Source organism: Spinacia oleracea, chromosome 2 (genome assembly GCF_020520425.1).
Source record: "Spinacia oleracea cultivar Varoflay chromosome 2, BTI_SOV_V1, whole genome shotgun sequence".
In the NCBI taxonomy this organism is placed as follows: domain Eukaryota; kingdom Viridiplantae; phylum Streptophyta; class Magnoliopsida; order Caryophyllales; family Amaranthaceae; genus Spinacia; species Spinacia oleracea.
In genome coordinates, this window is record NC_079488.1 from 21,782,399 (window position 1) to 21,926,577 (window position 144,179).

Sequence of the window (144,179 nt, forward strand, 5' to 3'; positions counted from 1 at the left end):
TCGACTCGGAAGTGATTTGACCTGAAATGATTCGATATACGAACGACCCAAACCGAAGTAACCCGAACCGATTCACCCGAAACCAAATTAACTCGAATCGAAATTAACTATAGAATTTAAATCAACCCGAACCGAAGACCCCTAACCAATTCAGACCGAAGAGAAACTCAAATTTACCAATAGTTTAAATACAAGTTTTTTAGCTTTTAGCTTTTAATATATATATTTTAAAAAAAATTCTTAATTTTCCTTTTGTGCTATAGAAAAAGCTTTGATAACGTTATGATATCGTGGCAATACAGTAACACGTACTTAATTAAAGAAATCAAGTAAACAACGAGTTAAGCTAAACAATGGGGACTCACCTTTTATATTTTTCACCCTTTAGGACTTATACTTGTTTTTTTCCACCCTTTATAACCTCAAACTCATTTTCCAGCAAGTTAATTCAAGTTTAACTCTCCGTTAACCACACCAACCATATGTATACACATATAAAAAGAGTTAAACTAATGTTTGGGGTCCAACCTTTTATATTTTTCACCTTTTAGGACCTCCACTTTTTTCACCCTTTGGGACCTCAAACACAAATTATGGTGAGTTAACCATAGCACAACCCATTATTAACCAAATTAGCATATTATAAACAATAAAATCAATTAGATGCATAAAATACAAAAAAAAAAAAAAAACAGTAAAATAAAGTCTCAACTCTTGCATTTTCTATTAACACCCCGTTATACATGTCTATTTTACAAAGAATTTGGGAAGTAATGTTGAAATATGATGCATCTCATTCATCGAACACCAAAACTAGCATCAATTTATAGAGCATGCCGAAAAATAACAAGAAAATATAGACACGTATCAAGTACCTAACAACATCACCAAAACTAGATTAAGTTTCACTAACTTTCTATCGAAGAACACGAACTCATCAAACCTAGAAATGGTGCGACCGTAAGTTCATCTAGATAATCAACACTTTGTTGGTATCCGATTGAAGATGGTAGATGAAGATAATTCACCAATTTGGGTGAAAATCGAAAAAATAAAATGTATAATGGGTCAAATTTTCGACCGAAGAACGATGAATTTCATCAAGAATTCTTATCAACTCAATAAACACCGAAACCGTAAATTTAGTGAATGTAAGTGAGTTTGAGGGGAGTCGTTGATTTTTTTTGTTTTTTTAATCCACAACGAATTTTCGATTGATTTTGAGAAGAAAGATGAAACGGGTGTTGAAGATTCTAGGGAATGGGGGATTCATTTGGTTATCTCTAATAAGCGTTGGAAATATTATTCTATTAGTGATGAATTTGACATTAATTGTTTGGTTTGAGTTTATTTCATTTTATTGGTGATTGATATGAGAGTGGGAGTTTTTGAAAGACAAATTTGAGGATCTTGGGTGATGAAAAATGGAATTGGATGATTAATTAATTATAACTAAAGATTAATTTACATCTAGTTTTAAAAAAGAAAACGATTTGGAATTAGATATTCTCCTTAAAAAATATTGATTTAATTTCCTTTCCTAAATTATGTTTTAATCTCCTGTAATTATCATTACTAACTGGGCACACTTTCTATGCTTAATACTCATTGGTTAATGGTTGACATGATTTGCATACAAACCAACTGGTAGCTGACACGTTGAGGGGATTAAACTTTTAACCAAGGGGACTAACCTTTTGTTTGCTTGGGTTAGTTTTGACCGAAAAGTTAATAGTATGTCTCAAACGATGAAAAAAATAGATATAGATCCCAAATAGTGAAAAATATAAAAGGTGAGATCTCAACCTTCCACTTAACTCAATAAACATCCATAAATTAATTTCATTTATAACAACATATTGTCCTTGAAGAATCCGAGTGTTTGGTCTCAATACTAGTTACATACATTACTAAATCATGACAATTTATTGTTAATAACTAAAATATATTACATACTATTATATCTCTACATATCTCTACATATCTCATATCTCGTCTTCTCGCCCGTAAATTAATAGAACTATTTCTATCCTCTCTGAAAAGACTGGGATATATTGCAATTTATTGTTAATCACTAAATTTGATTTTGTAGTTTGTATTAAGGCCAAAAGGAAAACTGTTCACCAGGCCCATGTTCTTGCCCCTATGGCTAAACAGGCCTCTTTTCTTAATATATTTGTGAGATTGTTGTCAAAAATATAAATACTTCATCCGTTTCGAAAATATCGTACCATGGTTGATTTTTACTCTTCTAACACATTGTTTGACTCTTAATATCTCAAATCGTGTGCAATTAAAAATTATAAAAAATTAATATTCAGAAAATATATGTCGATACGAATCTAAAATGACTTCACATGACGACAATTTTCTTACGTACGAATCACAAGAAATGGCCAAAGTCGTAGTGTAAATAGTGTAAAAAACCAAATGGTGGGATATTAACGGAACGGAGGAAGTATAAATATTATCACGAGCTTTTTTTTCTTTTTTTTTATCCGCAGACCTTTAGCGTTTTAAAAGTAAATTGAATAAAAAAATAGTAGATTACATGATTTGAGTTTCTTAAAAATTAATTATTAAAAAAAATATGTTCAATAAAGTACTCCGTAACTATCACGAAGGCCTTTATAATTACGTACATTGGAACTGTTCCGGTTGTGGACTTGGAACAGGAAAGGGATGACTGGCCTTCGACTGAGATTGCTGACTGGGTCCTGCACAGTGAAACCGTTAACTAGCCTCGGGGGTGATCCGAGAATTACCCCTCCGATGCTTAAGTCAGATTATGCTGATAGCTCTATAATAAATGCTTATAAGAATGATTGGGGTGGAATTGCGTACCTTTGCCATTGATGGAGGTCCGTATATATAGACAGGTTACTTGTACGGAGGATCCGGGTTATTACCCGTTGGGTCCGGGTCCTCTCTTTCGGCTCTGATTGATGGATGATGTCAGAGCAATGCCGGCTGGGATTGTAAACTCTGAATACCGACCGCACCCTTGGTGCTTCTTATGATTATATGCGTATGTTACAGCTGTTATGGGCTGTCATGCCGGTAGGGCTTCCCGTACAACTAGCCCCCTCAGAGTGACTACAACTGTCTTTGACAGTTTTGAAGGAAATAATGCCCTTGGTCCAAGTATGCATTCAATGTTAAGTCTAATAAATGCGGTTCAGTATTAATTAACAAGTTAATAATTCAGTGAGATCAAGTGAGCTGAATGCCTAGCTAGAGGCCGCTTCAGTTCAAGTGGAATTAATGATATTAATCCACAGCTTACTCTTGACTGAACCCGTAGGGTCACACAAATAGTACGTAAACGGATCAAGTATTTAATGGCATTAAATACTCTATCTATGGATATTCGGAATCGACGGATCTTGGTTTCAGTGGGAGCTGAGATCGTCACAGGCAAGAAATGAATACTCCGGAAACGATGATATTGCCGGAAACGGAAATATGGATCGTATCGAAAATATAAATATTATCCAAGTCTTAGATGTTGCCGGAAACGGAAACATGTTACGTATCGGAAAATATTATCGGAAATGGAAATATTGCCGGAATCGGAAATATTGCCGGAAACGGAAATATTGTCTGAATCGGAAATATTATCGGAATCGGAAAATAGTTCCGGAAACGGAAATATTAAATATTTGTTCGAAACGGAAATTAATTCCGGAATCGAAAATATTAAATATTGTTCGTATCAGAAATGAATTCCGGAACCGGGAAATTAATCGGAAGCGTATCGTACGAATAAGCATCGGACGAGCTTGCTAGACGAAGGCCCAGCACGAAGCCAGGCCCACGTCCAGCAAGGAAACGCGCGCCACAACACGCCAGCCCAAGGCTGCGCCAGGCCCACCGCAAGGCAGGCCCAGCGCGCGCCCAAGGCTGCGGCAGTCGTGGGCTGCGTTGCTCGGGCTGTGCGCGCGCGCGCATGGGGCCCCTCGTGGGCTGCTGTGCGTGCGTGTGTTTGTGTTCACATACGAAACCTAAAACGTACAGGATTCGTTTAATGATTAAATTCCTAATCCTATTTGATAAATTAATTAAATAAGAGTTTCATTAGGATTCTAATTTAATTAATTCGTATCCTAATAGGATTCCAATTCTCTTTCCATACCCCTATAAATATGTGGCCTGGGTTCACAATTTATAACGAGTTTTCAAGTATTCAAAGTGAGTTTTTGAGAGAAAAATTCAGTCACATATCTTGCCTAAAAGTGCCGAAAATTATTAGTACCTTAAGGGCGATTCTAGTTGGTCAATCTTAAGGCGGATCCGGACGTGCTGTGGACTATCTACGGAGGGACGACACTTGGAGTCCTAAAGACTTGTTCTTGTTCGGTTCGGGCGCAGCTAGGGAAGGCACGCAACAAAGAGTATGCATCTAAACTATGCTATATGATTATGTGTAAATAATAAGTATTCCTGGCTAAATGGTTTTTCCGCATGATTTATGAATTGTCATATGTATCATAACCTAACAGTGGTATCACGAGCCTCTTATTATTTTCATAATCTAAATTGCATGAACATGGTTAAATATTACAAATTTGCAAGAATTAAAAGGGGTGATTAATTTTCGTAATTGTTAATTAATTGCAAATTGCGTTTATTTAATTATACGTACGCAGTTTTTCGGCAGTTTCTTCGTTACTCATCCAAATCGAGTGATTTTTGTGTCAATTCCGCATGTAAAAGGCATTCTAAAATTTGCAAGAATTGTTTTTTTCTGCCGAACCCAGAATTCTCAAATTCGAAGCCTAACTATGACTTTTCGAAGGTTTTAATTTTTCGAATGCAAAATTTCGTAAATTTAAGATGTTAAATTAAATATTTGCGATTCTTGTTGATAAATCTTGAATTTTTGATTGACCTACTGTATATGTTTAACAAGTTTGAATGCCTAGCCTTGTTAATTATGCAATCTAATTTGTAATTATGATTAATTTGTTGAAAATTAGAATAATTTAGAATTAATTTGATTTTCATAATTAATTATAATTTAATTAGATACCTATGATTAAAAACCACCATAAAAATTGTAAATTTATGATAAAATTTTAAATTTTTATGACCTAGACTTGAATCCATGTTAATCGGAAATCAATTGAATAATAAATTTTCGATTTTTCGCCCTAAAATTATGAAATTAATATTATTTATTAATTTGTCATTAATTTTAAATATAAAATTTTTAAATTTTATGCGATTTGTTCATATAACTTGCACGCACAAAGCAATGGACGCTACGTGTTACCCTTAAGGGGTGTTGTATAGTGCGGGCATGCGACGACGAGCAAGGGAGCTCGTCGCCCATGCGGCACGAATGCAATGAGCAAGGGCATGGTGCACGAGCACAAGGCAGCAGCCCTGCCTTGTGTCGTGGGCTATGAGCAATGGACGAATGGGCATGGGCGAAGGAAAGACACGGCAGTCGCGTGTGGGCAGCAAGCGAGCTGCGCCACAACGCGCACTGCCTCGCGCAAGCGCGCGCAGCCTCGCGCGCAGCGAGCGCAAGCTCGCGTGCCACGAGTGCTGCGCCCAGCGTCGATGCCGCGCGCAGCGAGCGCTGGCTCGCACCAAGCGAGCGCTAGCAAGCGCGCACAGCATGCGCTGGCGAGTGCACGAAGCGAGCGCTGGCGAGTGCACGAAGCGAGCGCTGGCCCGCGTGCAGCGAGCGCTAGCGAGCGAACGCAGCGAGCGATGGCTCGCGTGCGTCGAGCGCTGGCGCGCGCGCAGCTAGCACATGCTCGCGTGCATCGAGTGCTGGCGCGCGCGCAGCGAGCACCAGCTCGCGCGATGGCTTGCGAAGGGTAGAAGCAGCAGCTATGCGACGCAGCGCATGGGCTGCGTGCACATGGCCAGCGATGGCTGTGTGCGTGTGGCCCATGGGCGTGCGATGCGTAGGGTGTTTGCGTTGCGATTAGATCGTTTTGAATGTTTAATTTGAAATTTTCAGTTTACGTAATTTTAATTAATTTTAAAAATTAATAATTTAAATTATTTTCTTGGATTTTAATTTTGAATATTGTAATTATAATAAATTTTATTTATTCTAATTATTTTACTAAAATTAAAATCATGAATTAATTTAAATACGACTGAAATTAAATTAAACTTTTGGATTCAATTTTAAATTTATATGAGCTTTAAATTTTAATTAAATTTGTATGTTTCCGGTTAGACTAGAAATACATTTTTATGTTTAAAATTAGTAAAGCATATGAATTTATTGGTTTGAGTGGGAGCCCTTTTTAGTCATAAACTCTTGATTAGGTCTACAAATCCTTAAGATTAAAACAACTTAATTAGAATTAATAAGGACTGAATAATTGGTAGATTATTGGTGCCCTTGATTAATTGCTGCAAATGTTTACGTGATGCATAATGTGTTTTACTAACCAGCTATGTGGGCCATTCATGTTAATGAATGGGTGAATGGTATATATTGTATATGTACTGTTTTGCAGGTTATGAAGTGACTAGTATGGCCCAAATAGGATAGAAAATATGGTCTGCGTACCATTAATTTGAATGTAATTGGTCTAAAGTACCAAAGTTGTTTTTCAATTCAAATATGGTCTGCGTACCATCAAATAGTTGTAATTAGTTTTAATTATAGCTTATCCTATTTGAAGAAAATGGTGCCTCCCACGGAGATTTTCAAGACGGACTTTGAAGTTAAAGCTTCAAGATGAAGTCGGGCCATACTAGATCACATTTATCTTATGCATGCTTTAAGTTATTTATTGCTTTAAATATGTCTTAATTATGCATGAGATTGTGGCTTGATTATGTTGCATGATTAAGAATTTTAGTTCACTTAAAATCTAACCAACATAGTAAGAGCCTTAAGTTCCAAACTTAAAAAATTGAGTTAAAAGGTGCCATGCCAAAATATACACTTGCTTGGATATCCTTTACATCAATCTAGTAATAGTTTTCGCTCAGCGAGGTGTTACTTATTGGTCCTAAAGGGGCAAGGTACACAAATAATTGTGAGTACACGTTAGTTTTGGTGAAACTCAACGATATAAGTAAGGAGTCCTTTTATGTCGTGGCAAAATCGATAGGTTTACCTAATAAGTTCTTAGACGTACCTATCAACCAAGAGTAGTTTCTAGACTATTAGCAAAAGGCTTTTGCTTACCTAAAATGTTTTAGAATTGAGTCGACAAACTGTGTTTAATTCTTCAATGGTTTTAGGGTCTTGGATCATTTTATTCACACCTGCCGGAACACATAATTCGAATAAAATGCTAATGACTTGTTTAAATTGCATGATTGCTTTCATTTTCAAGTTATTATTCATGATAAATGTTTAGACTTTGCATGCTTCAATGTATGTTTTAATTATTGTTTATAATTAAATATCTTGCACTGCAGTAAATCCTTTTAGAAAGGTAAAAGTAAATTTCCTCGATTGGTAGTGAATCCAAGAACGATTCACGGAAATGAGAGAAAGTGAGCAATTTAAAATGTACGTTTCTTATAGCGACTTTTATGGTTGTTTTCGAACATCAAAGTCGAATGGCAAACCAATTGGTGCTTGTGAATTCAAAATACACTGTAGTTTTGAGATCATAAAGCATTAAGTTTAATACGCTCAGCTTTACCAATGGTTAACAACCTAATATCTTTGTCCATTTAATTCACGAATGAGTCTAGTCCCTAGACATTCGAATAGATCGATGCTTAGAGAACTTTAGAAGCTTCTGGTAAGATCATCTAGTTGAAGCAAAATATTCAACATAAATTAAAATGGTAAAAACCTTGTTGGTGACATTGGACATGTCTAGCAAAGTATAAAAGTCAACACTAAAGAATTCAATTCTTAAGACTATAAGAAAGGGTACAAGAAATAGGAAAACAAAGGAACAAATGAAAGGAATTTACGATTCCGTTTCTACCTATAAGTTTATGTTTAAAGAGAAGTGACCTAGCAATCAAACTTCCTTGGTATCATATACCGCTTGAGGTTCTTACTTCGGTAATAACTCAAACAATGGAAGCTAGGATACACTAATGACCTACAAGTGGGAAATGAAGCATGGCAATGCTACATTAGTTGTAGGTGTTAGGTTATGATTCATGTGACACTACATAGATCATGCGGAAACAACCATTAACCCAGGACAACATATTATTTACACATAATCATATAGCATAATTTAGATGCATACTCTTTGTTGCGTGCCCTCCCTAGCTGCGCCCGAACCGAACAAGAACAAGTCTTTTAGGACTCCAAGTGTCGTCCCTCCGTAGATAGTCCACAGCACGTCCGGATCCGCCTTAAGATTGACCAACTAGAATCGCCCTTAAGGTACTAGAAAATTTCGGCACTTTTTGAGCAAGATGTGTTTTAATTTTCTCTCAAAAAAACTCACTTTTGAATACTTTGAAACTGGTGTATAAATTATGACCCCTAGGCCTTTATTTATAGAGTTATGGAAAAGGAATCGTAATCCTAGTAGGATACGAATTAATTGAAATTAGAATCCTACATGAATTCTATTTAATTAATTTATCCAATTAGGAATAGAAATTTAATCATACACTGACTCTTGTAGATTCAGGAATCACGCATGAGCACAAACTCACACACACACGGCAGCCACAAGGGCTGCCCATGCGCGTGCGAGCAGCAGCCCGCGCAGCACGGCCCACGCATCCGTGGCCCTTGGCGCGCGCTGGGCCTGCCTTGCGGTAGGCCTGGGCGCTGCCTTGGCTGGGCTTGTGGCGCGCATGCTTGCTGGGCGATGGCCCCGGCTTCGTGCTGGGCCTTCGTCCGGCAACCTCGTCCGATGCTAATTCGTACGATACGCTTCCGATTAAATTTCCATTTCCGGAATCTATTTCCGATACGAACAATATTTAATATTTCCGATTCCGGAATTAATTTCCGTTTCGAACAAATATTTAATATTTCCGTTTCCGGAATTATTTTCCGATTCCGGCAATATTTCCGATTCTGACAATATTTCCGTTTCCGGCAATATTTCCGATTCTGGTAATATTTCCATTTCCAATAATATTTTCCGATACGTACCATGTTTCCGTTTCCGGCAACATCTACGACTTGGATAATATTCATATTTCCGATACGATCCATATTTCCGTTTCCGGCAATATCATCGTTTCCGGAGTATTCATTTCTTGCCTGTGACGATCTTAGCTCCCACTGAAACCAAGATCCGTCGGTTCCGAATATTCATAGATGGAGTATTTAATGCCATTAAATACTTGATCCGTTTACGTACTATTTGTGTGACCCTACGGGTTCAGTCAAGAGTAAGCTGTGGATTAATATCATTAATTCCACTTGAACTGAAGCGGCCTCTAGCTAGGCATTCAGCTCACTTGATCTCACTGAATTATTAACTTGTTAATTAATACTGAACCGCATTTATTAGACTTAACATAGAATGCATACTTGGACCAAGGGCATTATTTCCTTCAGTCTCCCACTTGTCCTTAGGGACAAGTGTGCATTTCCTAATTCCTTTGTCGCTCGATGCTTGCTCTTGAACATATGGTAAGAGTTGTCATCCTTATTATGTCCAGAGGTGTTCCTCGGTTTCAGAGTTCAATTGATCAAATAAACAGATAATCATAGCCTATGATTCATCCGAGCACGGCCATGCATTTCACAGTTTCTAGCTCTCCGAGTGGCCTTGTACAACTTTTAAGCATCTCATCCCGATTTATGGGAGGACAATCCCATCTTGCGATCTTGAGATTAGACTTCGTTTGATAGGTGATTACCTGAGCGTTGCCTTTATAGCCTCCTTTTACGGTGCGACGGTTGGTCAACGTCAAAGCAACCAGTTCTCAAACAAGTAATCTCAAATCACTCAGGTATTGAGGATTTAGTGTCTAATAATTTTAATGAAATTTACTTATGACAGATTTTCATCTCTTACAGTAAAGTTTCATAGGTCTTGTCCGATACTAGTCTTCCCAAAGTAAGTATCTATGCAAATGATTATGACATTGCCATGTCCACATAGTTCAAGAAACAGAACTACTAGTCATCTTGCATTCTAGTCGTCTAACGTTTTCTATGCGTCCAATTTTATAGAAAACTCCGACTAGGGACCATTTTCAACCTTTGACATTCAAGTTCACTTGATAGACATTTCTTAGTCACAGGACTGGTCCTGACAGTCTATCTTGAATATTTCGTCAAATTTGAAGGGACTCATCATTTAATACTAAACCAAGATTAAATGGAATATGAAAATACATTTCATATATGATAAATGTTCAACCCCAATGTTTTACAACCATGGGCCTCAAACCCATTTTCTAAAACAATTCATGGAATTCAAAGCTATGCTTGATTTCCAGTGCGACAATGTGAGTGTTGCTTCTCACTTGTTGCATAGGTTTAGTTATCATGCTTTGCCAATCTTAACATCCTTTTCATCGAATGTTCTTTGAGATATGATGATAAGATCTTTTCGAGTTTGTTTATTATGTGATCTAGTCTTTCTTACTACATTAGTGGTTCTACGCATTTTGCAATGAAGAACCATTAAGTTAGCAGACGTTTTTCTTGCTTCAAGAGTGGTTCCACGCATTTTTCAATGAAGAACCATCAAGCCAGCAGATAGGTGATCTACCCAAGTTCAGTGAAGAACTTTAAACAACCCTGTTTTATTGCTTCTTAGGCAATAATTACTTTTACTTCAACTGCATAGGTTGCTAGTGATGCTTTGTTTGGATTTACCTATCCAAGCAGTTCATAGATATGTGGAAGACTCTCCAACTATATCTTAGAACATAGAAATTAATATTTTAATTTCCCACGCAACAACTCATGGTCTCCAATCCATGTTGCCATTTCAAAACACGATGCTCTATAGCTCGTCCTTATCAATGGTTAACTCCAAAGGGTCTTGCTTGATCCTTTGCCAGTGTTTATGCGTGTAGCATCAATATTTAGCGTATCTTTATTTCCTTGAATCAAGAACTATTCCTATGTACCTTTTCAAGTACCATAAGTATTCTTGGTCTCAATCTAGTTGATCTTCACTTAGTTCAATAGAGATTGGTATATGTTCGTCATGCCTAAAGTCATACGATACGTTTTTGGCGATCCTCATATTATATCATACATGATAAATTCTTTTGCAGAATAATTCCCAATTGAATTCTATTCATGTAACTTTAGCTCATTCAATTTTAGTAGATACTGAATCCAGCTAAATTCTTTGACATATAATATAGGTTAAGAATCTCATTTAGACTCTTTGATGTTTAACTTAGTAAATGCTTATACATAGTTCAAACATTCTTTACTTAGATTTATTCACATGGGTCGAATATCTCCAATGGAGACTTTCGTGTTTGATTTAGTAAATGCCATTACTTAATCTAAAACAATATTATAAGATCTTTGTAAATAGATCTTAATACCCAATATGTACTAAGTTTCGCCATGGTCCATCATTGATGAATAATTTCAAATCTAAGTCATTAGCATTTGAATGTTATTTCACAATAGAGAGATATGTGTGTGATACACATAGGACCAAATAAGTTTTTATGTACTCCCACTAAACTTCTTATACATCTATAAGAATCATGTACATTTTATGAAACTAAAATATTTATTAGCTTCACTAAAATACAGTTCCAACTCCCAATTGCTTGCTTAAATCTGTACTTAGATTTTATAAGCTAGCTTTCTCTTTCAAGCATTTATTTGGATCCACAAATCCTATGACATACCATGTACATAGTTTATTCCAACATTTGATTGAGGAATACGTTTTGTCATCCAATTGCTATATGTACCAATATGCAATCATTGCTTGAATTATAGATTTGAGCATTACGATTATGCATGAGGTTTCAACACAATTTACACCATGAATTTGCTTGTAACCTTTAGCAACTAATCTAGCTTTGTGTGTGAACACAATTCCATGTTTGATGGTTTTTATCCTTAAAACAAACTTGCAACCAATAGGTGTGAACCCATTCTTGCAAATCAACAAAATTTCAATTTTGTCATCAAAACATTGAGTATGTTTTATGGCCTCTAACCATTTAAAACATTTGAGTCTATATATGGCCTCTAACCATTTTAGGGAATCTAGGTTTCGTCATAGCTTTCTTACAAGTCATAAACTCATTAATCTACATGATAATAGTTTGACTGCAAGTTGTAGGTTTCTTCACTATCGAATAGAAGAATCTCATAGTTTCAGTGACTTGAACTCTATGCCTACTTGGGTATAGAACATCAAACAATAGAATATCAACAGGCACTTTGAGAGTCCTTTGAATATTCTATTCTCCTTGAAGCACTTGTAAAGTCTTCTAAGAGATGTCTATTCTTTAAAAGCTACTTCTAAAGTCCTTTCAGAATAAGTTCGGATTTTCTGAAGCACTTCGAAAAGTCTCCGGAATGTCCGTTTATGTTTGTTGTTCGCCTCGAAAACTTTCGAGGTCTATTTTCTCCCACTTGTCATTTTGGAAACGAATCTCCAAAAGGACATTATTTCGAGCAAACAAACATTATGTTCTCAAAAATTCGTGGTAGAAACAATACCCTTGTGTCTCATTTGAATAAATCACAATGAAACATATATCTAGACTTGGGCCTTAGTTTGTTGAATAACAAACACTAAGCTCCCACTGAGTTTAGCAACTCTTTAGATATATATAATTGAAAAGATATCCTGAAATTACTTTTCAATAGCTTTGACGAATTTGGTTTAGTTTGGTGGTAGTTGAGCATTTTGTTTTAGAAATTATAGGAAAAGTTTTTATGATTCATCATTAATCGAATCAAGTACTAATTGACGTCGAATATTCCAACTAAGATATGCCATATCTTATGGACCTAGATTGTGAAATTACAACACACAATCATTGATGATCATATTTGGTCTCAAGTAATCATCAACATGATCTAACCTAGATCTTTATGATTTCTTGCCAAGTGGATTTTATACTTCTGAATCTTTGAACTAGCCAAACAGATTCAACTTATATCACATTTGAGTAAATAAACCTATATTCACTCAAATCCATGTGAAATAATAAAGTCATAAAACTTTTCTTTAGCTTTGAACTTTATCGTCTAGGCGTTCTAACAATAGTTCATATTCTTTGTTACTTTCAACAAGTAAGACTGGCTTGTCTTAAGTTGATCTAGAAATCAACCAACTTTCAAAAAGTCCATCTAAATAGAGCTTATGAATGTTAACTTGTTGATATGGTCTAAGCAACAATGCCAAAGATTAGTGGAACTCAAATCAAGGGGTTGATTTGAACCTAGTAAAGTTCTTTAAAGAGTTGTTTGTTTTAATCAAGCATATTGACTCAACCTGTAATTGACCATTTCATTCAAATAAACAAACAAACATTGTTTTTGTTTTTCTTTGAATGTGAGTCTTTCTGTGTTTGAAGCAGAAATTTAGGTATGCTGATTATGGAACAAAATAGCCATTAAGTTCCAGCCTTTGAAAGGACTTAAAACAAACTTAGATGACCCTACAATTAATGTAGCATTGCCATGCTTCATTTCCCACTTGTAGGTCATTAGTGTATCCTAGCTTCCATTGTTTGAGTTATTACCAAAGTAAGAACCTCAAGCGGTATATGATACCAAGGAAGTTTGATTGCTAGGTCACTTCTCTTTAAACATAAACTTATAGGTAGAAACGGAATCGTAAATTCCTTTCATTGTTCCTCGTTTTCCTATTTCTTGTACCCTTTCTTATAGTCTTAAGAATTGAATTCTTTAGTGTTGACTTTTATACTTTGTTAGACATGTCCAATGTCACCAACAAGGTTCTTTACCATTTATGTTGAATATTTTGTTTCAACTAGATGATCTTACCAGAAGCTTCTAAAGTTCTCTAAGCATCGATCTATTCGAATGTCTAGGAACTAGACTCATTCGAGAATTAAATGGAAAAAGGATTTTAGGTTGTTAACCATTGGTAAAGCTGAGCGTTTAAACTCAATGCTTTATGATCTCAAAACCACATTGTATTTTGAATTCACAAGCACCAATCGGTTTGCCATTCGACTTTGATACTCGAAAACAACCATAAAAGTCGATATAAGAAACGTACATTTTAAATTGCTCACTTTCTCTCATTTCCGTGAATCGTTCTTGGATTCACTACCAATCGAGGAAATTTACTGTTACCTTTCTAAAAGGATTTATTGCAGTGCAAGATATTTAATTATAAACAATAATTAAAACATACATTGAAGCATGCAAAGTCTAAACATTTATCATGAATAATAACTTGAAATTAAAGCAACCATGCAATTCAAACAAGTTATTAGCATTTTATTCGATTTTATTGTTCCGGCAGGTGTGAATAAAATGATTCCAAGATCCTAAAATCATTGAAGAACTAAGCACAGTTTGTCGACTTAATCCTAAAACATTTTAGGTAAGCAAAAGCCTTTTGCTAATAGTCTAGAAACTACTCTTGGTTGATAGGTACGTCTAAGAACTTATTAGGTAAACCTATCGATTTTGCCACGACATAAAAGGACTCCTTACTTATATCGTTGAGTTTCACCAAAACTAACGTGTACTCACAATTATTTGTGTACCTTGCCCCTTTAGGACCAATAAGTAACACCTCGCTGAGCGAAAACTATTACTAGATTGATGTAAAGGATATCCAAGCAAGTGTATATTTTGGCATGGCACCTTTTAACTCAATTTTTAAGTTTGGAACTTAAGGCTCTTACTATGTTGGTTAGATTTTAAGTGAACTAAAATCCTTAATCATGCAACATAATCAAGCTTTTGATCTCATGCATTTTAAGACATATTTAAAACAATAAATAACTTAAAACATGCATAAGATATTTGTGATCTAGTATGGCCCGACTTCATCTTGAAGCTTTGACTTCAAAGTCCGTCTTGAAAATCTCCGTGGGAGGCACCATTTTCTTCAAATAGGATAAGCTATAACTAATTACAACTATTTGATGGTTCGCAGACCATATTTGAATTGAAAAATAACTTTGGTACTTTAGACCAATTACATTCAAATTAATGGTACGCAGACCATATTTTCTATCCTATTTGGGCCATACTAGTCACTTCATAACCTGCAAAACAGTACATATACAATATATACCATTCACCCATTCATTATCATGAATGGCCCACATAGCTGGTTAGTAAAACACATTATGCATCACGTAAACATTTGCAGCAATTAATCAAGGGCACCAATAATCTACCAATTATTCAGTCCTTATTAATTCTAATCAAGTTGTTTTAACCTTAAGGATTTGTAGACCTAATCAAGAGTTTATGACTAAAAAGCGCTCCCACTCAAACCAATAAATTCATATGCTTTACTAATTTTAAACATAAAATTGTATTTCTAGTCTAACCGGAAACATACAAATTTAATTAAAATTTAAAGCTCATATAAATTTATAATTGAATCCAAAAATTTAATTTAATTTCAGTCGCATTTAAATTAATTCATCATTTTAATTTTAGTAAAATAATTAGAATAAATACCATTTATTATAATTATAATATTCAAAATTAAAATCCAAGAAATTAATTCAAATTATTAATTTTAAAATTAATTAAAATTACGTGAACTGAAATTTTCAAATTAAACATTCAAAACGATCTAATCGTAACGCAAACACCCTACGCGTTGCACGCCCATGGGCCGTACGCACACAGCCATTGCTGGCCATGTGCGCGCAGCCCATGCGCTCGTCGCATAGCTGCTGCTGTCCTATCGCAAGCCTCCGCACAGCGCCCCATCGCACGCGAGCTATCGCTCGCAGTGCGCGCGCGCGAGATCGCTCGCTGGGCGCGCGACATCGCTCGCTGGGCGCGCTGGCTCGCTCGCTGTGCGCGCGAGCCATCGCTCGCTGGGGCGCGACATCGCTCGCTGGGCGAGCGACATCGCGCGCTGCGCGCGCGAGTAGTGCTGGGCGCAGCGCTCGTGGCACGCGAGCTTGCGCTCGCTGCGCGCGAGGCTGCGCGCACTTGTGCGAGGCAGCGCGCGTTGTGGCGCAGCTCGCTTGCTGCCCACACGCGACTGCCTTGGCTCGCCCTTCGCCCATGCCCATTCGTTCATTGCTCGTGGCACACGACACAAGGCAGGGCTACTGCCTTGTGCTCGTGCACTACGCCCTTGCTCATTGCATTCGTGCCGCACGGGCGACGAGCTCCCTTGCTCGTCGTCGCATGCCCGCATTATACAACACCCCTTAAGGGTAACACGAAGCGTCCATTGCTTCGTGCGTGCAAGTTATTTGAACGAATCGCATAAAAATTTAAAATTTATATTTAAAATTAATGACAAATTAATAAATATTATTAATTTCATAATTTTAGGGCGAAAAATCGAAAATTTATTATCCAATTGATTTCCGATTGATATGGATTCAAGTCTAGGTCATAAAAATTTAAAATTTATCGTAAATTTACAATTTTTATGGTGGTTTTTAATCATAGGTTTCTAATTAAATTACAATTAATTATGAAAATCAAATTAATTCTAAATTATTCTAATTTTCAACAAATTAATCATAATTACAAATTAGATTGCATAATTAACAAGACTAGGCATTCAAACTTGTTAAACATATGCAGTAGGTCAATCAAAAATTCAAGATTTATCAACAAGAATCGCAAATATTTAATTTAACATCTTAAATTTACGAAATTTTGCATTCGAAAAACTAAAACCTTCGAAAAGTCATAGTTAGGCTTCGAATTTGAGAATTCTGGGTTCGGCAGAAAAATACTCTTTTTGTCAAAATTTTAGAATGCCTTTTACATGCGGAATTGACACAAAAATCACTCGATTTGGATGAGTAACGAAGAAACTGCCGAAAAACTGCGTACGTATAATTAAATAAACGCAATTTGCAATTAATTAACAATTACGAAAATTAATCACCCCTTTTAATTCTTGCAAATTTGTAATATTTAACCATGTTCATGCAATTTAGATTATGAAAATAATAAGGGGCTCGTGATACCACTGTTAGGTTATGATTCATGTGACACTACATAGATCATGCGGAAACAACCATTAACCCAGGACAACATATTATTTACACATAATCATATAGCATAATTTAGATGCATACTCTTTGTTGCGTGCCCTCCCTAGCTGCGCCCGAACCGAACAAGAACAAGTCTTTTAGGACTCCAAGTGTCGTCCCTCCGTAGATAGTCCACAGCACGTCCGGATCCGCCTTAAGATTGACCAACTAGAATCGCCCTTAAGGTACTAGAAAATTTCGGCACTTTTTGAGCAAGATGTGTTTTAATTTTCTCTCAAAAAAACTCACTTTTGAATACTTTGAAACTGGTGTATAAATTATGACCCCTAGGCCTTTATTTATAGAGTTATGGAAAAGGAATCGTAATCCTAGTAGGATACGAATTAATTGAAATTAGAATCCTACATGAATTCTATTTAATTAATTTATCCAATTAGGAATAGAAATTTAATCATACACTGACTCTTGTAGATTCAGGAATCACGCATGAGCACAAACTCACACACACACGGCAGCCACAAGGGCTGCCCATGCGCGTGCGAGCAGCAGCCCGCGCAGCACGGCCCACGCATCCGTGGCCCTTGGCGCGCGCTGGGCCTGCCTTGCGGTAGGCCTGGGCGCTGCCTTGGCTGGGCTTGTGGCGCGCATGCTTGCTGGGCGATGGCCCCGGCTTCGTGCTGGGCCTTCGTCCGGCAACCTCGTCCGATGCTAATTCGTACGATACGCTTCCGATTAAATTTCCATTTCCGGAATCTATTTCCGATACGAACAATATTTAATATTTCCGATTCCGGAATTAATTTCCGTTTCGAACAAATATTTAATATTTCCGTTTCCGGAATTATTTTCCGATTCCGGCAATATTTCCGATTCTGACAATATTTCCGTTTCCGGCAATATTTCCGATTCTGGTAATATTTCCATTTCCAATAATATTTTCCGATACGTACCATGTTTCCGTTTCCGGCAACATCTACGACTTGGATAATATTCATATTTCCGATACGATCCATATTTCCGTTTCCGGCAATATCATCGTTTCCGGAGTATTCATTTCTTGCCTGTGACGATCTTAGCTCCCACTGAAACCAAGATCCGTCGGTTCCGAATATTCATAGATGGAGTATTTAATGCCATTAAATACTTGATCCGTTTACGTACTATTTGTGTGACCCTACGGGTTCAGTCAAGAGTAAGCTGTGGATTAATATCATTAATTCCACTTGAACTGAAGCGGCCTCTAGCTAGGCATTCAGCTCACTTGATCTCACTGAATTATTAACTTGTTAATTAATACTGAACTGCATTTATTAGACTTAACATAGAATGCATACTTGGACCAAGGGCATTATTTCCTTCAGTAGGGTCATCTAAGTTTGTTTTAAGTCCTTTCAAAGGCTGGAACTTAATGGCTATTTTGTTCCATAATCAACATACCTAAATTTCTGTTTTCAAACACAGAAAGACTCACATTCAAGAAAAACAAAAACAATGTTTGTTTGTTTATTTGAATTAAATGGTCAATTACAGGTTGAGTCAATATGCTTGATTAAAACAAACAACTCTTTAAAGAACTTTACTAGGTTCAAATCAACCCCTTGATTTGAGTTCCACTAATCTTTGGCATTGTTGCTTAGACCATGTCAACAAGTTAACATTCACAAGCTCTATTTTAATGGACTTTTGAAAGTTGGTTGATTTCTAGATCAACTTAAGACAAGCTAGTCTTACTTGTTGAAAGTAACAAAGAATATGAACTATTGTTAGAACGCCTAGACAATAGAGTTCAAAGCTAAAGAAAGGTTTTATGACTTTATTATTTCACACAGATTTGAGTGAATATAGGTTTATTTACTCAATGTGATATAAGTTTGAATCTGTTTGGCTAGTTCAAAGATTCAGAAATATAAATCCCACTTGGCAAGAAATCATAAAGATCTAGGTTAGATCATGTTGATGATTACTTGAGACCAAATATGATCATCAATGATTGTGTGTTGTAATTTCACAATCTAGGTCCATAAGATATGGCATATCTTAGTTGGAATAATCGAAGTCAATTAGTACTTGATTCGATCAATGATGGATCATAAAGACTTTTCCTATAATTTCTAAAACAAAATGCTCAACTACCACCAAACTAAACCAAATTCGTCAAAGCTATTGAAAAGTAATTTCAGAATAACTTTTCATAAAATATATCTAGAGAGTTGCAAAACTCAGTGGGAGCTTAGTGTTTGTCATTCGACAAACTAAGGCTCAAGTATAGATATATGTTTCATTATGATTTATTCAAATGAAACACAAGGGTATTGTTTCTACCACGAATTTTTGAGAACATAATGTTTGTTTGCTCGAAATAATGTCCTTTTTGGAAATTCGTTTCCAAAATGACAAGTGGGAGAAAATAGACCTCGAAAGTCTTCGAGGCGAACAACAAACATAAACGGACATTCCGGAGGCTTTTCGAAGTGCTTCAGAAAATCCGAACTTATTCTTTAAGGACTTTAGAAGTGGCTTTAAAGAATAGACATCTCTTAGAAGACTTTACAAGTGCTTCAAGGAGAACAGAATATTCAAAGGACTTTCAAGTGGTTATTGATATTCTATTGTTTGATGTTCTATACCCTAGTAGGCATAGAGTTCAAGTCGCTGGAACTATGAGATTCTTCTATTAGATAGTGAAGAAACATGGAGTTCAGGTCACTGAAACTATGCAATTCTTCTATTAGATAGTAAAGAAACCTACAACTTGCAGTCAAACTAAAAGAAGTGACTTGTAAGAAAGCTATGACGAAACCCAGATTCCCTAAAATGGTTAGAGGCCATATATAGACTATATGTTTAATTGGTTAAAGGCCATAAAACATACTCAATGTTTTGATGACAAAATTGAAATTTTGTTGATTTGCAAGAATAGTTTCACACCTATTGGTTGCAAGTTTGTTTTAAGGATAAAAACCATCAAACATTGAATTGTGTTCACACACAAAGCTAGATTAGTTGCTAAAGGTTACAAGCAAATTCATGACATGGATTGTGTTGAAACCTCATGCATAACCGTAATGCTCAAGTCTATAAATCAAGCAATGATTGCATATTGGTACATATGGCAATTGGATGACAAAACATATTCCTCAATCAAATGTTGGAAGAAAACTATGTACATGGCATGTCATAGGATTTGTGGATCCAAATAATGCTTGAAATGAATGCCAGCTTAGGAAATCTAAGTACAGATTTAAGCAAGCAATTGGGAATTGGAATTGTATTTTAGTGAAGCTAATAAGTATTTTAGTTTCATAAAATATACATGATTCTTATAGATATATAAGAAGTTTAGTGGGAGTACGTAAAACTTAATTGGTCCTATGTGTATCACACACATATCTCTCTATTTTGAAATAACATTCAAATGCTAATGACTTAGATTTGAAATTATTCATCAATGATGGACCATGGCGAAACTTAGTACATACTGGGTATTAAGATCTATTTACAAAGATCTTATGATATTATTTTGGATTAAGTAATGGCATTTACTAAATCAAACACGAAAGACTCCATTGGAGATATTCGACCCATATGAATAAATCTAAGTAAAGGATGTTTGAACTATGTATAAGCATTTACTAAGTTAAACATCAAAGGATCTAAATAAGATTCTTAACCTATATTATATGTCAAAGAATTTAGCTGAATTTAGTATCTACTGAAACTAGATAAGCTAAAGTTACATGAATAGAATTCAATTGGGAATTATTCTGCAAAAGAATTTATCATGTATGATATAATATGAGGATCGCCAAAAACGTATCGTATGACTTTAGCCATGACGAACATATACCAATCTCTATTGATCTAAGTAAAGATCAACTAGATTGAGATCAAGAATACTTATGGTACTTGAAAAGGTACATAGGAATAGTTCTTGATTCAAGGAAATAAAGATATGCTAAATATTGATGCTACACGCATAAACACTGGCAAAGGATCAAGCAAGACCCTTTGGAGTTAACCATTGACAAGGACGAGCTAAAGAGCATCGTGTTTCGAAATGGCAACATGGATTGGAGACCATGCGTTGTTGCGTGGGAAATTAAAATATTAATTTCTATGTTCTAAGATACAGCTGGAAAGTCTTCCACATATCTGTGAACTGCTTGGATAAGAAAATCCAAACAAAGCATCACTAGCAACCTAAACAGTTGAAGTAAAAGTACTTATTGCCTAAGAAGCAATAAAACAGGGTTGTTTATGTTAAAGAGTTCTTCACTGAACTTGGGAAGATCACCTATCTGCTGGCTTGATGGTTCTTCATTGAAAAATGCGTAGAACCACTCTTGAAGCAAGAAAAAGGTCTGCTAACTTGATGGTTCTTCATTGAGAAATGCGTAGAACCACCATTGTAGCGAGAAAGACTAGATCACAAAATAAACATACTCAAAAGATCTTATCATCTATCTCGAAGAACATTCGATGAAAAGGATATTAAGATTGGCAAAGCATGATAACTAAACCTATGCAACAAGTGAGAAGCAACACTCACGTTGTAGCACTGGAAATCAAGCATAGCTTTGAATTCCATGAAATGTTTTAAAGATGGGTTAGAGGCCCATGGTTGTAAAACATTGGGGTTGAACATTTATCATATATGAAATATATTTTCATATTCCATTTAATCTTGGTTTAGTATTAAATGATGAGTCCCTTCAAATTTGACGAAATATTCAAGATAGACTGTCAGGACCAGTCCTGTGACTAAGAAATGTCTATCAAGTGAACTTGAATGTCAAAGGTTGAAAATGGTCCCTAGTCGGAGTTTTCTATAAAATTGGACGAATAGAAAATGTTAGACGACTAGAATGCAAGATGACTAGTAGTTCTGTTTCTTGAACTATGTGGACATGGCAATGTCATAATCATTTGCATAGATACTTACTTTGGGAAGACTAGTATCGGACAAGACCTATGAAACTTTACTGTAAGAGATGAAAATCTGTCATAAGTAAATTTCATTAAAATTATTAGACACTAAATCCTCAATACCTGAGTGATTTGAGATTACTTGTTTGAGAACTGGTTGCTTTGACGTTGACCAACCGTCGCACCGTAAAAGGAGGCTATAAAGGCAACGCTCAGGTAATCACCTATCAAACGAAGTCTAATCTCAAGATCGCAAGATTGGGATTGTCCTCCCATAAATCGGGATAAGATGCTTAAAAGTTGTACAAGGCCACTCGGAGAGCTAGAAGCTGTGAAATGCATGGCCGTGCTCGGATGAATCATAGGCTATGATTATCTGTTTATTTGATCAGTTGAACTCTGAAACCGAGGAACACCTCTGGACATAATAAGGATGACAACTCTTACCTTATGTTCAAGAGCAAGCATCGAGCTACAAAGGAATTAGGAAATGCACACTTGTCCCTAAGGACAAGTGGGAGACTGAAGGAAATAATGCCCTTGGTCCAAGTATGCATTCAATGTTAAGTCTAATAAATGCGGTTCAGTATTAATTAACAAGTTAATAATTCAGTGAGATCAAGTGAGCTGAATGCCTAGCTAGAGGCCGCTTCAGTTCAAGTGGAATTAATGATATTAATCCACAGCTTACTCTTGACTGAACCCGTAGGGTCACACAAATAGTACGTAAACGGATCAAGTATTTAATGGCATTAAATACTCCATCTATGGATATTCGGAATCGACGGATCTTGGTTTCAGTGGGAGCTGAGATCGTCACAAGCAAGAAATGAATACTCCGGAAACGATGATATTGCCGGAAACGGAAATATGGATCGTATCGGAAATATAAATATTATCCAAGTCGTAGATGTTGCCGGAAACGGAAACATGGTACGTATCGGGAAATATTATCGGAAATAGAAATATTGCCGGAATCGGAAATATTGCCGGAAACGGAAATATTGTCTGAATCGGAAATATTATCGGAATCGGAAAATAATTCCGGAAACGGAAATATTAAATATTTGTCCGAAACGGAAATTAATTCCGGAATCGGAAATGTTAAATATTGTTCGTATCGGAAATGAATTCCGGAATCGGAAAATTAATCGGAAGCGCATCGTACGAATTAGCATCGGACGAGCTTGCTAGACGAAGGCCCAGCACGAAGCCAGGCCCACGTCCAGCAAGGAAACGCGCGCCACAACACGCCAGCCCAAGGCTGCGCCAGGTCCACCGCAAGGCAGGCCCAGCGCGCGCCCAAGTCTTCGGCAGTCGTGGGCTGCGTTGCTCCGGCTGTGCGCGCGCGCGCATGGGGCCCCTCGTGGGCTGCTGTGCGTGCGTGTGTTTGTGTTCACATACGAAACCTAAAACGTACAGGATTCGTTTAATGATTAAATTCCTAATCCTATTTGATAAATTAATTAAATAAGAGTTCCATTAGGATTCTAATTTAATTAATTCGTATCCTAATAGGATTCCAATTCTCTTTCCATACCCCTATAAATATGTGGCCTGGGTTCACAATTTATAACGAGTTTTCAAGTATTCAAAGTGAGTTTTTGAGAGAAAAATTCAGTCACATATCTTGCCTAAAAGTGCCGAAAATTATTAGTACCTTAAGGGCGATTCTAGTTGGTCAATCTTAAGGCGGATCCGGACGTGCTGTGGACTATCTACGGAGGTACGACACTTGGAGTCCTAAAGACTTGTTCTTGTTCGGTTCGGGCGCAGCTAGGGAAGGCACGCAACAAAGAGTATGCATCTAAACTATGCTATATGATTATGTGTAAATAATATGTATTCCTGGCTAAATGGTTTTTCTGCATGATTTATGAATTGTCATATGTATCATAACCTAACACAATTCTCTCAGGAAATGAGTGTAGACACCATCCTCCATTCTCTTCATAACGGGTATGATCAGTTCAAACTGAACTACAGTATGAATAGTCTGGACAAAACGCTCACTGAGCTTCACGGTATGCTGAAGACCGCTGAAAAGACGCTCAAAAGTGATAAGCAAGATGTGCTTATGGTGCGTGGGGGCAAGTTCAAGAAATCTGGAAAGAAGAGGAATGCTAAGAAAGGTGGCAACAAGGCCAGCCCAACTAAGCAAACTGGCGCCAAGTCTGAAAAGAGGAAGGTCAGTCAACCCACTTCTGAATCCGAATGCTTCTACTGCAAGAAGAAGGGGCATTGGAAGAGAGATTGCTTGAAGCTAAAGGAAGATCAGAAGAACGGAACAGTCGTTCCATCTTCAGGTATTTTCGTTATAGACTGTATATTTGCTAATTCAACTTCTTGGGTATTAGATACAGGTTGTGTGGCTCACACTTATGTTCCAATCCACAGGGACTAAGAAGAAGTAGAAAGTTAAGCAAGGGTGAAGTCGACCTACGAGTGGGAAATGGAGCACGGATTGCTGCATTAGCTGTAGGAACTTATTATTTGTCGTTGCCCTCTGGGCTAGTTTTGGAACTGGAAGAATGTTTCCATGTTCCAAGTCTTACTAAAAACATCATTTCAGTTTCTTGCTTAGATGCTAAGGGATTTTCCTTTTTAATAAAAAACAATAGTTGTTCGTTTTATTTTAAAGAGATGTTTTATGGATTTGCTAGATTAGTCAATGGACTTTATTTATTAGATCACGACAAACAAGTTTATAACATAAATACCAAAAAGGCCAAAAAGGATGATTCAGATCTCACCTATCTGTGGCATTGTCGATTAGGCCATATAAACTTGAAACGCTTAGAAAGACTTCAAAAGGAAGGAATTCTAGAACCATTTGACTTAGAGGATTATGGTAAATGCGAATCATGTTTACTTGGCAAAATGACAAAGCAACCTTTCTCTAAAGTTGGAGAAAGAGCAACTGAACTATTGGGTTTAATCCTTACAGATGTATGTGGACCAATGAGTACAAATGCTAGAGGTGGTTTTAGCTACTTTATCACTTTCACTGATGACTTCAGTAGATATGGTTATGTCTACCTAATGAAGCATAAGTCTGAATCCTTTGACAAATTCAAGGAATTTCAGAGTGAAGTAGAGAATCAATTAGGCAAGAAGATTAAGGCACTGCGGTCTGATAGAGGCGGTGAATATCTAAGCTATGAATTTGATGACCATCTGAAAGAATGTGGAATTATGTCAGAATTGACTCCTCCTGGAACACCACAATGGAATGGTGTGTCGGAACGGAGGAACAGAACCTTGCTAGACATGGTCAGGTCAATGATGGGTCAGGCCAAACTTCCAATAGAATTTTGGGGACATGCACTAAATACAGCTGCACTCACTATAAATAGAGCTCCGTCTAAAGCTGTCGAAAAGACTCCATATGAGTTATGGTTTGGAAAGCCTCCAAATGTGTCTTTTCTTAAGATTTGGGGATGTGAAGTATACGTCAAACGATTAATTTCAGACAAACTTCACCCGAAATCTGACAAATGTATCCTTGTGGGCTATCCAAAGGAAACAAAGGGGTATTACTTCTACAATACATCTGAGAAAAAGGTGTTTGTTGCTCGAGATGGTGTCTTTTTGGAGAAGAATCACATTTCCAAAATGACAAGTGGGAGAAAAGTAGACCTCGAAGAAATTCGAGTCGAACAACAAACTCTAGAGAATGCTCAAGATGACATTCAAGATGAAACTCAGAGATCTTTAGAAGAATCTGGTGAGAATCATGGTCAATCTAGAAATGTTACCCCGCGTAGATCGTAAAGATATAGATCTCAACCGGAAAGGTACTTAGGTATTTTGACGAACGAGAGCTATGACGTTCTATTACTTGAAAGTGATGAACCTGCGACTTACAAACAAGCTATGACGAGCCTTAGCTCCAAGCAATGGCAAGAAGCCATGCAATCTGAATTAGACTCCATGTCTGAAAACCAAGTATGGGATTTGGTCGATTTGCCAGATGGCTACCAAGCCATTGGAAGCAAATGGGTTTTCAAACTGAAAAAGGACAAGGATGGGAAACTTGAAGTTTTCAAAGCTAGATTGGTTGCAAAAGGTTACAAGCAAGTCCACGGTGTGGATTACGATGAAACCTTTTCACCAGTTGCAATGCTAAAGTCTATTCGGATAATGTTAGCAATCGCTGCATATTACGATTACGAAATATGGCAGATGGATGTCAAAACCGCTTTCTTAAACGCCGTTTTAACAGAAACTGTGTTCATGACACAGCCTGAAGGTTTTGAGGATCCAAAGAATGCTAAAAAGGTATGCAAGCTAAAGAAATCAATCTACGGATTGAAGCAGGCATCCAGGAGCTGGAATATACGTTTTGATGAAGCAGTCAGTGACTTTGGTTTCATCAAGAACGCAGACAAATCTTGTGTATACAAGAAGGTCAGTGGGAGCAAAATTGCTTTCCTAGTATTATATGTCGACGACATATTACTCATCGGAAATGACATTCCTATGTTGAACTCTGTCAAGATTTGGCTTGGGAAATGTTTTTCGATGAAGGATCTAGGAGAAGCACAGTACATATTGGGCATCAAGATTTACAGAGATAGATCTAAAAAGATGATTGGACTTAGTCAAAGCACTTATATCAATAAGGTACTTGATAGGTTCAAGATGGCAGACTCCAAGCGAGGCTACCTACCCATGTCTCATGGAATAACTCTAAGCAAGACTCAGTGCCCAAAAACACTTGATGAGCGTAGATGAATGAATGGGATTCCATATGCATCATTGATTGGTTCAATAATGTATGCTATGATATGTACACGCCCGGATGTTGCGTACGCACTCAGTGCTACGAGCAGATACCAGTCAGACCCAGGAGAGGCACATTGGACTGCTGCCAAGAATATTCTGAAGTACCTGAAAAGGCACAAAGATGACTTCCTGGTCTATGGTGGAGATGATGAATTAATTGTTAAAGGCTATACGGACGCAAGTTTCCAAACCGACAAAGATGATTTCAGATCACAGTCTGGGTTTGTCTTCTGCCTCAACGGAGGTGCAGTAAGCTGGAAAAGTGCTAAGCAAAGCACCATTGCGGATTCTACAACTGAAGCGGAGTACATTGCTACACATGAAGCAGCAAAGGAAGCTATATGTCTAAGGAAGTGCATAGGTGAACTAGGTGTAGTCCCCTCCATTAAAGGACCAATAGCCCTGTATTGTGATAATAACGGAGCTATTGCACAGGCAAAGGAGCCTAGACACCACCAAAGAGTCAAGCATGTACTTCGTAGATTTCACCTTCTACGAGAGTTCGTTGAAAGAAAAGAAGTTGAGATAAGCAAAATTGGAACTGATGACAACATATCATATCCATTGACTAAACCTCTGCCGCAGGCGAAGCACAACTCGCACACTGCAGCCATGGGAATCAAGCATATTGGAGAATGGCTTTGATGTCCTTATTTAATGTTTTAAAGTTTTAGAGTTTAAATCTTTGTAAAACATTATTGGTTAATCATTCACAATAAATGAATAGAATTCATTTTTCCATTTAATTTGTGGTTTATTAAATGATGAGTCCCTTCAATTTGACGATATATTCAAGATAGACTGTCAGGACCAGTCCTGTGACTAAGAAATGTCTATCAAGTGAACTTGAATGTCAAAAGTTGAAAATGGTCCCTGGTCGGAGTTTTCTATAAAATTGGACGCATAGAAAACGTTAGACGACTAGAATGCAAGATGACTAGTAGTTCTGTTTCTTGAACTATGTGGACATGGCAATGTCATAATCATTTGCATAGATACTTACTTTGGGAAGACTAGTATCGGACAGACCTATGAAACTTTACTGTAAGAGATGAAAATCTGTCATAAGTAAATTTCATTAAAATTATTAGACACTAAATCCTCAATACCTAAGTGATTTGAGATTACTTGTTTGAGAACTGGTTACTTTGACGTTGACCAACCGTCGCACCGTAAAAGGAGGCTATAAAGGCAACGCTCAGGTAATCACCTATCAAACGAAGTCTAATATCAAGATCGCAAGATTGGGATTGTCCTCCCATAAATCGGGATGAGATGCTTAAAAGTTGTACAGGGCCACTCGGAGAGCCTGAAACTGTGAAATGCATGGCCGTGCTCAGATGAATCATAGGCTATGATTATCTGCTTATTTGATCAGTTGAACTCTGAAACCGAGAAACACCTCTGGACATAAAAAGGATGACAACTCTTACCTTATGTTCAAGAGCAAGCATCGAGCGACAAAGGAATTAGGTAATGCACACTTGTCCCTAAGGACAAGTGGGAGACTGAAGGAAATAATGCCCTTGGTCCAAGTATGCATCCAATGTTAAGTCTAATAAATGCGGTTCAGTATTAATTAACAAGTTAATAATTCAGTGAGATCAAGTGAGCTGAATTCCTAGCTAGAGGCCGCTTCAGTTCAAGTGGAATTAATGATATTAATCCACAACTTACTCTTGACTGAACCCGTAGGGTCACACAAATAGTACGTAAACGGATCAAGTATTTAATGGCATTAAATACTCTATCTATGGATATTCGGAATCGACGGATCTTGGTTTCAGTGGGAGCTGAGATCGTCACAAGCAAGAAATGAATACTCCAGAAACGATGATATTGCCGAAAACGGAAATATGGATCGTATCGGAAATATAAATATTATCCAAGTCGTAGATGTTGCCGGAAACGGAAACATGGTACGTATCGGAAAATATTATCGGAAATGGAAATGTTGCCGGAATCGGAAATATTGCCGGAAACGGAAATATTGTCAGAATCGGAAATATTATCGGAATCGGAAAATAGTTCCGGAAACGGAAATATTAAATATTTGTTCGGAACGGAAATTAATTCCGGAATCGGAAATATAAAATATTGTTCGTATCAGAAATGAATTCCGGAACCGGGAATTTAATCGGAAGTGTATCGTACGAATAAGCATCGGACGAGGCCTACCGGACAAAGGCCCAGCACGAAGCCAGGCCATCGCCCAGCAAGCAAGGACGCACGCCAACGCCCAGCCCAAGGCAGCTCCAGGCCCACCGCAAGGCAGGCCCAGCGCGCCAAGGCAAGGCTGCCCAGCGTGGGCTGCGTGGGCCGAGCGCACGCGTGCGGGCGCCCTCGTGGCTCTGTGCGTGTGTGTGTTTGTGTCCATGCATAATTCCTAAATCTATTAGGATTTGGTGTATGATTAAATTCCTATTCCTATTAGGATTATTTAATTAATTAGAGTCCTTGTAGCTAGGATTCTAAGTTTAATTAAATCGTATCCTACTAGGATTCCAATTCCCTTTCGAAACCTCCATAAATAAGGGCCTAGGGTCATAATTTATAAACACGATTGAAGTATTCAAAGGGTAAGTTTTTAAAAGAAAATTCAGCCACACTCTTGCACAATAATAGCCGAAAATTCCTAAGCACCTTAAGGGCGATTCTAGTTGGTCAATCTTGAGGCGGATCCGGACGTACTGTGGACTATCTACGGAGGGACGACACTTGGAGTCCTAAAGACTTGTTCTTGTTCGGTTCGGTCGCAGCTAGGGAAGGCACGCTACAAAGTGTATGCATTTATACTATGCTTAATGATTATGTGTAAATAATATGCTTTCCTGGCTTTCTGGTTTTTCCGCATGATTTATGTATTGTCATATGTATCATAACCTAACAAGTTTATAGTTGCTCTGATAAAGAAAAAAGCGAAAAGCGGGGGTAAACCCCCCATACAACTAGCCCCCTTGGAGACGATCAACACCCCATGGGTGTGATTGTTCTGAAAGTGGCCGTTTGTAATGCGGTTTTGTGTTCAATTCTTGTTCTGATGCCACGACTAGCCCCCATTAGGACAAGGATTGATCGCTTTAAGTGGATAGCTTCCTGTCGGCCGGCTGGTTATGTCTGGCGCTTGACCTCTTGGCTGACTGGCCACTTTGATTCTCTTAGCTGACTAGCCCCCTTGAGTTTTTAGGCTGACTAGCCCCCTTGACTTTTTAGGTTGACTAGCCCCCTTGAGTTTTTAGGCTGACTAGCCCCCTTGACTTTTTAGGCTGACTAGTCCCCTTGAGTTTTTAGGCTGACTAGCCCCCTTGACTTTTTAGGCTGACTAGCCCCTTTGAGTTTTTAGGCCGACTAGCCCCCTTAAGTTTTTAGGCCGACTAGCCCCCTTGAGTGACACGTGGCGACGGTTCAGTTCTTCTCTACGCGTGGCGGGAGATTCAAAAGTTTGGCTGTGACACGTGTTGGTCATCCCAGGGGTGTTGGAAGTTGTGCTTTTCTTTCAACCGCCCAGATTTGTTTCCTGTCGTTTCAACTTCTTTTCATTTTCCTTAAATAACCGTTGTTTTTCTTTTCTTTCGATTTCCATTCTCTCTCCTTGGTCTCTGCAATTCGCTCTCCTCTTTTGTGTCTATGTGCTGCCAAACTTTCTCTCTCTCTCTCTTTTCTCTCCCTTTGTGGTCGACTCTTTCTGCCGCTCTTCTTCCGTTGGGATTTGGTTGTTTTTCTTTGGTAAGTTTCGAACTCGGTTTGGTGTTTTAGGTTGCCCCGTATTTATTAGGGTTTAGTTGTCTGACTTTCTCGTTTGTTCTTTCACTTGGGTTGTTGAGAGACTGTGCTGCTGTTGAGGGTGAATTTCGTGGTGAATTTCCAAAATTAGGTACGGTTTCTGGCTTTGTCTTATTTTTTGCCGGGTTATGTTTTTCTCCGTCTGTTTTGCATGTTTGTGAGTGGGGGTATCCAAGAAATGAATAGTGGGGTTGGGCGCGATAATGTCATAGATATTTCAGACAATAGTAGTGATTCCGGCATTGAGTTAAACATGGATGGGAAAACGGCCGGTAGCAGTGTTAAGAATACTGGGTGGGGGGTTAAGTCAGACACGCCACCTCCTTTCGCACAATTTATGGGTGGGAACCCCGTTACTGGCCCGTTTATACCAATGACTGCGGATGAATTTACTCGTTCGCAGCAGTTACACGGTCTGCGGGCTCGAATGGAGAGGGAACTTAGGCCGAATGAGCACAACGTGCCGGCTGGAGAGTCGATTCTAGATGTAGACCCGATTGCGGTTAGGTACCACCTGCGTTCTTATCGGGAGTTTACCCAACCTGGCGGTTCGGGTCTTGGGGAGTATGGGACTAACATCGGCAATATCTATGTTTCTAGGGCGATGCCGTTTGACGCGGAATCGTCTACCAGTAATCGGCGGGCCGGTAAAGAGCCTGCTGTTCATGATGTGGATGAGAGTGAGGCCGCCGGCGACTCCATTCTAGAGTCCCCTTCTCCCGGCGACTCCATTCTAGAGTCTTCTGATTCTGAGTCACCTGGGCTGAGGGCTCCACCCATCGCTGACTCTGACGAGGATGAGGAAGATGCTGCGATTTTGCAGCAAGTGTTTGAGGAGGAGGCTTTGGATGCCGACGTAAATTTCGAGGGAGAGTCGGCTACCTTTCTGGTACCGGCTCCACCGCCGAATGACTCTCCTGCTGTGACTACTGAGATTGATGGGGATTTCGTGGATGAGGCTAATGCCAACCAGCATTTTGAGGTCGGCGGTCGCTTTCTGGGGTTGCCTGAGGGGTATCGGCTTGTTGTGCCCAAGAAAGAACAGACGGTGTCGGCCTGCCCTGAAGGTCATGTTGTGGTATACACGAAGATGTTCGACTATGGGTTATGTTTTCCCTTACACCCATTCTTTGAGAAAGTTTTGCGGGCTTGGAATGTCGGTCTCGTTCAGTTATCCCCCATAGTTATTTGTAACTTGGTTGCATATACTTGGCTGTTTTCATACAAGCAGTGGCCCTTGACCCTCAATCTTTTCAAAAGACTGCACTGGCTGAAACGCGACGGGAAGGATACTGGATGGTGGACGATCTTTACCAAGAATCAACGTCAGACTGTAAGTCCTCGACTCTCCAGCTGTAAGGATTGGAAAGATCACTTTTATTTCATGGATGTTCCCGAAGATTATCCTCTCCGGCGTACTTTCTACCCGCCTAAACCTATGATGGAACAGTTTGACCAAGCTGACCTTGGGCCCTGGGAGCAGCGTGCGTATGACAAGTTGCTGGTTGACTATGTTGATGTTGGTTTATCCAAACCCAAAACTCTGCCGGCCTTCTGGCTCCCCCCCGTCGATTATATTCTGAGTCCTCTTGCATTGGGTGCAGTCGGTCTGGCTCCCACACATCCCCTTGGTAAATGTGGTTGCTTGTTAGCCTTCTGTACATGTCGTACTTGCTTACATTTTTTTGGTTTTTATGTTTGTGTGTTTTGCTTTGTGGTATTTACTTCTGACCTCGCTGTTGTTTTATCTCAGGGCATCATCTTTTGAACAAGGCCTCACTTGGTCTTGACAAGAACTGGAGGGTGGTTGAAAAGTGTTCGGCGCCGCCTGTGGAGAAATATTATACCGTTGCTACTTTCTGCGCGAAAGCTTGTCGCGGTCGGCCTGCCAGCTTTGTGACTCCTTCTGTCGTTGTGAATCGAGGTGTTGTCCCTCGTGTAACACGAACAAAGATTCCGGCAGCTGCTCAAGCTACTACTTCCGCCCAAGACGAGATGACTGCCGGCAACAGATTTGCTTCTCTTCCTACCGGTCGTGGGGGACATGCTACTCGGAAGAGGTCTTCTAGTCAGGCGAAGTCCAATTCCCCCAAACGGTCGAAGAACGATGCTGCGAAGACAGCACAGGAGAAGGTGAAGGATGTCTACGCCAGCGTCGACAAGCCCGTGCAAACATCTGGCGCTGGAACGAAGATTGTTGAACACCCTGCTCAGTCGGTTGAGATCCTGGATGTTGATCTGATATCCAAACTGAACCGGAAGCAGGTGTTGAGTGATTTGATTAGTGATCCGATCCACCCTGTGCCCGTGTCGAGGCATAGTCCTAGTATGAACCGGTCCGCCAGCTCGGCCTATAAGTATGGGGTCATAGTTCGTTCTGGGGGTTCATTGAGGATAAGACTATTGTGCTGTCCCCGGATACTCTTGTCGGTCTAGCTGTTGCCCCCGGTCATGCTGATGAGCACTGGCAACCGCATAATGACGTTCTAAGGGGTGAGTCTATTCTTTTTGATCGTCCCAAAGACGGAGGTACCCTGGGCTACCGGTCTTTGCGCCAAGTTGTCACACCTGCCGACGGTATACCCCAGGAGATTGAGACGCCGGCTGCACAGCTGATGCATGATCTGTATTCGGTATTTATTTCCATCCTTGACTAGGTTATTCTCTCTGATTTCCGTACTTGCTTTTATTTTCAGTTCTGAGCAATTTTTCTTCCAGGTGACGCAATCTGCTACCGAGCTTGTGGAGTGCTATCGGAGTTATCAACGTCGTTTAAAACGATCACAAGCTGAGAAAGAGAAGCTTCAGGCTGATCTTGCTGAATCGGTCAAGACTGAAGGTGAATGTCGGAAGGAGATTGCGAAACTTGAGCTGGATGTTATTGCCGCAGGCAAGAGGAAAGCTTCACTGGAGCTTCTTCCAGCCAAGTTGTCGGCCGAGGAGCAGAAGTCGGCTGAGTTGCAAACTAAGCTGGATGCGGCGCTGCAGGCTGTTCAGGATGCTGAAAACGCTGCCAAGGATGATCATAAGGCTGTGGCTTTGAAGGATGTGTAGAAGTTTATGAAGTCTGACTTCTACTGCGAGGATATGAAAGGGTGTTACAATGGTGGGTGGACTGCAGCCCATCGCTGTGCTGTCAAAGCCTTGGCTCTGACGGAGGCTGACTGGGGTAAGGTGGAGGTATCTTATGAGGAAGGTGGCCATGTTGATCCGACTGGCATGGAGACTCAGACCTTCCCAGACATTGTTATTCAGAATGCCGATCCTCGCCTTCTACCGGACAGATAGATTCCTGAGTCCGCCTACTGGAGTGATGCAGACGGCTCAGCTTGACGGTCTTGGAAGTCATCACCAGGCTCTTCCTGTGGCTCTTCCAACAGCTTTTTCAGGCCTCGCACTTGCTAATTTCTGTTGGTAGTTTTTGAATATTACTTAGCGGATGTAATTTATAAACAATTTCTTTTTGGTATCTTTCAGCTGTTGTGGCACTTGTCTTTTGCCGTTGTTTCAAGAACGTTGTTTTCGTCTTGACTGCGCCGTTTGTGGCGTATGTTTGTGCCTTTTAGCAGCTACTCACTCCGCATTAGCTATTTTTGGGTGGTGGCTGTCGTCCCCGTGTTTGTTAACTTTTGTGTGATGCACTTAATGGATTACTCGTTTGTTTTATTTTATTCAACTTGTCACGCGGTGGCGTTTTCTAACATATTGTGTTGTGTTCTATGTTGTCCTATTGCTGACTGAGCCAATGTGCTCATCTTTCAGACTTAATTATATCGTATCTCGCCCCATTGCTGACTGAGCCAATGTGCTCAACCTTTGATTTTATTATATATCGTATCTTGCATCATTGCTGACTAAGCCAATGTGCTCAACCTTTGATTTTATTGTATATCGTATCTTGCATCATTGCTGACTGAGCCAATTTGCTCAACCTTTGATTTCGTTTATGTCGTATCTTGCATCATTGCTGACTGAGCCAATGTGCTCAACCTTTGATTTTGTTTATGTCGTATCTTGCATCATTGCTGACTGAGCCAATGTGCTCAACCTTTGATTTTTTTTATGTCGTATCTTGCATCATTGCTGACTGAGCCAATGTGCTCAACCTTTGATTTTGTTTATGTCGTGTCTTGCATCATTGCTGACTGAGCCAATGTGCTCAACCTTTGATTTTGTTTATGTCGTATCTTGCATCATTGCTGACCGAGCCAATGTGCTCAACCTTTGATTTCGTTTATATATAGTTTACCTTGAATGTACTTGCAGCTTATATATTAGATTTCAAAATATGGCTCTATCGGCCCTGTTACATTATGTTTTCGTACAACCTCATACATGGAATTTTCTTAAGGTGTCTGCATTCCATGAGTTCTTCAGCGGTGTACCATCCATCTCCATTAGTCTGTACGATCCAGCTACTACTTCTTCCCATATTTGGTAAGGCCCTTCCCAATTTGCAGTCAGTTTGCCTTGCTTTTGAACCTTGCCGGTTGCTGCCGTCCTGCGGAGTACAAGGTCGCCTACTTCTAGTTTCCTTTGTTTCACCCGCTTGTTGTAGGCCCTGCTCATTTTGTTCTTGTATGCTGTCGACTTAATTTCAGCTTGCAGTCTAACCTCTGGCAAGAAATCTAGCTGGTGCCTGAGTAGGCTGTCGTTTTCATGTTCTTCGTAATGCTGGATGCGAAAGGTGGGTAGTGCTACTTCAGCCGGTATGACTGCTTCTGGTCCGAAGCATAGTTTGAAAGGGCTTTCTCCCGTTGCCTCTTTTATCGTCGTTCGATTACCCCATAGAACTTCTGAGACTGTGTCCGCCCACTTGCCCTTGAATTCATCCAGCTTCTTCTTAAGGGCTATGAGTATCTGTTTGTTTGCAGCCTCGGCTTGCCCGTTGCTCTGTGGGTGGCAGACTGATGCGTATGCGAACTTGATCCGATAGTCTGCCAAGAATGCTTGGATAGGCGCGCAGTCGAACTGGCATCCATGGTCGAATACTATTGTTGTCGGTATTCCGAACCTTGTTATAATATTCTTCCAGATGAATTTCCGTACTTGGTTGGCTGTTATCTTTGCTACCGGCTCGGCCTCAATCCATTTTGTGAAGTAGTCGACAACAACGATCAAGAACTTCCTGCCTCCAGAGGCTGTTGTGAAGGGTCCCACAATATCCATTCCCCATTGGGCGAATGGAATTGGATTTAGAATGGGCATCAGGTCATTTGCTGGCATGCGTATTACTGGAGCGAACAACTGGCATTTTTCACATTTCTTGACGTAGCTTTGCGCGTCCTCGAGCATAGTTGGCCAGTAGTAACCTTGTCTATGGCAGATCAAAGCAAGCGTTTTTCCTCCTATATGGTTTCCGCATATTCCTTCATGCATCTCTTCAATTAATCTTGCGGACTCGTATGCCGTCAAACATCGCAGCAGGGGGAGACTGAATGATCTTTTATAGAGTTGTCCCTGATATATAACGTACCAGCAAACGTCTTTTTTAATTTTCTTTGCCTCCTTGATATCGATCGGGAGCACTCCTGTCGTCTTGTACGTCCAGATATTGTCGTACCATTCTTTGTTTGCCGTGATGACCATTACTTCTTTTCCTTTATCCTCCGTACTCCTTCTGTGCATGATTTCTATCATTACTGATCTATTGAGTTTGACTGCTTTCGAACTGGCTAGTTTTGCTAGGCTGTCTGCGGCAGCGTTCAACGCTCTAGGGACCAACTTGATCTCAAAGGCTTCTAACTTCGCTGTGAGTGCCTTCAGTTTCTCTTGATATTGCCGCATTGACGGCTCTTTGGTTTCGTACTCTCCTGAAAACTGATTTGCCACCAACTGAGAATCTGTTGTCATTACTATCCTCTTGGCATCTGCCAACAAACATAGATGTACCCCTGCGATGGCTGCCTCATATTCTGCTTCGTTGTTCGAAGCCGCAAAAGTGAATCTGATTGCATATTCGAACTTATCTCTGTTAGGTTATGATACATATGACAATTCATAAATCATGCGGAAAAACCATAAAGCCAGGAAAACATATTATTTACACATAATCATTTAGCATAGTTTAGATGCATACTCTTTGTTGCGTGCCCTCCCTAGCTGCGCCCGAACCGAACAAGAACAAGTCTTTAGGACTCCAAGTGTCGTCCCTCCGTAGATAGTCCACAGCACGTCCGGATCCGCCTTAAGATTGACCAACTAGAATCGTCCTTAAGGTACTATTATTTTCGGCACTTTATAGGCAATTGTGTAGTTGAATTTTGCTCTCAAAAACTCACTTTGAATACTTGAAATCTCTCTGTAAATATGTGACCCTAGGCACCTATTTATAGAGTTATGGAAAAGGATTTGGAATCCTATTAGGATACTAATTTATTTAATTATAATCCTACTAGGACTCTAATTAAATAATCATTATCTAATAGTTTTAGGATTTTAATCATATTTCGAATCCCGATTGCTTTAGGATTCCCGCACAAGCATTGCACGAGCACCGTACACCCGCGCAAGCCTTGCGGCCCACGCTAGGCGCACAGCGCTCGGCCCACTGCTGCTATGCTCTCGCGCGCGCTTTAGGCCTTGGCTGGGCCTGGCCTTGCGCTGGGCCTGGTCGAGGCTTGGCACGCGATGGTGCGTGTTGGCTCGCTGGGCGATGGCCTGGCTTCGTGCTGGGCCTTCGTCCGGCAGGCCTCGTCCGATGCTAATTCGTACGATACGCTTCCGATTAAATTCCCGGTTCCGGAATTCATTTCCGATACGAACAATATTTAATATTTCCGATTACGGAATTAATTTCCGTTTCGAACAAATATTTAATATTTCCGTTTCCGGAACTATTTTCCGATTCGATAATATTTCCGATTCTGACAATATTTCCGTTTCCGGCAATATTTCCGATTCCGGCAATATTTCCATTTCCGATAATATTTTCCGATACGTACCATGTTTCCGTTTCCGGCAACATCTACGACTTGGATAATATTTATATTTCCGATACGATCCATATTTCCGTTTCCGGCAATATCATCGTTTCCGGAGTATTCATTTCTTGCCTGTGACGATCTCAGCTCCCACTGAAACCAAGATCCGTCGATTCCGAATATCCATAGATGGAGTATTTAATGCCATTAAATACTTGATCCGTTTACGTACTATTTGTGTGACCCTACGGGTTCAGTCAAGAGTAAGCTGTGGATTAATATCATTAATTCCACTTGAACTGAAGCGGCCTCTAGCTAGGCATTCAGCTCACTTGATCTCACTGAATTATTAACTTGTTAATTAATACTGAACCGCATTTATTAGACTTAACATTGAATGCATACTTGGACCAAGGGCATTATTTCCTTCAGTCTCCCACTTGTCCTTAGGGACAAGTGTGCATTTCCTAATTCCTTTGTCGCTCGATGCTTGCTCTTGAACATAAGGTAAGAGTTGTCATCCTTATTATGTCCAAAGGTGTTCCTCGGTTTCAGAGTTCAACTGATCAAATAAACAGATAATCATAGCCTATGATTCATCCGAGCACGGCCATGCATTTCACAGTTTCTAGCTCTCCGAGTGGCCTTGTACAACTTTTAAGCATCTCATCCCGATTTATGGGAGGACAATCCCAATCTTGTGATCTTGAGATTAGACTTCGTTTGATAGGTGATTACCTGAGCGTTGCCTTTATAGCCTCCTTTTACGGTGCGACGGTTGGTCAACGTCAAAGTAAGCAGTTCTCAAACAAGTAATCTCAAATCACTCAAGTATTGAGGATTTAGTGTCTAATAATTTTAATGAAATTTACTTATGACAGATTTTCATCTCTTACAGTAAAGTTTCATAGGTCTTGTCCGATACTAGTCTTCCCAAAGTAAGTATCTATGCAAATGATTATGACATTGCCATGTCCACATAGTTCAAGAAACAGAACTACTAGTCATCTTGCATTCTAGTCGTCTAACGTTTTCTATGCGTCCAATGTTATAGAAAACTCCGACTAGGGACCATTTTCAACCTTTGACATTCAAGTTCACTTGATAGACATTTTTTAGTCACAGGACTGGTCCTGACAGTCTATCTTGAATATATCGTCAAATTGAAGGGACTCATCATTTAATACTAAACCAAGATTAAATGGAATATGAAAATGCATTTCATATATGATAAATTTTCAACCCCAATGTTTTACAACCATGGGCCTCGAACCCATCTTTAAAACATTTCATGGAATTCAAAGCTATGCTTGATTTCCAGTGCTACAATGTGAGTGTTGCTTCTCACTTGTTGCATAGGTTTAGTTATCATGCTTTGCCAATCTTAATATCTTTTTCATCGAATGTTCTTCGAGATATGATGATAAGAACTTTTGAGTATGTTTATTTTGTGATCTAGTCTTTCTTGCTACATTAGTGGTTCTACGCATTTTGCAATGAAGAACCATTAAGTCAACAGACATGTGATCTTCCCAATTTCAATGAAGAACTCATATAAACAACTCTATTTTATTGCTTCTTAGGCAATAAGTACTTTTACTTCAACTGTATAGGTTGCTAGTAATGCTTTGGTTTGGATTTTCTTATCCAAGCAGTTCACGGATATGTGGAAGACTTTCCAGCTGTATCTTAGAACATAGAAATTAATATTTAATTTCCCACGCAACAACTCATGGTCTCCAATCCATGTTGCCATTTCAAAACACGATGCTCTATAGCTCGTCCTTATCAATGGTTAACTCCAAAGGGTCTTTGCTTTATCCTTTGCCAGTGTTTATGCGTGTAGCATCAATATTTAGCATATCTTTATTTCCTTGAATCAAGAACTATTCCTATGTACCTTTTCAAGTACCATAAGTGTTCTTGATCTCAATCTAGTTGATCTTCACTTAGATCAATAGAGATTGGTATATGTTCGTCATGCCTAAAGTCATACGATACATTTTTGGCGATCCTCATATTATATCATACATGATAAATTCTTTTGCAGAATAATTCCCAATTGAATTCTATTCATGTAACTTTAGCTCATTCAATTTCAGTAGATACTGAATCCAGCTAAATTCTTTGACATATAATATAGGTTAAGAATCTCACTTAGATCCTTTGATGTTTTAACTTAGTAAATGCTTATACATAGTTCAAACATTCTTTTACTTAGATTTATTCACATGGGTCAAATATCTCCAATGGAGACTTTCGTGTTTGATTTAGTAAATGCCATTACTTAATCCAAAACAATATTATAAGATCTTTGTAAATAGATCTTAGTACCCAGTATGTACTAAGTTTCGCCTTGGTCCATCATTGATGAATAATCTCAAATCTAAGTATTTAGCATTTGAATGTTATTTCACAATAGAGAGATATGTGTGTGATACACATAGGACCAATTAAGTTTTATGTACTCCCACTAAACTTCTTATATATCTATAAGAATCATGTACATTTTATGAAACTAAAATACTTATTAGCTTCACTAAAATACATTTCTAATTCCCAATTGCTTGCTTAAATCTGTACTTAGATTTTATAAACTAGCTTTTCTTTTCAAGCATTTATTTGGATCCACAAATTCTATGACATACCATGTACATATTATATTCCAACATTAGATTGAGGAATACGTTTTGTCATCCAATTGCCATATGTACCAATATGCAACCATTGCTTGAATTATAGACTTAAGCATTACGATTTTGCATGAGGTTTCAACACAATCCATGCCATGAATTTGCTTGTAACCTTTAGCAACTAATCTAGCTTTGTGTGTGAACACAATTCCATGTTTGATGGTTTTTATCCTTAAAACAAACTTGCAACCAATAGGTGTGAAACTATTCTTGCAAATCAACAAAATTTCAATTTTGTCATCAAAACATTGAGTATGTTTTATGGCCTCTAACCATTTAAAACATTTGAGTCTATACATGGCCTCTAACCATTTTAGGGAATCTGGGTTTCGTCATAGCTTTCTTACAAGTCACTTCTAATAGTTTGACTGCAAGTTGTAGGTTTCTTTACTATCTAATAGAAGAATTGCATAGTTTCAGTGACCTGAACTCCATGTTTCTTCACTATCTAATAGAAGAATCTCATAGTTTCAGTGACTTGAACTCTATGCCTACTTGGGTATAGAACATCAAACAATAGAATATCAATAGCCACTTGAAAGTCCTTTGAATATTCTGTTCTCCTTGAAGCACTTGTAAAGTCTTCTAAGAGATGTCTATTCTTTAAAGCCACTTCTAAAGTCCTTAAAGAATAAGTTCGGATTTTCTGAAGCATTTCGAAAAGCCTCCGGAATGTCCGTTTATGTTTGTTGTTCGCCTCGAAGACTTTCGAGGTCTATTTTCTCCCACTTGTCATTTTGGAAACGAATCTCCAAAAGGACATTATTTCGAGCAAACAAACATTATGTTCTCAAAAATTCGTGGTAGAAACAATACCCTTGTGTCTCATTTGAATAAATCACAATGAAACATATATCTATACTTGGGCCTTAGTTTGTCGAATGATAAACACTAAGCTCCCACTGAGTTTAGGAACTCTCTAGATATATTTTATGAAAAGTTATTCTGAAATTACTTTTCAATAGCTTTGACGAATTTGGTTTAGTTTGGTGGTAGTTGAGCATTTTGTTTTAGAAATTATAGGAAAAGTCTTTATGATTCATCATTGATCGAATCAAGTACTAATTGACTTCGATTATTCCAACTAAGATAAGCCATATCTTATGGACCTAGATTGTGAAATTACAACACACAATCATTGATGATCATATTTGGTCTCAAGTAATCATCAACATGATCTAACCTAGATCTTTATGATTTCTTGCCAAGTGGATTTTATACTTCTGAATCTTGGAACTACCCAAACAGATTCAACTTATATCACATTTGAGTCAATAAACCTATATTCACTCAAATCCATGTGAAATAATAAAGTCATAAAATCTTTCTTTAGCTTTGAACTCTATCGTCTAGGCGTTCTAACAATAGTTCATATCTTTTGTTACTTTCAACAAGACTAGTTGTCTTAAAATGATCTAGAAATCAATAAACTTTCAAAAGTCCATCAAAATAGAGCTTTTGAATGTTAACTTGTTGATATGGTCTAAGCAACAATGCCAAAGATTAGTGGAACTCAAATCAAGGGGTTGATTTGAACCTAGTAAAGTTCTTTAAAGAGTTGTTTGTTTTAATCAAGCATATTGACTCAACCTGTAATTGACCATTTCATTCAAATAAACAAACAAACATTGTTTTTGTTTTTCTTGAATGTGAGTCTTTCTGTGTTTGAAACAGAAATTTAGGTATGCTGATTATGGAACAAAATAGCCATTTAGTTCCAGCCTTTAAAACAAACTAGATGACCCTACAACTAATGTAGCATTGCCATGCTTCATTTCCCACTTGTAGGCCATTAGTGTAGCCTAGCTTCCATTATTTGAGTTATTACCGAAGTAAGTGTTAGGTTATGATACATATGCCAATTCATAAATCATGCGGAAAAACCATTTAGCCAGGAATACATATTATTTACACATAATCATATAGCATAGTTTAGATGCATACTCTTTGTTGCGTGCCTTCCCTAGCTGCGCCCGAACCGAACTAGAACAAGTCTTTAGGACTCCAAGTGTCGTCCCTCCGTAGATAGTCCACAGCACGTCCGGATCCGCCTTAAGATTGACCAACTATAATCGCCCCTAAGGTACTATAAATTTTCGGCACTTTTGAGCAAGATGTGTAACTGAATTTTTCTCTCAAAAACTCACTTTGAATACTTGAATAACTCGTTATAAATTGTGAACCCAGGCCACATATTTATAGGGGTATGGAAAGAGAATTGGAATCCTATTAGGATACGAATTAATTAAATTATAATTATAATAAAACTCTTATTTAATTGATTTATCAAATAGAATTAGGAATTTTATCATTAAACGAATTCTGCACGTTTTAGGTTTCGTATGCGAACACAAACACTTACGCGGGCATGACCCGCAAGCGTGCAGGCCATGCCCGCGCACAGCCCACACGGCTGCACGGCCCACGCGAGCTACAAGCCCACGCGAGCTGCAGCAATGCTCGCAGCCCACTGCTCGCAGCTGCGCGCGCTGCCACGGCCTGCTGGGCCTGGCCTTGCGCTGGGCCTGGCGTGGCCTTGGCTGTTCGTGTGGCGCGCTTGGCTTGCTGGGCAATGGCCTGGCTTCGTGCTGGGCCCTCGTCTGGCAGGCCTCGTCCGATGCTTATTCGTACGATACGCTTCCGATTAAATTCCCGATTCCGGAATATATTTCCGATACGAACAATATTTAATATTTTCGATTCCGGAATTAATTTCCGTTTCGAACAAATATTAATATTTCCGTTTCCGGAATTATTTTCCGATTCCGATAATATTTCCGATTCTGACAATATTTCCGTTTTCGGCAATATTTCCGATTCCGGCAATATTTCCATTTCCGATAATATTTCCCGATACGTACCATGTTTCCGTTTCCGGCAACATCTACGACTTGGATAATATTTATATTTCCGATACGATCCATATTTCCGTTTCCGGGAATATCATCGTTTCCGGAGTATTCATTTCTTGCCTGTGACGATCTCAGCTCCCACTGAAACCAAGATCCGTCGATTCCGAATATCCATAGATGGAGTATTTAATGCCATTAAATACTTGATCCGTTTACGTACTATTTGTGTGACCCTACGGGTTCAGTCAAGAGTAAGCTGTGGATTAATATCATTAATTCCACTTGAACTGAAGCGGCCTCTAGCTAGGCATTCAGCTCACTTGATCTCACTGAATTATTAACTTGTTAATTAATACTGAACCGCATTTATTAGACTTAACATTGAATGCATACTTGGACCAAGGGCATTCACTACCAATCGAGGAAATTTACTGTTACCTTTCTAAAAGGATTTATTGCAGTGCAAGATATTTAATTATAAACAATAATTAAAACATACATTGAAGCATGCAAAGTCTAAACATTTATCATGAGTAATAACTTGAAAATTAAAGCAATCATGCAATTTAAACAAGCCATTAGCATTTTATTCGAATTATGTGTTCCGGCAGGTGTGAATAAAATGATTCCAAGATCCTAAAATCATTGAAGAACTAAGCACAGTTTGTCGACTTAATCCTAAAACATTTTAGGTAAGCAAAAGCCTTTTGCTAATAGTCTAGAAACAACTCTTGGTTGATAGGTACGTCTAAGAACTTATTAGGTAAACCTATCGATTTTGCCACGACATAAAAGGACTCCTTACTTATATCGTTGAGTTTCACCAAAACTAACATGTACTCACAATTATTTGTGTACCTTGCCCCTTTAGGACCAATAAGTAACACCTCGCTGAGCGAAAACTATTACTAGATTGATGTAAAGGATATCCAAGCAAGTGTATATTTTGGCATGGCACCTTTTAACTCAATTTTTAAGTTTGGAACTTAAGGCTCTTACTATGTTGGTTAGATTTTAAGTGAACTAAAATCCTTAATCATGCAACATAATCAAGCTTTTGATCTCATGCATTTTAAGACATATTTAAAAGCAATAAATAACTTAAAACATGCATAAGATAAATGTGATCTAGTATGGTCCGACTTCATCTTGAAGCTTTAACTTCAAAGTCCGTCTTGAAAATCTCCGTGGGAGGCACCATTTTCTTCAAATAGGATAAGCTATAATTAAAACTAATTACAACTATTTGATGGTACGCAGACCATATTTGAATTGAAAAATAACTTTGGTACTTTAGACCAATTACATTCAAATTAATGGTACGCAGACCATATTTTCTATCCTATTTGGGCCATACTAGTCACTTCATAACCTGCAAAACAGTACATATACAATATATACCATTCACCCATTCATTATCATGAATGGCCCACATAGCTGGTTAGTAAAACACATTATGCATCACGTAAACATTTGCAGCAATTAATCAAGGGCACCAATAATCTACCAATTATTCAGTCCTTATTAATTCTAATCAAGTTGTTTTAACCTTAAGGATTTGTAGACCTAATCAAGAGTTTATGACTAAAAGGGCTCCCACTTAAACCAATAAATTCATATGCTTTACTAATTTTAAACATAAAAATGTATTTCTAGTCTAACCGGAAACATACAAATTTAATTAAAATTTAAAGCTCATATAAATTTATAATTGAATCCAAAAATTTTAATTTGATTTCAGTCGTATTTAAATTAATTCATGATTTTAATTTTAGTAAAATAATTAGAATAAATAAAATTTATTATAATTACAATATTCAAAATTAAAATCCAAGAAAATAATTTAAATTATTAATTTTAAAATTAATTAAAATTACGTAAACTGAAAATTTCAAATTAAACATTCAAAACGATCTAATCGTAATGCAAACACCCCACGCATCGCACGCCCATGGGCAACACGCACACAGCCATCGCTGGCCATGTGCGCGCAGCCCATGCGCTCGTCGCATAGCTGCTGCATCTACCCATCGCAAGCCATCGCACAAGTTGGTGCTCGCTGCGCGCGCGCCAGCGCTCGATGCACGCGAGCCATCGCTCGCTGTGTGCGCTCGCCAGCACTTGCTGCGCGCGCTCCAGCGCTCGATGCACGCGAGCCATCGCTCGCTGTGCGCGAGCCATCGCTCGCTGTGCGCGATCGACGCTGGGCGCAGCGCTCGTGGCACGGGAGCTTGCGCTCGCTGCGCGCGAGGCTGCGCGCGCTTGCGCGAGGCAGTGCGCGTTGTGGCGCAGCTCGCTTGCTGCCCACACGCGACTGCCGTGCCTTGCCTTCGCCCATGCCCATTCGTCCATAGCTCGTGGCCCACGACACAAGGCAGGGCTGCTGCCTTGTGCTCGTGCACCATGCCCTTGCTCATTGCATTCGTGCCGCACGGGCGACGAGCTCCATTGCTCGTCGTCGCATGCCCGCACTATACAACACCCCTTAAGGGTAACACGAAGCGTCCATTGCTTTGTGCGTGCAAGTTATATGAACGAATCGCATAAAAATTTAAAATTTGTATTTAAAATTAACGGTTTTTTCATGAAATGCCCCTGAGGTTTGCAATAATGCACCAAATACCCCTGCGCGTTTCAAAATTCATAGAATACCCCTATTTTTTCCAACTGTTCATAAAATACACTTGGACTTAACGTCCGTTAGTCCTCCGTTAGTATGAATTTACGTTGTTACCCTTATGTGGCTTAAATCCCATTCATCTGTATACTTTCTCTCTCTCCCACCCAACCCACCCAAACTTTCTCTCTCCTCCCACTGAACCAACACCACTCCTCACCCCGTCACCATTTTCGCCCCCGCTACCGTCGCCAACCTCAGCCAGGGTTTGACTTATCTGGTGCACCGTCGATGGCATCGGTGACCCGGTCAACTCTCTATCTCCTCCATTGGTGTTGTCGATGAGTGAGATTTCATCAAGGTGAGAGGCGTTGATTAAGGGGAGGAGAAGACGGCGAGAGGAGTTGATCCCGAAGCGGAGGAGAGAGAATTAGGAAAAATCGGGTTGCAGAGGAAGAGGAGCTTCCACCATCGTTGGGCGGAGATGGCGGAGGAGGGACAACACCAGAAACGTCCATGGTTGGCGTGGTCATGGTGGGTGAATTCGGCGGCGATTTCGGTGGTAGAAATTAGGGTTTTGAGTCCGGGAAGTTTCGGTCCAGAATTTCGAAGCTCTCAAGTAATAAGGCGGTTTTCGGATGTTGGAAGATCGCTTTCAATATACTGCAGTTTGCTTCGGAGGAGGAACTGTCGATTGAGAATTACACTGAACGAGGTGTCATTAGTGTCACAGAAGAGGTGGTGTCGTTTGCTAGGGATGTTGCTATCATGCTATGCATCCTGAGACTTGGATTGATTTCCCTTTGCCTGAGGATGACGAGGATGAAGGTTTGATTCAACTTTCCTTCTTTATTTTTTATGTTAGTTATTCAAGTTGTGAGCTGCTAAATTGCCAATTGTGTTTTTATCTTTGGTGAAGAATTGATTTATTAGTGTGCATAGAAGTGATAGAACACTAGTGTTATAATTGATTGAACTCCTTGCTGGTTGTGATATCGATTACCATTTCGTTCGATACAATAATGGTGAAGAATTTATTTCTTTATTTCATAGATGAATTGTGCATCTCAAATTCCTAAACATCATTATATCATGTCTCTGAACAACACTCTGAAGCTCAATATCAGTTAAAGCTCTATTGTGAAGCTGGTGACATAAACACGATTCAGCTGCAATAGATTATCAGATGAAGGTTAAAGGCGGAATATTTGAAGTTATTACTTTGGTTTGCTGTTGGAATTGGGACTGCAAAACTAATTTGCGTTCTACTGGTGTGGTTGTTTCTATTTAAGGGTGGAAATGGCTCAAGCAAGGTAACCAAGAATGTGATGCATTGTAGTACAAGAGTGATTGTAAATGTTCATTGCAAGGGTATTATTACCGGCTTACTTTGAATTTTCAAGAGCTTTTATAGACTTTCAAATGTAATGGCAATGGCAATATAATCAGAGTTTTTGTAAAGCTACTCTGCAAATTAATCGGCTTTTTATGGAATATAATTCCTATTTATTGCTGGAAATTTGTTACAAACTGTACTACTTCATTGCTAGGAAAATTAGAAATTCAAACTAGCCGTTGAATTCAAATTCTGCAGTTTTAAAGGAGTTTGGGTATTTGGTGCAAAGAACTTTATAAATAGGTGTATATTATGCAATAACTTTATATGTAGGTGTATTTTATGAATTATAAACATGACTTAACGGAGGACTAACGGAAAGTCATAATAGGGTTATTTTATGAACAGTTTGGAAAAATTAGGGGTATTCTATGAATTTTAAAACGCGCAGGGGTATTTGGTGCATTATTGCAAACCTCAGGGGCATTTCATGAAAAAACCGTAAAATTAATGACAAATTAATAAATTAATATTAATTTCATAATTTTAGGGCGAAAAATCGAAAATTTATTATTCAATTGATTTCCGACTATCATGGATTCAAGCCTAGGTCATAAAAATTTAAAATTTATCATAAATTTACAATTTTTATGGTGGTTTTTAATCATAGGTTTCTAATTAAATTATAATTAATTATGAAAATCAAATTAATTCTAAATTATTCTAATTTTCAACTAATTAATCATAATTCCAAATTAGATTGCATAATTAACAAGGCTAGGCATTCAAACTTGTTAAACATATACAGTAGGTCAATCAAAAATTCAAGATTTATCAACAAGAATCGCAAATATTTAATTTAACATCTTAAATTTACGAAATTTTGCATTCGAAAAACTAAAACCTTCGAAAAGTCATAGTTAGGCTTCGAATTTGAGAATTTTAGAATGCCTTTTACATGCGGAATTGACATAAAAATCACTCGATTTGGATGAGTAACGAAGAAACTGCCGAAAAACTGCGTACGTATAATTAAATAAACGCAATTTGCAATTAATTAACAATTACGAAAATTAATCACCCCTTTTAATTCTTGCAAATTTGTAATATTTAACCATGTTCATGCAATTTAGATTATGAAAATAATAAGAGGCTCGTGATACCACTGTTAGGTTATGATACATATGACAATTCATAAATCATGCGGAAAAACCATTTAGCCAGAAATACATATTATTTACACATAATCATATAGCATAGTTTAGATGCATACTCTTTGTTGCGTGCCTTCCCTAGCTGCGCCCGAACCGAACAAGAACAAGTCTTTAGGACTCCAAGTGTCGTCCTTCCGTAGATAGTCCACAGCACGTCCGGATCCGCCTTAAGATTGACCAACTAGAATCGCCCCTAAGGTACTATAAATTTTCGGCACTTTTGAGCAAGATGTGTAACTGAATTTTTCTCTCAAAAACTCACTTTGAATACTTGAATAGCTCGTTATAAATTGTGAACCCAGGCCACATATTTATAGGGGTATGGAAAGAGAATTGGAATCCTATTAGGATACGAATTAATTAAATTAGAATTATAATAAAACTCTTATTTAATTAATTTATCAAAAAGAATTAGGAATTTAATCATTAAACGAATTCTGCACGTTTTAGGCTTCGTATGCGAACACAAACACTTACGCGAGCATGACCCGCAAGCGTGCAGGCCATGCCCGCGCACAGCCCACACGGCCGCACGGCCCACAAGAGCTACAAGCCCACGCGAGCTGCAGCAATGCTCGCAGCCCACTGCTCGCAGCTGCGCGCGCTGCGCGCGCTGTGCGCGCTGCCACGGCCTGCTGGGCCTGGCCTTGCGTTGGGCCTGGCGTGGCCTTGGCTGTTCGTGTGGCGCGCTTGGCTTGCTGGGCGATGGCCTGGCTTCGTGCTGGGCCCTCGTCCGGCAGGCCTCGTCCGATGCTTATTCGTACGATACGCTTCCGATTAAATTCCCGATTCCGGAATATATTTCCGATACGAACAATATTTAATATTTTCGATTCCGGAATTAGTTTCCGTTTCGAACAAATATTTAATATTTCCGTTTCCGGAATTATTTTCCGATTCCGATAATATTTCCGATTCTGACAATATTTCCGTTTCCGGCAATATTTCCGATTCCGGCAATATTTCCATTTTCGATAATATTTCCCGATACGTACCATGTTTCCGTTTCCGGCAACATCTACGACTTGGATAATATTTATATTTCCGATACGATCCATATTTCCGTTTCCGGCAATATCATCGTTTCCGGAGTATTCATTTCTTGCCTGTGACGATCTCAGCTCCCACTGAAACCAAGATCCGTCGATTCCGAATATCCATAGTTGGAGTATTTAATGCCATTAAATACTTGATCCGTTTACGTACTATTTGTGTGACCCTACGGGTTCAGTCAAGAGTAAGCTGTGGATTAATATCATTAATTCCACTTGAACTGAAGCGGCCTCTAGCTAGGCATTCAGCTCACTTGATCTCACTGAATTATTAACTTGTTAATTAATACTGAACCGCATTTATTAGACTTTAACATAGAATGCATACTTGGACCAAGGGCATTATTTCCTTCAGTAAGAACCTCAAGCGGTATATGATACCAAGGAAGTTTGATTCCTAGGTCACTTCTCTTTAAACATAAACTTATAGGTAGAAACGGAATTATAAAATTCCTCTCATTTGTTCTTTTGTTTTCCTATTTCTTGTACCCTTTCTTATAGTCTTAAGAATTGAATTCTTTAGTGTTGATTTTTATACTTTGTTAGACATGTCCAGTGTCACCAACAAGGTTCTTTCCATTTAATTTATGTTGAACATTCTGTTTCAACTAGATGATCTTACCAGAAGCTTCTAAAGTTCTCTAAGCATCGATCTATTCGAATGTCTAGGGACTAGACTCATTCGAGAATTAAATGGACAAAGATATTAGGTTGTTAACCATTGGTAAAGCTGGGCGTTTTAAGCTCAATGCTTTATGATCTCAAAACTACAGTGTATTTTGAATTCACAAGCACCAATTGGTTTGCCATTCGACTTTGATGTTCGAAAACAACCATAAAAGTCGCTATAAGAAACGTACATTTTAAATTGCTCACTTTCTCTCATTTCCGTGAATCGTTCTTGGATTCACTACCAATCTAGGAAATTTACTGTTACCTTTCTAAAAGGATTTATTGCAGTGCAAGATATTTAATTATAAACAATAATTAAAACATACATTGAAGCATGCAAAGTCTAAACATTTATCATGAATAATAACTTGAAAATAAAAGCAATCATGCAATTTTAAACAAGTCATTAGCATTTTATTCGAATTATGTGTTCCGGCGGGTGTGAATAAAATGATTCCAAGATCCTAAAATCATTGAAGAACTAAGCACAGTTTGTCGACTTAATCCTAAAACATTTTAGGTAAGCAAAAGCCTTTTGCTAATAGTCTAGAAACAACTCTTGGTTGATAGGTACGTCTAAGAACTTATTAGGTAAACCTATCGATTTTGCCACGACATAAAAGGACTCCTTACTTATATCGTTGAGTTTCACCAAAACTAACATGTACTCACAATTATTTGTGTACCTTGCCCCTTTAGGACCAATAAGTAACACCTCGCTGAGCGAAAACTATTACTAGATTGATGTAAAGGATATCCAAGCAAGTGTATATTTTGGCATGGCACCTTTTAACTCAATTTTTAAGTTTGGAACTTAAGGCTCTTACTATGTTGGTTAGATTTTAAGTGAACTAAAATCCTTAATCATGCAACATAATCAAGCTTTTGATCTCATGCATTTTAAGACATATTTAAAAGCAATAAATAACTTAAAACATGCATAAGATAAATGTGATCTAGTATGGCCCGACTTCATCTTGAAGCTTTAACTTCAAAGTCCGTCTTGAAAATCTCCGTGGGAGGCACCATTTTCTTCAAATAGGATAAGCTATAATTAAAACTAATTACAACTATTTGATGGTACGCAGACCATATTTGAATTGAAAAACAACTTTGGTACTTTAGACCAATTACATTCAAAATTAATGGTACGCAGACCATATTTTCTATCCTATTTGGGCCATACTAGTCACTTCATAACCTGCAAAACAGTACATATACAATATATATACCATTCACCCATTCATTATCATGAATGGCCCACATAGCTGGTTAGTAAAACACATTATGCATCACGTAAACATTTGCAGCAATTAATCAAGGGCACCAATAATCTACAAATTATTCAGTCCTTATTAATTCTAATCAAGTTGTTTTAACCTTAAGGATTTGTAGACCTAATCAAGAGTTTATGACTAAAAAGGGCTCCCACTTAAACCAATAAATTCATATGCTTTACCAATTTTAAACATAAAAATGTATTTCTAGTCTAACCGGAAACATACAAAGTTAATTAAAATTTAAAGCTCATATAAATTTATAATTGAATCCAAAAAGTTTAATTTAATTTCAGTCGTATTTAAATTAATTCATGATTTTCATTTTAGTAAAATAATTAGAATAAATAAAATTTATTATAATTACAATATTCAAAATTAAAATCCAAGAAAATAATTTAAATTATTAATTTTAAAATTAATTAAAATTACGTAAACTGAAAATTTCAAATTAAAATTTCAAAACGATCTAATCGCAACGCAACAACCCCACGCAACGTACGCCCATGGGCCACACGCACACAGCCATCGCTGGCCATGTGCGCGCAGCCCATGCGCTGCGTCGCATCGCTGTTGCTGCTTTCCTTCGCAAGACATCACGCGAGCTGGTGCTCGCTGCGCGCGCGCCAGCGCTCGATGCACGTGAGCCATCGCTCGCTGCGTTCGCTCGCCAGCGCTCGCTGCATGCGAGCCAGCGCTCGCTGCGCGCGCTTGCCAGCGCTAGATCCTGCGAGCCATCGCTCACTGCGCGAGGCATCGACGCTGGGCGTAGCGCTCGTGGCACGCGAGCTTGCGCTCGCTGCGCACGAGGCTCCGCACGCTTGCGCGAGGCAGTGCGCGTTGTGGCGCAGCTCGCTTGCTGCCCACACGCGACTGTTGTGCCTTGCTCTCGCCCTCGCCCATTCGTCCATTGCTCACAACCCACGACACAAGGAAGGGCTGCTGCCTTGTGCTCGTGCACCATGGCCTTGCTCATTGCATTCGTGCCGCATGGGCGACGAGCTCCCTTGCTCGTCGTCACATGCCCGCACTATACAACACCCCTTAAGGGTAACACGTAGCGTCCATTGCTTTGTGCGAGCAAGTTATATGAACGAATCGCATAAAATTTAAAAAAATTATATTTAAAATTAATGACAAATTAATAAATAATATTAATTTCATAATTTTAGGGCGAAAAATCGAAAATTTATTATTCAATTGATTTCCGATTAACATGGATTCAAGTCTAGGTCAAAAAAAATTAAAATTTATCATAAATTTACAATTTTATGGTGGTTTTTAATCATAGGTATCTAATTCAATTACAATTAATTATGAAAATCAAATTAATTCTAAATTATTCTAATTTTCAACAAATTAATCATAATTACAAATTAGATTGCATAATTAACAAGGCTAGGCATTCAAACTTGTTAAACATATACAGTAGGTCAATCAAAAATTCAAGATTTATCAACAAGAATCGCAAATATTTAATTTAACATCTTCAATTTACGAAATTTTGCATTCGAAAAACTAAAACCTCCGAAAAGTCATAGTTAGGCTTCGAATTTGAGAATTCTGGGTTCGGCAGAAAAATAACTATTTTTGTCAAAATTTTAGAATGCCTTTTACATGCGAAATTGACACAAAAATCACTCGATTTGGATGAGTAACGAAGAAACTGCCGAAAAACTGCGTACGTATAATTAAATAAACGCAATTTGCAATTAATTAACAATTACGAAAATTAATCACCCCTTTTAATTCTTGCAAATTTGTAATATTTAACCATGTTCATGCAATTTAGATTATGAAAATAATAAGAGGCTCGTGATACCACTGTTAGGTTATGATACATATGACAATTCATAAATCATGCGGAAAAACCATAAAGCCAGGAAAACATATTATTTACACATAATCATTTAGCATAGTTTAGATGCATACTCTTTGTTGCGTGCCCTCCCTAGCTGCGCCCGAACCGAACAAGAACAAGTCTTTAGGACTCCAAGTGTCGTCCCTCCGTAGATAGTCCACAGCACGTCCGGATCCGCCTTAAGATTGACCAACTAGAATCGCCCTTAAGGTACTATTATTTTCGGCACTTTATAGGCAATTGTGTAGTTGAATTTTGCTCTCAAAAACTCACTTTGAATACTTGAAATCTCTCTGTAAATATGTGACCCTAGGCACCTATTTATAGAGTTATGGAAAAGGATTTGGAATCCTATTAGGATACTAATTTATTTAATTATAATCCTACTAGGACTCTAATTAAATAATCATTATCTAATAGTTTTAGGATTTTAATCATATTTCGAATCCCGATTGCTTTAGGATTCCCGCACAAGCATTGCACGAGCACCGTACACCCGCGCAAGCCTTGCGGCCCACGCTAGGCGCACAGCGCTCGGCCCACTGCTGCTGTGCTCTCGCGCGCGCGCCCCAGGCCTTGGCTGGGCCTGGCCTTGCGCTGGGCCTGGTCGAGGCTTGGCACGCGATGGTGCGTGTTGGCTCGCTGGGCGATGGCCTGGCTTCGTGCTGGGCCTTCGTCCGGCAGGCCTCGTCCGATGCTAATTCGTACGATACGCTTCCGATTAAATTCCCGGTTCGGGAATTCATTTTCGATACGAACAATATTTAATATTTCCGATTACGGAATTAATTTCCGTTTCGAACAAATATTTAATATTTCCGTTTCCGGAACTATTTTCCGATTCGATAATATTTCCGATTCTGACAATATTTCCGTTTCCGGCAATATTTCCGATTCCGGCAATATTTCCATTTCCGATAATATTTTCCGATACGTACCATGTTTCCGTTTCCGGCAACATCTACGACTTGGATAATATTTATATTTCCGATACGATCCGTATTTCCGTTTCCGGCAATATCATCGTTTCCGGAGTATTCATTTCTTGCCTGTGACGATCTCAGCTCCCACTGAAACCAAGATCCGTCGATTCCGAATATCCATAGTTGGAGTATTTAATGCCATTAAATACTTGATCCGTTTACGTACTATTTGTGTGACCCTACGGGTTCAGTCAAGAGTAAGCAGTGGATTAATATCATTAATTCCACTTGAACTGAAGCGGCCTCTAGCTAGGCATTCAGCTCACTTGATCTCACTAAATTATTAACTTGTTAATTAATACTGAACCGCATTTATTAGACTTAACATTGAATGCATACTTGGACCAAGGGCATTATTTCCTTCAATCTCCTGTCGGAGAAGTCATGACAACGCCGGCTCCCGCTCCTGACTGAGCGGCTGATCCGCCCACCGATACTTCCCAGGATTCTTCTTTGGCTTCAACCTCCTAATAAGATGCTTCGACTACAAAGTCAGCCAAGACCGATCATGTTTACCCGCAACTGTGGGTCTATGTCGGTTCTTATCTTCACTGTTCTGCCGGTTTCTCCTTCCACCAGCTCAATTTCCTCCGTCTCTCCTCCGGCCTCTAGCCTGGGTAAGGTAGCCCCCTTCTCGATGCTTTCGATTGCGGGTGACTCCTGTTTCTGCCTTTTCTCCTTCTTGGGCAACAGAGATTGTTCCCCCTCTGATTTTGGGGCTTGGCCTTTTGCCGGTCTTTTTGTTGCTGCCTCCCTTGTTATATTCATGGATGGGGTCAATCGGCCTGGTGTTTTTATGTCGTCAAGTAGCATGATCTTGCTGACTCTTGACTGCCTCGGATTCTCTCAGCTTTCTCGAAATTGGACATGTATATCATGGTTAGATGGTATGTCGATACCACTGCCTATGCATCGTGGATGAATGGTCGGCCCACGATGACGTTGTATGCAGCTGGCACTTTTATTACCAAGAAATCTACCATTAGGTCCCTTGCGGTCCTCCCCTCTCCAATCTGTACCGGTAGCCGGATGCTACCTTCCGGAAAGACAGTGGCTCCGGAGAATCCTATCACTGGATAGTTGACTCGTGTGAGCTCCTTCTCGTCTATTTTCAGCTGAATGAAGGCTTCCCAGAAGATAATGTTCGCTGAACTCCCTCCATCCACCAGTATTCTTTTCACTGGGAAGTTTGCTATTTCGAGGCCCAAAACCAGTGGGTCGTCGTGGGGGTATATGATACCGCGGCAGTCGGCAGGGGTGAACGAGATGTTTGGCATGACTTGGGGTGACGACCATTTTCTGGCACTATGATAGTTTATCAGGTGGCGGTGCTCGCCCAGGCTTCTACCTACTCCACTGATTGTTCCTCCATGGCACGGTCCGCCGGATATGACCCATACTGTCGGCCCTTTCTGGCCATTGTTTCTAGCCTCTCCGCTGCGGCTGGTTTCTGGTGCCTTTTGTTCTATTCTGAGTGGTGTCTAGGTGGATGGTAACCTGTTGTTTGTGTTGTTGATCTGCCGGCTGCTATTCTGTTGGTTGTTGTTGCCCTGCCGGGCTTTATATTGCGTCAGGTAGCCTCTCCTGATCATATCTTCGATGTTATCTTTCAAATCTCTGCAGTCTTCCGTATAGTGCCCATAGTCGTCATGGAATGCACAGTACTTCGACTGTGGTTTGGGTTTGTCGCTCGTTGGTGGAGGCCTTTTCCAGTTTTCGTTTTTGTTGACATTGTAAATTGCGGCTCTTGGGGCGTTCAATGGGGTGTATTCATGGAAAGTGGGGTAGGTGTTGGTTGACTGTTTCTGATGATCTCTCCCTCGGAGGTCCCTCCTCTGATCATCCTTCCTGAATCCCCTACTCTGATTTTGCTGCGCCGGCTGAGACGGCCTAGGCGCGACATTTCTAGCCGCTGCCGACTGATAATGGTTTGGGATTGTCATCAGCTCATCACTTTTGATGTATTCATGGGCTTTTACCAGTGCGCTTCCCAGATCCGTGAAGGATTTCCTTCCCAAGTATTTTTTGAACTCGCAGTGGTTCATTCCTCTCATCAGGGCCACCACGGCTATCTCTTGTTGCAAGTTTGGTATGCTGGTGGATTCGTTGTTGAACCTGGTGAGGTAATCTCTTAAGGACTCTCCGCTCCTTTGGGTGATTGCCATCAGTTCTCCTGACGTTTTCTTTCTCTGCTGCCGACTGATAAACCGGAGCATGAACTCTGCTTCTAACTGTCGGTAATTGTATACTGACCTTTGGTAGTCCCTTATACCACCCGGACGCCACTCCCAGCAGTGTGGAGGGAAACACTTTGCACCACATGGCATCGGAATCTGTATACAACATCATATGTTGCTCGAACGTGTTGCAATGGACCTCCGGATCGGTGGATCCGTCATACTTGCAGAGTGGGAACTTCAATTTCTCCATTGGTTCTTCCAGAATGTCCGCGCACAGGGGTGAGTTTGCAGGTTGGATGGTGTAACGGCGCGACACGTATCTTTGAGGCGCTTCTCTTGCCTCCTCGATGACCATGGGTTCTGGCCGACTGCGCAGAGCAATCGCCTGGTGTGTGTTGGGGTGTTGTTCGTGTTGTTCTATGATCTGTTCTCCGAATAGGTTTTTTATCGGTAGTCTCTTCCTTTTTGTGCCGACTGGTGTTTCCGTTGCCTGGTTCATGATTGTCCTGGGTGCGGGTTCTGTGTTTGCTTTTCTTGCTGGCTTCAGGGCCGATAGCGCGGCCATCACCGCTCTTGCCGTGGCCAACTGTTCCTCCGAGAACTGACCGGCGAGTTCAGACGGCATTTGCGTATTATTTTGAGCTGGGCTTTCGGGTTCTTCGTCTGAGTCGTCGTCCTCGACTGAGTATCCAAGGACATGTAAGGGTGTTTCCGCAGCCGTTGTTTTACTGACTACCGACTGGCTCCCTAGCTAGGGGGTGGGTTGGTCATTGACGGGTGTTATGATTGGCTCTGCTGAAAACAACGTGGATTTCAGCCGGGTTGTTGTTTTTGTCGTCTGTGTACTCTGTGGGGTTGTTTTCGAGGCATGTTTTTTGCTTTTCTTATACGAATCCGACTGCGTACCTTCCATTCTCAATGGTGAACTTTGATGGTTTGGGTGTTTTTTTTATTTTTTTATTTTTTATATATATATATCTGGCTGTGGGTTCTGTTTACAAGTGGGGGTCCCCTCCTTCTAGCGCCAATTGTTCCGGTTGTGGACTTGGAACAGGAAAGGGATGACTGGCCTCCGACTGAGATTGCTGACTGGGTCCTGCACAGTGAAACCGTTAACTAGCCTCGGGGGTGATCCGAGAATTACCCCTCCGATGCTTAAGTCAGATTATGCTGATAGCTCTATAATAAATTCTTATAAGAATGATTGAGGTGGAATTGCGTACCTTTGGCATTGATGGGGGTCCGTATATATAGACGGGTTACTTGTACGGAGGATCCGGGTTATTACCCGTTGGGTCCGGGTCCTCTCTTTCGGCTCTGATTGATGGATGATGTCAGAGCAATGCCGGCTGGGATTGTAAACCCTGAATACCGACTGCACCCTTGGTGCTTCTTATGAATATATATGCGTATGTTACAGCTGTTATGGGCTGTCCTACCGACATGCCGGTAGGGCTTCCCGTACAAAAACAATTAAGCATGATACATTCATAATGTAATAACCTCGTTCATCAAAAGGTTTAAGACTAATTTAGTATACAACCTGAGTAATGCACGAGTTTAACAACAACCATTAGATTATAATTTTGAGATACGTTTTACGTACCCTTGTCAAAAGTTAATTTCAAGTGATTTAAAAGGTAAAAGAAATTACTCATATCAACCCACTTTCAAATAATCTTAAATTCATTCATTTAAATTCAAAAATAAAAAATCATATCATAAAATTTAAACATTAAACTTTTCAACCATAACACTTAAGACTTGGTATTAAATCGCGCCTACATTAATACCTTGTGTAGTGGTGTGGCTCCTCCATACGAACCTAAGAAAAATTATAAAATTATAAAATTATGGCAATAATATGAAAATAAATTTTGAAAGTGTGTATGCTACAGGTAACCCGCATATACCGCCAAAAAATTAAAGTACCGAACTAGCCGTTACATCTTCTTCCTCTTCTCCCTGAATTTTCCTTTGTTTTTGTTTCCATTTTTACTATTCATCTCCTCAAATACCCAACTTTCCATTTTTTACACTGTTCTTCCCCTTTTTTCTCTACATATTTTGGTTCATTTTGAAATATTCGAGGCAGGAAATTCAAGAATTCAGCAACATAATCTCTTTTAAATTGGGGTAAGTTTCAATATTCTGTTCACATTTCCTTTTCTGTAATCTGGGTTTTGTTAGAAATTGTGATCTAAATATAGTAACTTATTTTTTAATCCAACATTTGTAAATTGTAATTATACCCAGTTGATTCAAGTTTCCTTTTTTTATGATTTCTTGAAATTTTTGGGTTCTTGATCATTTAAATTAGAAACACCCAGAACTAGTAGTTTAGCATTAATCGATATTCTGGTACTTGATTATAGTTTGATTTTACTTTATGTTGTTTAAGATCAGTGAATATAATTGCAAAAAAAAACCCAATTCTTGTAATTGCCATCTAAGTGTTTGATGAAATGCTTGAACGGTTGGAACAGTGGGTTTTGAAATTGGGTGATGAAAATGGGAGAGCCCAAGACCCCATTATCCAAGATCCTAACCGCACCATCATGTACTCCCGGGGGTACGAAGGTTCGAGAGGAGAAGATAATGGTAATGGTTCGAGTTAGGCCGCTGAGTTCTAGGGAACAAGCTATGTATGATTTGATTGCATTAGAGTGTCCGAATGAGGAGACAGTAGTCTTCAAGAATCCCAATGACGAGAGACCTTGTTCTTCCTTTACCTTTGGTAATTTCTAATTTTATTCACAGGAGTAACATAAGTTTTTATAGAATCTGAAATTCTGAAGGTTGATTATGACTTGACATGACTGTTTTGTGTACCAGATAAGGTTTTTAGTCCGACTTGTGTGACCGCGAGGGTTTATGAAGGAGGAGCAAAGGATGTGGCCTTATCAGCTCTTACTGGAATTAATGGTGATTATATGCTTGATTTTATAGATATCTTTATTCTGATTATGTTTGTGGATGCTGTTTGTTGATTTAGCTCAAATTTCCTTTCTTGCAGCAACAATTTTCGCGTATGGGCAGACTAGTAGTGGTAAAACATTTACAATGAGAGGAATTACTGAATATGCTATTGAGGACATCTATCAGTATATGCAAAATGTAAGCTTGAATTGCTTGGAACGAGATTTGTGATCATTGTTTCTCATCACTTGTGTGTTTCTGTTTGCTGAATGTTATTAGCAGTGCTTGTATTTGTACTTGTATATTATAGTAATCCCATTTTGAAGGACGATTTTAATGCTTTGCAGCATCCTGAAAGGAACTTTTCAGTGAAAATCTCTGCTTTGGAGATCTACAATGAGACTGTAGTTGACCTTTTGAATCGAAATTCTGGTCCACTTCGACTTTTGGATGATCCTGAGGTACTTGTTAGCTTACTTCCACATATTTGATAAGTTCTAGATATGTTACTTGCATTTGTATAAAGTAGTCGTCTGTCTGTTGCAGAAAGGAACTATTGTCGAAAAACAAGTTGAAGAAGTTGTAAAGGATAGTCAGCATTTGAAGCATTTAATTGGCATATGTGAAGGTAAAACTTTCTTGGATTTCTGTTGTTGGATAGTTTTCAATGCATAAAATCTGTGTAACAATTATATGGTATGATATCTGATCTCAGTAGATATTAGGCACTTTCTCCGTCTATTTCTTTTTTGTTTTTTTTTTCTTAATTGCATTAGATAATATTACGAATAAATGGTGTTTTTTAGCATTTAAGGCTTACCATGTGGCTTAGATAATGTAGGGTATGTATTGCTTACTTGAACAAAATCTATCCGAGTTTAACTGCTATACCATGTGTTACTCTACAGCTCAACGACAAGTAGGAGAAACTGCTCTGAACGATAAAAGTTCAAGATCACATCAGATACTGAGACTGGTATTAATATGTTTTACTGCACATTGTTCTTAATTCCGGTTGAATAACTCTCCGAATCTGCATTTCTATCATAATTTTGTGATAGTGATCACTAATTTGGTTTTATGTTTATAGATAGATATCATTCTTACAAGCATTAATTTCCAATGTTTGTCATTGTCTGTCTTTATTTATTTAGACCATCGAGAGCCGCCTCAAGGAAAATTCAGGCCGTGTGAAGTCCTTCGTAGCAAGCCTGGTACATGCCGCCTCCTACTTTCTTCTAGTCTTGGTTGTTACAGGCTTACAGCTGAAAGATACTTATTGTTAAACACGTTTTTTTTCAGAATCTTGTTGACCTTGCTGGAAGCGAGCGTGCCTCTCAAACTAAAAGTGCTGGTTTAAGGTTAAGAGAAGGAAGTCATATTAATCGCAGCTTGTTGACACTCACCCAAGTTATCAGAAAACTAAGGTTAGTTCTTGCAATATACGGAGTATACATACAATGTTGACTACGTTGTCTATGACATTGAACACAAGTGCATTTTGAAAGATATTGGTACTTCTAGTCTGCTAATTTGTTGTGTTATCTTGCTACCATTTCAGCGGTGGAAAAAGAATTGGTCATATACCGTACAGAGAATCAAAACTTACTCGAATATTGCAGTCTTCGCTTGGAGGAAATGCACGAACTGCAATAATATGTACCTTAAGTCCGGCAATGAGTCATGTAGAACAATCACGTAATACACTCTTATTTGCAACAAGTGCTAAGGAGGTTACAAACACTACTAGAGTGAATGTGGTAAGATAATCTTTACAGACTCTGACAATTTTAATTTTCATGTACGGGTTTCTTGCACCTCTGTGCTTTCATTAAATTTCTTTATGATCTGGAAATCTTCATGCAAGCAAATGTTCTCTGATCAGGTTGTTACAGACCAGCAGTTGGTTAAGCATTTACAACAGGAAGTTGCTAGATTGGAAGCAGAGCTGAAAAGTCCTGTACCTACGTCTTCATCAGCTTTAAAGGCGCTACTGGTTGAGAAAAATGTAAAAATCCAAAAGGTATGGTTTTCTTAGCTTTTGAACCATTTTGAAACCGTTTAACCTTAAATATTGGGATTCTTTTTTTCCTTAAACAAAACCATTTCATCCTTTTTCTGTGGTGAAAATCTTGAAACTATTAAAAATTGTTCTGGAACTCTTTTTAAGCAGAACTCAGAAGGTTGAAGTATAATAAAGCCCACCTCATCAGATCCTCACCCCCCAAAAATATATTTATTCCGTTCTTTTTAGGCACGTTTGCCATTGCACGATTTCAAACGTTAATATCTTCAATTATGGATAAGAAAAAATTATAAAAAGTTGATTTTGACCGACTACATAGCACTGTAGTTATTTTGACCGACTAAACCCTTGTTATCATGTATAGATGGAGAGGGAAATGGGAGAGCTTAAGCGACAAAGAGATCTCGCACAAACTCAGCTTGAACTGGAAAGAAGTGGACGCAAGGAAAAGAAGGTAAACCATGAATAAAATATACACTCCATTTCCAGTTCTTTCTAATTGCATTATTATCCTTTTTTCATCTCCCCTCTTTTCCTATTTTAGGAATCAAACAATTCCAGCCCATCTCATCAAGTGAAGAAGTGCCTTGCTTTTCCATCAGACACGATCTTAAGCAGAGTTACTTTAGAAACCCAAGAAAGAAATAAAGCTGGAAGGCAGTCAATGCTTAGGCAATCAGTTAGCTCTACTGACCCTTCTCACTTAGTGCAAGAAATCCGGAAGCTTGAACTTCTGCAAAGAAGACTTGGTGATGAAGCAAATAAAGCTCTTGACATACTTCAAAAAGAAGTTGCATGTAACAGATTGGGGACACAAGATGCTGCTGAAAATGTTGCAAAGCTACTTTCTGAGATTAAAAACATGCAAATTCTTAACTCCATTTCTGAAGACATTGTTGTTAAGGACACAGCTGACTTGAAAGAGGAAATTATTCGACTGAACACGCAAGGTCAGACAATTGAATCTTTAGAAAAGAAGCTTGAGATTGTCCAGAATTCTGTGGACAGGTTGGTTTGTGCTTTAGGGGATAATGAGAATACTCCAGATTCAAAGATACAGTCTAAAAGGAAAAAGGGTATCCCATTTAACCTCACCAATAGTCCAAACATGTCAACCTTTATAAGGGCTCCATGTTCTCCTCTTTCTTCTTCAAGAAGAGTGATGGATGAGATTGGTAATACTATTGCAGATAACCAAAGTACTAATGACAGTCTTCCGAGTTCCTGCAAAAGCACTCCTCTTAAAGGTGATCAAGTTGGTTTTTCTCATTCCTCTAGGGAGAATACTCCTTCAAGGCAGAAGCAAAACTCAGTTAATGTGAAGAAGATGAAGAAAATGTTCAATAATACACTTGAGGAGACTGCACGTAACATCAGGTCGTATGTTACCGAGTTGAAGGAAAGAGTTGCTAAGCTTCAGTATCAAAAGCAGCTTCTGGTTTGTCAGGTTAGAATTCTGATTGATGCTATATCGGCTTCCTTGCTTTTATTCTTCTTTTCCCAATGTTATTTGGGTATTTTACGTGGCTTGATCAGATACTAAACACTTCAACATGGATATGGACACTGACCACTTCAGTTTGGACAGATAACATCCTAATGTTTCTTAAACTAGTAAAGTCTGGTACATTGACCCATACATCATACCTGCTCCAAAACACTAGTATATGAAGTTGCATACATTGACACATTTGTAAAGTGAAATGTTGTGGCATATTGTTAAGTTTTTGGGTCTGAAATACTGAAGTCTGATGAAAGATAAAGTTCTTCTTGCTTTCTGTGGATACTTCATCTCTTTTCATATCCTTGAGCTATTAATTTTTATCCAAATGAAACTACCTTACCAAGGTCCTTGATGTTTGAGCATCTTAGCTACATATTTTTTGGTTAATGATTTTTTACCTATGAGAAAGTTGGAACTTTTCCTTATTGTACGAGTTCATTCACACCTTTAGAGAAGACATACATATAAAAAAAGTACTCATGTACAATTAACTTTCTGGTTTGTTTTACTCAGAGAATTTTTAATACACAAAATTGCTATAGGCTCATGTCCCTGAAGTATGAATATGTTAAATTCCTCACATATCCATTGTTTGCTGTTTGTGTGGAACTAGGTGCTGGAACTGGAGGCAGGTGAAACAGCAACAACTTCACATGAAGCAGTTGATCAATCTCCATTTTCTTGGCTGTTAATATTTGAGGAACAAAAGAAGCAGATAGTCATGTTATGGCATCTGTGCCATGTCTCACTGGTGCACCGTACCCAGTTTTTCCTGTTATTCAGAGGTGATCCTGCTGATCAGATATACTTGGAAGTTGAGCTGCGAAGATTAACATGGTTAGAACAACACTTGTCAGATCTTGGAAATGCTAGCCCTGCTCTTCTAAGTGATGAACCAGCCACCTATGTTTCATCAAGGTATGTATTGTCTGTTCATAATCATCAGTTAGGCTCCGTTTGGTTTGGTGTAAAACGTTTACAGTGCAAAAAATGATTTTCCATGTAAAACATTTTCCAAGGGAAAACACAATTCCAAAACAGTTTTCCTTTGTTTGATTCCTTGAAAGAAAATGGGAGAAGATGGTGAAGATTGAGGGGAAGAAGGGAGAGGGAGGTGAGGGGGAAAGGTGGAAAAGTGGAAAAGTGGTTTCCTTCCTTTCAAATGGAAAAAGTTCTTGAGGGAGTTATGAAATATTGTTTTTCATCCCTTGTCAAACCAAACAACGTAAAATGATTGAAAAGGGAAAAATCACTTTCCATGAAAACGTTTTACACCCGACCAAACGGAGCCTAATTAGTATGTTACTTCAGAAATCCATGTGTATAAATTGTTTAGAAGATTCCATGTATATAAACCAATATTGAGAGTGCGTTAACTACTAATTGCAGCATTAAGGCCCTTAAACAAGAGAGGGAAAACCTAGCAAAGAGGGTCAGTTCAAGACTAACACCAGAAGAAAGGGAAGTTCTTTACAGAAAATGGGATATCCCACCAGAAGGGAAACAAAGACGGAGGCTGCAGTTGGTTAACAAGTTATGGACCGACCCACACAATATGGAACATGTGCAAGAAAGTGCAGATATTGTAGCAAAGCTTGTTGGGTTCTGTGAATCTGGTGAGCAACTTAAAAGAGAGATGTTTGAGCTTAATTTCAAGTCACCTTGTGATAAGAAGACATGGATGGGTTGGAACTTGATATCAAACCTGTTGCATCTGTAAATACTATCTGATTATCTTTTGTAAATCTTCTGTGTAAAGCTTGAAGTAACAAGAATTTCTATGATAACCACTAATCCTAGAAAACAGTGGGTTTTGCTTTCTGAATCACCCTCTGCAAGTCTCTTGTATTAAAAAAGTGACTGTCTGGAAAAAAAAAACATCTTCCTGTACATTATTGCTGGTGCAAACACCAATTTTGATGACTAAAATCAAACCCTGAAATCCTGAATGAACTACACAACACTGGCTTCAAAGTCTGATGATTGAACTCTATGAACTTCTGAGTTCTGATAGACCTTTTAGATCATACTAGGTTGGTGATCAAACTCTGAACTTCTGACCAACATCGTCTAACAGCACATATTTTGGTCATTTAGGTCTTCCAAGGCTAAGATTGTGGAAGACCTAAATGATACTTTTAACCTTTTTTCATTCATACTTTTGTTCCCTCCATTTTTTCTACTGAATTTTCTTTACATCATACACAATTTAGTAACTTGTTCTCACCAGTCGTAAAACTTACTAATGCTCGATTGTTGCAACCTAAAGCCGGTGATCTATCCGTCTACATCACTTCCTTATCATCCTTATTATTCCTTAGTATAGTTGTAGTAAATCTATTAATAGGATAATATACGGAGTAAGTCTTTTGTCAGACGGTCTGACCAAATGTTTTAGTCAGTCCGGATAGCCTTTTACATTTGCCGACTCTACTATTTGTTTAACTGATCATTTGTGTTTATTTTGAAAAATAAACATACTCGTATATTAAACCGTTTCTTATAAGAATTTGTTATGTTGCAGATTTCAAAAAAAATTCCCAAAAAAAGCCTCCCATCACCAAAAAGATAACACAAAAATTGGAGAAGGGTTAGTTTGGTCATTTCATAATTCCCACTCAACCCCGGTCTCTCTCCTTATCAATCTTTCGTTGAGTTGTAGTAAATCTATTACGGAGTAACAGGATAATATACAGAGTAGATCTTTTGTCAGACGGTCTGACCAAATGTTTAATCAGACCAGTTAACATTTTACATTTTGTCTACCCTTTTTTTAACTAATAATTCTTACTTATTTTGACAAATAATATTTAACCGTCTTTTACAAGAATTTGTTATGTTGCCGGTTTCCAAAAAAAAAAAAAGCCTACCATCACAAACAAAAAAAAAGCACAAAAATTACAGAAGGGTTAATTTGGTCATTTCATATTTCCCACTCAACCCCAGTCTCTCTTCGCCCCCATATACCCTAAAACTGCGCAATCGTCTTCCTCCTTTGGCTTCTCCTTCACCAACACAGAAACCCACCACCTTCGATCTTTCTCTCTCCTCCTTGTTGTTCCCCTCGTTGTATTTCTTTGAAAAATTAGGGTTAGGGTTTTCAATTTGAAAGAGAAAATATGGGGATTGAGATTCAGAAGCAGCCACAGCCTCAACAAACTACGGCGCACACTGTTGAACAGCTCGTTGCTGTCAATCCTTACAATCCTGACATTCTTCCTGATCTTGAAAACTACGTCAATGAGCAGGTTTTCCCCTTTTCTCCTTTTAAGAAAACAAATATTCCCCTTTTTTATTGTTAATTAGCAGTATGTTTTTTTGAATTGCTGCAATTTTTATTCCTCTTGTTGATTTTAGTATTTAATTTTGTTTAAAGTTGTTAGCTTTAACCAGAAGTAGCTTATTCTATTGTGGTTGCTTTGTTCAAATTATTATAAATTTTAATACATTAGGTTTCAGTTTTATGGTAAAATAATGTTAATGGAATCAAATCAATGGTTGTTCAGATAATATTGTGGATTTGATTTTGAAGAATTGATTGTACCCATGCCCAATTTATGTAACTGCCCTGGTTTGAACTATTTGAAGGTTTGTGATCGAATTTGATTTCCGGGTATGTTGTAATTTCGCTTTGGGCAAAATCAGTTTAGTAGCTTGACATTAAGCTGGAAGTTAAAAATCCTTGATTGCAGTTCAACCCTTTATTACTTAAAACATGTGATTCTGTTTTGTTTGAACTCTGCTGTTACCCCTGCATTTATCAGGTTATGTCTGGATCGTACAGTCTTGATGCGAATCTTTGTCTTCTTCGGCTCTACCAGGTATAGACCCTCGATAGGTTTATAATTTATGTCGGTAAAAAGAATGATGTTTAATTTGTTTGCTGTATTAATGCCTGACTTTATGCGTTCTGTGTAGTTTGAACCAGAGAGAATGAGCACCCCTATTATTGCCCGCATTTTGATCAAGGTTTACTTGCTGCCTTTCTTTTTCTTCAATTTTTCGGTACTTTTGAGTGACATTTTGTTGATGAATCCTTGTTTGCTTCTTTGTTCTACCCAGGCACTCATGGCAATGCCAGCTTCTGATTTTGGCCTTTGCCTCTTTTTGATTCCGGAACGTGTGGTATGAGTTTCTCTTCCTTCCTCTTTGAATATGATTGTACTGCACATATCTTCTGGGACCTGTGCCTTACTAAATGAGAACAAAGCTTTACGTCCGAGTTACTGGAACTATTTGTTAGATTGTTAGAAGTGACAGACCAGTATTTTTCTAAATTGTGATGTATAATCGATGACTGAAGTGTCCGCTGGTTAGAAATAGTTAAAGTTGTGGGAATTCGTAAAGCCGAAATAAATGTATAGTTCATAACTTCATACCTATACAAGTTACTTCATACATTAGGACTCCAGCATCTTCCTAATTGGCCTTATTGATGACATAGTAAACCAACAAATGATAGAGATTTCATTCAGTTCTCATGATGAATTCTTCCGTAGTGAGTAGTCCCTTCCACACTGTAAAGTACTAACCTAGAGTGCAATAGAAGATTTTGGGGCTTGGAGTATTTTGATCTTTGGATTTTTGTTTATTGGGATTCAGCCAAGTCATCTATGCTTTGGCTATTTGGTTAGATGAACTTCAACTTTTTACCATCTTGGGAATTGGGATAGAAGATTCTTTCCTTTCCAGAAGAAAGAATCAAATGTGTCTCATTGTGATTTGTGGATCAGACCTAACTGCTTTCTTATCTTTGTAAGTATAGTGGTTTCCCAGAATCGGATACTGGAATTTCAGTGGAATTTATTGTAGCTTTCTCTTGTTTTGGAGGGATTGTATGTGTAATTTCTTGAACATCTTATACTTATTACTAGGTTTAGAAAGCAAGAAAAGTATTCCATAAGAAGGATGCAAGTAATGCTTCATTCTTTTTCTAGAATATTTTGAAGGATATTTCAGTCTACTATTGTCTCTTGCACTTGAGTATCAGGAGTTGGGATTTGGGAAGAAGCACTCATTTGCTAGTATTAGGGCCTTTGACTAAGATATACTTTGTTATGGTCTTGTAATATGGAATGATCTCTTTAGAGCGTAGAAGTCATCTCTCCCCACGAACTTATTAAATGTTTTGCGTGCTTGCTATAAGAGATCTAGGCTTGGTGTTCTTGGTGTAAGTACAAACTTTGACAGCAGTACATCACAAATTCTTGTAAGAAGCGGACTGACTATAACTTATTGTGGGACGGAATGATTTTTTAGTTTTTTTGGATGCCGTCTCATTATTTTATGTCTCCCTCTAGAGTTTTTCTCATACTTTTTAAAATTCAAGCTCTGGAATTCTGTACTGTGGCTATTAAAGCAAAATTGTGCATAGATTGTTTATTGAAACAGAAAGTTGCCTGCACAAGATGCGCCCATTGTCATGATGGTGTCAACTGTCAAATGTACCTTTTTGTTCTTGTGGCGAACAGAATTAAATCTGAAGTAAGCGTTGTAAGCAATGATTTACTGGTTTTTCTGAAAATTGACAGGAGTGTTTTATTTCAATAGTCTCACAGTTACTTGTTTGGTTTAAATTACTAGTGGGTGTGGTGAATAAATTATATATGTTTATTGTTGTCCTAAGTGAACCACAAATTTATATCTCACATCCGAAATAATGCATTTGCATGAGGAATCCATGGGGTTTCTTCATTTGATCAGTGGTCAATGTCCAGTATTAGTGGTTAACCCCTGATTAGATTGGGGGCCTAGCATTCATTTTCTTTGTACTAAACACTGATTCACTTTTTCGAAGAGTATATAATACTTTCTCCCTAATAACTTGATCATTTACTTAAATATATACCTCGTTAGTTTTCTATTGACTAATTTTTCGATGAAAATTTACAGCAAATGGAAGAGCAGTTCAAGACATTGATTGTTCTCTCTCACTATTTGGAGGTATAGTTGATACACTTACTTGGAAACATGGTTTATAATGCTTGGGATGTGATATCTGATGGTTTCTTTGCTTGCAGACTGCTAGGTTTCGTCAATTTTGGGAAGAAGCATCCAAGAGCCGCCACATTCTCGAAGCAGTTCCAGGTAAATAATCTCTGCAGCTTATTTAGTAAATTGGTATTTTTTTTGGGTGGGTGGGTGGGGGGGGGGGTATGAGAGAAATCCATTGAAGAGATTCACCCATACTTGTCTTTGTTGAACTGCTTTTACAGCTTTGCACATCTAATGAGTCTATGAAAATGGTTTCCTACGGAAGTGGATTGGGGTGGTTGTTTTGTGATATTTTGTAACATTTAGTTGATGTACGATTGTGAAGAAGATGGTATATCTTATTCGTACTAGTGTTCTGATTTGGAAGACTATTTATGGATTAGTGATGAAGATGCATTTTCCTTAGTAATCGATAAATATTAGTCTTTGGCTCTGGGGTTAGGTACATAGCGTTTAAGAGTGCCTTTGAAAATCTTGATTCACTTTGTATTGCCCTACATGGAATCCTGGATGCACTTGGTGTGAATGTAAGGAAAAGAAACAAAAAGAAAAAGAGGAGACATTGCTGCTGCTAGCAATCTAGCATCATTTCGGGGATTGGAAATTCAGTTTGTATGCCACTGAGAAATGTAATTAAAAGAGGAAAAAAAGAGAGAAGTAGATCCATTCAGAAATCATGTATTAGCAGCTTTGTGATTGGGATAGTCTAGCCTCTCTAGTTCTCGACTGCTTGCTGGTTTCATTGGTTGCTTATCAATACAATTTTCCTCATAATTTCTCTTCTGCAGTCTTTTTTTCTCCATTCCTGTCCTTCCTTCTCTTATCTAAAATCCTATTCATCCTCTATCAGATACCAAGTACATTTTTCTTTAATAGTTTACCATCCAATGCTCGTATGGTCGTAGAAGTAGGGAATTGTAGCAGTTGGTGGGGATTGAAAAGAAAAATCTGTTTTCCCGTATGGAACTCAATCCTTGCCACTGGGCCAAGTGCTCTTGGCTATGTTAAGTATACTGTTGTTGTTTGCGGCCTTCCTAATTCCTTCCTAATTCCTGATAAGGTTGCTGACAATTGTGTTATTGCAGGTTTTGAGCAAGCAGTGCAGTCCTATGCAGTTCATATTCTCTCACTAACTTGTCAACGGGTGCCTAGGACTGTGCTTGCTGAGGTATGCAGTCAATTTCTTAACTGTTGAAGCTTTTCAGTGTGATGTTGTTTGATGCAAAATGAATTATACTTATCATGATGAAGTGCGTTGAACAGTTGCAAATCAGCCCATAATGTATATGAATTTTAATACAAAAGGTCTTGCACGCACAAGGTGTACAATAAATTCATTGTACACAAGGATAACCTTTACCTAATTTTTTATAATTTTTACCTAGTTTTTTTTTTAACTTTTAATATGTTTTGATTAATTTTTACATTATAAAAAAAGATGATAGATAAACATTTTAAAGGGTTAAATGATTAATTTTATCACTAAAAATATAGATAACTTTTACATATACTTCATAAGAGTAACTTTTAAGCATTTTGAGTTGACTTTTACTCCGGTGTAAAATATTTATTGTACACCACTTGTAAATAAGAATTTGTGATTTTTATATGCAATATTATGTGAATGACACACATCGAACAGCATAGTCCCACAATCTGGTTACAGTTAATGTTATTAATCTTGGTTTTATGCTACTTGTAATTATCCAGGCTATTAACGTTGAAGGTCTCGCCCTTGACAAATTCCTGGAGCAACAATCGATAGAACGTGGTTGGATTGTTGAAAAGAGTGGTGGTAAGGGCCAAATCATTATCCTTTCCCGCAACGAATTCAACCATCCAGAGTTAAAGAAAAATGCAGCAGATAGCATACAGCTACAGCATATCACTAGGATCCTCCCTATTCTCGGTTGATCTTCTCAACCGTTGTAGACCGACCTTGTGGTTAAAAGAGTAGTAGAGAATTTGATGACATTTTTTGTTTTCTGGGAATGCTCTGAATACAGTTTTCTACTTCTCTTTTTTACTTTAAGATGTTCTGAATACTTTTTTGCACTGAAAAATGATCTCAGATTTTGAGTTAATCCCTTTTTTCCAGAGTTGTTTCACCTTGTGCGTTCATCTTTTGGTGAAATTCTGCTTTCTGAAATTAGGAATAAAATGAGGGGTGCTTATATGGGGTTAGGTGAACTTTGTGTATGACAAATTTCATACTATGTGTCTTCAACTGTGAATTGAAACTGTGAACTAGATCATATAACTGTCACCTATAAAACATAGCAACACGAAAGAGCAGAAAACTGTGGTTCGAATGAATTTGGTAGGCCATGGAAGTTAAACGAGGGCATTATATCTAATATGATACCTCTGTTTCTTTCTAGTTGTCCTCACGCTTGTACATGCATAACTTGAGCAATTAATATCTTTCTTTAAATATTGATAATGAAAAATTATAAAAAAAAAATGATGTTCACAAATTATACATTAAGATAAATCTAATAAAATCATATGGAATACACATTATAAAAGATAAACAAAGTAGACTATTTTTTAATTATGTAAACCTATTTTGCGAGGAAATATACTACTCTTTCTGTCTCGTTTTACTTGCTCCATTTGCTACTTTTTGTGATAGTTTTTTAGGTCAAATGGAATAAATAAAATGAGACCGTAGGGGTAATAAGTTGTTGATATTTAGGACTTCATTAGAGTATAGGTCCAAAGTCCACTCAAAAAAATTGAGTTCAAGTCCAGACTGTTTCACTTTTGGTCCAAGCCAAAAGTTTTACATAAGATTGGATTAAACAGTTTAGACTGGAATGGATTGGAGTTTAGACTTTTCCTGGAAATAATTGGAGAAATTCAGGAAGTATAATTGAAAATAACAGAGAAAGTACTCCCAACAATTGCACATTTGCACTAATACAAGTATACAACTATTCCATAATATCCTCTTTCTTCTATCATTTTCAGAATGAAGTTCAAATTAAATCGTTCAATTGTTAAAACAGATGGAAAGAATCAACTGCCTACATTTGCAACTTTGCAAGAAGAGCAAAGGATACATATTTACAACAAACTTTCATAAGTTCGCGATAAAAGAAAATGACTCCTAAAAGAATCTGTAAACTATTTCAGACTATTTACCATCATCAGAGCTTCTGAATTTCAAATTCACAGGTGAAGCAACATTTTCTTCGCGCTAAAAAAAAACTAGTATTCCTCGCTCTTTGGCCTAAACAGCTCCTCGACATTTTCTTCTTCGCCCTCTTACGAACAACGAAGGGGTGTGAAATTCAGTCACGAGAAGTTCAAAGGAAGAGCTCCACACCGAAAATTCCCAGACACGAGGAGGAAAGTTCAAAAAATTTCAAAAGCAAAGTGTCTCTCCAGATACAACCCAACGCACAAAGCTTTCAGAGAATTCTTCTAGCACAGAATCGTTAACCTGGGCACATGATAGTTCTCCTTCCGTTTGTTCCCTTGTCTGTAAAATTGTCCCAGATAGATTGGTTAAGCATAGAAAAGTGGCCCGCATTACACAATCAAGAGTTTGAATGACCTAAATATATTGGGAAATATTTCGAAAAAAAATTATGGTCCTTAATTTCCAAATGGAAAGTTTCTCCTTTCCTCTTAAATACTAGTTCCTAGGCAGTAATTACTAACAACTAATAACTTTTGTGTAAGACCGCCTTACCGAAAAAGACCGCTTTGATTGCTTAACTAATTGGTTCCATTCTTAATTAATTGGTTCAATTGCTTAATTTTATGACACCAATGCGGTCTTTTATAAAAGTTTGTATTACTAATTACCCTTTTGACTGAAACAAATAACAATCCAGAACCAAATAATGCTGCATCTTTTGACTCCAAGAAATGATAGAAAAATAGTACATTAAACCATACCCGAAATATAAAAACACCAGTTGTAGAAAATCCCTTCCTAACTTGTTCTGACTTCTAAGATGTACTGCAGCATAGCCGCATAAGAACATCATTAAAGATGTTTTGTAACCAATATCTCATTTACCTGCGATTAGGGACCTAATGTCTTCCGTATGTTTTATTCTATGGATGCTCGAGGGATCAATCCATGTTTGACAAATTTATAATTATATGTTATTGTATCTAAATTGAAGCCGACCCCAAATCATTTGGGACTAAGGCTTTGTTGTTGTTGTTGTATCTAAATTGATTACAAAAATAATTTATTTGTCCATCATTGCTATTAACCTCCAACGGAAACCTAAAATTTTGGCTAGGAAGGAGTTTGTGAAATACCCAATACACATTCATACTACTATTTTACTCTGTAAAGGACTCACTTTCATGCTGGATCCATATTGGCTGCTGGATGGGGTTGTTTCTCCCGTCACACCATTCATGACATTATCCAATGACAGACCAGTAAGCGGAGAATACATAGACATTGACCTGCAAAAATCAAAACATTAAATTGGAGTTTAGTTACAAGAGTCTTATATCATTTCAGTCAAAAACATCCCAGACTTCCAACAGTTTATTCAGTACTCTAGCCTAGAAAATTCAGTTTGAGGTTATTCTCCTCTCCATCATGATAAAAAAAAAACGCAATATGTATAATATGCAGCGATAAGGAAACAATGACATTTTCCCCAATGATTCTCAGAGCTCATCACCCCGGTGGAAGTTCCGTTGGGATGACTTCTAAGAAATATAAACAATATTAGTTGTCCACACAAAAGAGTGTTCACAATTTTGAGATGATGAAGCTACCTAAAGACTAGAAGTTAGGAATTACCAAAGAGCATGTTATAAACAATGTTCACATTGTTTATCTAGATACAAATTCTAGAACTTAGAAAACTGGAACTCCTTAACATGTCAAGAGAAATCAAAGAGAGATAGCAAGACAAACTGTCTCCATTTGCTACAACAATATGATTTAATTGTATATTCTAAGGTTACGGGAAACGCATCATAATTTCAACAGGAAAGAATGTTGTTGTATTGAAGAGGATATGTTGACTTTCCCTTCATGAGCTTTCAAGGGAAGGTATCATGACAAACTAGATCGTGGTTGGACGGACTCTCACTTTAATACTTCTTTGTTGGTTATATAGTATAAGAAGGTGGGAAATAATCTCCCGTTTTCATATCAATACAAGAAAATTGTTTCCCGCTTTGAAGATGAAACAGAGAATTTCCACTCACTTCTTTCTAGAGCTGGCAATGTCTAACCCGGCCGGTAACCTGACCCGAATCCGACCTGAAGTTAATGAGAGAAACTCAAACCCGACCTGAACCAAACCCAGAGGACCTCAGTTCGACCCGATTTGACCCATTTATCACATTATGTATTATCAAGTTTTGCATTATTTCTGATATTTTTTTACACAACCTGAAATTGATACGAAACCAGACCCGAACCCAACCCATTGAACCGGATTTCCACCCCCTACTTACCTCCTCCTAAATCCATCATAAGCTGCGTGTACCTTCCTCCTTATTAAGCTGTGATAAAAACATACAAGAATCGCATTTGGAACTTTCTTATTTTACCCCAGATTCGGAAGAGATGATTGTATCCAAATTAAAATATTTCTACTCAAATATTTCCAGCGGCAAAAAATAAATTATGACCGTCTCAAGTCGCTTAAAAAAAAGAAAGTCTCACTCCTGAACTATCAGCTTTGAACATTTTATCTGGGGTCTTTGTTCTATTTAGTTTCATAAAGAGAGACCCTCCCAACCCCAGTCAAATATCCTCTAGTAAAGAACTACAGAAACCAAGCTTAACACCATCCATAACAAGAGAGTGGACCCAAGCACACCCTCTGCAGAGACATCTACAAATAAGTGAAACGCAAAGACTGTTCGTGCATCTAAAAGTGTCAGTGAAAGTAGTGTAAAACACAATCAGGTTGTGTATGGTTACATTTTTGTTATTATCAGAAGAATAATCTTCTCCACTAACTTCTTCATACTCATAAATTATAGCTTTCTTATCTACTCAGATAAAACAGAATAAAAAAAAATTAAGTCATTACACCTTTGTTTCTACCCTCCTCTCTTATTGGCAGAATTGAAAACACCAACAATAACGTCCCTGAAATTTATTTAAATGCTTCTTTAAAACAATCAAGAGTCAGGACAACCACCACTACTGGAAACATGCACTACATAAGTACATCTCTGAGAAAATTACCTCTCACAAGACTCTTCCGAATATCCAGAAGAAGAAAGCCAATCCAAGTCTACAAAATTTGAGCAGTCTAATGAATCTACGCGTTCATGGATGTTGACATGACCGTTGTCAACATATTGTTCTCGCTGAACATCTCCGAAAAGTTGCTTGCGAGGAGTTGAAGCGGGATGCCTGTGTAAAAGACAGTGCCGGAAACAAACATGTCCATGCATTAGAACTGAAATTTTAACTAAAGAGCAGTGGACATGAAGCCCCAACATCGAAGCATATGTCCCTAACAATAAAAACTCATAACTCTTTATAGAGTAAAAATCTACATGTAAGAATCTCAGAAAGATCCAACTACTCCCTCCGTCCCAAAATTATCTTCCTGCTTTCCTAAACGAGCGTCCCAAAATTATCTTCCTTTTTCTAATTATAGATGTACTAACTTTTCACTTTACCCTTGTTTGGGACCACTAAAATTAAAAAAAAACAAGGAAAACTAATTTAATAACACAAAAATCAGAAAAAGAGGAGGGGACCATTTGATGGAAAAAATGACCTCATATTACCCCTATTTGTGTTGAATCTGTGTGCTTTAAATCTGAGCATTTTGATTGGTTGAGAATAAATATTATTGTATTCTTATTGGTTAAACTATTTTGATTAGGATCCATGTGCAAAAGAAGAGGGGACCATTTTGCTTATTCCAACACAAGTACAATCCAATCATTAGACTTATCCACTCCAAATATTTTTCTTAAAAACCGTGAAATTGGTCAAACAGGAAGATAATTTTGGGACGGAGGGAGTATAAGGGATATCAATGGGGTGGGGCGGATGCAGATGTAGGTCCCTCCATCCCCATTCGTACCTAAAATTTCTATCCCAATCCCCACCCCCAATGGACACAAAACTAAAACCATCCCCACCCACCCACCCACTTGGATGTTCACTCACCTAATACCCACTTCACCCGCCCCGCATTATCAAGTGAAAATATTAATGCTACAAAAATAATCACAAAAGAGTACAAATAGAGTTCATCTAATATTTTTTTGCCGATGTACTAAATTAATATTTATGACATTATTTTTAGAAAGCCATTACATTAAATAAGAGTATGAAATAAAATACTTCCTTAGTTTTTTTTTATTATTATTTGCAACAATTTGAGTTTCACATTTGTCAATGCAATTAATATCTTGAATTATGTTTTAGTAAAAGTCATAAAAAATTGTCATATTTTGAAAGTATAAATCGAGACGATTCTAATAAGATCATACATCACTATATTTTCAGTTACATAATAAACGAAAAAGATCAAATAAGGATGTGTGAATAGTGAAAAGTCCAAATGGTGCAACTTTTTTTAAAAAAAAGAAATACTTATATGGAGTATCTTTAGAACTAAAAGAATTTCGAGGTGGATGGTGGGGCGGGTACACCTTAAATTCATACCCGCCTCACCACCCATGGCGGATACTATTTTTGTCCTTATCCCCTGCCCCATCACCAACCAAAACCTTCATCCATCCCCACCTAATTGGGGCTGATGTTGTTGACTTGAATTTCATTGATTCGTATTAGCTAAGTCAGTTTTGCACAACGCTCACCAGTCACCACAGAAGAAGACGCCTATCTCTGACAAGAAAGTACTTCTAGGAAAGACTACACAGGTATTGCTTCAAGAGTTGCATGTTGATGCATCTTTTTCCCTCATTTTTTTGTAAGAATATTTTAATATAACTCCTTTTTTTGTAAGAATATTTTAATATAACAAAAGAGGAACATCAAAAGAACAATGTATTCTCAAGATGATGCACAAATTAGTGTTTGCACATAGCCTATTTCCATTGTATATCCCTAATTGGATAGAGTTTAAAAACCCCATTCCATCTCCAAAACAGAATAGCTACCTATTTAATGCAAAATAGTACTCTACTTACCCATTATTAACTCACGTAAAAGATTCTAAACAAGAAGATCAATAAGAAATGGACGGAGTAATATTACTTGAAAAAAGAGAGGTGAAATAACAGATAATAACAACAATATACAGAAATTGCATAGCATCACAGTGAATCAAACCTGTAATATGAAGTATAAATTTCTGGAACAGATACATCAGGAGATGACTCAACCAGAAGTTGGTTAGAACCTTTAGATGAATCAGGGTAAACCAAGTTTGAAAAGTTCTCCTGGCGTACATGTCTGGATGAAATGGGAGAACCTCTTGCACGGCGCATGTTTCCATCCGACCAGCATCTTTTGAATAATGACCTAAAAGCAGAGGGGTCAGTAATGGACATGCATGTTTATTTCCTTGTCCGTTAAGGACATGAATATTATAATGGAAGAAAATTATGAGTTAGCTGATAGCTAATTCCTTAAGACAAACCAGTTAAGCTACATGAATAAACCTTGAAGAAAACACAATCTTTGTATCAAGTATACCCAGCCTCAAATAATAGCAAAATATTACTGGGAATACAACGGTGTCTTCCCCAAACTTAAAGATATTGAGTTGCCTCAAAACTAAAAATCATCTAAAATTCTGCAAGACAGTGGCTAATCCAAATGTTCATCTCATGAACTACAATTACCTTCCATTTTCATCAATATCTGTTTGCCCATTTCTTCCTGCATTGAAGTGGTGATCGGATCTCAATTCCCACAATGCTGGCTTGTCATGCTGTGGTTGAAAATATCCCAGGAATCTGCACCAAATTTCTTTCATTATATAGGCCACATAAGTTACGCATCTATTGATTTCGTGACAACGTATTAGAAATTATTAGACAATATTCCCGTTATTTCATGACTAAACCCAACAAGATCAAATATTTATAGTAATGCAGTCAAAAAGCCACCTTAATCAATTGTAAAATTATGGACGCGCAAATAACTATCACCCGATCAACAGTAAGTCAAAGTAAACTTACACATTAATAGCATTTTGCTTCTGTGCATCCATGTACGCATTGCTGTAATATCGTTGCAGAGTTCTGAAGAATTCCTGAGACTGGGTAGCTGCTTTCCATTGACCCCTTCTTTGAGAGAATATCTGCAAGTGCAGAAGATTGATAGTTCAAGTAATCTGCTTTCCCCCGTTCTTTCTCTTTTAATTGGTGTGCGTTTCAGCAGAGGAAGGAAAGGGTGGGGAATCTGGGGATTGAAATTTTACTAACTACTCAGACAACCAAAGAATTTTGGAAAATTCTTTTACTAACTACTCAGACAACCAAAGGTTTTTGGAAAATTCTTTTGCACATCAAATGACTATCCCCCCCCCCCCCCCCCACCCCAAACACACACACACCCCTTCTTTTTTGGGAGGGGTGGGGGGGGGGGGGGGATCAAATTTCCTCAGTGTGCTGGCAAAACTAAAGATTTTCCTCTGTAAGTGATGAAGACTATTTTTCTAGTTGTTGACCTATGGACATCCTGATTATCTAAACCAGCATCTCAGAGTGTAAATCATTTCCTGTTTGTTTCTTTCCCACACCCAACATGTTATCACCCCCCTATATCTTCCAGGTGATCAGTTAGAAGAGAATGGTTCTGCTCACTCAACACTGATAAAAGATGTTGCCTACTATCAGAACTTTGAAGGTGTTCACCCTGGTTTAGGTAAAAATCACGTCCAAGTCCCAACTGATCACATTGTTCATCTTGCTTATATATACCCACTATCTTACCAACTCGAATCCTAAAGTCACAATAGTAATTTCTCGTACTTAGCCATTAAAGTAACAAAATCTTCCAAGTGGATCTTCGAATCCAAAAGAAATCCACTTAGATAGTAGGTTGGGTCAAAAGGAAAGGATGCTGAACAAAATAATTTTTTCTGTTTTCTAAAGAACTGAAAAACACCTACTAGAGATATCCCTACTTTTCTTTAACTACCCGGTCTCTTTGAGTGTGTGCATGAACATATACATTCAAAATGATGGAACATGAAAGAATGTCACACAAAAGGTTCCAACTTATATGATTGAGAATTCTTTCTTCTTTTTATTTTTGAAAAATTTGTATACCACTGCCTTTTACTTTTCCACTTCTGTGAATTACTACCTTTTAAGTTTTTTTTAAACTACCTCTATCCACAAATTCATTTGAGCACCACTACGATTTGACGGAAACTGTTACAAGATTCCGTTTGTGAGGCCCACTTTATACTCTTTCCTCCATTTCTTTTCTTCCATTTACCAAACCATCATCCCTTTCTGAATTCACTTGAAAAAGAGCTAAAAAGGTAATTCGAACTGCAAAGGGATTGAAATTTCTCTTTTCGAAGTGAATGGAAGGTAAATTTCAAACAATTCGACCATAATTATATTTCTAGGTCTATGAATAGGTATGTTTAAATGTTCAATTTAGGGTTTCATTCGAATTTTCAGGAACGTTTAAGTTCATGAATTGGGGAGTTAAAGCTAGGAATCCAAGCATCAAAATTGAATTGCATAAGGTTTGAATGTTCAAATGATTAAGAAAACAAGTCAAACTATTTGTTTTGGTTGTATTTTAGGGTAAAAACTTTAGGGCTAAATTCCAAGTTAGGGTACTTAGGATAGGGGGAAATATTGAATTCTCCACAAAGCATCTTCAATTTGAACTTGATGGTGAGCAAGTAACGGTAGGATAAATGTCATTATGGATGAAGAAAATGGAGGGAAGGGGGGAAAAGTGGGCCCAACATACAGTGCTTTTTGACAGATTTCATGAATTGGTAGTGGTACTCAAATCAATTTTGGACAAAAGGTACTTGTTTACCAAAAAAAAAAAAACAAAAAGGTAATAATTCAGAAAAGCTGGAAACTAAAAGGTGTTGTTTACAAATTTTCCTCTTCTAGTAGAGGATGGCAAGTCTGCTGCCGGACAATGCCTCCAACAGGGGGAAAAACATCCTTAAGAAAGAAACAGCTTATTAAGCATGCTGAGCATTAACATACCTTGTTGTGAGCAGCAGAGCCTCCATACTGGTGTGCAAGAGTGTCTCCCATTTTCTCATAGAACCCCATCAAGTTATCAGCTAGCTGCGAATCAAGGTCTACCTTAGGGACATCTATCATATCTAGGGCATGAAGCTGGTGTCCAAGGGAAGCCAATCCATACGAAAATTGTGCAACATTTGTCCGATCTAGGCAATCTATGCAATTGGTCCTTAGGACGCCATTCTGAAACATTGGCTTCTTGTCAGCAAAATCTCCACTGCCTTTATCATCACCAGCATCTTCTCCCTCGGCAGTATCAACATCCTCATGACCAGAATGAGGATCATTCTGTTCAGGAAAGTCCCTTGTCTTAAAGTTCCTGCATTAGTTTTTCACATTTAACTTCTCTCCAGGATTCGTGTCACCCAAAACTAGAATAACCAGGCTAAAAAAGACTGTAACATAAAGCTATTATCTAGACTGTATGGGCAACCACATTCACATTTGTACAACAACAACAACAACAAAGCCTTAGTCCCAAAATGTTTTGGCAGCCACATTCACATTTGTGAAAAAAAAAATATATCAACCTGGGATAGTAGCATAATTAAACAACTGAAATTTATTAAATACGGGAAAGAAGGAAATACACTATAAAACAAAGATAAACAGCATAGACTAGTGTGTAGATTCAAGGCCGCATAGGATCTAACCTGTCAAATCCATTCCCTGATACCAGAATAGCGACCACAATTTTACTTGGTGAAAACTAAATTAAAAATTTCAGTGGTCAGAGTAGTGTGTTGGAATGCATAGAACTCTACACGTTCCAATATTTATGTAATGGAGGAAGTATAATATTGTACTGTAAACGTCCTTTTAACACTTTATTGCCTCCCTACTTTCGCTAATCTCATGCCTTGACACCATATAAATCATAGAACGTGTATATCATATAACTTAGACACTACAGAAGAAGATAATAGCTTACTGAAGAAGATAGAGTACACAATATGTAAGCTACAAACATGCATACTCAAAATCAAGTCAAATATCCCAATAGGATCACAAAAAGAGACCTTCTAACTCCATTCCATTCTCTTCCATTTATAAGGAAACAGATAGAACAAGAAATAAATTTCAGGGAGGCATCGTATAATATCAAAATTTTCTTATGAGAGATGAGATCACTTACCCAGAAGATGGACATTCTGAAAAATCACCAGACCCTGAGGCTGGCAGTAGTTGACAATAAAATAAACCTGTTAGCGTCAATGCATATGCAGCAACTTTTCCTAGGAGGAGCAACACATTTGTAGCTTTGCTGGAAGGGAGGAAAAAGAAAATACACAGGCAAAAAGAATATGAATTACAGAGAGATATTGGCAGTTGCACTTGGGAGTCTAACTATTATAATGTCAGAGACTAAAATACCATCGTGAATGTTTATTTAGATCCAAGTGCAGGAACTTCAAGTGCTTTTCTTCGGGCAGATTTTTATTGATAAATTCAATGGCATTAGCAAACTCTGTTCGAAGAATAGTCTCTCGCGGCCTCTTTTCAATCGTCTGTTAAAAAAGGATAATAGCACATAAGTCAGAGCACATTCTGCTCCAAACACTAGAGCTTCTTAGAATTCTACTCAATTTGTTAACTCTCACTTTACCTAAAGTATTCTACTCAATTTGTTAACTCTCACTTTACCTAAAGTACCCAAGTAGGATACTCAACAATTTGGTATGGACATAAATAATTAACACTTTTGCTTCGGACCAAGAACATGCAAAATTTTGTAAAATGGCCAAGTCTGACAATTAAGCATAAACACACTCATCCCTAACACTAACAGACAAGTCTAAGTGAAAAAGGAGAGAACAACCCATTTTTTTAAGTTTGAAAGAAATGGTATAATTAACTCCCCTGCAGAAGTAATGCATACATCTTTAGGTGTTGATCTTTACCCAGAATGTTTACTATTCAAAGAATAAATGTATCACATCACCAGAGAGATCCTTAGGCTTCAGTTTATGGTTTTTCTGGGTTACCTTCAGTTATCTTGTTCCTTTTCTTCTTCTTTTTTCTTTTTCATCTTTTATGGCTGCACCAGGCATTCGGATCAATTATACACTAGACACGTTCACTCACAGCATAAAATTTCTAACATACCTTGATCAAATTCAAAATGATGATTGGATCGCCATATCTCTTGGCAAGATTTTCAAAATGGAGCCTCGTAGCTTCATAATTCTGGTCTTTCTTTGACACTGAAAAGAGAGAAACAGAGTCAAAAAAGGTAAGTACCAATGTCTCACTCTGCTTAAAAGATAATAATATGATTCACTATAGACAACATTTAATTCCGGGGTGAGGCAGGTTTTTTTTTTTTTGAAATATCAAGTACCCTTTCAATTTATTTATTTTTAAATATTTGTTTACTTTCTCGAAATGAGGAAGTATAAAGTGATGTAGAGATTTTCACCTCAATGTAGATATTACTAGTTCTTGACCCGAGGTAAATTGCACAGAACTTTCTTTATGTATTAAACTATTAATCAAATCACGTTATGATGGTTTGATTGAAATTAATTATCATGTTGTCCCAACAACATAGTTTTTCATCAAAATAACATTCATAATAAGTGTACCATTCCACCATCTCCCAATGACTCGTCTTCAGAGGGGGTATCTGAAGAAAATTCAATCATAAAGTATTACTGTTAAGGTAAAGGTGATAGCTTTGTCAGAGGACCCTAAAACATTACATGAGAATATTATTCGCAGAGATAACAATATCAACTATCACACAATGTCTTGACCTCTGATTGATTATTCTAAAATGAGTAATATGAGACTAAGCATAGCAAAAGTGTTGTTGGAAAGGGGGTTTTTCTTTTCGAAATTCAAGGTGCTGAACTGCGAATGAGATCCTCCAAGGAAGCATCACCAGCAAACTCACATGCAAAGTATTCATATTTCTTACCCTCCAAAATTGACAATTAGGGATTTTCTTATTCGTCACATTTACGAACTTTTGCAAATGGTAGAATCGGTTGAAGTAAATTAAAAGTTATTTGAAATTAAACAGAGAGAAAAGGAATGAATCTTTTGCTTAAATTTCACATTAATGTTTTCCAAAATTCAAGATAAAGGTGTGAATAAATTCAGAGATCACCACTTCCAGAATCATCCTTACGATTATTTAAGACAATCCATCAGTAGAATTATAATATCTAACTAGTCATTCGCACAACACTACAAGCGGCAGTCAAGAAAAAAGAAGTTTAACTAATACTGTATGCTTTACCTTCAAGTGCTTCTCTTTTGACACTTTAAATTCAATTATTTTATTATTATTATTATTATTATTATTATTATTATTATTTATTATCTATACTATATATGAGTATAAAAAAGCGTTTATAATCAAGTTCATCCGCCACATGGCACTCTCCTCTTCCAAATGATTTATTTCATGTCAGTTGCATACATTAAAAAAGTTACAACTTTGTTTATACGAGAATCAAATCCTTCATTTCATATATTTCATGTCTTCTTTTTCAAACAAAATACTTCCTCTGTTCCGCAAATATCGCACCATGTTGACTTTTACACTATTCACGTTGTACCTTTGACCATCTTTTGTAAAATATACGTAAAAAGTATGTAATCATGTAAGATCTTATTAGACTCGTATCGATATATACTTTCTAAATATCAATTTTTTTTTAATTTTTACTTATACATAATTCAAGAGATAACGAGTCAAAGTCGTGTGTTGGAAAGCGTGAAGTCAACATGGTGCAATATTTCCGGAACGGAGGAAGTATAATAAATGGGCAAATTTGTGAAAAAACACCTTTTATATTACATCTTTTATGAAAAAACACCTTTTAACGTATTTTGTGAGAAAACATCCTTTTATGAAAAAACACCTTTTAAAACATCTTTTAATACACCCCTTAAGCTTGAATTCGACATAAAATTCAAGTCGGGAGTTGATTTTCACTTTTTTCCTCCAAATATTTAGGTGACTTGTGACTACACTATTAACCATTATCATAGGAACCGACCAACATAGTTGGGGGGAACCCGAGCTTATAGTGTGTTTATTAAACAATACTCCCTCCGTCCCGGAATACTTGACCTGTTTTCCTTATTGGGTCGTCCCTTAATACTTGACCTGTTTCTAAAAATGAAAATATTCTAACAATATTATATTATTTCTCACTCCACCCCTATTAACCCACCTACCCCCTACTCTATACAAAAAATAATTAAAAATTCAACCCCTACTCTCCCCCAACCCCCCCTCTTAACCCACCTTCCACTAACTACATTAAAATAATACCCCACTATCAACTACTACCTATTAAATTAAATAAGTCAATTCAAGTCCCTTAAACTCTGTGCCGGTCAAACCGGGTCGAGTATTCCGGGACGGAGGGAGTATAAATATAAAAGGTGTTATCTCACAAAATACATTTTTAAAAGGTGTTTTTTCACAAAAACCGTAATATAAAAGGTGTTTTTTCATAAATGAAAACATAATATAGACAACTAAGTAATAATAACAAGATTCAATCATAATATTTTACATAAAAGCATGATTTTGGTTATTCATGTAATGGTCTGGGGCATCGCCCTAGACCAAAAACTAGTTGTTGTTATTATCATAATTATTATTATTAATATATTTTTTTCTTTTTCTTATTGTTGTTGTTGTTGTTATTATTATTGTTATTATTATTATTATTTTATTTTTTTTTATTTTTTTTTTACAAGCTTAACAAGCTACAAAGATAAAGTGAATTACAAGAAGTTGGAGGGGAGCCGAGATACAATCTGGGCCCCCACTCCTCTAGCTATGGCGAACCCGATTCTGCTGAAAATGTGGGCAGCTGCCCGAGCCCCAATGTCTTGAGCCCTGGAGTACGCCTGGACCCGCTTCAGCAATGAAACAACGCCTTTCTCTAATTCCCCAAAAGAAGAGAAGGAAAAAGGAAAGAAACCGTAACCCAAAGCCCTACAACGTGCCGCATACTTAACCTGCTTCCGCTGCGCTGCAACCGCCACAACCCGACCCGGAACGAAGTCTGACAACCCAGATTGCGTCATGGGGGAAGACCCAGTCAAGTCAACACACACATCTAGACCGCCATCCCATGAATAAAGCAATATATCCGCAGGACGAAGAGCTCCATCACTCTCACTAGTCAGCCCAACATCAACCTCCTTGCAAGCAGAAATCCCCGACCGATAGCAAATATCCAAAAGGGTATCACGAACAACATTATGTCGATGTTTAATACCCACAATTCCAGCACAAGACACGGCATGATCCCCATAAATGTCCCCATCGAAAACCCGAGAGCAAGCAGAACACGGCGTCGGATCAGAGAACAAAGGAATACCCAACCGATAGCAAAGAACCGAACGATAAGTCTTACCGTTCATAGTCTGGCCTAAACCCGAGATGGGGACTGCCCGCAACCAAGCTGAGGAGTGCTCCCCCTGCTGAGATCTCCATAGGGCAACATGACGGGAAGATAAGGAGTAGGCGGATTATTATTATTATTATTATTATTATTATTATTATTATTATTATTATTATTATTATTATTATTATTATTATTATTATTATTATTATTGTTGTTGTTGTTGTTGTTATGTTGTTGTCGTCGTCCTCCTCGTCGTCAAAAGGACCGCTTATGCTTTTGTGATTCAGTGGTTTTAAATTCTATTTTAAACATTAGTGTGTTCAATGATTCACTAATCTAAATCTATTATTCTCTGGACAGATATATGAATAGTCTCAAGTCTTATGAACCAAGAAAAGAATGTACTTAATAACTTTTGAGCCCCCTTTCTCCGGGGATGTCGATATACTGTAAACTTCATAACTTCATATTTATTGATTTGTCACCCTATTTTAAAATTATTGTACCAACCCCTGTTTGAAGGCAAGATGTTTGGAGCGTCACCGATCGCACCATACCAAAATCAAAGTAACTGTTTTTGCAAGACCTCGCAACAGACAGGATGGAGAACCTTAACAAGTTCAATGCTAATAACAATAATACTAACAAAAAATAACAAGCTAAGAAACTTAAAGTTCAATGCAGTAATCCAGAAAAACGTACATATAATATCAGGCTTAATATTTAAGCGTGAAGTCTCCTGTGACCAAAAAAGGGGAATAGAGCCACGATTCTGAACCACAGAACTAATTCGCACAGGTAATCCTTCAGAAACATCCTCAAATATAATCTGCTCCGTTTCAACATCATTTGCCACTCGCCCTTTATCATTAACTCCTCGTTTGAGATACCTAATCAGAACAATTAGACCGTAGAAGGGAAGTGTCAACTTAAGTCAAAAGAAGATATCTATTCTATGAATCAAAGATGTGGCATCACATGGTATCAAGAACAACTTAAACATGAATCACCCATATAAACCGAACAGTATTCTAACTATTCAAAATAAATACAGAAAAAATAATACAAACAAAATTACAATTCTGAAAATATACAAAAACTTTTAGACATAAATTATTCAATCAGATCACATAATAGACAGGAGAAATATTCAGAACTGTAAGCCAACCTGGTACCAGCATAATGACGTGAACGCCTAGCTATAAGAGTTAGCTTAAAGTGGTTTCCACCTATAGAGAGTGTCTCCTGAAGTAGTTAAGATAAGTATAATAAAAGGGCGTTAATAGAACACAGAAGGACAGCAGTAGCCAAAATAAATAAACAAATTAAATCTGGAATTAAATAGTACAGAAAAAATAAGAAGCTGTCTTGGTCATCATATGGCATCACATATCTGACAACCAACTTTGTTTTGCAGATCATATCGAAAGACATCAAACTAGAAGACAAAATCAGCACTTACTTGCTTAAAGAAGCCATAAACCAATGCAACAGTCCATTGTGTGTTTTGGAGATGACTTCGTATTCCACGGGTCAAAAATTCATTCCAGACAAACATAGTTTCATAGAGGTTGTGCCCTGTCTGTCTATCACACAGATTCCTTTGTAGAGTACGCATGACTTGATATGAATAGCTGAAGAAGAAGTCCTTTGTAAGATCAACCATGGATAGAAGCCTCTTATATCTGCACCACCAACACAATAATGAGAAACAAAATAAATGCAGTTCTCTATTAAGAAATAAAGGAATTTTACTATTTTAGCAATACACGTGAAAGCAAGACAAACAAAACCACCAAACAGCTTATACAATCATTTTTGCATTTCAACTATAACCAGATTAACCATGTCCAATTCTCCCAAAGCAACCGTTGAAAAAACGGTTTTATTTATGAAATGCCCCGTAGGTTTAACAAAATGCACGAAATACCCTCAACTTTTCAGAAATGCACCAAACACCCATGATGTTTTGTAAAAATGCACAATTGCCCTTAATTACCATTTTCTGTCAATTCTGTCATCACAAACTCTTAATTTTTTTTCTTTTTTCGTTTTCTTTTTCTCTTTCCCTTTTTTTTTCTTTGTTCTTTTCTTTTGTCTCGTTCTCCTTCCCATGGAGTCTGCCCAACCTCAACATCATCACATCCTCCTAGCTCCTTCTTCCCTGTGCTTCCCTTCAATCCCACGACTCACCATCTCCACCATTACCGACAATTCGCTAATCATCATCATCAGGTCAACAACATCTAATGCCTCAAATAGTTGCTAAATTCAACTGCAACACATTAATTCACCCAAAATCACCAACAAACACATACGGACGCCGCCGCCACCTGACAACCTCGACTGAACAACCACCACCATTGCCGGCCAAAGTCAATACAGCTTAGAAATCGACCAATTATTCACCCAACTGAGGCCAAAATGGACCAAAATCCATCATCCACTCCTCGATGCCGCCTACCAAACTCCTTGCTCCGCTTTCGTAGTTGCTACAATGCTACTCCTTTCCCTCTTCTCAATTTCCTCTTACTCTCTCCTCTCGTTATCCTTTCTCTCCCCTCTCAATTTCCCCTTCTTTCTCTTAAACGGGAAAGTTAAAGGATGAATGAATACGGTGAATTAACAAGAACAAAATGATATTTTGGATTACATTATGGATTAATGTTCCGACTAAAATTTGATTAAAAAAATTGGATTTTTTTTGAAGAAATTTGAGATCAAAGCGATAAATTGGGGGTGGTTTAGGTGTTGTGAAGGTAACTTCAAGGCGGAATTTTACATACAAACAACAACGCTGAACAAGTGTTCGGCTCGTGGAAATTGGCGACCAACCAGCTGCAGCTCTAACAAATTAATGGAAACCCGTTGATAGATCTTCCAAGAGTTGGACGTGAACCAATTTGAGTGGTTTAAATGAAGGAAAGGGAGAAAATGGTGTTCCTAATTTTGATAATCTTGCAATTGAGAGCTAAAGAATCAAGGATTTTAATGTCGTAGCGAAGACGAAGCAGAGAAATGTGGGTTTTAATTTTTACTTTATTTTTGAAAATATTTAATTATTATGTTAGGGGGTGTAATTTAGTGGATTAGGGTTTAATTAGGTTTTATGTCCGGGTTAACACAGAAAATGGTTGATTAGGGGTCAATGGGTTAACGATGTTAACGTTCGTTAGTCAATAGGGGTATTTGGTACATCTTTAACAACCTTGGAGTATCCGGTGCAATTTGAAAAAGTTGAGGGTATTTCGTGCATTTGGTTAAACCTCAAGGGCCTTTCATGAAATAATCGTTGGAAAAACTCACATGCCACTTAAGAAAATAAATACACAATAAGGCTTAAAAAGACAAGCTTCGCAGCTTCAAGTACAAACATCCTCTACGAGTGTACCTGAGCCTTTATTTATTTATTTGGGAATAAGAGTGGAAAGGCATATAATGTCAATGCTTCCCAAGAACAAGAGAGAGCTAACTCCAGTCATCTTAAGTTGCCATGCTTGTGCGAATTCCGCAATCCAGATAGTGAATTCATGTACCCAATCTACTTAGTAACCCTAACTCCGTACTTATTCACCTATAACCAGATGATACACACACGCAAGCGCACGTGCCCCCGCGCGCATACACACGCACACACTACAGCCGAGGAACACCTTAATGTCCTTTGTTCTTGGAGAAGACTACACTAAGAATTTCATTGTGAGGCAAAAATAGTGTTTGGAGTGAATGTTATCACTGAGGAGGAGAGAGCATGGGGGTGATCAGAAATTCCACATTTAGAATCCACAGTTTCCTTAACACTCCTTATAGTAACACTTGCCACAACATCAACAGTGACATAAACTTATAGCGTTGCTTCAATTAACTTGTCTTTTATTTCAGCAAGCATTTCTCACCATTAGCCTCGCTTGACGAGCTCTTAAATCCACTCTAGGTTTCTAATGTTGTGTTTCTACGCAGCAATCTCTTATTTAAGTTCTGGATAGTGTTGCTGATGCTTAAACTTATATAATGATTCCACTACTTTCTCATACGTTTCAACCTTTACTCAAATATTGGAAGATGATGCATTGGAAAAAAGACTTTACAATAATGCTTGCAGAGTTCCATCGTAGAAGCAAAAATGTGAAATTGACCTCCAAAATAATTCGCAAGGTAAATAATAAAAAAAGCAGCTTGTCATGTTAACCTACCGTGATCTTTCAAACAATAAACAATAAAAAAATGGAAGTGTAAAAACTCATTGCATATGAATTATGAAGTAGCCATAAAAATTACTTGTGGATATGGACAAAACATTATGGGGGCGTTTGGTTGAGGGTCTTCAGGAAAGGGAAAGGCAATCAACTACCTTTATTCCCTTTCTTGTTGTTTGTTAGACCAATTCAATCATTCCCTTTACCCACTTGATTACCCAACACCCCTCTACCATGATCCCTTCCCCCCCCCCCCCCAAGGAATCACCCTAACCCGCAACCTCCTCTTCATCCAACCAATAACTACCACTTTTGACCATCCTTGACCACCACACCACCACTTGTCCAACGTCCCAACCACCTGCGCCGCCCCCCACCCAAACCCCCAAAACCCGCCGAACCTCCTTACCATCACCGAACGACCACCGAACACCACTCCACAGCCACCGAAACAACCGTACAACCACCATACCACCACCCAACACCACTCTACACACCGAAACAACCGTACAACCACCACCCAACACCACTCTACAGCCACCGAAACCACCATACCACAACCAAAACAACCCTAATACCACCAAAATCATCTTAACCAACACAAAAACCAAGCATCCAACCCCCAAAATTGACCCCAACTACCCAAAACAAACCCTAATCTCGCCGGAAAACTAGATCTAAAAGAGATGAAATTAGAGGAGAGAGAAAGAGGGGATGCGGCTCGAGGAAGCAGAACCACAGGGCGGAGCGAGGCAGCAAGGCCGCAGGGCGGCACAAGATCTGGAATGGGCGCGGTGGGTGGGTGACGAAGCGGTGGATTGATCCTACGGTGGAGTGACGATTTGCGACGGAACGGTGGGTGGGGAAGCGGTGGAGTGGGGTTTGCGACGGCGCAAGATCAGGAATGGGCGGCGAGGTGGGTGGGGTGGCAGTGGGGTGGCGGTGGAGTGATTGAGGGAAGGGGTGGTGGAGAGAATGGGTTTCCTTTTGATTTTGTAAACCAAAAAACTTGTGATAATATAGGGATTTCCTTTCCATTCCACGCCATACCCTTTCTTGATTCCATTCCTTTTACCCCCATGTGAACCAAACGGCCCCTAAATGATCTAGGGCACTTTCAGGTCTAGAGCATTGTTTGGGACATAGTGGCAGCATAATGGTAGCAACTTTAGCAGTAACTGAAGGTTTATCTGTTATCTTCTATCTATCTCAACGTCAATAGTATTCCTGCTAATCAGCCATGCAATACGGAAGTAGGTTCCCGTCAAGTGTCAACAAACAAAAATCAGAAAGGACGGAGCCATGGAACCATAATCTTCCAAGTCCAAACATAATTAGGCATCTGTTCTTATGAAAGAATAAAAGAGACATCAAACTTCAACAAAAACGGTGGAATGATTACACAACTAATCCCACTCAATAATGGCAGATGCTACACAAACATGGCAGATCAGAGAAGGAAGTGAGAGAAGGATCTTCACCCCTCCCCCCCCCCCCCCCTCCTTTAAGTCACCCATACAAGCATCCCTTTTCGAAGTCCATGCAAGTACTGTACACACAGAAGTTGAATATGCATCTGAAGTCTCCTATGCTCATAAAATGAAGGGGAGGGGAGTTAACTAGGATTTATTAGAAATCAGATGCAGAGACAGTAAAAGAGAAAAGTAATAAATAGAGACATCAAAGACGGTAGGTCGACATGCATTCAATCCTATTCACTTTATTTAAGCCACCATCTAACACAAAAAATAAAATGGACATGAGGGAGAAAGACAAAGAAGATAATTAGGCAGATAGTCCACTTCTGCTCAATATATCCAAGTTAGAACTTAGAAAGAATTCAATCCCATAAAGTCATGAGACGAAAGTTTCAAACTGATCGTAATGCAAAACTAAAAGCACTAGTCCTGTTAAGGAGCTAAAACATTAGCCATTACATTGAGCCATAGAAGAAAACATCATTATCTAAGAAAGTCACTGGATCAAGTACCAAGTAATCGTATCACAATAATTAAGTCCACTATGGTGCAAGAGAAGAAAAGAGAGAGTCATATCAATATATAGTTCCTTTAAGATGCTATGCAAAAGTATTCAGAAGTTATTAGGATACCTGTATTCATTCCTTGAGTCCATCATAAGGGCTTGCTCGGCTGTATCTGGAAGCGAAATGATCTCGCTCTTTGAGACAGCATATACCTTATGGCCACCTATTGAACCAGCTTTTCTTCTTTCAGTGATTATCAGCATATAGTAAGGCCCCAGGAATTTAATAAACCCTGAAAGTTGGGGAGAGAAGTTAAGGATAAAGAATTTACCCTTTAACAAGAAGTCTAAGTTATAGGATAATAATTAAATAACATACCAACAATTCCATAGCAAATTGTGACAAACTTAAGTCCACCAGTGGACTTATTCCCTTCATTTATCCGCTTCAGAATTTCGTTGCATTCACTTTCAGTATATGTTGCAGGATCTTCGTGGATGTTCAATTCGCATGGTTCTGACCTATCAATGGTTAACACACGACAATATGTTCTACTCTTGTCCCTTCCTACCATGTAAAATTTCTGAAGGACAGTAAAAAAAACAGCCAACCAGAAAAGCAGCATAAGCATTCCAGATAAAGAAGGCATCCATGTCAAACACGAGCTAGTTCTAGCCAACAAAAAAAAAGAAGGAAGAACACAAATTTGCTCACGGTCCATTTACCAAAAGATACTTCCAAAGCAATTTGGTGAAACACATTAGAACTATGAAGTGTTGAAAATCACAAGTTCATGACAATCAACAACTTAAAACATTTCCATGCAGTAAACTGGATGTAAAATTAGGCATGCATATGAAATAGATTGTTCAGCTTTAGGACAACATTTTCATTAGATGAATTATGAATATGTATATAAGGCCCTTATTATCATAAGCAACGCCTCCTCTAGTAAGGACTTAAAGATCAACTATTAACCATCTTGAATTACATTATGGTTATTAGGCATTCACGGATGACAAGCTAATCGTTAATATTTTTAATCCAGCGTTAATAAATGAAAAAGCTCTGGACAAGTTGTCCATGGTAACAGCAACTTCATTGTAAAAGATTATTTAGAATCTTATCTAAAGTGAAATTTGTATGTGGTCTTTCTTTCAACAACAATTCTCCTATCTTGATCACGGATATTAAAATCAAAAATATGAAACTCAAAAGCCTGAGAGAGCATGATGGTTTTGTTTCATTCTCCTTTTGCGCACAGATGGCACGCACTTTGTATCATGTGACTATATTGTAACGTATGACGTCCTTATTACCTCAAATATATTTACACGGGTAATGGTGTCACTTTATAAAATCCACATATAAAATCCACTATGTATCATATGACTATATTTATAACATATACAGCCTAATTCCCAATTGATATAATGGGTTTGAGAGACCACCACCCCATCCCCAAAAGCTGCTCAAAGGGAGGGCCTATGAACTTATATAATCCACACATCAGCAAACCCCACCCAATATGACCAATCTGGTACTCTCAAGTCCTATAACATGCGATTGGATAGTAACACCAACAGCTAACCACATTACCACCTCATAATGATAGCAAATCAACTGAGAGACCATTAGATCATCAACTCTGTGCACTGTGGGTCCACGCAATTGTAAATCCATAAACCCAGTCATAATAAGCTCCGTTAAATTCAAAACCCTTTCATAATCAAGATTTCACAAAGTGAACCACGGGAGGAAAAAATGGAACCCATTCCTATTTATACCAATAAGCCACTAATTATCAAGAATGGTATTTTAAGAAAAAGGAAGCAATGTTTTTCAATTGATACACTTTAGACACATCCTTGACATACATCACCACAACATATGCATATAAATTTATTATCTCTAGTTCAGCTTCTGTTCAATTATAACTATAACAATAACAAAGCAACTAAACCTTGATGGAGCACATGAAAAATCAAAACGCCATTTTCTTTTCTGATGCGTGCAATGTTTATAATAAATGAACTTTTATGAGGATCTTCGCCTCTTGGGTTATCCCTCCTCCCCTACTTCCAAGTTCCAACTATCATAAGAGGAAGGCATCATCTACTCCAGCCAAATCTTCATCTCCTATTCCTCTTTGGATGTGTATTCCCATTCAACTCAAGCAGCAACTGTTTTTATCACTAGAGACTATCTTTATAAATCAATTTCCTACAGCTTTTGGTCAAATTCATATCAGCAAAGCCCTTCAATTGGGAATACAGCATCTTCTGATAGGATGCTCTAATTTTATTGCTATCAACATCCTCAAAGACCTTTTTCAATTTTCCTGACATCTAGAAATCACCACGCGAGATATGCAAGAACATAAAACAGCATATTTCCGGCGTTAACTAATTACAGAAAGTTGTTTGTGCGGTTTTGCTATAGATCGATTGATAAACTTTATCATTTTATATACCTGTAAAAAAGTATTTGTGAAAGATATAGACGCTCTCCACAGTTACATAAGCTGATCATATTGGCATATCCTCATTCCTCAAGCAGAACATACCCAAAGTCATACTTATTTTTGTTTAAAGCATTATTTTTCTCTATAATGAGCAACTTGAGGTATGCAATTAAACAGCATTTGGTAGAAACTTTGACAGAGTCTGTTGTTTCTGAGAATAAGATAATCATGATGACAACGTAGAAACACTAAGCGGTAACTATTAAACTATACCTAATCTCATTTTCTACAAGTTGTACACGAGCCCTTCTCTAGTTCTAGTTTACACACTGAGTTATCGGCTATTATATCCACATTTCTAAGTGTTTTTAAATCTCCTTCTCGGTGTTCTATATTTCTTGGGGAAATTGAAAAATAACAACTCAAATGAAATTCCACAAATCAAGCATTAAGTTAAGCTTAAAACAAATTTCACCCGGATTCCAAGTATCCTAATCAACTTGAACATAATAACTAAAAAGTTTATTACCACCTGAAAACCCAATTCAATCATTGAACATAATAATAATCAAGCATTGATCTCAACATGATTATAAGAAAAATCAAACCACAACCACCCACAATAGTACATATTCAAACGTGGATGTCAACCTAATTTAGTCAATAGTCGCGGGAATGGTACCCAAGACCTAAAATTAAATCCCGTCTACATAAGTAACATGAATTCCCTCTACATCTCTCCAATTTCCATACAACAACAAAAACAATACAACATCCATTACAACAAACATAATCAAATTAAGAACAAGCAAGAGAGATACCGATCGAGTCTCGTAAAGCCTGAATTTTTGCATAAACGGCTGAGATGATGAGAGACTAGGGTAAAAAAGTTGAGGTTCTTCTTCCTGAGAATCCATTTTCCTTATTTTTGCGGTCTGTGGCAGATCCCCGAGCCTCGGGGCTCGGGAATTTATCAGGTTCGCATTCAAATTTCCAACTTCAAATTATCAAACTCAATATCACCCGATTCCTGAACCATTGGTTGCTTCAAATACAGCATTTCCTTCCCCAAATTCTCCCCAGCTCGATTTTTTTTTCAATAATCCACATTCAATCACCAATAACCCAGAAAATTTTAGCTAACCCACAAAAAAAAATCAACCTGTTCACCCGAAATCAAACAATTCTCTGTTTATCCCAGCTCAATTCTTCGTACCCAACTCAAATTAGACCTCAAACCTCAATTCAAATCAACCGCAGAGAAATAATTACAAGAAATTAAGGGATCAAAATTCAGATATATCTAATCTTAATAATTGAAATGAAATTACGTAATAAGATGAAATTTGGTAATCTAATTTCTAGGAAAGACGTTGAAAATTTTGAGAGATTATGGAGAGAGAAAGAAATGAGAAGAAGGTGAGATCGGAAGAGGAAAAACCAAGACCACAACTTGGCAAATTAGCATATGCCAAAATCCCCACCGAATTTATTTCTTTTTTGTTTTTTATTTTGTTGTTTGACCTTTTTTTTAATTATAATTAAATTTCACTGTATATTTTTAATAGGCAAATGTTATATACGATTTTAAAAGGTAAAAAAATAAAACACTAAATATTAATCTTTGTAGTAAAAATGATTGATGTCTATATCATAATATTTTAACTAGATTTTAGCCCGTGCGATACACGAATTCTATTAAATTGTTATGTTTAAATAAAAATCTTATGTATATACCACTTTAATATATTAGATTAGATTAGTTTTTGATTTTGCATTGAATTTCATTAAATTTTTTATTTATTATGAGAGTGTTTGTTTTTGAATGAAATTGTATATGCGTAATATTAATAATTAATTAATAAAAAATATCTACGTGATACTTAATCATTGCTTTACGTGGCACCAGACTTTTTTAATTCAAAATTAATTTTGAAATCTTATTTTTTCATTGGCCGAAACCATTAGATTTTTCTACTTGGCTCTCTAATATTGGATTAATGCTTGATTTTAAATTGAATTTTATTTATTTTATTTTAGATTATTGTTTGATTTTGGGGAATTTATTTTAGATTTATTTTTTTAATTATTAGAGTGTTTGATTTTAGGTGGAGTTGTATATATTAGTAATTAATTAATTAATTAAAATATCTACGTGGTGCCTAATTAATCATCTACGTGGCAATCGATTATTTTTTAATTATTAGAGTGTTTGATTTTTGATGGAGTTGTATATATTATTAATTAATTAATTAAAATATCTACGTGACAACTAATTAATTATCTACGTGGAATTTGATTTTTTTAATTCAAAAAGAAATTAGAAATCTTATTTTTCATTGGCCGAAACCATTAGTAATCCTAGGTGGCGCTCTAATATTTCAGCAAATATGACTCCATTGGTCGAAACCATTAGATTTTTCTACGTGGAGCTCTAATATTGGATTAATGTTTGATTTTAAATTGAATTTTATTTATTTTATTTTAGATTATTGTTTGATTTTGGATGAATTTTATTTTAGATTTATTTTTTAATTATTAGAGTGTTTGATTTTAGATGGAGTTGTATATATTAGTAATTAATTAATTAAAATATCTACGTGGCACCTAGATAATTATCTACGTGGAAATCGGGTTTTTTTTAATTATTAGAGTGTTTGATTTTCGATGGAGTTGTATATATTAATAATTAAAATATCTACGTGGAACCTAAATAATTATCTACGTGGCACTTGATTTTTTTAATTCAAAAAGAAATTAGAAATCTTATTTTTCATTGGCCGAAACCATTAGTAATCCTAGGTGGCGCTCTAATCTTTCAGCAAATATGCCTTCTTTATATATGTATATTAGATTTCGCAAAAAATGTTGATTTGATGCATATTCTCACATTACACAACACAAAACCAACTCGAATACGTTCCGTTTAAACCAATTATCCAAGTATGCAATTATGTCATATTTTACCTAGGTTTTTTATATAATTTTGTGAATAAGACGAAATAAACACGAGAGCAAAACCAAACACAACATCCCACATTTGTTAGTCGTAATTGCATTTAGCACTTACATAGACTCTTATCTTTAATTAGAAAAATATTATATCTCATTCATCTCAAAAAAATTCTAACTATGCATTTATCTCAATTATTAATATATATATATATATATATATATATATATATATATATATATATATATATATATTAACATTTGGATTATATATTCAACATAATACACCAATATAAAACTAAGTAAAAGTATAACTATGTTTTTAGAATTTTTTTTTTTCTAGGGATAACAATTATTTGAGATTAGAGGGAATAACAATAATTTTAAAAGGGTGAATAAAAAGTAGAAAATTAAGGCGGGTTTCTTGTGAGTTGTTAACCCCTTCTGTTTCATTGGGGGCAATAATTGGTAGAGCTTGGAATTCATTTTTATTTTTAAATAAAAAATCTAGGTAAGATGATGACATATATAACTTAGATTTGTTTCTTTAATTGTTGCATTTATTTATCCACGTGGAAATGGAGTTATGGAGTACTTTCTACCCCAACCAACATAAACCACATGAGTACATCACTTTGTGAGTTTGTGTGATGACATTCCATGGTTTTTGTGATACTAGGTGACTAGGTTCACATACACAAATTGATTGGTTTTTGTTAGAACTATTAAAATTGGTCCGATATAAAAATACTAGGTCTTGAATGAAATTGTATAACCCGCAATTTGATTTTTATTCGGACTCGAACAACCTGAAAAATAAAGGGTCAACTCCCATTTTTAACTTGATTACTTAAAAATCATTGTATTTATAACAATAGATGAGATTATGAGGAACTTTATGCTCAATAAACATGATGTTTTTACTATTGTTGGCCGTAAATTATTTTGATTTGAATTATATATTATTTTATGGTTGAATTTGACTACATACAAGCCTGTGTATGATAGCTTGTTAATTTGTGTGTATATTTTGTACAGTCGTTTTTTGTATTGAGATATGGTTATATTTATCACGCAAGTGAATGAAAAAATAATACGCGTTTTAAAATCTTTCAACAGTTTGGGTCGACCCGAAGGTATTGGGTCACGAACAACCATTTGTAAACCCGAACCCGAAAATAACCGACCCGATTGAACATGAATCCAAAATTAATTTATTATTACCCAGGTTGACCGACCTATTTGACCAGTCTAATCTTGGTGATTGATAAATTAACTGGGTCAATTGACATTTTTATAATAAAATCCAATGAATAATAATGGCATATTTTAAATAATATATAATGTGGTCAAAATAAATTTGATAATTTTCTAGTATGATTAAATGGAGTAAATTTTATGAGAAATATATTCCCAAAAATCTAAAAATTGTAATGAAATTTTCCAAATATGCAAATTCAAATGGGGTTAACTGACCCGCAATTTGTCGTGTAGCTATGCCATACAATGAAATGATTGAATATACATACCACTTTCAGATTTCGGAGTACGTAATATTTATGTTAATTTTTTTTCTAAAATATTTTTAATGAAATTCGATTTTTTGTAGGGTTATGAAAATCGATACTTATATACTCGTATCACCTTACTCTATTTACATTGGTTAAAAGTATACTACGTACATGTTAAGTAGTTGTAATTGTTGAATGTTCAATAACAATTTTTTTTATTTTTTTTAAGTGATGATAAACTTTTTTTTTAAAGATGAAATGATGTCAAGTAAGGAGATTGAAAATGGATGGAGCTCGTTCTAAGCAGGGGCGAAACACTGTTGGACCCAAGATAGGCCCACCCCCCCAACCCCAATGTGACCAGTGAGCTTATAAAAAAGCAACAAATGTAAATTTTTTTGTATACTAGTTGTTGGCCCGTGCGCTAGCATGCACGGTCCCCCAAGATATTAAAATTAGTTATCTAAATAGGTTTACGTAAAAGATCAGTGCAAACATTATATGGCAAATGCAAAATTATTGTCAATGGTCAAACTTGGACTTGTGATAAACACGCATACAAATGATACTTAGGTTTTGCTATGTCAATGGGCAAATTCGTAGTTGGGGAGTCGAGAGTGCAATATATAAAAACTTCAATTTAAGGTTTTGGGCATTAATTACATTTTTTCATGTATGTATCAGTAGGCCCATCCTATGTAAAGAAACTGAGGGATTTGATGCGGAAGCAAAGGCCATCTCTTTTTTCTTTTTTTCTTCTTAACACATCAACCAAAAACCTACTTGGTGAATATTAAGTATACAATATTAATCAAGCAAAAGGTAGACATTAATCAATTAACTATTCAATATTAAAATCAACGCAACTACAAGGAACATAATCAATCAATGGGCACAGATCTTGTACGGATTTAACTCTAGATTAGAGGGTCATCTAAATAGCTATGCATAGAGTATAAGTAAAATGAACTGCTAACATTACTCAATAGCAAAATCTGGTAAGAACGATATATGCAAGAAAAAAAAAAGTAATCTCATGAAGTAACTCATCATACATGAAAGGTCCAGCAAATGCGAGAGATATGTTAGCCTCCCTCAAGAGCACGCAATAGCTCAACAGAAGCTTCACTCGTAACATAAATAAATAGCGGATTGTACACCCGCATACATGGAAAAAAAACTATTTGTCTACATTCGTGTTGTGTAGACTCAATTACCTCACATCACTCTTCCTTACATAGGGGGGAGGGGGGATAATGGCAGAGATGGAGAGGAAGGACATGTGAAATTGAGTTATCATATGTTTTCAAACAACTCTCTTCTCCCAATTCTACTATTTTCATATTCCCTACGTTTACTCTCTTCTAGGAATACTACAACTCATCTAATCTTATAAAAGTGCTAATTTGCGCGAATGATTACCGAATATATTAAAAATTAATTAGAAATAAATAAATATTAAGCACATAGTTGCATAATAAGTTTACGAAAAAAAACCCATTTTGTTTATTTTATAATGGATGGCATGAATATGTAGTATGTAACACCCCGACAATTCTCTCTTTTTCTAAAACAACATTTTAATATAAAACGTAGAGAATTATCAAGGCATTATCGCCCGTGTGAAAACGTAACGGCTTATTCAGAATTTTGCAGCGGAAAACATAAAACTAACTTTAGGTTTATAAATAATCGATTACAGGTTTAATCCCAAAAATCATCCAATGAAAATAAGGAAATATAAATAGTACGACAAGTTTAAAGTCCCAATTAACAAACCCAAGTTAACTTAGCAAATCAAAACTAAATACAAGCTCTCTATTCCCGATCCCAATGATGCAACATCTTCAAACCTGCAGATGGACAATGCTTATTGATCCTTAGAGACTGCTCACCAAAGATTGGGTCATCACAGGATCAATAAGGCATAGCCATGATCAACATGCACAAGCAAAAGCACGTAATCAGCAAAGCTAAGTACTACATACTAAATCAATAATAATCCTAACATGATTCTATTAAACGAACAATCCTAATATGGTACTAAATAAAACATAAGCAAGGATAATCAAGATATATTGACTTGAAGACTATATTTGACTGAACTAGACCTTTGTATCATTAACATTATTTTAATTGAAATAGTCAATGGACTGAGTTGTCTACTAGAAACTTCTTCTTCTTCACTAAGGAAGACGAGGTACGGGCGCGACTCCGTAAACCCCAATGACCTGCGATATCGAGGGACTTTTAAATAAAAATAGAACCGGTGATCAATCCGGCCCCAGAAAAAGCCATAGGCTACCCATGACCCCAACTCCTGATTGTCCGTCACTTTAGACGTGCAAAGTCTAAAGCTATTGCTACTCATTTTCACTTTACATGACTTAACTTTTAATACTTGGTTATGACTCATCAAACATAAATATTATATTCAACAAGTAAACACAACTTCTTTTATCTTTGAATTAAACCAGTGATCACAACATTCAACCAAGAGCCAATTCCAACTATTTTAATCCTTCCTTTATCCATATTTAAAAATCTTTATTAGGTATAAGGTTCAACTACCAAACAAGGTCCTCGGCCCTTATAAAGTAGTGAAAATCTAAAGAGGAACAACGATCAATAAAGATCTAAACCAATATTAAATAATATAAAGTTCCACAAAACCAACATGCTTGCATCAATATTCCATGCTAACATGATTCAATTCTTATAAATAAAGTTCTATGCTCAACGCATTAATTCAACGACATTGAACATGAAATTCCAACATAAACAAGTTCATAAATATATTCATCATATTCTCAATACAACACACATCCAAGCACATGGTATGTACGTACCTTATGTAAACAAACTGATAGGCCACTTTAACGAATTCAAAAGTCGCCCACAAAGAATTCTCCGCCTAAAACAATCAAGAAACGTACCCAAAGCAATTCCTAATCATTGGCAACCATAACAAAGCATTCTAAATGCATCCTAAACATATTTAGAACATTCCCCAATATCAAAACTTAAACCTTTGATTTCCTAGCATCATAATTATTGAATTAGTGATTGAAATTCGTTGAAAACTCTTTGCAAACATCGTACTTTAAATTTTCAGAAATATAACTAATTTCAAACTACTCCAAAACATAATTAACATTCTTAAAATCATAAAAAATAATAGCTTTAATAATGTATAATCATTCTATTATGATTTTAGAATATTAAAACCTTAAAAATCCATGCTTTAATAATTAAATTCCTTATTTCAATTCAACTATGTAATCTGAAAATTAAATTATCAATTAAGCATAATGTATAATCTGGAAATTTAACTTAATCATAAAAACTTATAATTTATATTCACGAAACATGAATTAAATTAATAAAACTTCATTAAAACCCTAATTTAAACGTTATTAACAAATCTGAAAATAATTAAATTAATTCCGACATCATATAATCTGAAAATTAGTAATTAAATCATAAAAATCATAAATTTATTCAATCAAACCATAAATTAAATTGATAAAGTATAATTAAAATATTTAATTACTTAGGGTTTAAGAAATAACCAAAAGAGAGAACAAGGAGTGTTGGCCGGCGGACAGAGCACGGCGGGGACAGCGGCGGCTTGCGGAGGTTGTACACGTGGGTGGGCGCAGCGGCGGCGACGGAGCTCGAGGATGCTGTTGTGGCTGCGCGCACAACCGACGCCACAAGGGGAGGAAAGCAGTTAGGGAAGGACGAAAAGAGAAGAGGAAAAGAACGACGGAGGAGAAGGAGAGAGGACTACCGTGCAAGGGAAGTCAGGCGACGGCAAGGGATCGCGGTGGTTGCTGGCGGCGAGCACGGTGGTGTGCTGAGTGAAAAAACAGAGCAACAACGATTATGGGTGTGCAAAGAGTAGAGTAGATTAGAACGAAAGAGAGAGAAGGAGAATTACCGGCGACTGGCGAGGGACGACGGGAAAGAGTCCGACGGTGGTGAGGCGGCGGCGCGACGGCGACGGTCGTGAAGGGAAGAGAGAAAAACGGCAGTGAGGGAGGAGGGTTTGAGTCCACGTGAATTTGAATGAGGGAGAGGAGGGTTTTGTTTTCTTGCTTTTGTTTTTCACGTAAATCAGTTTTGGGTAAGGGTTTGGGTTCCTTTTTGGGTTTTAATAGTTTGGGCTTTACACAATTGGGCTAGGAGTAGGATTTGTGTAACACCCCGACAATTCTCTCTTTTCTAAAAGAACATTTTAATATAAAACGTAGAGAATTATCAAGGCATTATCGCCCGTGTGAAAACGTAACGGCTTATTCAGAATTTTGCAGCGGAAAACATAAAACTAACTGTAGGTTTATAAATAATCATTTTCAGAATAAATCCCAAAAACCAATCAACGAAAAACAAAGTTAATGTTACTAATTCAATAAGTTTTAGAGTCCACTTAAACAAACCAAAACCCACTTAGAAAATCAAATGAACTACAAGCTCTCTAATCCCGATCCCAATGATGCATCATCTTCAAACCTGTAGATGGGCAACGCTTATTGATCCTTAGAGACTGCTCACCAAAGATGGGTCATCACAGGATCAATAAGGCATAGCCATGATCAACACACACAAACAAAGCACGTAATCAGCAAAGCTGAGTACTACATACTAAAGCAATAATAGTAATCCTAACATGATACTATTAAACATAATTAAGGGCAGACAAAGCATGATAATCTGACGACCATACTTAACTAGACTAGGCTAGACTGGACTAGACTTTTATAACAATAATATTATTTTAATTGAAATAGGCAATGGACCGAGTTTTCTAGCTAGACGAGGTACGGGCGCGACTCCGTAACCTCAGTGACCTGCGATATCGAGGAACGTTTGACTGAAAATAGGACGCGGTGATCAATCCGGTCCGAATGAAAGGCCATGGGCTACCACCATGAACCCCAACTCCTGTTTGTCCGTCACTTTAGACGTGCACAGTCTAAAGCTATTGCTACTCAGTTTCACTTTACATGATTTACAAATTGACACCCTGTTATGACTCAACAATCACATAAGGCATACAACTCACGTTTATTTACAACTGTTTTATCTTGGAATTAAGTAAGTGCTCACAAAGGCATCGAACAAGACTCATTCCAATTAACTCCAATCTTTCCTTTAATACTGATCAACCCCTGTATATGGGTATAAGGTTTCAACTTACTAAACAAGGTCCTCCGCCCTCATAAAGTAGTGAAAAGCTAAAAGGGAACAACAATCAACTGATCTGAATTATATACTAAGTAATCTAGTGTTCCCAATCAAACATGTTTGCATCAATCATCCATACTAACATGTTATAATCCTCAAAATGCAATATAAGTTCAATATGTTCATCCAACTGTATTAAACATGCAATTTCAACCTGACTAAGTTCATAACCAACATCAACATAACCAAGTTTATCAACAATTCAACATGGTTTCAACAATTAACACACATTCCAAGCACACAGGTATGTACGTACCTTGTGTAAACAAACTAATAGGCCACTTTAACACTTTCAAAAGTCGCCTAGAGAGAATTCTCCGCCTAAAGCAACCAATAAAGATTCCCAATCAACTTCTAATAACTCACAACAATAACAAAGCATTCTAAATACATCCTAAACATATTTAGAATTTTCCCCAATATCAAAACTTAAACATTTGCTTTCCTAGCATCATAATTATTGAACTAGTGATTGAAATTCGTTGAAAACTTTTTGCAAACATCGTACTTTAAATTTTCAGCAATATAAATTCATTTAAAAGCTTCACCAAGGTCAATCTACGTTCCTAGTATCTCAAAACAACCAATTCAATAATTCATACTCAACCTATCATGATTAATAATCATAAAAGCCTTGAATTTCATACTTTAAACAATAAAAAAACCAATATTACAATGTAATTAGATAATCTGAAAATTAATAACTTTATTATAAAATTCATATAATCTTAAATTTATAATTTAAATCACAAAACCCATAACTTTAATTCAAGAAAACATAATTCAAATTAATAAATCATGATTAAGCCCTAACTTAATTTTAATTAATCAAAACTGAAAATTAATTCGTTTTTAATATCAACACCAAATCTGAAAATCATATTCAAACCATAAAGATTATAAATTTAATTCAAGAACATAAATCAAATTATTAAAACATAATTAAACATTAATTAGTTTTAAGGGTTTAGAAATAACCAAAAATGGGAGAGAGGGAGGTGCTGGCCGGCGGGCAGGGCGGCGCGGCAGCAGAGATGGGCGGCGGCACTGGTCGGAGGAGTGCGGCGGACGGTGGTGTCTGCACGGTGGTTGCCGGTGGTGCTGTGCAAGAAAGCAGAACACGGTTAAGGGGCAAAAGGGAAGGACGAAGCAAGAGGTGAGAGAATGAGAGATACCGGCAGCTGGGCAGCGGTGTTGAACGCGGTTGGTGGCACGGCTGGCGCTGCACGGTGGGCGGTGGTGGTCGCAGCTTGGTGGCGGCTGACTCACGCAACAGAACCACGAGCATTAGGGAGGCGAGAAACGAAAGGGACAACAAATCAAGAAAAGGAAAACCGGAAGGAAGAAGAGATTACCGACGACGAGGACGGTGGTCGCGGCGGCGATAGGTGGTCGGCGGCTGGGCAGCAGCAAGGGAAGCAGCGTGAGGGAGAATTGAAGGAGGGGGTTCTGTTCTCTTTTTCTTTACGTGAAATTGAGGAGGGAAAGGGTTTTGGGGTTTTTGGTTTTTCACGTGAAATAGAAAGAGGATGGAGTAAAGTGTTATGGCTTTTTGTTATTTTGGGCTTCACCCAATTGGGCTAGAGTTAGGATTTAGTTTAGAACTTGAATCAACACCGCTTAGGATTGTTTTCTAAATTCAATCGAACGTGTTTTTGTAATTCTAATTCTTTTCAACGGAAAATTCTAAAATTATTTTTGATTTCATAAATCGTTGAAATATTTAAAATATATATAAAAATAAATATTCGTTAATTACATATTTATTTCTAAAATTCGTAAATTCTATTTAAATATAATTAACTATATGTTAAAATACATTAATAAAATTTATAAATTTACGGGGGATTACAATCTACCCCTCTTAAAAGAAGTTTCGTCCCGAAACTTGACACGGAAATTCACACCTTTTTCAAAAGTTTTCAACTTATTCATACTAAAGAAGTACTTGTGCCACTCATGTGCACTCTTTTGCCAACTTAAAGTTGTTTGTGTTACTCATGAACACGCTTTTCTTATGCAGAGAATCTAATTACTTGCGTCAACGTGCATAATTTGCTAAAATAAGCATAAAAATGCATAAAAATACCATAAAAATAGGTAAAAAGCGCGAATTTCTATCGCATTCTACCCCTCTTAAAGAAAACGAGTTACGCCCTCGTAACTCATCTCAGGGAATAACTTTGGATATTTCTACTTCATCGAATCATCTCCCCAATGCTATATTTCCACTAAAATCGTAGCAAGTGGGATTTCTACACTTCTTTCCACACAATGCCTCAATAGGTGCTATCTTAAAGCTCACATAGTAACTATTGTTGCAAGAAATTCAATCGAATCTAGATGGTCTTCCCAATTACTTTTAAAGTCAATAACACAGTCTCTCAACATATTTTCTGTTAGTAATCTCAGTTTGTCCGTTGATCGCAGGGTGGAAAGCAGTACTCATTTTCAATGTCGTCCCCAAGTTCACTAGACCTTTTTGCCAAAGTTTCAGACTTTTATGGTTGGTAAGGATCTCAATTGTTTTCCCCTAAAGATAATGTCTCTAAACCTCAAAGCGAACATAATAGCAGCTAGCTATAGGTCATGAGTAGGTTAATTAGCCTCATAAGGTTTCAACTAACACGATAACGAATGCGGAAGTCAAACGTTCTTGGAATAGGTCACTCACCCACAGCTTGAATCTTAGCAGGATCTACAGGGATTCCTTCTGGTCAACTTTTCCTTTTTACCAAACCTCATTATGTCTTTCACGGATGTATAACTTTTGGGCACAACTCCTAGCTCTTTCACCAATTCATATATTTCCTTTCACCTTTTCAAGACGCCAAATTATTTCTAACGATCCTGGACCACTCAAATTTTCTCTTAAATTTATTCCCTTACGTAACATAGTTCTCAATCAATTTAGTCCTTCACTTTTCTGTCGGTTGTCACTTATACACACATAACTTCAAGATTTGTATACTTCATTTAATAAAAGTAGATTCTTTCTAAACATCTCCAAATAATCCTCAAGTGTTTGTCATGCTCTTTCTCATTCCTTGAATAAATTAGGATATCATTTATAACATAATAACGAACTTAATTCGGAATTCGTGGAAAAACTTATTCATCAAATCCATAGTTAATGCAGGTGCATTGGTTAACCCAAAAGACATTATTCTAAACCCACAATGACAATACGAATCCTAATGAGGTCTTAGGCCCTTATCAGCTATTCTCAATTGGTGGTACTTCAAACACAAATCAGTTTTCGAGAACACACTCGCCCAATTCAATTAATCCAACATGTCATCTATCCTAGGCAAAGGGTACTTGTTCTTGATGGTATTTAGTTCCCTAAATTCGATGCATAATTCCATACTCTTATCTTTCTCCTTAATAAACAACACAGGAGCTCCTCACGGTGACGCACTAGGCCTAACATACTCCTTAACGAAACAACTCTTGCAATTGTGTCCTAATTAGATAATTTATAGGTGTCGTTTCAGGATTTAACTCTATAGAGAACTCAAATGCTCTAGCTGGTAACATACTTGCAATTTCGCTCGGAAACACATCAATGAATCCACTCACAATGGCAACATCCTCAATTTTAACTCCAACTTCTTTACTCACCTCTAACACACTACAGAAAAATCGTTCACACTCTCTATTCATCAATTTCCTCACTTGCATTACAGAAATAACTAAGGTTCTTGGACTTCTCAAAACATCTACATGAGCTCAACCTTTCAATAGGGTTCCTTAAACTTACTTTCTGCATTTCACAGTCTACCTTAGCCTTGTACAAACTTAGCCAATCCATCCCCAGAATTACATCCAGGTCCCTCAGATTAAACTTTTATCAAATCAGAAGGGAAAACGCAATCTTTTATCTTCAAAGGCAAGTTCTTAAATAATCTTATACACCTTATGGTTACACCAGTAAGCCTAATAACGGGTAAATCAATCATTCAAAATCTACTAACTTCAGACTCTTAATAAGAGATGACGAAACAAAAGAATAAGCTTTCCCTGAATCAAATAACTTTCTAACTAGCACAGAGTTAATAGAATAGTAACAGAAACTAAGTCAACAGGTTGTTCAGCTTCATTTCGACTTATCACAGACAGTTTACCCGGGGCCTTGTTATGGTTGTTATTCTAATTAACATACTTATGGAGGTTTCCTTGGCTGTCTTGCGACCCTATAGGCTTCAAACTCTAATTTCTTGACTGGTTAAATCCCGACTTCACCTGGTTAGCACTCTCATTACCATTTTGTTCCTTTTTCCATTTAGTAAAGCACTCATACTTCCTATGCCCCTTTTTCTAACAATAGTTACCGTTCATTAATTCTCCCTTACAATTCCTACCAGGATGGTTGTTATTGCACATCTTACAGTGATACACCTTCTCCGATTGGTTCCTATTGTTGTGCCCCTGTTTGTTCCTTCCTTGAAAGTTTCCATATCCATTCCCATTCCCATTTTCATTCATATTCCTCCTGAAATTCCCTTGGTTTTCCCCAGCATTACACATTTTTCTTTTCTCCCAAGAACAATATTTTTCTTGTCCCTTCTAGACTGCAAACCATAAATATGAGCAGCTTTCACATACACAATATCCAAAGATGTAAAGGTTTCCCCACCTAATCCTAATTGGATCTCCTCAGTCAAACCTTTCTTAAACCTCAGAGCCTTTAGCTCCTATGTGGCTACAACCTCAGGTGCAAACTACGACAGTGCTATAAATTTGCTATAGTAATCGGCAATGGTCATGCTCCCCATACTAAGGTTTACGAATTCCTAAACTTTTTGCTTTCTCATAAAAGGTAGGGTAAAACTTTCCCTTAAGGCAGTAACAATTGAATCCTAATTGAATATCTCAGCAGTGCTAAGACTAACTCTATTCTTTTTCCACCATAAATCAGCTTCGTCTTTCAAATACATGACAACTTGACCCACTCTCATATTCTAAGGACAGTTCACAGCCTCAAACAATTTCTCAAACTCTCTAACCTAGTTCTCTAAAAAGTAAGATCAGTTTCCCCCTTAAAGTATGGTGACTTAACTTTGGCTAGTCTCTCAAACATGTCCCCAGCAAAATCGGGACGCTCAGTTCTCTCTTGGGTCAGCTTTTCCGCCAAGAGGCGAATAGCAGCAACTAAGTCATTATTGTTGGTCATTCTATAACACGACATGAAATTAATACATTCTACTCTAGGTTCGAACTATAACGCATATGTATTCTCTAAGGAAAAGATTTGATCATAGAGATCACATCAACAAACAATTATCCAGGAAAGTACACAATCATTAGAGTAATCATCACTTATCCAGGAAAAATATTCACCTAAGGCATAACATTTTGAATCATATCGGTCATAAGGGTCTAGATTGCCCCTCATTTCCTTTATGCACTCAAATCACTTATTATTCTTGTGGCAATTCAATTGTTCCACAATTCACATTGAGTATGCAAACAATAAAAGAATTAATCTCTTGCGTGCTACTTAGAGCTTGGAGTATTATGAAATTCTCAAAATGAAAATAATACTTGAACTTTTATTGCTAATTCTATAAAGGTTTATTACATCCTTGAAAAGAATAAATAACAAACCAAACTCCTATTGCTTTAACTTTAAACTGTTGTAGCTTTGCTACTTATTCTCCAAAACATTTAAGAACAACCTAACTATTACAACTTTAAATGTTTAAGGCATCTTGTCTATCTGTTCTTTCCTTGGAAATTTGTGAAGTGAAATCTAGATCCTCAGTATTCGTCGATTTTCTCGAAGGATCCTATGTTGGTGTACTTGGAAAGAAGCATTTTATTCATGAAACAAACAACTTAAGATCTTACTAACGATTTCCCAACCAAAGCATAATCAGAATTTAATAAAACAATAAGTTTGGTGGAATCAAACAATTTCTATGCACATTTACATGCAACACTTAAACATTTAACACATGCACATAGCAATTAACTTCTTATGTTAGCAATTAACTACTAATGCACATATAATTCTATCCTATATGCCCTTTCCTATATTACCCATCTCTCATAATAAATCATAATAGGTCAAACATTGAAGAATTTAAAGAATAAAACAAGAACGATTAGTAAGAAAAAGTTTATTAAACGAATTAATAATAAACGAATAAATAAAATAAAGAATTTTTTTTTTTTTTTTTTTAAAAAGAATAATTAATAAGAAATTTTTATTAAACGAATAAATAATAAACGAATACATATTTATTAAGCGAATAAATATTAAACGAATAAATATACTTAAGGAATAAGATTTTTTTTATTTTATTTTTTTTCGAATATATTTAATTTAATTTCGAAAATAAAGAAAAACGTACTTAATTCACATAAACAAAAAGTTTCGAATAAATAAGTTAATTCCGAACTTAAATAAGAAATATTATATACTTTCAAACAAGATAAAAGGAAATCGCCCCCCCAAAAAAAAGTACCAATTTTTGAACACTATAATACGTAGAAGCTCGATTTTTAAGAAATTTATTTTAAATAACTAGATAGTTAGGCGCCTAAAAAAAATTGTTAAGTAAAACCTTAGCTTCTAGATACCACTTTGTAACACCCCGACAATTCTCTCTTTTCTAAAAGAACATTTTAATATAAAACGTAGAGAATTATCAAGGCATTATCGCCCGTGTGAAAACGTAACGGCTTATTCAGAATTTTGCAGCGGAAAACATAAAACTAACTGTAGGTTTATAAATAATCATTTTCAGAATAAATCCCAAAAACCAATCAACGAAAAACAAAGTTAATGTTACTAATTCAATAAGTTTTAGAGTCCACTTAAACAAACCAAAACCCACTTAGAAAATCAAATGAACTACAAGCTCTCTAATCCCGATCCCAATGATGCATCATCTTCAAACCTGTAGATGGGCAACGCTTATTGATCCTTAGAGACTGCTCACCAAAGATGGGTCATCACAGGATCAATAAGGCATAGCCATGATCAACACACACAAACAAAGCACGTAATCAGCAAAGCTGAGTACTACATACTAAAGCAATAATAGTAATCCTAACATGATACCATTAAACATAATTAAGGGCAGACAAAGCATGATAATCTGACGACCATACTTAACTAGACTAGGCTAGACTGGACTAGACTTTTATAACAATAATATTATTTTAATTGAAATAGGCAATGGACCGAGTTTTCTAGCTAGACGAGGTACGGGCGCGACTCCGTAACCTCAGTGACCTGCGATATCGAGGAACGTTTGACTGAAAATAGGACGCGGTGATCAATCCGGTCCGAATGAAAGGCCATGGGCTACCACCATGAACCCCAACTCCTGTTTGTCCGTCACTTTAGACGTGCACAGTCTAAAGCTATTGCTACTCAGTTTCACTTTACATGATTTACAAATTGACACCCTGTTATGACTCAACAATCACATAAGGCATACAACTCACGTTTATTTACAACTGTTTTATCTTGGAATTAAGTAAGTGCTCACAAAGGCATCGAACAAGACTCATTCCAATTAACTCCAATCTTTCCTTTAATACTGATCAACCCCTGTATATGGGTATAAGGTTTCAACTTACTAAACAAGGTCCTCCGCCCTCATAAAGTAGTGAAAAGCTAAAAGGGAACAACAATCAACTGATCTGAATTATATACTAAGTAATCTAGTGTTCCCAATCAAACATGTTTGCATCAATCATCCATACTAACATGTTATAATCCTCAAAATGCAATATAAGTTCAATATGTTCATCCAACAGTATTAAACATGCAATTTCAACCTGACTAAGTTCATAACCAACATCAACATAACCAAGTTTATCAACAATTCAACATGGTTTCAACAATTAACACACATTCCAAGCACACAGGTATGTACGTACCTTGTGTAAACAAACTAATAGGCCACTTTAACACTTTCAAAAGTCGCCTAGAGAGAATTCTCCGCCTAAAGCAACCAATAAAGATTCCCAATCAACTTCTAATAACTCACAACAATAACAAAGCATTCTAAATACATCCTAAACATATTTAGAATTTTCCCCAATATCAAAACTTAAACATTTGCTTTCCTAGCATCATAATTATTGAACTAGTGATTGAAATTCGTTGAAAACTTTTTGCAAACATCGTACTTTAAATTTTCAGCAATATAAATTCATTTAAAAGCTTCACCAAGGTCAATCTACGTTCCTAGTATCTCAAAACAACCAATTCAATAATTCATACTCAACCTATCATGATTAATAATCATAAAAGCCTTGAATTTCATACTTTAAACAATAAAAAAACCAATATTACAATGTAATTAGATAATCTGAAAATTAATAACTTTATTATAAAATTCATATAATCTTAAATTTATAATTTAAATCACAAAACCCATAACTTTAATTCAAGAAAACATAATTCAAATTAATAAATCATGATTAAGCCCTAACTTAATTTTAATTAATCAAAACTGAAAATTAATTCGTTTTTAATATCAACACCAAATCTGAAAATCATATTCAAACCATAAAGATTATAAATTTAATTCAAGAACATAAATCAAATTATTAAAACATAATTAAACATTAATTAGTTTTAAGGGTTTAGAAATAACCAAAAATGGGAGAGAGGGAGGTGCTGGCCGGCGGGCAGGGCGGCGCGGCAGCAGAGATGGGCGGCGGCACTGGTCGGAGGAGTGCGGCGGACGGTGGTGTCTGCACGGTGGTTGCCGGTGGTGCTGTGCAAGAAAGCAGAACACGGTTAAGGGGCAAAAGGGAAGGACGAAGCAAGAGGTGAGAGAATGAGAGATACCGGCAGCTGGGCAGCGGTGTTGAACGCGGTTGGTGGCACGGCTGGCGCTGCACGGTGGGCGGTGGTGGTCGCAGCTTGGTGGCGGCTGACTCACGCAACAGAACCACGAGCATTAGGGAGGCGAGAAACGAAAGGGACAACAAATCAAGAAAAGGAAAACCGGAAGGAAGAAGAGATTACCGACGACGAGGACGGTGGTCGCGGCGGCGATAGGTGGTCGGCGGCTGGGCAGCAGCAAGGGAAGCAGCGTGAGGGAGAATTGAAGGAGGGGGTTCTGTTCTCTTTTTCTTTACGTGAAATTGAGGAGGGAAAGGGTTTTGGGGTTTTTGGTTTTTCACGTGAAATAGAAAGAGGATGGAGTAAAGTGTTATGGCTTTTTGTTATTTTGGGCTTCACCCAATTGGGCTAGAGTTAGGATTTAGTTTAGAACTTGAATCAACACCGCTTAGGATTGTTTTCTAAATTCAATCGAACGTGTTTTTGTAATTCTAATTCTTTTCAACGGAAAATTCTAAAATTATTTTTGATTTCATAAATCGTTGAAATATTTAAAATATATATAAAAATAAATATTCGTTAATTACATATTTATTTCTAAAATTCGTAAATTCTATTTAAATATAATTAACTATATGTTAAAATACATTAATAAAATTTATAAATTTACGGGGGATTACAATTTGGGTTGTTGAATCCAAATTGGTTAGGATTGCTTCCTAATTTCAATCGAACGGAATTTCGTAATTCGAATTCGATTTAACTTAAAAATCTAAAATTATTTTCAATTTCGTAAACCGTTGAAAATATTAAAATGTAATAAATAAATATACGTTAATTATATATTTATTACTAAAATTCATAAATTCTATTTAAATATAAATAATATACGTTAAAATATATTAATAAAATTTATAAATTTACGGGGGATTACAATCTACCCCTCTTAAAAGAAGTTTCGTCCCGAAACTTGACACGAAATTTCCCACATTTTCTTTCCACATTTCCCCCAAAAGCTTTTAACTTATTCTCACTAGAGAAGTACTTGTGCCACCTATGTGCACTCTTTTGCCAACTCAAAGCTGTTTGTGTTACTAATGAACACCTTTTCTTATGCGGAGAGTCTATTTGGTTTGCCTAAACTTGTAAAATATGCTAAAATAAGCATAAAAATGCATAAAAGTGCCATAAAATAGGTAAAAAGCGCGAATTTCTATCGCATTCTACCCCCCTTAAAGAAAACGAGTTACGCCCTCGTAACTCACCTCAGGGAATAGCTAACCAAAATTCTCTTTCGACGAACTCTATCCTCAAAATTCATATTTCACCAAAACTACTAACTTTAGACTTTTCACAACAGATGACGAAACAAAAGAATAAGTCACCACGAATTAAATAATGCTTAACTTGAGCGGAGTTAATAGAAAAGTACCAGAATCTATATCGGCAGATCGTTCATCCTCATTCTGATTCATCATGTACCACTTTCTTGGAGCCTTATTCGGGTTGTTGTTATCATTTGCATGCTTATTATAGTTCTCTTGATTGCTTTGTGCCCCTCCAGGCTTTGAATTTTGACCTCCAGATTGGTTAAACCTCACTTGGTTTCCACTTCCATTACTATTTTGTCCCTTTCTGTGTTTAGTGAAGCACTCATACTCTCTATGTCCCCTTTTTTGACAATAGTTGCAGGTCACTAATTCTCCTTTGCAGTTCTTACCAGGGTGATTGTTACTGCACATCTTGCAATGATGCACTCTCTCAGATGGGTTCGAGTTGTTGTGGTGCCCCTGATTGTTTCCTCCTGGGAAATTTCCATTTCCATTCCCATTTCCGTTTCTATTCCTTTTAAAGTTTTCTTGGTTACCCCCAGCATTAAAATCCTTTCTCCTTTCCCCAATTACCACAGTTTTCTTGTTCTTTCTAGACTGCAGACCATAAATATGAGCAGCTCTCCCATACACTATGTCTAAGGATGTGAAAGTTTCTCCACCTAATCCCAATTGATTTTCATCAGTCAGCCCTTGCTCAAACCTTTGAGCCTTTAGCTCCTTAGTAGCTACCACCTCAGGTGCAAACCTCGATAAAGCTATAAACTTGCTATAGTATTCAGCAATAGTCATATTCCCCATCCTAAGGTTGATGAACTCCTGCGCTTTCTGCTTTCTCATAAAAGGAGGATAAAACTTCCCCCTCAAGGCAACAATAAATGAATCCCAATTGAATCCATCAGCATCACTTAGTCTAGTTCCATTTTCCTTCCACCAAAGGTCGGCCTCATCTTTCAGGTAAAGGACAGCTTGACTTACTCTCATACTCCCAGGGCAACTCACAGCCTCAAATAGTTTCTCAAACTCCCTAATCCAGTTTTCCAGGAAGGTTGGGTCTGCTTGCCCCTTGAAATACGGTGGCTTAACCTTAGAAGGTCTTTCAAACATTTCCCCTGCAGAATCAGGGCGCTCAGTCCTCTCCTGGGTTAGCTTTTCCGCCAAGAGGCGGCAGCTAAATCATTGTTGTTGGCCATTCTAGAACGCGTCCTGCAATTAGTATACTCTACTTTAGGTTTGAAACATCACATATACGTTATCCCATACAATTTAATACTTGAATTGACCATAAAGATCGCCTCAACCAACAATGTTCACATTAATACACATCATTTACGAAGGCACGACAATTGTTTACGAAGGTGCAACGATCGTCTACAAGATGCAATAATCATTGAAAAATAATCATCCTCAATAATTCACGAAAGACATTTACACACTGCACATAAGGCATAACATTTTGAATCATATTGGTCATGAGGGTCTAGATTGGCCCTCACTTCCTTTATGTACTCAAATCATTTAATATTTTTGTGGCAATTAAATTGATCCACAATTCACACTGAGTATGCAACCAATAGGAAGATTAATCCACGACGTACTACCTAGAGGTTGGGGTATTATGGAATCCTCAAAATAGAATAAAGAACAATTCCTTGAAAACTTTAACTTTTATTGCTAACTCAATAGATGTTTATTACATCCTTGAAAATAATAAAGAACATTTCAAACTTCAATAAACTTAAACCTTAAACAGTTGTAGCTTTGCTACTTATTCTTTAAAACATAAAAGAGCTAATTAACTATTTATGACTTCAAAATATTTGTGGCCTCTTGCCTATCCATTGCTCCTGAAACTTGCGGAGTGAAATTTAGATCTCAAGATCATCGAACTCTTCTTCAGGGTCTTCATCGGGGTCTTCCTCAGGGTTTGTATCTTCACCCATGTCTTCATCTTGATTAGGCTCACTTGCCATCTCCTGTTCACTTTCGAGCTCTGCATCCGAATCACTAGAGATCTCAATGGTTGGCTCATGAGCCGCTGGGTTAGGATTCTCTGCCTCAACACCTACATTCTCATTCTCCACAGCTACATCATTTTCCTCTAGGACATTATTTACACTTATTCCCATAGGTTCTTCTGTAACTGAATCTCCAACATGACTCCCTACGATTTTACCGTCTCTAAACCCACTTTCTGCCGCTTCAATAATGGTGGTCAGAATTTATGAATCATATTTCCATCTACCATCCCAAGTCCCATACTTAGCCAAGTTTGGAGTTCCATTATCAAAATGCATGTCTTTAAACTTTTCCTTGAGTTCTAGGTATGGAAATTTGTTAGGTAAGCAATTAATGATAGTGGCTGCTATGATATGCTTTCTCATTAAGATAGGTTGCCCTTAAACTTTAGCATAATATTCACATCCAAACACAATTTTCTTCACGTAAATATCAGGGGTTTCTATATCAAGTTTCTCGAAAGATCCTATGTTAGTATACTTGGAAAGAAACATTTTATTCCTGAAATAAACAATTCCATGTCTCACTAACGATTTTCCAACCAAATCATAAATAAAGTTCAATAATGCAATAAGTTTGGTGGAAGCAAACAATTCTTTATGCACATTTAAATGTAACATTAAACAATTAGCACACGCACGTACATAACAATCAATTTCTTGTGCTAGCATTGACTAGCTACTAATGCACATATAATTCTATCTTATATGCCCTTCTTATACTACCCATCTCTCATAAACTAAAGCATTGAAATAATTTAATTAACAAAGTAAAAGGACGATGATATAAGAAAATTATAACATAGAATAATAACATAAATAAAAATATAAAATAAATAAAGTAAAATAAATTAAGGAAATGCGTAGCGAATAAATTCGAAAATAAAGTTATTAATTTGAAAAAGATTTATTTTTCCTAAATAACGAATTCTAACTTTTGAAACAACTTAAAAAAAAAAAAGTGTACTCATTATTTTTTTGAATAATAAATAATAAGAAAAATAAAAATGTCGAAAGTATCACTTTAACTTGAATAATAATTTGATTTCGAACTTAAATAAGGAGTATTATATGCTTTCAAACAAGATAAAAGGAAATCGGCCCCCCAAAAAAAAAGTACCAATTTTTTTAAACACTATAATACGTAGAAGCTCGATTTTTAAGAAATTTATTATAAATAACTAGATAGTTAGGCGCCTAAAATTTTATTAAAGTAAAACCTTAGCTTCTAGATACCACTTTGTAACGCCCCGACAATTTTCTCTTTTCTAAAACAACATTTTAATATAAAACGTAGAGAATTATCAAAGCATTATCGCCCGTGTGAAAACGTAACGGCTTATTCAGAATTTTGCAGCGGAAAACATAAAACTAACTTTAGGTTTATAAATAATCGATTACAGGTTTAATCCCAAAAATCATCCAACGAAAATAAGGAAATATAAATAGTACGACAAGTTTAAAGTCCCAATTAACAAACCCAAGTTAACTTAGCAAATCAAAACTAAATACAAGCTCTCTATTCCCGATCCCAATGATGCAACATCTTCAAACCTGCAGATGGACAATGCTTATTGATCCTTAGAGACTGCTCACCAAAGATTGGGTCATCACAGGATCAATAAGGCATAGCCATGATCAACATGCACAAGCAAAAGCACGTAATAAGCAAAGCTGAGTACTACATACTAAATCAATAATAATCCTAACATGATTCTATTAAACGAACAATCCTAACATGGTACTAAATAAAACATAAGCAAGGATAATCAAGATATATTGACTTGAAGACTATATTTGACTGAACTAGACCTTTGTATCATTAACATTATTTTAATTGAAATAGTCAATGGACTGAGTTGTCTACTAGAAACTTCTTCTTCTTCACTAAGGAAGAAGAGGTACGGGCGCGACTCCGTAAACCCCAATGACCTGCGATATCGAGGGACTTTTAAATAAAAATAGAACCGGTGATCAATCCGGCCCCAGAAAAAGCCATAGGCTACCCATGACCCCAACTCCTGATTGTCCTTCACTTCAGACGTGCAAAGTCTAAAGCTATTGCTACTCATTTTCACTTTACATGACTTAACTTTTAATACTTGGTTATGACTCATCAAACATAAATATTATATTCAACAAGTAAACACAACTTCTTTTATCTTTGAATTAAACCAGTGATCACAACATTCAACCAAGAGCCAATTCCAACTATTTTAATCCTTCCTTTATCCATATTTAAAAACCTTTATTAGGTATAAGGTTCAACTACCAAACAAGGTCCTCGGCCCTTATAAAGTAGTGAAAATCTAAAGAGGAACAACGATCAATAAAGATCTAAACCAATATTAAATAATATTGCATCAATATTCCATGCTAACATGATTCAATTCTTATAAATAAAGTTCTATGCTCAACGCATTAATTCAACGACATTGAACATGAAATTCCAACATAAACAAGTTCATAAATATATTCATCATATTCTCAATACAACACACATCCAAGCACACGGTATGTACGTACCTTGTGTAAACAAACTGATAGGCTACTTTAACGAATTCAAAAGTCGCCCACAAAGAATTCTCCGCCTTAAACAATCAAGAAACGTACTCAAATCAATTCCTAATCATTGGCAACCATAACAAAGCATTCTAAATGCATCCTAAACATATTTAGAACATTCCCCAATATCAAAACTTAAACCTTTGATTTCCTAGCATCATAATTATTGAATTAGTGATTGAAATTCGTTGAAAACTCTTTGCAAACATCGTACTTTAAATTTTCAGAAATATAACTAATTTCAAACTACTCCAAAACATAATTAACATTCTTAAAATCATAAAAATAATAGCTTTAATAATGTATAATCATTCTATTATGATTTTAGAATATTAAAACCTTAAAAATCCATGCTTTAATAATTACATTCCTTATTTCAATTCAACTATGTAATCTGAAAATTAAATTATCAATTAAGCATAATGTATAATCTGGATATCTAACTTAATCATAAAAACTTATAATTATATTCACGAAACATGAATTAAATTAATAAAACTTCATTAAAACCCTAATTTAAACGTAATTAACAAATCTGAAAATAATTAAATTAATTTCGACAACATATAATCTGAATATTAGTAATTAAATCATAAAAATCATAAATTTATTAAATCAAAACATAAATTAAATTGATAAAGTATAATTAAAACATTTAATTACTTAGGGTTTAAGAAATAACCAAAAGAGAGAACAAGGAGTGTTGGCCGGCGGACAGAGCACGGCGGGGACAACGGCGGCTTGCGGAGGTTGTACACGTGGCTGGGCGCAGCGGCGGCGACGGAGCTCGAGGCTGCTGTTGTGGCTGTGCACAAAACCGACGCCACAAGGGGAGGAAAGCAGTTAGGGAAGGACGAAAAGAGAAGAGGAAAAGAACGACGGAGGAGAAGGAGAGAGGACTACCGTGCAAGGGAAGTCAGGCGACGACAAGGGATCGCGGTGGTTGCTGGCGGCGAGCACGGTGGTGTGCTGAGTGAAAAAACAGAGCAACAACGATTATGGGTGTGCAAAGAGTAGAGTAGATTAGAACAAAAGAGAGAGAAGGAGAATTACCGGCGACTGGCGAGGGACGACGGAAAGAGTCCGACGGTGGTGAGGCGGCGGCGCGACGGCGACGGTCGTGAAGGGAGGAGAGAAAAACGGCAGTGAGGGAGGAGGGTTTGAGTCCACGTGAATTTGAATGAGGGAGAGGAGGGTTTTGTTTTCTTGCTTTTGTTTTTCACGTAAATCAGTTTTGGGTAAGGGTTTGGGTTCCTTTTTGGGGTTTAATGGTTTGGGCTTTACCCAATTGGGCTAGGAGTAGGATTTGGGTTGTTGAATCCAAAATGGTTAGGATTGCTTCCTAATTTCAGTCGAACGGAATTTCGTAATTCGAATTCGTTTTAACTTAAAATTCTAAAATCATTTTCAATTTCGTAAACCGTTGAAAATATTAAAATGTAATAAATAAATATACGTTAATTATATATTTATTACTAAAATTCATAAATTCTATTTAAATATAAATAATATACGTTAAAATATATTAATAAAATTTATAAATTTACGGGGGATTACATAGTATGATGTTTGAAAGAACATGGTAAGTACATGACTATATGATACAAATTGACATATGCATGTTGCGTTGACCAATTTTCATTATATACGAGTTAAGTAGTCCATCTTTACATCGAAATTTCCTTTTTTAAACATTTTGTATTCCCTGCTATTGTTTGTAATCGAGTCAACTGGTAAGTAAACTCCGAAGTATGGATTTACAAGTTACAACCATTCCGAAATGAAGAATGAGGTAGAAGGGAAACCATAAATCTTAGCAAACGAAATACAGGTCAAGGAATAACGAATAAAAAACTATCATAAGTCAATCGAAAACTATATCATCCAAATTTTAAGGGGAAACACAGATCAAGTCCATGACTATACGATACAAATTGACTATATGATACAAATTGACTATACAAAACTATCAAAAGTCCATGACTATATGATACAAATTGACTATACAAAACTATCAAAAGTATATGACTATATGATACAAATTGACATATGCATGTTGCGTTGACCAATTTTCATTATATACGAGTTAAGTAGTCCATCTTTACATCTAAAGTGCGTTTTTGAAAATTTTTGTATTCCCTGCTATTGTTTGTAATCGAGTCAACTAGTAAGTAAACTCCGAAGTATGGATTTACAAGTCACAACCATTCCGAAATGAAGAATGAGGTAGAAGGGAAACCATAAATTTTAGCAAACGAAATACAGGCCAAGGAATAACGAATAAAAAACTATTCAAAAGTCAATCGAAAACTATATCATCCAAATTTTAAGGGGAAACACAGATCAAGTCCAAAACGATTATCAATAAAAACATCTTAAAATACTAAGTTATAGATACGTTTCTGCAGACTGATTTTAGCCGATGCTTCTTGACTTCATCTTGTTCTAAAACTTGGCAAGCTCCTAACCAGGGACAAAACACTAACAACAAAACATTAAGTACTAAAAGAGAAAAGAAAACAATACATTACCCACTTCTTAATTGCCTGGTGACTTCCCCTAAAAGAAGGCCATATGATCTGCTTGGAAATATAATCTAGAAATCTTCATACGGAGTATATAAATAGAATGCAGAACTAAAGATCAAGCCTCAAGAAGGCCGTAAGTATCTCATGACTTGGTGACATTAAGAGCTTGCCAGAGATGGACTAAAAGCTAACAAGTGCATCTTACATTGTAGATAATATCATAAACTTAGTAGCAAAGCAAAGTAGTCTGAGTAGCTATCGAGGGAATTTCCAGAATCCCTAAACTAAAATGATATTGTCCTATTTGATACATGTTTCTCTGGTTGATAGGTCACAGACTGGCAGCCTGACAAAAAACCAAGTTCTGGGCCTCAACTTGCACAAGCTTGTTGCGTCAGTCATAGCAAATGTCAAGCCAGACAACCAACCCCCATAAGAACTTAACCAAAACAATAAAAGAAAAGCAATATGTAGATCCACCACAAAACTGAAATGATGAGACAAAGAAACCCTACAAGACTAACACCACTAATATTAAAACACCTGAAAAGCATCCAATATATCATGAGAAAAATCTCAAGAAAAAGTTGCCTAAGGGGACAACCAGAATATTCATAGATAAGGCACCCAAAAGCATGAAAATCCTAAGAAACCAAAAAAAGATATGAAGCATATACCACGAGTTCTTTATTATAACAAGTTAAAGACCATGGTGAACCTGAGAGAGGTTGTATAAGGTAAACTATTTTGAAAACTTCTATAGATTTAAAGGTAAACTAAACCTGAAAGTGCACAGAAGACTGCCATTTGACATTGATCTGTTATAGTATTGATTTCCTACATAGGGATCCTAAAGTTGTAATGCCCAGATCTGTGAATGGAAACATGAACTTAAATAGAGGATGATCTGAAACTCTAGAGATGTGATGCCGGCTAGTTGGCCAGCAAAAACCATGAGCAGGCAGTGCAAGCGGCAAGCCATGACTCAATATTTAACAGTCAAGTTTCATGTTTCCATGTGCCCATGTTGATGCAATTAAGAACCACATGTCAAGGAGGAAAAAGGTTGACAAGGTCCAGACCAGCGTAATGCACCTGAAGGGCTAGCCCCAAGCACAACCATTGAATTTCAGCTCAATACTCAATTATCATTAATAATTTATAACTCCATCAATTAATGCATTAAAAGACTTATTGTGTAGATATTCATCAGGATTCAACATCGGAAGACATGGAACTTCAGAAGTCCTCACTAAATGTCTACAGGAACCAAAATATTATGCAGGGAGTAGGGACGTTGTTCATTTATGAACAAGCTCCTCAGTCATTTAAACAATTATTACATAGTAATATGATAAGTGCCAGTCTTCAAATCTCCTAAGTCTTAACATTAATTATAGGAGACCAAATGAAAGAAACTCTATAACTAAATAGAAAATTATCATTTTCTTGTCCTGTCGGGGAAGGAAAAGAAAGAAAGTTAGTCCCAGATCTATTCAGAGTTACAGTTCCAAATGCAAAGCTCTAATCCTCAATCCATTAGTTTTTATCCCATACCTCTCAAACAATGCAACCACTTTTGTAAGTGCATTTCACAAGTGAATTTTTTCCTAAATCACAAATAAATAGAACCCTTCCAAAGTTTAATTTTAGCATCTTTACTTGCATAAACGCATAGGTTCCTTGCTTAATTTGCATCAACCAAACATAAGATCCAAATCCCTTTCTCTTCTCCAAATACTACAACCATCTCTACATAACTACTCTTAAAACTCCGTTTTACTTGAATATGAAGGAGCAACAACTCAATCTGTAACACCCTAATAATTCCTTGCTTTTTATAAAATATTTTCCAACTTAAAATACAGGAATTACCAAGATATTACCGCCACCGTGATAACGGCTAAGGCTATTTACCAGAATTACGCAGCGGAATTAACTAACTTTCAAAACATATTAAATAAATAGTTAATGGTTATTAAAACAAGTTGGAACCGTTGAGGCGCAAATCCAAAGTATTAAACCATTTGAAATCCATTAACTGTAAATAGTAGCAATAGTAGTAGTCATGACTAAATAAAAGTAGAGTTTATAAAAATACGGAAGATTAAACTCTCAACTCGAATCCCATGATAACTTCTCCCGCAAGTTATCTCTACAAACCTGCTTTATTAAAAATCTACTCCCCAACAACGCAAATGCAATGATGGATCATCATAGGGTCATTAACGCAAAGGCCATGTTAGGTTATGATACATATAATTGAATATAAATCATGCGGAAAAACCATTAAGCCAGGAATCCAAATTAATTTCCACATAACAATTAGCATAATTTAGGACACATACACTTTGTAGCGTGCCCTCCCTAGCTGCGCCCGAACCGAACAAGAACAAGTCTAGGACTCCAAATGTCGTCCCTCCGTAGATAGTCCACATCACGCTCGGATCCGCCTTATATTTAATTAACTAGAATTGCACCTAAGGTTCTATGTAATTTTCGATTTTTATAGCAAATAAAAATCTGAGTTTTAAGCCTAAAACTTGTATGAATACTTTTTATGTAATGTACATAAATTGTGAATATGATCACCTATTTATAGGGTAGGGAAATCGGATATTAGAATCTTAATAGGAATCAATTTAGCTAATCTGAATTTAACTTAAATTCAATCACCTAATTTCTAGTAGATTTAGGAAATTAATCTAAACGAATCCTAATCGATCAAGGCTTCGTACACAAACACAAACACACACGCACATCCCACGAAGGGCGTTGTGCGCGTGCGCTGAGCTCGGCCCAGCAGCTGATCACAACCCACGAAGGGCGCGCCAGCTCCCTGGCCTTGCTCGCGAGCCTGGCCTTGCTTCTTGCTTGGCTGGGCTTGCTTGCTTGGTCGCAGTGGGCTGCGCCTATGCGCTTGCTTGTGCGCGCGGGCTTCGCTAGGCGTTGGGCCTAGCTGAAGGAAATAATGCCCTTGGTCCAAGTATGCATTTAATGTTAAGTCTAATAAATGCGGTTCAGTATTAATTAACAAGTTAATAATTCAGTGAGATCAAGTGAGCTGAATGCCTAGCTAGAGGCCGCTTCAGTTCAAGTGGAATTAATGATATTAATCCACAGCTTACTCTTGACTGAACCCGTAAGGTCACACAAATAGTACGTAAACGGATCAAGTATTTAAATGGAATTAAATACTCCATCTATGGATATTCAGAATCGACGGATCTTGGTTTCAGTGGGAGCTGAGATCGTCAAAAGCAAGAAATGAATACTCCGGAAACGATGATATTGCCGGAAACGGAAATATGGATCGTATCGGAAATATAAATATTATCCAAGTCGTAGATGTTGCCGGAAACGGAAACATGGTACGTATCGGAAAATATTATTGGAAATGGAAATATTGCCGGAAACGGAAATATTGTCAGAATCGGAAATATTATCGAAATCGGAAAATAATTCCGGAAACGGAAATATTAAATATTTGTTCGAAACGGAAATTAATTCCGGAATCGGAAATATTAAATATTGTTCGTATCGGAAATGAATTCCGGAATCGGGAATTTATTCGGAAGCGCGTCGTACGAATTAGCATCGGACGAGACTTGCTAGACGAAGGCCCAGCACGAAGCCAGGCCTACGCCCAGCAAGCCGAGCGCCCAAACACACGCTGCCAAGCCACGCCAGGCCCAACGCAAGGCCAGGCCCGGCAATGGCCTTGGTGTTAGGTTATGATACATATGATATTTACACATAATCATATAGCATAATTTAGATGCATACTCTTTGTTGCGTGCCCTCCCTAGCTGCGCCCGAACCGAGCAAGAACAAGTCTTTAGGACTCCAAGTGTCGTCCCTCCGTAGATAGTCCACAGCACGTCCGTATCCGCCTTAAGATTGACCAACTAGAATCTGAAGGAAATAATGCCCTTGGTCCAAGTATGCATTCTATGTTAAAGTCTAATAAATGCGGTTCAGTATTAATTAACAAGTTAATAATTCAGTGAGATCAAGTGAGCTGAATGCCTAGCTAGAGGCCGCTTCAGTTCAAGTGGAATTAATGATATTAATCCACAGCTTACTCTTGACTGAACCCGTAGGGTCACACAAATAGTACGTAAACGGATCAAGTATTTAATGGCATTAAATACTCCATCTATGAATATTCGGAACCGACGGATCTTGGTTTCAGTGGGAGCTAAGATCGTCACAGGCAAGAAATGAATACTCCGGAAACGATGATATTGCCGGAAACGGAAATATGGATCGTATCGGAAATATGAATATTATCCAAGTCGTAGATGTTGCCGGAAACGGAAACATGGTACGTATCGGAAAATATTATTGGAAATGGAAATATTACCAGAATCGGAAATATTACCGGAAACGGAAATATTGTCAGAATCGGAAATATTACCGGAATCGGAAAATAATTCCGGAAACGGAAATATTAAATATTTGTTCGAAACGGAAATTAATTCCGGAATCGGAAATATTAAATATTGTTCGTATCGGAAATAGATTCCGGAAATGGAAATTTAATCGGAAGCGTATCGTACGAATTAGCATCGGACGAGGCTTGCCGGACGAAGGCCCAGCACGAAGCCGGGGCCATCGCCCAGCAAGCATGCGCGCCACAAGCCCAGCCAAGGCAGCGCCCAGGCCTACCGCAAGGCAGGCCCAGCGCGCGCCAAGGGCCACGGCTGCGTGGGCCGTGCTGCGCGGGCTGCTGCTCGCACGCGCATGGGCAGCCCTTGTGGCTGCCGTGTGTGTGTGAGTTTGTGCTCATGCGTGATTCCTGAATCTACAAGAGTCAGTGTATGATTAAGTTTCTATTCCTAATTGGATAAATTAATTAAATAGAATTCATGTAGGATTCTAATTCCAATTAATTCGCATCCTACTAGGATTACGATTCCTTTTCCATAACTCTATAAATAAAGGCCTAGGGGTCATAATTTATATACAAGTTTCAAAGTATTCAAAAGTGAGTTTTTTGAGAGAAAATTAAAACACACATCTTGCTCAAAAGTGCCGAAATTTTCTAGTACCTTAAGGGCGATTCTAGTTGGTCAATCTTAAGGCGGATCCGGACGTGCTGTGGACTATCTACGGAGGGACGACACTTGGAGTCCTAAAAGACTTGTTCTTGTTCGGTTCGGGCGCAGCTAGGGAGGGCACGCAACAAAGAGTATGCATCTAAATTATGCTATATGATTATGTGTAAATAATATGTTGTCCTGGGTTAATGGTTGTTTCCGCATGATCTATGTAGTGTCATATGTATCATAACCTAACAGTGGTATCACGAGCCCCTTATTATTTTCATAATCTAAATTGCATGAACATGGTTAAATATTACAAATTTGCAAGAATTAAAAGGGGTGATTAATTTTCGTAATTGTTAATTAATTGCAAATTGCGTTTATTTAATTATATGTACGCAGTTTTTCGGCAGTTTCTTCGTTACTCATCCGAATTGAGTGATTTTTGTGTCAATTCCGCATGTAAAAGGCATTCTAAAATTTTCACAAAAAAAGTATTTTTCTGCCGAACCCAGAATTCTCAAATTCGAAGCCTAACTATGACTTTTCGAAGGTTTTAGTTTTTCGAATGCAAAATTTCGTAAATTTAAGATGTTAAATTAAATATTTGCGATTCCTGTTGATAAATCTTGAATTTTTGATTGACCTACTGCATATGTTTAACAAGTTTGAATGCCTAGTCTTGTTAATTATGCAATCTAATTTGTAATTATGATTAATTTGTTGAAAATTAGAATAATTTAGAATTAATTTGATTTTCATAATTAATTGTAATTTAATTAGAAACCTATGATTAAAAACCACCATAAAAGTTGTAAATTTACGATAAATTTTAAATTTTTATGACCTAGACTTGAATCCATATCAATCGGAAATCAATTGGATAATAAATTTTCGATTTTTTCGCCCTAAAATTATGAAATTAATAATATTTATTAATTTGTCATTAATTTTAAATATAAATTTTAAAATTTTATGCGATTCGTTCAATTAACTTGCACGCACGAAGCAATGGACGCTTCGTGTTACCCTTAAGGGGTGTTGTATAATGCGGGCATGCGACGACGAGCAAGGGAGCTCGTCGCCCGTGCGGCACGAATGCAATGAGCAAGGGCGTAGTGCACGAGCACAAGGCAGCAACCCTGCCTTGTGTCGTGTGCCACGAGCAATGAACGAATGGGCATGGGCGAAGGGCGAGCCAAGGCAGTCGCGTGTGGGCAGCAAGCGAGCTGCGCCACAACGCGCGCTGCCTCGCACAAGTGCGCGCAGCCTCGCGCGCAGCGAGCGCAAGCTCGCGTGCCACGAGCGCTGCGCCCAGCACTGCTCGCGCGCGCAGCGCGCGATGTCGCTCGCCCAGCGAGCGATGTCGCGCCCCAGCGAGCGATGGCTCGCGCCAGCGAGCGATGGCTCGCGCGCGCAGCGCGCGATGTCGCTCGCCCAGCGAGCGATGTCGCGCCCCAGCGAGCGATGGCTCGCGCGCACAGCGAGCGAGCCAGCGCGCCCAGCGAGCGATCTCGCGCGCGCACTGCGAGCGATAGCTCGCGTGCGATGGGGCGCTGTGCGGAGGCTTGCGATGAGACAGCAGCAGCTATGCGACGAGCGCATGGGCTGCGCGCACATGGCCAGCAATGGCTGTGTGCGTACGGCCCATGGGCGTGCAACGCGTAGGGTGTTTGCGTTACGATTAGATCGTTTTGAATGTTTAATTTGAAAATTTCAGTTCACGTAATTAATTTTAAAATTAATAATTTGAATTAATTTCTTGGATTTTAATTTTGAATATTATAATTATAATAAATGGAATTTATTCTAATTATTTTACTAAAATTAAAATCATGAATTAATTTAAATGCGACTGAAATTAAATTAAATTTTTGGATTCAATTATAAATTTATATGAGCTTTAAATTTTAATTAAATTTGTATGTTTCCGGTTAGACTAGAAATACAATTTTATGTTTAAAATTAGTAAAGCATATGAATTTATTGGTTTGAGTGGGAGCGCTTTTTAGTCATAAACTCTTGATTAGGTCTACAAATCCTTAAGGTTAAAACAACTCGATTAGAATTAATAAGGACTGAATAATTGGTAGATTATTGGTGCCCTTGATTAATTGCTGCAAATGTTTACGTGATGCATAATGTGTTTTACTAACCAGCTATGTGGGCCATTCATGATAATGAATGGGTGAATGGTATATATTGTATATGTACTGTTTTGCAGGTTATGAAGTGACTAGTATGGCCCAAATAGGATAGAAAATATGGTCTGCGTACCATTAATTTGAATGTAATTGGTCTAAAGCACCAAAAGTTATTTTTCAATTCAAAATGGTCTGCGTACCATCAAATAGTTGTAATTAGTTATAGCTTATCCTATTTGAAGAAAATGGTGCCTCCCACGGAGATTTTCAAGACGGACTTTGAAGTCAAAGCTTCAAGATGAAGTCGGGCCATACTAGATCACAAATATCTTATGCATGTTTTAAGTTATTTATTGCTTTAAATATGTCTTAAAATGCATGAGATCAAAAGCTTGATTATGTTGCATGATTAAGGATTTTAGTTCACTTAAAATCTAACCAACATAGTAAGAGCCTTAAGTTCCAAACTTAAAAATTGAGTTAAAAGGTGCCATGCCAAAATATACACTTGCTTGGATATCCTTTACATCAATCTAGTAATAGTTTTCGCTCAGCGAGGTGTTACTTATTGGTCCTAAAGGGGCAAGGTACACAAATAATTGTGAGTACATGTTAGTTTTGGTGAAACTCAACGATATAAGTAAGGAGTCCTTTTATGTCGTGGCAAATTCGATAGGTTTACCTAATAAGTTCTTAGACGTACCTATCAACCAAGAATAGTTTCTAGACTATTAGCAAAAGGCTTTTGCTTACCTAAGATGTTCTAGGATTAAGTCGACAAACTGTGCTTAGTTCTTCAATGATTTTAGGATCTTGGAATCATTTTATTCACACCTGCCGGAACACATAACTTGAATAAAATGCTTAATAAACATTGAATTATGCATGTATGCTAGAATTTAAGTTTATTAAGAGAAACTGTGAATGGTTATTTATTTGTTTATTCTTTTCAATTGTAGTTTTTAATATGGCAAACAACATGGAATTCATGGAATTCAAAGCTATGCTTGATTTCCAGTGCTACAACGTGAGTGTTGCTTCTCACTTGTTGCATAGGTTTAGTTATCATGCTTTGCCAATCTTAATATCCTTTTCATCGAATGTTCTTCGAGATATGATGATAAGATCTTTTCGAGTTTGTTTATTATGTGATCTAGTCTTTCTTACTTCGATGGTGGTTTTACTCATTTTGCAATGAAGAACCATCAAGTTAGCAGACGTTTTTCTTGCTTCAAGAGTGGTTCTACGCATTTTTCAATGTAGAACCATCAAGCCAGCAGATAGGTGATCTACCCAAGTTCAGTGAAGAACTTTAAACAACCCTGTTTTATTGCTTCTTAGGCAATAATTACTTTTACTTCAACTGTATAGGTTGCTAGTGATGCTTTGTTTGGATTTACCTATCCAAGCAGTTCATAGATATGTGGAAGACTCTCCAACTATATCTTAGAACATAGAAATTATTATTTTAATTTCCCACGCAACAACTCATGGTCTCCAATCCATGTTGCCATTTCAAAACACGATGCTCTATAGCTCGTCCTTATCAATGGTTAACTCCAAAGGGTCTTGCTTGATCCTTTGCCAGTGTTTATGCGTGTAGCATCAATATTTAGCATATCTTTATTTCCTTGAATCAAGAACTATTCCTATGTACCTTTTCAAGTACCATAAGTATTCTTGATCTCAATCTAGTTGATCTTTACTTAGATCAATAGAGATTGGTATATGTTCGTCATGGCTAAAGTCATACGATACGTTTTTGGCGATCCTCATATTATATCATACATGATAAATTCTTTTGCAGAATAATTCCCAATTGAATTCTATTCATGTAACTTTAGCTTATCTAGTTTCAGTAGATACTAAATTCAGCTAAATTCTTTGACATATAATATAGGTTAAGAATCTTATTTAGATCCTTTGATGTTTAACTTAGTAAATGCTTATACATAGTTCAAACATCCTTTACTTAGATTTATTCACATGGGTCGAATATCTCCAATGGAGACTTTCGTGTTTGATTTAGTAAATGCCATTACTTAATCCAAAACAATATCATAAGATCTTTGTAAATAAATCTTAATACCCAGTATGTACTAAGTTTCGCCATGGTCCATCATTGATGAATAATTTCAAATCTAAGTCATTAGCATTTGAATGTTATTTCACAATAGAGAGATATGTGTGTGATACACATAGGACCAATTAAGTTTTATGTACTCCCACTAAACTTCTTATATATCTATAAGAATCATGTACATTTTATGAAACTAAAATACTTATTAGCTTCACTAAAATACATTTCTAATTCCCAATTGCTTGCTTAAATCTGTACTTAGATTTCATAAGTTAGCATTCCTTTTCAAGCATTTATTTGGATCAACAAATCCTATGACATACCATGTACATATTATATTCCATCATTTGATTGAGGAATACGTTTTGTCATCCAATTGCCATATGTACCAATATGCAATCATTGCTTGAATTATAGACTTAAGCATTACGATTTTGCATGAGGTTTCAACACAATCCATGCCATGAATTTGCTTGTAACCTTTAGCAACTAATCTAGCTTTGTGTGTGAACACAATTCCATGTTTGATGGTTTTTATCCTTAAAACAAACTTGCAACCAATAGGTGTGAAACTATTCTTGCAAATCAACAAAATTTCAATTTTGTCATCAAAACATTGAGTATGTTTTATGGCCTCTAACCATTTAAAAACATTTGAGTCTATATATGGCCTCTAACCATTTTAGGGAATCTGGGTTTCGTCATAGCTTTCTTACAAGTCACAAACTCATTAATCTACATGATAATAGTTTGACTGCAAGTTGTAGGTTTCTTCACTATTTAATAGAAGAATCTCATAGTTTCATTGACCTGATCTCTATGTTTCTTCACTATCTAATAGAAGAATCTCATAGTTTCAGTGACTTGAATTCTATGCCTACTTGGGTATAGAACATCAAACAATAGAATATCAATAGCCACTTGAAAGTCCTTTGAATATTCTGTTCTCCTTGAAGCACTTGTAAAGTCTTCTAAGAGATATCTATTCTTTAAAGCCACTTCTAAAGTCCTTAAAGAATAAGTTCGGATTTTCTGAAGCACTTCGAAAAGCCTCCGGAATGTCCGTTTATGTTTGTTGTTCGCCTCGAAAACTTTCGAGGTCTATTTTCTCCCACTTGTCATTTTGGAAACGAATCTCCAAAAGGACATTATTTCGAGCAAACAAACATTATGTTCTCAAAAATTCGTGGTAGAAACAATACCCTTGTGTTTCATTTGAATAAATCACAATGAAACATATATCTATACTTGGGCCTTAGTTTGTTGAATAACAAACAGTAAGCTCCCACTGAGTTTAGGAACTCTTTAGATATATTATGAAAAGATATTCTGAAATTACTTTTCAATAGCTTTGACGAATTTGGTTTAGTTTGGTGGTAGTTGAGCATTTTGTTTTAGAAATTATAGGAAAAGTCTTTATGATTCATCATTGATCGAATCAAGTACTAATTGACTTCGATCATTCCAACGTAGATATGCCATATCTTATGGAGCTAGATTGTGAAATTACAACACACAATCATTGATGATCATATTTGGTCTCAAGTAATCATTAACATGATCTAACCTAGATCTTTATGATTTCTTGCCAAGTAGATTTTATACTTCTGAATCTTTGAACTAGCCAAACAGATTCAACTTATATCACATTTGAGTAAATAAACCTATATTCACTCAAATCCATGTGAAATAATAAAGTCATAAAACCTTTCTTTAGCTTTGAACTCTATCGTCTAGGCGTTCTAACAATATATTCTTTGTTACTTTCAACAAGTAAGACTAGCTTGTCTTAAGTTGATCTAGAAATCAACCAACTTTCAAAAAGTCCATCAAAATAGAGCTTATGAATGTTAACTTGTTGATATGGTCTAAGCAACAATGCCAAAGATTAATGGAACTCAAATCAAGGGTTTGATTTGAACCTAGAAAAGTTCTTTAAAGAATTGTTTGTTTTAATCAAGCATATTGACTCAACCTGTAATTGACCATTTCATTCAAATAAACAAACAAACATTGTTTTTGTTTTTCTTGAATGTGAGTCTTCCTGTGTTTGAAAACAGAAATTTAGGTATGCTGATTATGGAACAAAATAGCCATTTAGTTCCAGCCTTTGAAAGGACTTAAAACAAACTAGATGACCCTACAACTAATGTAGCATTGCCATGCTTCATTTCCCACTTGTAGGTCATTAGTGTATCCTAGCTTCCATTGTTTGAGTTATTACCGAAGTAAGAACCTCAAGCGGTATATGATACCAAGGAAGTTTGATTGCTAGGTCACTTCTCTTTAAACATAAACTTATAGGTAGAAACGAAATCGTAAATTCCTTTCATTTGTTCCTCGTTTTCCTATTTCTTGTACCTTTTCTTATAGTCTTAAGAATTGAATTCTTTAGTGTTGACTTTTATACTTTGTTAGACATGTCCAATGTCACCAACAAGGTTCTTTACCATTTTAATTTATGTTGAATATTTTGTTTCAACTAGATGATCTTACCAGAAGCTTCTAAAGTTCTCTAAGCATCGATCTATTCGAATGTCTAGGGACTAGACTCATTCGAGAATTAAATGGACAAAGATATTAGGTTGTTAACCATTGGTAAAGCTGAGCGTATTAAACTCAATGCTTCATGATTTCAAAACTACAGTGTATTTTGAATTCACAAGCACCAATTGGTTTGCCATTCGATTTTGATATTCGAAAACAACCATAAAAGTGGATATAAGAAACGTACATTTTAAATTGCTCACTTTCTCTCTTTTCCGTGAATCGTTCTTGGATTCACTACCAATCGAGGAAATTTACTGTTACCTTTCTAAAAGGATTTATTGCAGTGCAAGATATTTAATTATAAACAATAATTAAAACATACATTGAAGCATGCAAAGTCTAAACATTTATCATGAATAATAACTTGAAATTAAAGCAACCATGCAATTCAAACAAGTTATTAGCATTTTATTCGATTTTATTGTTCCGGCAGGTGTGAATAAAATGATTCCAAGACCCTAAAACCATTGAAGAATTAAGCACAATTTGTCGACTCAATTCTAAAACATTTTAGGTAAGCAAAAGCCTTTTGCTAATAGTCTAGAAACTACTCTTGGTTGATAGGTACGTCTAAGAACTTATTAGGAAAACCTATCGATTTTGCCACGACATAAAAGGACTCCTTACTTATATCGTTGAGTTTCGCCAAAACTAACATGTACTCACAATTATTTGTGTATCTTGCCCCTTTAGGACCAATAAGTAACACCTCGCTGAGCGAAAACTATTACTAGATTGATGTAAAGGATATCCAAGCAAGTGTATATTTTGGCATGGCACCTTTTAACTCAATTTTTAAGTTTGGAACTTAAGGCTCTTACTATGTTGGTTAGATTTTAAGTGAACTAAAATCCTTAATCATGCAACATAATCAAGCCACAATCTTATGCATAATTAAGACATATTTAAAGCAATAAATAACTTAAAGCATGCATAAGATAAATGTGATCTAGTATGGCCCGACTTCATCTTGAAGCTTTAACTTCAAAGTCCGTCTTGAAAATCTCCGTGGGAGGCACCATTTTCTTCAAATAGGATAAGCTATAATTAAAACTAATTACAACTATTTGATGGTACGCAGACCATATTTGAATTGAAAAACAACTTTGGTACTTTAGACCAATTACATTCAAATTAATGGTACGCAGACCATATTTTCTATCCTATTTGGGCCATACTAGTCACTTCATAACCTGCAAAACAGTACATATACAATATATACCATTCACCCATTCATTATCATGAATGGCCCACATCGCTGGTTAGTAAAACACATTATGCATCACGTAAACATTTGCAGCAATTAATCAAGGGCACCAATAATCTACCAATTATTCAGTCCTTATTAATTCTAATCAAGTTGTTTTAACCTTAAGGATTTGTAGACCTAATCAAGAGTTTATGACTAAAAAGCGCTCCCACTTAAACCAATAAATTCATATGCTTTACTAATTTTAAACATAAAAATGTATTTCTAGTCTAACCGGAAACATACAAATTTAATTAAAATTTAAAGCTCATATAAATTTATAATTAAATCCAAAAAGTTTAATTTAATTTCAGTCGTTATTTAAATTAATTCATGATTTTAATTTTAGTAAAATAATTAGAATAAATAAAATTTATTATAATTACAATATTCAAAATTAAAATCCAAGAAAATAATTTAAATTATTAATTTTAAAATTAATTAAAATTACGTAAACTGAAAAATTTCAAATTAAACATTCAAAACGATCTAATCGTAACGCAAACACCCTACGCATTGCACGCCCATGGGCCGCACGCACACAGCCATCGCTGGCCATGTGCGCGCAGTGAAGGAAATAATGCCCTTGGTCCAAGTATGCATTCTATGTTAAGTCTAATAAATGCGGTTCAGTATTAATTAACAAGTTAATAATTCAGTGAGATCAAGTGAGCTGAATGCCTAGCTAGAGGCCGCTTCAGTTCAAGTGGAATTAATGATATTAATCCACAGCTTACTCTTGACTGAACCCGTAGGGTCACACAAATAGTACGTAAACGGATCAAGTATTTAATGGCATTAAATACTCCATCTATGAATATTCGGAACCGACGGATCTTGGTTTCAGTGGGAGCTAAGATCGTCACAGGCAAGAAATGAATACTCCGGAAACGATGATATTGCCGGAAACGGAAATATGGATCGTATCGGAAATATGAATATTATCCAAGTCGTAGATGTTGCCGGAAACGGAAACATGGTACGTATCGGAAAATATTATTGGAAATGGAAATATTACCAGAATCGGAAATATTGCCGGAAACGGAAATATTGTCAGAATCGGAAATATTGCCGGAATCGGAAAATAATTCCGGAAACGGAAATATTAAATATTTGTTCGAAACGGAAATTAATTCCGGAATCGGAAATATTAAATATTGTTCGTATCGGAAATAGATTCCGGAAATGGAAATTTAATCGGAAGCGTATCGTACGAATTAGCATCGGACGAGGCTTGCCGGACGAAGGCCCAACACGAAGCCGGGGCCATCGCCCAGCAAGCATGCGCGCCACAAGCCCAGCCAAGGCAGCGCCCAGGCCTACCGCAAGGCAGGCCCAGCGCGCGCCAAGGGCCACGGATGCGTGGGCCGTGCTGCGCGGGCTGCTGCTCGCACGCGCATGGGCAGCCCTTGTGGCTGCCGTGTGTGTGTGAGTTTGTGCTCATGCGTGATTCCTGAATCTACAAGAGTCAGTGTATGATTAAATTTCTATTCCTAATTGGATAAATTAATTAAATAGAATTCATGTAGGATTCTAATTTCAATTAATTCGTATCCTACTAGGATTACGATTCCTTTTCCATAACTCTATAAATAAAGGCCTAGGGGTCATAATTTATACACAAGTTTCAAAGTATTCAAAAGTGAGTTTTTGAGAGAAAATTAAAACACATCTTGCTCAAAAAGTGCCGAAATTTTCTAGTACCTTAAGGGCGATTCTAGTTGGTCAATCTTAAGGCGGATCCGGACGTGCTGTGGACTATCTACGGAGGGACGACACTTGGAGTCCTAAAAGACTTGTTCTTGTTCGGTTCGGGCGCAGCTAGGGAGGGCACGCAACAAAGAGTATGCATCTAAATTATGCTATATGATTATGTGTAAATAATATGTTGTCCTGGGTTAATGGTTGTTTCCGCATGATCTATGTAGTGTCATATGAATCATAACCTAACAGTGGTATCACGAGCCCCTTATTATTTTCATAATCTAAATTGCATGAACATGGTTAAATATTACAAATTTGCAAGAATTAAAAGGGGTGATTAATTTTCGTAATTGTTAATTAATTGCAAATTGCGTTTATTTAATTATATGTACGCAGTTTTTCGGCAGTTTCTTTATTACTCATCCGAATTGAGTGATTTTTGTGTCAATTCCGCATGTAAAAGGCATTCTAAAATTTTGACAAAAATAGTTTTTTTCTGCCGAACCCAGAATTCTCAAATTCGAAGCCTAACTATGACTTTTCGAAGGTTTTAGTTTTTCGAATGCAAAATTTCGTAAATTTAAGATGTTAAATTAAATATTTGCGATTCTTGTTGATAAATCTTGAATTTTTGATTGACCTACTGCATATGTTTAACAAGTTTGAATGCCTAGTCTTGTTAATTATGCAATCTAATTTGTAATTATGATTAATTTGTTGAAAATTAGAATAATTTAGAATTAATTTGATTTTCATAATTAATTGTAATTTAATTAGAAACCTATGATTAAAAACCACCATAAAAATTGTAAATTTACGATAAATTTTAAATTTTTATGACCTAGACTTGAATCCATATCAATCGGAAATCAATTGGATAATAAATTTTCGATTTTTTCGCCCTAAAATTATGAAATTAATAATATTTATTAATTTGTCATTAATTTTAAATATAAATTTTAAATTTTTATGCGATTCGTTCAAATAACTTGCACGCACGAAGCAATGGACGCTTCGTGTTACCCTTAAGGGGTGTTGTATAATGCGGGCATGCGACGACGAGCAAGGGAGCTCGTCGCCCGTGCGGCACGAATGCAATGAGCAAGGGCGTAGTGCACGAGCACAAGGCAGCAGCCCTGCCTTGTGTCGTGTGCCACGAGCAATGAACGAATGGGCATGGGCGAAGGGCGAGCCAAGGCAGTCGCGTGTGGGCAGCAAGCGAGCTGCGCCACAACGCGCGCTGCCTCGCACAAGTGCGCGCAGCCTCGCGCGCAGCGAGCGCAAGCTCGCGTGCCACGAGCGCTGCGCCCAGCACTACTCGCGCGCACAGCGCGCGATGTCGCTCGCCCAGCGAGCGATGTCGCGCCCCAGCGAGCGATGGCTCGCGCGCACAGCGCGCAATGTCGCCCGCCCAGCGAGCGATGTCGCGCCCCAGCGAGCGATGGCTCGCGCGCACAGCGAGCGAGCCAGCGCGCCCAGCGAGCGATGTCGCGCGCCCAGCGAGCGATCTCGCGCGCGCGCACTGCGAGCGATAGCTCGCGTGCGATGGGGCGCTGTGCGGAGGCTTGCGATAGGACAGCAGCAGCTATGCGACGAGCGCATGGGCTGCGCGCACATGGCCAGCAATGGCTGTGTGCGTACGGCCCATGGGCGTGCAACGCGTAGGGTGTTTGCGTTACGATTAGATCGTTTTGAATGTTTAATTTGAAAATTTCAGTTCACGTAATTTTAATTAATTTTAAAATTAATAATTTGAATTAATTTCTTGGATTTTAATTTTGAATATTATAATTATAATAAATGGTATTTATTCTAATTATTTTACTAAAATTAAAATGATGAATTAATTTAAATGCGACTGAAATTAAATTAAATTTTTGGATTCAATTATAAATTTATATGAGCTTTAAATTTTAATTAAATTTGTATGTTTCCGGTTAGACTAGAAATACAATTTTATGTTTAAAATTAGTAAAGCATATGAATTTATTGGTTTGAGTGGGAGCGCTTTTTAGTCATAAACTCTTGATTAGGTCTACAAATCCTTAAGGTTAAAACAACTTGATTAGAATTAATAAGGACTGAATAATTGGTAGATTATTGGTGCCCTTGATTAATTGCTGCAAATGCTTACGTGATGCATAATGTGTTTTACTAACCAGCTATGTGGGCCATTCATGATAATGAATGGGTGAATGGTATATATTGTATATGTACTGTTTTGCAGGTTATGAAGTGACTAGTATGGCCCAAATAGGATAGAAAATATGGTCTGCGTACCATTAATTTGAATGTAATTGGTCTAAAGCACCAAAGTTATTTTTCAATTCAAATATGGTCTGCGTACCATCAAATAGTTGTAATTAGTTATAGCTTATCCTATTTGAAGAAAATGGTGCCTCCCACGGAGATTTTCAAGACGGACTTTGAAGTCAAAGCTTCAAGATGAAGTCGGGCCATACTAGATCACAAATATCTTATGCATGTTTTAAGTTATTTATTGCTTTAAATATGTCTTAAAATGCATGAGATCAAAAGCTTGATTATGTTTCATGATTAAGGATTTTAGTTCACTTAAAATCTAACCAACATAGTAAGAGCCTTAAGTTCCAAACTTAAAAATTGAGTTAAAAGGTGCCATGCCAAAATAAACACTTGCTTGGATATCCTTTACATCAATCTAGTAATAGTTTTCGCTCAGCGAGGTGTTACTTATTGGTCCTAAAGGGGCAAGGTACACAAATAATTGTGAGTACATGTTAGTTTTGGTGAAACTCAACGATATAAGTAAGGAGTCCTTTTATGTCGTGGCAAATTCGATAGGTTTACCTAATAAGTTCTTAGACGTACCTATCAACCAAGAATAGTTTCTAGACTATTAGCAAAAGGCTTTTGCTTACCTAAGATGTTCTAGGATTAAGTCGACAAACTGTGCTTAGTTCTTCAATGATTTTAGGATCTTGGAATCATTTTATTCACACCTGCCGGAACACATAACTTGAATAAAATGCTTAATAAACATTGAATTATGCATGTATGCTAGAATTTAAGTTTATTAAGAGAAACTGTGAATGGTTATTTATTTGTTTATTCTTTTCAATTGTAGTTTTTAATATGGCAAACAACAATTCATTCAACATTCGATCAATTCTCGAAAAGGAGAAGTTGAACGGGAAAAACTTCCTTGACTGGCAAAGGAACTTGCAAATAGTTCTTATGCAGGAAGAAAAGGAGTATGTCCTAGATGAGGCGATGCCCGAAGCTCCTGGCGACGGGGTCACTCAGGCTGCCCTCAATCGTTGGATTGATGCCAACAAGGATGTGAAATGTCTAATGCTCGCCACCATGAGTGCGGATCTGCAGAAAACGTTCATCAACTCAGATGCTTTCACAATCATCAGTGAGTTGAAGAACATGTTCCAAGATCTGGCTCGAGTCGAAAGATTCGAGACTCATAGGCAAATTCTTGAGACCAAGCTTAAGAAAGGCGAGCCCGTAAGTCCACATGTTCTCAAAATGATTGGACTCATTGAGAATATGAGTCGGCTGGATCAGCAATTTTCTCAGGAAATGGCTATAGACACCATCCTCCATTCTCTTCATAGCGGGTATGATCAGTTCAAACTGAACTACAGTATGAATAGTCTGGACAAAACGCTCACTGAGCTTCACGGTATGCTGAAGACCGCTGAAAAGACGCTCAAAAGTGATAAGCAGGATGTGCTTATGGTGCGTGGGGGCAAGTTCAAGAAATCTGGAAAGAAGAGGAATGCTAAGAAAGGTGGCAACAAGGCCAGCCCAACTAAGCAAACTGGCGCCAAATCTGCAAAGAGGAAGGTCAGTCAACCCACTTCTGAATCCGAATGCTTCTACTGCAAGAAGAAGGGGCATTGGAAGAGAGATTGCTTGAAGCTAAAGGAAGATCAGAAGAACGGGACAATCGTTCCATCTTCAGGTATTTTCGTTATAGACTGTATACTTGCTAATTCAACTTCTTGGGTATTAGATACAGGTTGTGGCTCACACTTATGTTCCAATCCACAGGGACTAAGAAGAAGTAGAAAGTTAAGCAAGGGTGAAGTCGACCTACGAGTGGGAAATGGAGCACGGATTGCTGCATTAGCCGTAGGAACTTACTATTTGTCGTTGCCCTCCGGGCTAGTTTTGGAACTGGAAGAATGTTTCCATGTTCCAAGTCTTACTAAAAACATCATTTCAGTTTCTTGCTTAGATGCTAAGGGATTTTCCTTTATAATAAAAGACAATAGTTGTTCGTTTTATTTTAAAGAGATGTTTTATGGATCTGCTAGATTAGTCAATGGACTTTATTTATTAGATCACGACAAACAAGTATATAACATAAATACCAAAAAGGCCAAAAAGGATGATTCAGATCTCACCTATCCGTGGCATTGTCGATTAGGCCATATAAACTTGAAACGCTTAGAAAGACTTCAAAGGGAAGGAATTCTAGAACCATTTGACTTAGAGGATTATGGTAAATGCGAATCATGTTTACTTGGCAAAATGACAAAGCAACCTTTCTCTAAAGTTGGAGAAAGAGCAAATGAACTATTGGGTTTAATCCATACAGATGTATGTGGACCAATGAGTACAAATGCTAGAGGTGGTTTCAGCTACTTTATCACTTTCACTGATGACTTCAGTAGGTATGGTTATGTCTACCTAATGAAGCATAAGTCTGAATCCTTTGACAAATTCAAGGAATTTCAGAGTGAAGTAGAGAATCAATTAGGCAAGAAGATCAAGGCACTGCGGTCTGATAGAGGCGGTGAATATCTGAGCTATGAATTTGATGACCATCTGAAAGAATGTGGAATTCTATCAGAATTGACCCCTCCTGGAACACCACAATGGAACGGTGTGTCAGAACGGAGGAACAGAACCTTGCTAGACATGGTCAGGTCAATGATGGGTCAGGCCGAACTTCCATTAGAATTTTGGGGACATGCACTAAATACAGCTGCACTCACTATAAATAGAGCTCCGTCTAAAGCTGTCGAAAAGACTCCATACGAATTATGGTTTGGAAAGCCTCCAAATGTGTCTTTTCTTAAGATTTGGGGATGTGAAGTATACGTCAAACGATTAATTTCAGACAAACTTCATCCAAAATCTGACAAATGTATCCTTGTGGGCTATCCAAAGGAAACAAAGGGGTATTACTTCTACAATACATCTGAGAACAAAGTGTTTGTTGCTCGAGATGGTGTCTTTTTGGAGAAGGATCACATTTCCAAAATGACAAGTGGGAGAAAAGTAGACCTCGAAGAAATTCGAGTCGAACAACAAACTCTAGAGAATGCTCAAGATGACATTCAGGATGAAACTCAGAGATCTTTAGAAGAATCTGGTGAGAATCATGGTCAATCTAGAAATGTTACCCCGCGTAGATCGCAAAGATATAGATCTCAACCGGAAAGGTACTTAGGTATTTTGACGAACGAGAGCTATGACGTTCTATTACTTGAAAGTGATGAACCTGCGACTTACAAGCAAGCTATGATGAGCCCTAGCTCCAAGCAATGGCAAGAAGCCATGCAATCTGAATTAGACTCCATGTCTGAAAACCAAGTATGGGATTTGGTCGATTTGCCAGATAGCTACCAAGCCATTGGAAGCAAATGGGTTTTCAAACTGAAAAAGGACAAGGATGGGAAACTTGAAGTTTTCAAAGCTAGATTGGTCGCAAAAGGTTACAGGCAAGTCCACGGTGTGGATTACGATGAAACCTTTTCACCAGTTGCAATGCTAAAGTCTATTCGAATAATGTTAGCAATCGCTGCATATTACGATTACGAAATATGGCAGATGGATGTCAAAACTGCTTTCTTAAACGGCGTTTTAACAGAAACTGTGTTTATGACACAGCCTGAAGGTTTTGAGGATCCAAAGAATGCTAAAAAGGTATGCAAGCTAAAGAAGTCAATCTACGGATTGAAGCAGGCATCCAGGAGCTGGAATATACGTTTTGATGAAGCAGTCAGTGACTTTGGTTTCATCAAGAACGCGGACGAATCTTGTGTATACAAGAAGGTCAGTGGGAGCAAAATTGCTTTCCTAGTATTATATGTCGACGACATATTGCTTATCGGAAATGACATTCCTATGTTGAACTCTGTCAAGATTTGGCTTGGGAAATGTTTTTCGATGAAGGATCTAGGAGAAGCACAGTACATATTGGGCATCAAGATTTACAGAGATAGATCTAAAAAGATGATTGGACTTAGTCAAAGCACTTATATCAATAAGGTGCTTGATAGGTTCAAGATGGCGGACTCCAAGCGAGGCTACCTACCCATGTCTCATGGAATGACTCTAAGCAAGACTCAGTGCCCAAAAACACTTGATGAGCGTAGACGAATGAATGGGATTCCATATGCATCATTGATTGGTTCAATAATGTATGCTATGATATGTACACGCCCGGATGTTGCGTACGCACTCAGTGCTACGAGCAGATACCAGTCAGACCCAGGAGAGGCGCATTGGACTGCTGCCAAGAACATTCTGAAGTACCTGAAAAGGCACAAAGATGACTTCCTGGTCTATGGTGGAGATGATGAATTAATTGTTAAAGGCTATACGGACGCAAGTTTCCAAACCGACAAAGATGATTTCAGATCACAGTCTGGGTTTGTCTTCTGCCTCAACGGAGGAGCAGTAAGCTGGAAAAGTGCTAAGCAAAGCACCATTGCGGATTCTACAACTGAAGCGGAGTACATTGCTGCACATGAAGCAGCAAAGGAAGCTATATGGCTAAGGAAGTTCATAGGAGAACTTGGTGTAGTCCCCTCCATTAAAGGACCAATAGCCCTGTATTGTGATAATAACGGAGCTATTGCACAGGCAAAAGAGCCTAGACACCACCAGAGAGTCAAGCATGTACTTCGTAGATTTCACCTTCTACGAGAGTTCGTTGAAAGAAAAGAAGTCAAGATAAGCAAAATTGGAACTGATGACAACATATCAGATCCATTAACTAAACCTCTGCCGCAAGCGAAGCACAACTCGCACACTGCAGCTATGGGAATCAAGCATATTGGAGAATGGCTTTGATGTCTCTGTTTAATGTTTTAAAGTTTTAGAGTTTAAATCTTTGTAAAACATTATTGGTTAATCATTCACAATAAATGAAAGAAATTCATTTTTCCATTTAATTTGTGGTTTATTAAATGATGAGTCCCTTCAACTTGACGATATATTCAAGATAGACTGTCAGGACCAGTCCTGTGACTAAGAAATGTCTATCAAGTGAACTTGAATGTCAAAGGTTGAAAATGGTCCCTAATCGGAGTTTTCTATAAAATTGGACGCATAGGAAACGTTAGACGATTAGAATGCAAGATGACTAGTAGTTCTGTTTCTTGAAATATGTGGACATGGCAATGTCATAATCATTTGCATAGATACTTACTTTGGGAAGACTAGTATCGGACAAGACCTATGAAACTTTACTGTAAGAGATGAAAGTCTGTCATAAGTAAATTTCATTAAATTATTAGACACTAAATCCTCAATACCTGAGTGATTTGAGATTACTTGTTTGAGAACTGGTTGCTTTGACGTTGACCAACCGTCGCACCGTAAAAGGAGGCTATAAAGGCAACGCTCAGGTAATCACCTATCAAACGAAGTCTAATCTCAAGATCGCAAGATTGGGATTGTCCTCCCATAAATCGGGATGAGATGCTTAAAAGTTGTACAAGGCCACTCGGAGAGCTAGAAACTGTGAAATGCATGGCCGTGCTCGGATGAATCATAGGCTATGATTATCTGTTTATTTGATCAGTTGAACTCTGAAACCGAGGAACACCTCTGGACATAATAAGGATGACAACTCTTACCTTATGTTCAAGAGCAAGCATCGAGCGACAAAGGAATTAGGAAATGCACACTTGTCCCTAAGGACAAGTGGGAGACTGAAGGAAATAATGCCCTTGGTCCAAGTATGCATTCTATGTTAAGTCTAATAAATGCGGTTCAGTATTAATTAACAAGTTAATAATTCAGTGAGATCAAGTGAGCTGAATGCCTAGCTAGAGGCCGCTTCAGTTCAAGTGGAATTAATGATATTAATCCACAGCTTACTCTTGACTGAACCCGTAGGGTCACACAAATAGTACGTAAACGGATCAAGTATTTAATGGCATTAAATACTCCATCTATGAATATTCGGAACCGACGGATCTTGGTTTCAGTGGGAGCTAAGATCGTCACAGGCAAGAAATGAATACTCCGGAAACGATGATATTGCCGGAAACGGAAATATGGATCGTATCGGAAATATGAATATTATCCAAGTCGTAGATGTTGCCGGAAACGGAAACATGGTACGTATCGGAAAATATTATTGGAAATGGAAATATTACCAGAATCGGAAATATTGCCGGAAACGGAAATATTGTCAGAATCGGAAATATTGCCGGAATCGGAAAATAATTCCGGAAACGGAAATATTAAATATTTGTTCGAAACGGAAATTAATTCCGGAATCGGAAATATTAAATATTGTTCGTATCGGAAATAGATTCCGGAAATGGAAATTTAATCGGAAGCGTATCGTA

The 144,179-nt window shown here is 37.2% G+C and overlaps 4 protein-coding genes and 2 long non-coding RNA genes across 6 annotated transcripts; 3 read left to right on the plus strand and 3 right to left on the minus strand.

Moving 5' to 3' along the window:
• Positions 1-36,451: 36,451 nt before the first annotated feature.
• LOC130467268 (uncharacterized) lies at positions 36,452-47,156 on the plus strand. Its single transcript, XM_056835736.1, has 3 exons — positions 36,452-36,493; positions 46,211-46,465; positions 46,691-47,156. Exons 1-3 carry the CDS (start codon positions 36,452-36,454, stop codon positions 46,766-46,768), a joined length of 375 nt encoding a protein of 124 aa, XP_056691714.1. The 3' UTR covers positions 46,769-47,156.
• A 10,926-nt stretch (positions 47,157-58,082) lies between these two features.
• On the plus strand, positions 58,083-64,551 carry LOC110796794 (kinesin-like protein KIN-7B). Its single transcript, XM_022001880.2, has 15 exons — positions 58,083-58,348; positions 58,699-58,949; positions 59,048-59,137; positions 59,229-59,329; positions 59,479-59,592; positions 59,678-59,759; positions 60,040-60,107; positions 60,286-60,345; positions 60,434-60,558; positions 60,693-60,891; positions 61,017-61,154; positions 61,522-61,611; positions 61,702-62,604; positions 63,275-63,579; positions 64,051-64,551. Exons 2-15 carry the CDS (start codon positions 58,718-58,720, stop codon positions 64,379-64,381), a joined length of 2,838 nt encoding a protein of 945 aa, XP_021857572.1. The 5' UTR covers positions 58,083-58,348; positions 58,699-58,717; the 3' UTR covers positions 64,382-64,551.
• A 1,071-nt stretch (positions 64,552-65,622) lies between these two features.
• LOC110796793 (eukaryotic translation initiation factor 3 subunit K) lies at positions 65,623-70,763 on the plus strand. Its single transcript, XM_022001879.2, has 8 exons — positions 65,623-65,909; positions 66,426-66,482; positions 66,580-66,630; positions 66,724-66,786; positions 68,554-68,604; positions 68,682-68,748; positions 69,741-69,823; positions 70,366-70,763. Exons 1-8 carry the CDS (start codon positions 65,781-65,783, stop codon positions 70,567-70,569), a joined length of 705 nt encoding a protein of 234 aa, XP_021857571.2. The 5' UTR covers positions 65,623-65,780; the 3' UTR covers positions 70,570-70,763.
• An 829-nt stretch (positions 70,764-71,592) lies between these two features.
• LOC110796792 (phosphoinositide phosphatase SAC3) lies at positions 71,593-95,324 on the minus strand. Its single transcript, XM_022001877.2, has 16 exons — positions 94,668-95,324; positions 91,761-91,965; positions 91,509-91,674; positions 86,665-86,887; positions 86,371-86,447; positions 85,905-86,092; positions 81,931-82,028; positions 81,199-81,332; positions 80,960-81,088; positions 79,783-80,143; positions 77,773-77,894; positions 77,434-77,547; positions 76,919-77,110; positions 74,846-75,016; positions 72,984-73,092; positions 71,593-72,142 (listed from the first exon to the last, which is right to left on the minus strand). Exons 1-16 carry the CDS (start codon positions 94,761-94,763, stop codon positions 72,026-72,028), a joined length of 2,502 nt encoding a protein of 833 aa, XP_021857569.1. The 5' UTR covers positions 94,764-95,324; the 3' UTR covers positions 71,593-72,025.
• Positions 95,325-102,570: 7,246 nt separating this feature from the next.
• On the minus strand, positions 102,571-108,373 carry LOC110793937 (uncharacterized). Its single transcript, XR_008927536.1, has 5 exons — positions 104,915-108,373; positions 104,735-104,819; positions 104,538-104,660; positions 103,816-103,880; positions 102,571-102,858 (listed from the first exon to the last, which is right to left on the minus strand). It is a non-coding gene; the product is annotated as an uncharacterized lncRNA (long non-coding RNA).
• A 1,645-nt stretch (positions 108,374-110,018) lies between these two features.
• On the minus strand, positions 110,019-112,975 carry LOC110796541 (uncharacterized). Its single transcript, XR_008926968.1, has 5 exons — positions 112,558-112,975; positions 112,378-112,462; positions 112,181-112,303; positions 111,459-111,523; positions 110,019-110,501 (listed from the first exon to the last, which is right to left on the minus strand). It is a non-coding gene; the product is annotated as an uncharacterized lncRNA (long non-coding RNA).
• Positions 112,976-144,179: the final 31,204 nt, after the last annotated feature.

What these genes read in the sequence shown, in the direction of transcription:
- LOC110796793 (XM_022001879.2), top strand. Translation starts at nt 65,781, where the DNA reads ATGGGGATTGAGATTCAGAAGCAGCCACAGCCTCAACAAACTACGGCG. An exon ending in TTTTGATTCCGGAACGTGTG is followed by an intron (nt 66,787 to 68,553) that starts GTATGAGTTTCT and finishes GAAAATTTACAG; the next exon opens with CAAATGGAAGAGCAGTTCAA. An exon ending in CTAGGACTGTGCTTGCTGAG is followed by an intron (nt 69,824 to 70,365) that starts GTATGCAGTCAA and finishes GTAATTATCCAG; the next exon opens with GCTATTAACGTTGAAGGTCT.
- LOC110796794 (XM_022001880.2), top strand. Translation starts at nt 58,718, where the DNA reads ATGAAAATGGGAGAGCCCAAGACCCCATTATCCAAGATCCTAACCGCA. An exon ending in CACATCAGATACTGAGACTG is followed by an intron (nt 60,108 to 60,285) that starts GTATTAATATGT and finishes TTATTTATTTAG; the next exon opens with ACCATCGAGAGCCGCCTCAA. An exon ending in AAAATGTAAAAATCCAAAAG is followed by an intron (nt 61,155 to 61,521) that starts GTATGGTTTTCT and finishes TATCATGTATAG; the next exon opens with ATGGAGAGGGAAATGGGAGA.
- LOC130467268 (XM_056835736.1), top strand. Translation starts at nt 36,452, where the DNA reads ATGGCTGCCTCATATTCTGCTTCGTTGTTCGAAGCCGCAAAA. An exon ending in CGTTGTTCGAAGCCGCAAAA is followed by an intron (nt 36,494 to 46,210) that starts GTGAATCTGATT and finishes GGTAGAAATTAG; the next exon opens with GGTTTTGAGTCCGGGAAGTT. An exon ending in TGAGGATGACGAGGATGAAG is followed by an intron (nt 46,466 to 46,690) that starts GTTTGATTCAAC and finishes TTTATTTCATAG; the next exon opens with ATGAATTGTGCATCTCAAAT.
- LOC110796792 (XM_022001877.2), bottom strand. Translation starts at nt 94,763, where the DNA reads ATGGATTCTCAGGAAGAAGAACCTCAACTTTTTTACCCTAGTCTCTCA. An exon ending in GCTCTGCTGCTCACAACAAG is followed by an intron (nt 77,895 to 79,782) that starts GTATGTTAATGC and finishes CTGCACTTGCAG; the next exon opens with ATATTCTCTCAAAGAAGGGG. An exon ending in AAGCAAAATGCTATTAATGT is followed by an intron (nt 77,548 to 77,772) that starts GTAAGTTTACTT and finishes AATTTGGTGCAG; the next exon opens with ATTCCTGGGATATTTTCAAC.